The following is a 144,179-nucleotide window of genomic DNA, read 5'->3' on the forward strand; positions in this document are numbered from 1 at the left end:
ATCCATTGATTGCAAATAAATACACATGATACCCTGATTACATGTTATATTTGCAATTATTCCTGCTCAGAATAATAATAATAAACACTATATACATATAGTGGTATAAATAAACACAGAGATATGGAAGACAACATGGTTTAGAAAAAAAAAGAAATTTAGGGACATGTTAATATGTTTACAAAAGATTTCTGACATAACACACACACACACATATAAATATACAGTATACAGTATATATATATACACACACACACAAGTATGTGCAAATATATATGTACAAATTCTAGCATTAAGAATCATTTATAAAAAAAAAAATAACATGAAATAAAAGCATATCATGACTTTTAGAAATACAATTACATATTAATTTATGTGAAAGTATCATATAACAGATTTTTTGTATAACAAATAAATATAAAAATAAATTTCTATGAGATATTGTTTGTTGAGGTTAGGTATACATGTAGCTATTTCTTGGACATTAACAGTTGAAAAATAAAAGATTAGCTTTAGAGAAATGTGCTTGTTCATGGATAGTAATAAAATGGTATAAATAAAGTTGGGAAAAACCCGAATAACCGTGACATCGATGACTGTTAGTTAACAACAGTCCGATGCTCTTTGCACCGTACTTGACACGCGTGTTTTTGACTGCTTTTTTTATAAATAAGGGTATCGTATTCAGATTCGCGCCAGCGATGTCTGGCGAGCGTATTGACGCCGGCAAATGCACTGAGATTGACGCTTTGATAAATTGACCCCTTAAAATATTCATGTACATAAAGTCTTGTCTGTGTTTTATTTGTTTAGTTTACTGTATATCATAATTATTATATTTTTTGTAAGCTATTCAAAAATGAGGATTGTTTGATATTTGGAGTTTGTAATGCATTTTTGTAGTTCTCTTTGAAACATCAATAAAAATAAATGGGTTTCAAAATTTTAAGGGCTAGATTACAAGTGGCGCACTATCAACAGCGCTAGGCGCATAAACGCAATCGCAAGGTTGCAGTGTTCTTTATGCTCAAATGGAGCTCTATCAAAATTACCGCAAATTTGTTTGCGCAAATTCACGGAAATTTACACTCCCCATATTTTCAATGTGGAGCGTAAAGCGCTTGCATTACAAGTTAAAAGTACCGTAAATGCAATCTTGAAAGCACAATCACATTTACGATTAAACTTTTTACAGAACTTAGTTAGAAAATAGTTACACTAAACACATTATTAACCCCTAAACCGCCATCCCCCACATTGCAAAGTAATAAACTATACTATTAACCCCTAAACGGTCATCCTCCCAAACCACAAAGTAATAAACTAAAGTATTAACCCTTAAACTGCCATCCACTCACATAGCAAAGTCATAAACTAACATCTAAACCCTTAACCTAACACCTCCTAACTTAACCTAAATTAAAATGCAAAAAAAGTACAAAATAAATCCTACCTTAAAAAAAAATTACACACTGTAAAAATAAATTAAACCTAATCTAACCTTCAAAACAAAACCTAACATCACTAAAAAAAACTTACAATTACTTAAAAAACCCTACCATTACTTAAAAAACCTTACCATTACTTGAAAAAACTATTACCAAAAAAACCCCTAACCCCCACCCCTAACACTACAGAAAATAAAAAAAATCTTACATTATAAAAAACAGAACCCACCCAAAATAAAAAAGCCCTATTCTAAAACTAAACTACCAAATCCCTTAAAAGGGCTTTTTTTGTAGTGCATAGTCCCAAAGCAATCAAGCTTTTTTATGGAAAAAACAAACACTAACCGCTCTAACATCACAACCCCCCCACCCCCCCAAAATAAAAACCTAACTAAAAAAACAAATTTACCAATTGCCCTGAAAAGGACATTTGAATGGGTAGCTCTTCTGCTGCCCAAAAAAAACCCAAAAACCCAATCAATTAAAAAAAAACAAAAAAAAACCCAAAGCTAACACTAACCCCCAAATTGGTACTCACCGATGTTGATGACGGTGGCGCTCTATCTTCAACCCGGTGGTGCTCCATCTTCTTATCTTCATCCCGGCAGTGGCAGCAGTGATGTCAGTAACAGGGAGATCCTCTTATTGCAGTCCCCAGCAACACACTGAATAGTGAATTTGAAGTACCCGTTTTATATGGGGGTACCCTTACATTCCTATTGGCTGATTTGAATCTTCAAATTAGCCAATAGAAAAAAGGAAAAAGCAACCTGGTGGGAGACCAGACTCATTAGGAACCTTCCACTATTAGAGCTTTTTCCCAATAGTGTTGGCAGTAGAGTTTGGGGATACCGGCTCCGTAATTGCTCTGTGTTATTCTAGACAGACAATCTTAGTGTTGTGCAGGCAATAAACAGATTGTCAGCCTCCTCCAGCGTTGTAGTGCAATATTTGCAATCCCTAGTGCTGCAATGTTTACAGCATTTATTTTAGAGCTCGACATGTGCCTGGGGTGAACAATTTTTTAGCAGATGCGCTCTTCTGTTTTGATGAGCAAATGCTTAGGAGGTTAGCTCCAGGAGCTGCACCAAAAGGTTTGATATGTCTGGCCTTTCTTTGGCAGTTGGCGGATCCTGGTCCTGCTTGTTACCCCTAGTAAGGGCCTTCCTCGCCCCATTTACCTGGAATTCTTACACAAGATTGTGGAGAGAATAATAATAGTTTTGCTGATAGAAAAAAAATTGACATGACCTAAGGTTCTCAGGTAAAGCTGCTTCATTGATTAGCTAGTCTACGCTGCATCTGATTGAAGAATAGGGCCATTCACAGCAGGTTGGCAACCTTATCCTTTTTCCATAAAGCCTTAGGCCTAAATTAGCCTACAGGCCCTTTTTTAGCTTGACAGATAGTAAAATGTTGGGGGCACAGCGAGCACCATAGGCCAGACATTAGGGAGCTAATCATAAAGCATCGCTTAGATCTGTTACTTAACGCTCTCTCAGGTTTTCCGGTCATGCTAGCATTTTACGGTGCTTTGAAAATAGGGGAATTAGTTGCTCCCGCCAAAAGGTCTGGAAAGTTGATCAAGAAGGGAAAAGAGTCTGGCTGGCTATGAAAGCTCACACTGGCAGTGCCTCCTGCACAGTGAGGCTAGTGCAGGAGTTTAGGGACCTGCAGTCCAAAGGGCAGGGCCAGTTTCTGTTACATGATAATTTCACCAGGTTTTGGCAAAGACCATTTATAAGGTTAGTCTTGACCTATCCAAAATAGCCCTGCATTCATTTAGAATAGGCACAGCAACATGTTTAGCAGCATGAATGTATTTAAACTACTCTGATGAAAGTTGGTGAAGTGTTGAACCAAAGGAGAGGAAGACCTGCCAGCACTGTCGATAAGTGTTCACTTATACGGGAATTAATGTCTCGGGTCGTGAGCCCTACATATTGTCGCTTACACTGTTGACAACTTATTAGGTAAATGACAAATTTTGACGTACAGTTAAGACAGTGTTTGATGTCAAAAGTTTGATGTCAAAAGTCTCTCCTGTGGCAAATGAGCCCTGCACATGACAACCATGAACTGAAGGAGGCCCCATCGTGTTTGAATTGAGTGGGTGCTAAAATCCCTCCCAGAGTTGCACATCTCCTCGAGGAGTACCTCAAACCCTCCTCCACCAGTCATGTTAAATTATCATTTGCGGCCAGTAACGGGAAATGTTTGCGAACATTTTTTGGTTACTTCAGAGTATTGTGCAATATACTCCGTGACAAACGTAACACCCTTGAACTCTTTGTTCTCTCTGTATTTCTTAACATTCATTAAGAGACTTTCTCTGGATTGGGATTCCACTGCATTTATGGCCCTACTGATATCTCTAGGGGAATATTTCCTCTCTGCAAGGAGATCAGCCTCTCGAAGGTAATCCTTAGACAATTTCTCTTAAAGGGACACTAAATCCAAATTTTTTTCTTTTGTGATTCAGACAGAACATGCAATTTTAAGCAACTTTCTAATTTACTCCTATTATCAAATTTTCTTCATTCTCTTGGTATCTTTATTTGAAATGCAAGAATGCAAGTTTAGATGCCGGACCATTTTTGGTGAATAACCTGGGTTATTCTTGCTGATTGGTGGATAAATTCATCCACCAATAAAAAAGTGCTGTCCAGAGTTCTTAACCAAAAAAGAAGCTTAGATGCCTTCTTTTTCAAATAAAGATAGCAAGTGAACGAAGAAAAATTGATAATAGGGGTAAATTAGAAAGTTGCTTAAAATTGCATGCGCTATCTGAATCACAAAAGAAAAAAATTTGGTTTCAGTGTCCCTTTAAGTCTGCTAAATTGACCCTTTGCCACCGCATACGGGGTATGTTTAGAGTGACAACTTAAGGCATGAAGCAGAGAATTCCCTGACATGGGTTTATGGTAGACCTTGGAGATTACTCTTCCATCACTTGAAATCCTCAGGGTAAAATCCAAATAGTTGATCTGTAAGAGATGGTATTCAAAGGTAAATCTCAGAACTATATGGTTCTCATTCAACCAATCAATAAATGATTGTATAATGTCTTCAGGGCAATTCCACACAAACAACAGATTGCCAATGTACCTTTTAAAAACTTGAATGTGAGACCTATATGGGTTACTATCTTCAAAGATGTGGGTAAACTCCCACCAACCTAAGAAAAGGTTTGCATAGGAAGGGGCAAATAAGATGGATAGCCGCTGGGCTCCCAGGGTGCGCATTGTAGGGTGCTACATCCCTGTTCAGCTTTTTTCTCACCCTATACCCAGCCCCAGCTGGGTATAGGGTAAGAAAAAAGCTGAACAGGGATGTAGCGAGGACCGTCACCGAGTCACAGGGTTTCATGAGGAGACATGATTCAATTTCAGCGGAAAAAGACCTATATCAAGCAAATGCGGTACACTTGTCAGAGAAGGGATTGGATATTTTTTATTGATAATATTTAAAGAGCTCTGGCTCCCTTCCTGTAAGTCAGGATTTGATGGGGAGTGGATTGTGGCAAGAGTTGGCAATGCTAACTCTTTTTGCTTGGAGGTTGGCAGCATTGAGCATATTTGAAGAGGGAGAACGGGGAGAGTGATGGCGAGTTTGATGGAAAGGGGCGGATTGCTTTGGACGGCACCCAAAGTGCCCCTTTCTTCATGTAGAAATATAACAAACATAGCTCAGTACCTGAAGTCTCCTAAAGGGTAGTGCACGCTGGACTGGGGCCACGGCTTTACCCATAAAGAATATGGCAAACAGTACAAGTCCACAGCACTGTATACGCAAAAATTTATTGAAGCATACAGACAAGTAAATGTCTATATGCAAGGCGTGTGAGCCCTAAACGTCACACATTTACTTGTTTATATGCTTCAATACATTTTTGCATATACAGTGCTGTGGAATGGTAGCTAAATGTAATCCACCAATCAAAAAGCGCTACCCAGTGTTCTAAACCAAAAATTAGCCTAAGCTTACATTCTTGCTTTTTCAAATAAAGATACCAAGAGAACAAAGACAGATTTATAGTAGGAGTAAATTAGAAAATTGCTTAAAACTGCATGCTCTATCTAAATCATGAAAGTTTAAATTTGACTAGACTATTCCTTTAACAAATATCAAGTAGGCACAGCTGTAGTTAAATTTTATATACGTTAAGGGCTAGATTGTGAGTGGAGCGCAATAATGTGCTTAAGCAAACGCCATTTTACGCGCCACTCAGTAATACCAGCGCACGTAAATGCATTTGCATTGCCCGGAAGTCTTGTGCTCACGAGAGTGAGCTTCCATAGGCTTAAATGTGAACAGCAAACCACCTAGTTCAGCGTATGAGGCAATTCACGCTGCATAGGGCAGCAATAAATAAATATATATCTGTATGAATATATAGATTTATTTATGTTTATGTTTATATGAGTATATACACATGTGTATATATGTTCATCCAATAGGGGATGCACTATGCGCCCTATTTAAAATAGTATCCATAGTATCCAGTGGTTGTTCTTGGAAGTTGCATCGGGCTGAAGTTCCACTGCACAATTGCAGTCTTAGCTACGATCCTAACGCAGCTTAGAGTAAACAGTGAATCAAGGTTAGTCTGCACTTGGGCAGTGGAACTTTGGCCTGATGCAGCTTCCAGGTACATCCACAGGAGCGTGTGCAGGGTCGGCTCCAAGGGGGGGCATTGGGGGGCAATGCCTACCCAAATGGTATGCTGGTTCCCCAGTGTCCCAAATGTCGCATAAACCATTTGCGGACACTGGACCCTGGAGATCAGCCACATAGGAGGGCCCAGCTAATCTCTTTACTCTCCTCTATTTACAACCAGATAACAAATAATGGTGAAGGGGTCTGTGTGAACCCCGAAATGTTAATAAACACTGTTTTTTTACCCACTATTGAGAAGTCCTGAGAGTGCTTTCATTTACTGAGATATACCTTTCGTGTGTGTATATATATATATATATATATATATATATATATATATATATATGAACGATAAGAAATGTAGGGAGAGTGTTATTATATTATGTAACAACAACAACAATTTTCAAGCTGTACAGTTACCACTACCAAAGGACTATTAGGTATACCTTTAAATACCAAAATAGTGGTGCAGACCCTATTATTAGATATTATACAACATGGTGCATGTTTTCATCTGGCAAACGTTTAGAGTGCTGAAATCCCTAGTCATTTACTCTTTCTTCACTTTATTTAATTTGTATATAATATATATATATATATATATATATATATATATATATACACATACATATTTATACATACATACACACAGTGTGTGTGTGTATGTATATATATATATATATATATATATATACACTGTGTGTGTGTGTATGTGTATATATATATATATATATATATATATATATATATGTGTGTGTGTGTGTGTATGTGTGTATATACATATATATAATTTGGGTGTATATACATACTGTATTTACTGGGTGTGTGCTGGTAATATCATTAATAATATCTGTACAAGTAATGTACTGCTTGGCACTCAAACTTATTGTCACATAAAAGCTTATTTGATCATTAGTAGGGTCATTGGTAGAGCTACACATGCAAACAGTGTCCACTGGCTGTGTCATATGTGGGAGACATTCCTGAGATATGACAAATGTAACCCCTGCACTGCCATAAATCTGGTAAATGTAACTGCTGCGGCACTGCCATACATCTTATAAATGTAACCCTTATACTCCTTGAGATATGACACGTAACCACTGCACTTCCAGAAATATAAACAAATCTAACTACTGCACAGCCGGATATCTGATAAATGTAACCCCTGGACTGCTACAGTATGTCTGCTCTTATTTTGACTCTCATACATGCTTTTTAAATGCGTGCCCCCTCGTGAAAAAAAATGCCCCCCCATTTCATTTGTTCTGGAGCCGACCCTGAGCATGTGGATACTATTTTACATAGGGCGTATGGTGCATCCCTTAGTAATATACAGAAATTAATAGGGATAACAAACATAGTGATAGCCTGGCAGAAATTCTGCACAGAAATTTATTATGACTATACACCCTACCGATTAGATGGAACCCAGAGTTCACCCCAGGTCTTTATGAGGGCGTGTTTAAACAATGGGGAACAAAGGACTAGAGGAAGTAGTACAGTTAAAACAAGATGATTCACAGCACATTAAGACATTATGAAGTTTATCTAACAAGTCTGATTTCCCAATTTTTTTTTTTTTGCCTATTTACAAATTAGACATTTATTATTTAAATTAAAGGGACATGACACCCACATTTTTTCTTTCACGATTTAGAAAGAGAATGCATTTTTAAACATCTTTCTAATTTACTTCTATTATCTAATTTGTATTATTCTCTTGATATTCTTTGCTTAAAAGCATATCTAGATATGCTCAGTAGCTGCTGATTGGTTGCTGCACATAGAAGCCTCATGTGATTGGCTCACCCATGTGCATTGCTTTTTCTTCAAATAAGGATATCTAAAAAATGAAGCAAAATAAATAATAGAAGTAAATTGTAATGTTGTTTAAATTTGTATGTTCTATCTGAATCATGAAAGAAAGATTTTGGGTTTAGTGGCCCTTTAAGGAAGCCACATGAATGGGAGCTAGGGGAAATAGAAAAGGGGATCAACATATACAAAATAGTGGTATTTGCTCAATTATAATTTGGAACAGAATGCTGTTATAGGATAAAGGTTATGAGCACCTGAATTTTACTACATATTTATGGCAAAAGGAAGAACTGATATTATGGGGGGTAGTTATCAAGCCGTCTACTTTTCTTGCTTCGCCGGCCGAATACGCCCGCCTAAGCTCGCCTACCTTCGCCGCCGCGGACCTGAAAAAATACGCCTAAGTTATCAAATAAAGCTGTCAAAAAGCCGCGGGGCGATGAGCAGCGGACTGTGACAGTTATCACTCATCCGATCTCGCTGCCCTTCGGCTTTTTCCCAGCTTTATTGCTAGCCTGTCACTAAGCACTCACACTAAACTACACTGTTCTATCCCTATACCAGCGCCCCCGGAGCCTCCCGCAACTCAATAAAGTTACTAATCCCTAAACCGCCGCTCCTAGACCCCGCCGCAACTCTTATAAATGTATTAACCCCTAAACCGCCGCTCCCGGACACCGCTACCACCTACAGTATACCTAGTAACCCCTATCCTGCCCCCCCTATACCGTCGCCCTCTATAATAAAATTATTAACCCCTATCATGCTGATCCCGCACCTCTCCGCAACTAAATAAATAGTTTAACCCCTAAACCGCCGCTCCATGAACCCGCCGCAACCTATATTAAACCTATTAACCCCTATCCTGCCCCCCCTACACCGTCGCCACCTATAATAAATTTATTAACCCCTATCCTGCCCCCCCTACACCGTCGCCACCTATAATAAATTTATTAACCCCTAATCTGCCCCCCCTACACCGTCGCCACCTATAATAAATTTATTAACCCCTATCCTGCCCCCCACTACGCCGCCGCCACTGTAATAAAATTATTAACCCCTAAACCTAAGTCTAACCCTAACGCCCCCCTAACTTAAATATTAATTAAATAAATCTAAATAAATTAACTCTTATTAAGTAAATGAATCCTATTTAAAACTAAATACTTACCTTTAAAATAAACCCTAATATAGCTACAATATAAATAATAATTATATTCTAGCTATCTTAGGATTTATATTTATTTTACAGGTACCTTTCAATTTATTTTAACCATGTACAATAACTATTAAATAGTTATTAACTATTTAATAGCTTACCTAGCTAAAATAAAGAGAAATGTACCTGTGAAATAAATCCTAACCTAAGTTACAATTACACCTAACACTACACTATACTTTAATAAATTATTCCTATTTAAAAATAAATACTTACCTGTAAAATAAACCCTAAGATAGCTACAATGTAATTAATAATTATATTATAGCTATCTTAGGATTTATATTTATTTTACAGGTAACTTTGTATTTATTTTAGCTAGTTAGAATAGTTATTAAATAGTTATTAACTATTTAATAACTACATAGCTAAAAGAAATACAAAATTACCTGTAAAATAAATCCTAACTTAAGTTACAATTAAACCTAATACTACACTATCATTAAATTAATTAAATAAATTAACTACAAATAACTACAATTAAATACAATTACATAAACTAACTAAAGTACAAAAAATAAAAAAAGCTAAGTTACAAAAAATAAAAAAATAAGTTACAAACATGTTACAAATATTACAACAATTTTAAGCTACTTACACCTAATCTAAGCCCCCTAATAAAATAACAAACCCCCCCCCAAAATAAAAAAATGCCCTACCCTATTCTAAATTAAATAAATTTCAAAGCTCTTTTACCTTACCAGCCCTTAAAAGGGCCATTTGTGGGGATATGCCCCAAAGAAAACAGCTCTTTTGCCTGTAAAAGAAAAATACAACCCCCCCCCCAACATTAAACCCACCACCCACATACCCCTAATCTAACCCAAACCCCCCTTACAAAAACCTAACACTAATCCCCTGAAGATCATCCTACCTTGAGTCGTCTTCACTCAGCCGAGCCACCGATGGAACTGAAGAGGACATCCGGAGCGGAAGAAGTTAATCCTCCAAGCGGCGCTGAAGAAATCTTCCATCCGATGAAGTCATCATCCAGGCGGCGCTGAAGAAAAGTCTTCGATCCGTCCGATGTCATCTTCAAAGAGGCGCTGAAGAGGTCTTCTATACGGGCGAAGTCATCTTCCAAGCCGGGTCTTGAATCTTCCTTCCGCCGACGCGGAACCACCTTCTTCACCGACGGACTACGACGAATGACGGCTCCTTTAAGGGACGTCATCCAAGATGGCGTCCCCTCAATTCCGATTGGTTGATAAGATTCTATCAGCCAATCGGAATTAAGGTAGGAAAATCTGATTGGCTGATGGAATCAGCCAATCAGATTCAAGTTCAATCCGATTGGCTGATCCAATCAGCCAATCAGATTGAGCTCGCATTCTATTGGCTGATCTTAACAGCCAATAGAATGCAAGCTCAATCTGATTGGCTGATTCCATCAGCCAATCAGATTTTTCCTACCTTAATTCCGATTGGCTGATAGAATCCTATCAGCCAATCGGAATTGAGGGGACGCCATCTTGGATGACGTCCCTTAAAGGAGCCGTCATTCGTCGTAGTCCGTCGGTGAAGAAGGTGGTTCCGCGTCGGCGGAAGGAAGATTCAAGACCCGGCTTGGAAGATGACTTCGCCCGGATAGAAGACCTCTTCAGCGCCTCTTTGAAGATGACATCGGACGGATCGAAGACTTTTCTTCAGCGCCGCCTGGATGATGACTTCATCGGATGGAAGATTTCTTCAGCGCCACTTGGAGGATTAACTTCTTCCGCTCCGGATGTCCTCTTCAGTTCCATCGGTGGCTCGGCTGAGTGAAGACGACTCAAGGTAGGATGATCTTCAGGGGATTAGTGTTAGGTTTTTGTAAGGGGGGTTTGGGTTAGATTAGGGGTATGTGGGTGGTGGGTTTTAATGTTGGGGGGGGTTGTATTTTTCTTTTACAGGCAAAAGAGCTGTTTTCTTTGGGGCATGCCCCCACAAATGGCCCTTTTAAGGGCTGGTAAGGTAAAAGAGCTTTGAAATTTATTTAATTTAGAATAGGGTAGGGCATTTTTTTATTTTGGGGGGGTTTGTTATTTTATTAGGGGGCTTAGATTAGGTGTAAGTAGCTTAAAATTGTTGTAATATTTGTAACATGTTTGTAACTTATTTTTTTTATTTTTTGTAACTTAGCTTTTTTTATTTTTTGTACTTTAGTTAGTTTATGTAATTGTATTTAATTGTAGTTATTTGTAGGTAATTTATTTAATTAATTTAATTATAGTGTAGTATTAGGTTTAATTGTAACTTAAGTTAGGATTTATTTTACAGGTAATTTTGTATTTCTTTTAGCTATGTAGTTATTAAATAGTTAATAACTATTTAATAACTATTCTAACTAGCTAAAATAAATACAAAGTTACCTGTAAAATAAATATAAATCCTAAGAAAGCTATAATATAATTATTAATTATATTTTAGCTATCTTAGGGTTTATTTTACAGGTAGGTATTTATTTTTAAATAGGAATAATTTATTAAAGTATAGTGCAGTGTTAGGTGTAATTGTAACTTAGGTTAGGATTTATTTCACAGGTAAATTTCTCTTTATTTTAGCTAGGTAAGCTATTAAATAGTTAATAACTATTTAATAGTTATTGTACATGGTTAAAATAAATTGAAAGGTACCTGTAAAATAAATATAAATCCTAAGATAGCTAGAATATAATTATTATTTATATTGTAGCTATATTAGGGTTTATTTTAAAGGTAAGTATTTAGTTTTAAATAGGATTCATTTACTTAATAAGAGTTAATTTATTTAGATTTATTTAATTAATATTTAAGTTAGGGGGGCGTTAGGGTTAGGGTTAGACTTAGGTTTAGGGGTTAATAATTTTATGACAGTGGCGGCGGCGTAGTGGGGGGCAGGATAGGGGTTAATAAATTTATTATAGGTGGCGACGGTGTAGGGGGGGCAGATTAGGGGTTAATAAATTTATTATAGGTGGCGACGGTGTAGGGGGGGGCAGGATAGGGGTTAATACATTTAATATAGGTTGCGGCAGGTTCAGGGAGCGGCGGTTTAGGGGTTAATACATTTATTATAGTTGCGGTGGGCTCCGGGAGCGGCGGTTTAGGGGTTAATATGTATAGAGTAGCTTGCGGTGGGCTCCGGGAGCGGCGGTTTAGGGGTTAATATGTATAGAGTAGCTTGCGTTGGGCTCCGGGAGCGGCGGTTTAGGGGGTAATAACTTTATTTAGTTGCGGCGGTGTAGGGGGGGACAGATTAGTGGTGTTTAGACTCGGGGTACATGTTAGGGTGTTAGGTGCAGACATCTCCCATAGAAATCAATGGGATGTCTGTCAGCAGCGAACTTGTACTTTCGCTATGGTCAGACTCCCATTGATTCCTATGGGATCCGCCGCCTCCAGGGGTGGCGGATTGAAAACCAGGTACGCTGGGCCGTAAAAGTGCCGAGCGTACCTGCTAGTTTTTTGATAGCTAGCAAAAGTAGTGAGAATGTGCCGCACTTGTGTGCGGAACATCTGGAGTGACGTAAGAATCGATCTGTGTCGGACTGAGTCTGGCAGATCGATGCTTACGTCACAAAATTCTACTTTTGCCGGTCTCGAGCCTTTGATAACTAAGGCGAATCAGCCTCGCCACAAATACGCTGCGGAATTCCAGCGTATTTGAGGTTGACGGCTTGGTAACTAGGCCCCTATATATTAAAGATATCCAACTCAGTTTTGGTTTAGTTAAAAAGGGTACAAACTCAGTTACAAGAAAGAAATCCCATGTTAGGTTAATAAATAATTCATACATTTCTCCACAAATACTCTTTAAGGGGGATATTAGAAATACAAGTAAATGCTTCCAATGCGCAAATCCTAAAGCTGTCCTAAAGTAGCTGTCCTAAAGTAGCGAGATTCTGGAGTATAGTTACGTTTTTGCTTAATCGATTTTTATGGTTTAAACTGATTTTATATCATAGAGATATATATTCTTAGTGATATGAAAAAAGAGATGGGTAGGAATCATAATTTGATTAATACCTCCCTTTTAGCTGCACATAATATAATCTAGACTCATTGGAAATCACCTAAAGATTTGAGTATTGAAGAATTTGTTTAAAAAAATGCAATATCAAATGATGGTTGAATAATTTGAAAATAATTTGGACTCAGACAGGCAGATAAAGTATTTTTCTTAAAATGGGGAGAGATTATTTGTTCCCAACGCCAACTGGCTCAACGGCAATTGGAATTCCAGTTTCAGAAATCTCTTTTTTTAATAATGCTATTATGGATGGTAGCTTACCAGCTAATTGGTTACTATGAGGTTTTTGGTGGGAACACATCCATGCCAAGTCCCTTTTTAGAGATTATGAGAGCGGCTTTTTGGGGGGGTTCCCCTCTCTATTCCCCTACACCGAAGTCTGGTATAGGTACCAGTAATATAAAATTTATTTGAAGATGTTTAGTTTAATAAGGTTTGATTTCAGTAGGTACCTTGGAAACACTATGAGAGTGAATTATAATTTGATAGAAGATTAGAATTGCATTTGTTATGAATACAGTAGCATACAATCTACACTTTTTCTTTTGTTAAATTGCATTGAGCATTGACATACATTTAAACTCTTTCTTTCCGGGTTTTGTTATATAATCAGCATAGAGTTCAGTATTTTATGTATATAATATTATACAATGTTTATATGTTTAAATGGAGATCTGTATTGATCTGTATGTATTTAGAAGAATTGTATGCTGTCTGTATGTAACTCCTATGGAAACTTGAATAAAAAGAAATTCTAAAAAAAATAAAAATATTTTTAATCCTTGGATGTATCGTGACCTCACAGACACAGTAGATATTGCAGCCCATCCTCAGATCAAACTTTAAATGACCACTCAATGCAGTAGAATTATATAATTAACAAGTGCACAATAACAATAACAATGCAATAACACACTCTGAATTTCAAATAAGCAGTAGATATTTTTCTGACAAATTTATTTTTTCTCCCATTTTCAGGCCACCATGTATCATGTGACAGATATCAGCCAATCAAAGACTAGTATATGTATACCCTGTGAGCTTGTGCACATGCTCAGTAGGATCTTGTTCATCAGAAAGTGTGCATATAAAAAGACTGCAAAATTTGATAATGTAAGTATATTGGAAAGTGTCTTAAAACTACATGATCTATCGAAATCATAAAAGTTTATTTTGACTTGAGTGACCCTTTAATGAATCTAGGACTGAACAATAGTGCAATAACAAGATACTTGGGGGGCGATTTATTATCTGTCTGGCGGACATGATCCGCTGTATCGATTATGTCCACCAGATATCGATAAATGACGCTCGCAGGGGGTGTCAATCAACCCAATCATATCGATCAGGCAGATTGCTGTCCGCCACCTCAGAGGGGGCGTACGAGTTAAAGAGCAGCAGTCTTAAGATCGTTGCTTCTTAACTCCTGTTTCCGGCGAGCATGAAAACAGATGTATTCGGGTCATGATAAATTGGCCCCAAGTCTAATAACTTGTAAATGGACCTTTATATGAGAAATGTCAAAGGAAAAATAATCTCACAAACTATTTACACTTGCATTCTAGAGGCAGCCCTTCAAAGTAGTTAGTTCAGAGAGAATGTTTTTGGTGCTAAAAAGTGTTTACTATTTGTTAACAATTACCTATGATTGTGGCTCAGCAAAACCAATATTAATAACACATTGTACCATCCAATCATTCACTTTAGATTAAACATCTTAAAAACTCAAAGCGACCATTTTCAAATTTATATCAATCTCATACAGCAAGATAATTAGCTTTGACATTTGCTGATTATGAACGTGCAATGACCTCTTCGATATCATAAAATAGAAGGTTACGGTACATTGACTATGGATAATATAAGCATTAATGTAAAATATTACAGCAATTTAAACACATTCCAATTTAAAATATATTTTTTGTGTTTCCATAGTTTGAATGAATTTACAGATGAAATTGCCATGAGTACTATTGCAAAAAAATTATATATTCTACTGAAATGACAAAAATTTCTAGTTTTAATTTAAACAGTTCCATGCAACAGTAATATATTCTGCAGCTTTATTTGAAATGGGTGTGAGGGGTATATCTTTTATGGAGCTTATATGTAAAATAGGAATTAATATATGGGCCTGGAAAACCTTTACGCCTAGATTACAAGTTTTGTCGGTAAGGCTTGCGGGTCTAACGCTCCTTTTTTTTCCACCGCTCCCTTAAGCCAACACTGGTATTACAGTTTTTTTTAAACCTGGCTTTAGCCGCAAAAAGGTGATCAGAGAGCAGAATTTAGCTCCACATCTCACCTCAATACCAGCATTGCGGTATTTACTTACGGTAGCGGTAAGCTGGCTAAACGTGCTCGTGCACGATTTCCCCTTAGGAAACAATGGGGCTGAGCTGGCTGGAAAAAAACCTAACACCTGCAAAAAAGCAGCGTCCAGCTTCTAACGCGGCCCCATGGTTTCCTATGGGAAAATAAAAAATACGTCTGCACCTAACACCCTAACATGAACCCGAGTCTAAACACCCCTAATCTTACACTTATTAACCCCTAATCTGCCGCCCCCGCTATTGCTGACACCTACATTATATTTTTAACCCCTAATCTGCCGCTCCGGACACCGCCGCCACCTACATTATCTCTATGAACCCCTAATATACTGCCCCCAACATCGCAGCCACCTACATTACAGTTATAAACCCCTAATCTGCCGCCCCCAAAGTCGCCACTACCTACCTACAATTATTAACCCCTAATCTGCTGACCGGACATTGCCGCCACTTTAATAAATGTATTAACCCCTAAACCGCCACACTCCCGCCTCGCAAACACTAGTTAAATTTTATTAACCCCTAATCTGCCGTCCCTAACATCGCCGACACCTACTTACATTTATTAACCCCTAATGTGCCACTCCCAACGTCTCCGCTACTATATTAAAGTTATTAATCCCTAAACCTAAGTCTTAACCTAACCCTAACCCCCCCTAACTTAAACATAATTTAAATTAAACGAAATACATTTAACATAATTAAATAAATTAATCCTACTTAAAACTAAATACTTACCGATAAAATAAACCCTAAGCTAGCTACAATATAACTAATAGTTACATTGTAGCTAGCTTAGGATTTATATTTATTTTACAGGCAACTTTGTATTTATTTTAACTAGGTACAATAGTTATTAAATAGTTATTAACTATTTAATAACTACCTAGCTAAAATAAGTACAAAATTACCTGTAAAATAAACCCTAACCTAAGTTACAATTACACCTAACACTACACTATCATTAAATATATTACATAAACTACCTACAATTAAAAACAATTAATTCAATAAACTAAATTATGAAAAAAAACCACAAAATTACAGAAAAAAAAAGAATTACAAGAATTTTAAACTAATTAGACCTAATATAATCCCCTTAATAAAATAAAAAAAGCCCCCCAAAATAATACAATTTCCCTACCCTATACTAAATTACAAATAGCCCTTAAAAGGGCCTTTTGCGGGGCATTGCCCCAAAGTAATCAGCTCTTTTACCTGTAAAATAAAATACAATACCCCCCCAACATTAAAACCCACCACCCACACACCCCTACTCTAAAAGCCACCCAATCCCCCCCTTAAAAAAACCTAACTCTAACCCGCTGAAGATCTCCCTACCTTGAGCCGTCTTCACCCAGCCGGGCACAAGTGGTCCTCCATACGGCAGAAGTCTTCATCCGATCAGGGCAGAAGAGGTCCTCCAAAAGGCAGAAGGCTTCATCCAGGCTGCATCTTCTATCTTCATCCTTCTGGAGTGGAGCCATCTTCTATCCAGCCGACGCGGAGCCATTCTCTTCAAACGATGTCCTAACGAAGAATGAAGGTTCCTTTAAATGACGTCATCCAAGATGGCGTCCCTTGAATTCCGATTGGCTTATAGGATTCTATCAGCCAATCGGAATTAAGGTAGGAAAATCCTATTGGCTGATGCAATCAGCCAATAGGATTGAGGTCGCATTCTATTGGCTGATTGGAACAGCCAATAGAATGCGAGCTCAATACTATTGGCTAATTGCATTAGCCAATAGGATTTTACCCACCTTAATTCCGATTAGCTGAAAGAATCCTATCAGCCAATCGGAATTCAAGGGACGCCATCTTGGATGATGTCATTTAAAGGAACCTTCATTCTTCATTAGGACGTTGTTTGAAGAGGATGGCTCCGCGTCGGCTGGATAGAAGATGGCTCCGCTCCGGAAAGATGAAGATAGAAGATGCAGCCTGGATGAAGCCTTTTGCTGTCTGGAGGACCTCTTCTGCCCAGATCGGATGAAGACTTCTGCCGTATGGAGGACCACTTGTGCCCGGCTGGGTGAAGACGGCTCAAGGTAGGGAGATCTTCAGCGGGTTAGAGTTAGGTTTTTTATGGGGGGATTGGGTGGGTTTTAGAGTAGGGATGTGTGGGTGGTGGGTGTTAATGTTGGGGGGGTATTGTATTTTTCTTTTACAAGTAAAAGAGATGATTACTTTTGGGCAATGCCATGCAAAAGGCCCTTTTAAGGGCTATTCGTAATTTAGTATAGGGTAGGGAAATTTTATTATTTTGGGTGGCTTTTTTATTTTATTAGGGGGATTAGATTAGGTGTAATTAGTTTAAAATTCTTGTAATTCTTTTTTTTTCTCTGTAATTTAGTTTTTGTTTGTTTTCATAATTTAGTTTATTGAATTAATTGTATTTAATTGTAGGTAGTTTATGTAATTTATTTAATGATAGTGTAGTGTTAGGTGTAATTGTAACTTAGGTTAGGGTTTATTTTACAGGTAATTTTGTACTTATTTTAGCTAGGTAGTTATTAAATAGTTAATAACTATTTAATAACTATTGTACCTAGTTAAAATAAATACAAAGTTGCCTGTAAAATAAATATAAATCCTAAGCTAGCTACAATGTAACTATTAGTTATATTGTAGCTAGCTTAGGGTTTATTTTATCGGTAAGTATTTAGTTTTAAGTAGGATTAATTTATTTAATTATGTTAAATGTATTTCATTTAATTTAAATTATATTTAAGTTGGGGGGGTTAGGTTTAGACTTAGGTTTAGGGGTTAATAACTTGAATATAGTAGCAGCGACGTTGGGGGTGGCAGATTAGGGGTTAATAAATGTAAGTAGGTGTCGGCGATGTTAGGGACGGCAGATTAGGCGTTAATAAAATGTAACTAGTGTTTGCGAGGCGGGAGTGCGGCGGTTTAGGGGTTAATACATTTATTAAATGGTGGCGATGTCCGGTCGGCAGATTAGGGGTTAATAATTGTAGGTGTTGGCGATGTTAGGGGCAGCAGATTAGGGGTTCATAGGTATAATGTAGGTGGTAGCGATGTCCGGTCAGCAGATTAGGGGTTAAAAAATTTTATTATAGTGTTTGCGATGTGGGGGGGGCCTCGGTTTAGGGGTTAATAGGTAGTTTATGGGTGTTAGTGTACTTTGTAGCACTTTAGTTAAGAGTTTTATGTTCCGGCGTTAGCCCATAAAACTCTTAACTACTGACTTTTAAATGCAGTCGAAGTCTTGACAGGAGAGGGTCTACCGCTCACTTCTTCGAAGACTCGTAATACCGGCGTTAGGCAAATCCCATTAAAAAGATAGGATACGCAATTGACGTAAGGGGATTTGCGGTAGCCTCGAGTCGCAGAAGAAAAGTGAGTGGTGAGCCACTACCTGTCAGACTCGTAATACCAGCGTTAGATAAAAAGCAGCGTTGGGACCTCTCAACGCTGCTTTTTAAGGCTAATGCCAAACTCGTAATCTCAGTGTTACTCTTTTAAAATTCAGTTAAAACATTAAATGGATACTGAACCCAATTTTTTTCTTTCATGATTCAGATAGAACATGAAAGTTTGATCAACTTTCCAATTTACTCCTATTATCAATTTTACTTTGTTCTCTTGCTATCTTTATTTTAAAAGCAGGAATGTAAATCTTAGCAGCCAGACCACTTTAGGTTCAGCACCATGGATAGGGCTTGCTTATTGGACGCTTACATTTACCCACCAGTAAGCAAGCATAATCCAGGTTCTCAACCAAAAATGAGCCGGCTCCTTTGCATCACATTCCTGCTTTTTAAATAAAGATATCAAGAGAACAGATAAAAATTGATAATAGGAGTAAATTAAAAGTTGCTTAAAATTGCCTGCTCTTTCTGAATCATGAAAGAAAAAATGTGGGTTTAGTGTCTGTGATGATAGCAGGATGTGATGTCACTAGCATGTGGGCGGGGCTTAGGTCCGGTGTCTGTGTCGCAGTTAGTTTAGTACAATCAACCTGTCTGGATGTGTATTGCTATGCTCTGTAATAAAATAGAGTTGTACCATCATTGCTGTGTCCTGCATATGTCCTGCATCTCATGACATGGTGTCAGAAGTTCTGGACTACGCTTCTGTTTCTGGTGATGACGATGTCAAAGTTTACCCCACCTGAGCCTTTTGACTTTTCTCAGCCTGCAGCTTGGCCCACATGGCGTCAGCGGTTTCAGCGCTTCAGGATTGCATCCAAACTGAACAAGGAGAGTGGTGAAGTACAAGTTAATTCTCTTTTATATTCTATGGGGAAAGATGTAGAGCCAGTGTTCAATGCTTTTACTTTCCAAGAAGGGGACGAAGTTAACTTTGATATAGTTATGGATAAACTCAGTGCCCACTTTGTGCCCAAAAGAAATGTGATTCATGAGAGAGCTTGTTTTCACAAACGTAATCAGCGTGTGGGAGAATCTGTGGAGTCATTTGTGCGCAGCCTGTATGAATTAGCTGAATTCTGTGAGTTTGGTGTTGCTAAAGAAGAGCAAATCAGAGACAGAATAGTTATTGGAATTGCAGATGCTGAAGTCTCCCTGAAGCTGCAGTTAGAGCCTGATTTAACGTTAGACGGGGCTATTAGGATGGCCCGCCAGAGTGAACTGGTGAAAAAGCAAAGTGCTGATCTGAGGTCTGAGAGTATTGTGGATGAAGTGCAACAGTCTAGGAAAATTACTAGTGAAAGGCACAGTGTGAGCGGTAGATCTAAAGTACTGGAAAGGCCTAGAAGTGGATGGGCGCAACATGGCCGATGCACACGGTGCTACCGGGCTCATGATCAGAGTGCTATATGCCCGGCCAGAGATAAAAGATGCAGAAAATGTAACAGAATAGGCCATTTTGAAGTGGTGTGTAAAACTGAATACATTAAGGAGATGCAGGTGGACAGTGACCAGGAGGGTCAGGAAGTGTCTTTTGTGGGGTCTGTTGTGGAACGGACAAGCTCAGAGGAAGATTGGAAAGTTACCTTTACTGTAATGGGAGCCAATGTTGATTTTAAGATTGACACAGGAGCTGATATCACTGTAATGTCTTTTGCTGAATTTATGAAACTGCCTCGACAGCCCCAGCTGGCGAAGGTTACTACAAATGTTCATAGTCCTGGTGGCCGCATTGATTGTGTGGGGAAATTTCTTGCCAGCTGTGAGTACAAACAAAGGAAGTTCACCATGTGGGTGCATGTGATCCGAGGTCAGTGTGTTAACAGTTTATTGAGCAGAAAAGCAGCCTGTGACTTGGGCCTCGTGGCCAGAGTGAATGAGATCTCTGAAGATATGTTTGGCGAGTTGGGCCTACTGAGCTGCAAACCTGTCCGTATAGCACTTAAAAGTGACGCAGTCCCGTACAGTATTTCTACTCCTCGTAGAATTCCGTTCCCGCTCATGCCTCAAGTGGAGAAAGAGCTCATGCGCATGAAGTCTATGGGGGTTATTGAAGAGGTTGTTGAAGCAACTGATTGGTGTGCCCCCATTGTTCCAGTTGCAAAGAAAAACGGAAAGGTGCGCATCTGTGTGGACCTGAAAAGGTTGAATGAGGCAGTGAAGAGGGAGAGATTTGTGCTGCCGACACTGGAAGATATAGCCCCGAAGTTGGCTGGGGCGAAGTTCTTTTCCACATTAGACGCTTCTAGCGGCTTTTGGCAGATCCCCCTGGATCCAAAGTGCCGCAAACTGACTACCTTTATCACTCCGGTAGGTCGGTTCTGTTTCTGCAGACTTCCCTTTGGGATATCCTCCGCTCCTGAGATCTTTCAGAGGGAAATGAGTTCTCTCCTGAGTGGCCACGTGGGCACAGCAGTCGTCATGGACGACATTCTAGTGTATGGGTCTACAGTGGAGGAGCATGATCAGCGTTTGAGTTGTGTGCTGCAGGCTATCAAAGAGTCTGGGCTGAAGCTGAATAAAGAAAAATGTCATTTTAGGAAAACTGAATTATGCTACTTTGGGCATATCATCAACGGGGATGGCATCAAGCCGGACCCCGAGAAAATTCGGGCTATCGAACAGATGAAAAGCCCTTCTGATGTACATGAGCTGAGACAGATATTGGGCCTTGTAAATTACGTGGGCAAGTTTCTTCCAGATTTATCTACAGTTTTGCACCCTATCACGGAGTTGCTTAAGAAAGATGTTGCCTGGGTCTGGGGACCCTCACAAGAAAAAGCGTTCCTGCATGCTAAGTCCCTGCTGGGGTCTGCCCCAGTGCTGGGGTTCTACGACCCTTCAAAAAAGACTGTGGTTAGTGCTGATGCAAGCAGTTATGGGTTGGGGGCTGCACTCCTGCAGCTGAATGACAACAAACTACAGCCCATCGCCTACTGTTCCCGCACACTGACGGCTGCGGAGTCGAAATACGCTCAAATTGAGAAAGAGTGCCTGGCTGCAGTTTGGGCCTGTGAGCGCTTTCAGCGTTATCTAGTGGGTTTGGAGAAATTTAGTCTGGAAACTGACCACAAACCGCTAGTCCCTCTTATCAATTCTTATGACATCGACAAAACACCCTTGAGATGCCAGAGACTTTTAATGAGACTACTCAGGTTCAATGTTCAGGCAGTGCATGTGCCGGGGAAGCAGCTGGTTGTGGCAGATACACTGTCCAGGCTCCCGCTGGCTGCTGCTGAAGAATCCTCCACAGAGTCGGATGTAAAAGTGTATGTTGATTCAGTTCTGGCCTCTAAGTCCATTTCTTCAAGGAAACTGGAAGAGATAAAGAAAGAGACATATTTGGACACAGATCTGCAAGAAGTTATAAGGTACATAAGAGATGGCTGGCCCGAGAGCCGGGCAGCCTGGATGTCTTTAAATGCTTACCAGCCAGAGAGGTCGCAGCTCACGGAGCTGGAGGGGTTGGTGCTGTTCCAAGACCGTATTGTAATTCCTGTCAGCATGAGGAAGGAGATGTTAAACAGGATTCACGATGGCCACTTAGGCATTACAAAGTGCAGAGAAAGAGCAGCTACAGCTGTGTGGTGGCCTGGGATCAGCTCCGACATTGCAAATCACGTGTCTAAATGTGCCTTTTGCCGGGAACGCCGGCCTACTCAGAGAAGGGAGCCCTTAATGTCTACTCCGCTGCCTGCGGGGCCGTGGCAGAAAATAGCTGCTGATTTGTGCGAACTGCACGGGAAAAAGTTTCTTGTTGTTATCGACTACTATTCCAGGTATTTGGAAATAGCACCCCTGAATGATATCACAAGTCAGGCCGTTATCATTCGCCTGAAGAGCTTGTTCGCCCGCTGGGGCATTCCAATGGAGCTGGTGAGGGATAATGGCATGCAGTTCGCTTCTACAGAGTTCAGTGCTTTCAGCAGGGAATATGATTTTGTACATTCCACGTCAAGTCCACATTATCCGCAGGCCAACGGAATGGCTGAAAGGGCAGTTCAAACAACAAAATTCATTCTAAAGCAATCTGAACCGTACCTAGCCCTCTTGTCATACAGGGCGACGCCCATTCAAGCCACCGGGTTTAGCCCGGCACAGCTGATGCTAGGACGCCAGATTCGCACCACTTTACCCTCAGTGGGTGTCTTCAAGCCGCCTGGCCCTGTTCCTCGGGACGAAGTCCTTAGGAGGGATGAAGAGGCCAAAAAGGGTTATCGTTTCTTCTACGACAGGAGACATTCTGTCAGGCCTTTACAGGAACTGAAAGCGGGCCAAAGTGTCAGAATTAAACTGGATGATGAGAAGAAATGGAAGACGCCTGCTACGGTAGTGGGCCGCTCTCCAGAACCAAGGTCTTACACAGTCCTTACAGAGGGAGGGACGGTTACACGCCGTAACCGAAGACATCTTCAGCCTGTACCTGAGAGTCTGGAACCGGATACCTCAATACCACCGCCGGTGGGATCCCCTGTTCTAAGAGAGGTGCCTTCCCCTCAGCAAGATCATAGCGGGGATATATCTTTGCCTCCAGCAGACTCTTGTTCACCATCTTCTGTATCAGAGGACAGTTCATGCAAAGTTACATCAAGCGGAAGAGTGGTGAGGCTTCCGGCCCGATACAGGGACTGACTTTAGCTAGAACAGTGACCGGAAGTATGGGCAGAATAATCCCATGGTCACTGTGGACTAGGGTAGTCTACCCCGATGTCCAAGTCAGGATGTAATTTATTTGTTCATGTTTTCTAATCTATCTGTTTTTATAATGTTCTAAAACAAAATGTTGTTGTATACCCTGTTGGTGTACCTTGTTAGTTAATATATGCGAATGTATGCTTTGTCTTTGAAAAAGGGGAAGATGTGATGATAGCAGGATGTGATGTCACTAGCATGTGGGCGGGGCTTAGGTCCGGTGTCTGTGTCGCAGTTAGTTTAGTACAATCAACCTGTCTGGATGTGTATTGCTATGCTCTGTAATAAAATAGAGTTGTACCATCATTGCTGTGTCCTGCATATGTCCTGCATCTCATGACAGTGTCCCTTTAAAAGAGATCTGCCAATCAACCCTTTTAAATTTAAGTAATGCTATAGCACATTTCACCATGATACATAACAAAAATCTAGTTTCCCCTTACACATTCCCTTACTAATTGCCTCATGAACTCTAAACCCACTACAAAACTGCACCCTTCATTACAAACCATATTAACAAATATCAACCTCCTAAAAGTTCACCTTTAAAAATACTTGGTTAAATAAACAAAAACACTAAGGGGTAGATTTAACAAGCAGCGGATGCTGCTTTTTATCCAGGTTTCCGGATGATTGACACCCCCTGCTAGCGGACGATTCATAAAAAATGCTTGTGCAATGTTAAATGCCGACAGCGTATGCTGTCGGCATTTAGCGAAGTCGAGCGGACATGATTCTATACAGCAAAACATGTCTATAATAAATCTACCCCTAAGGGTCTGAAAACAAGTGGTGCGCTATTTAGCGATTTTGCTCATGCGCAAACGCTGCCAGAAGTAAACTTTTAACATGCACGGAGTAGCACAGGTATAACAAGTTGAAAGTAAATTGTTTGCGTTTGAAAGCTGATGCACTAATTTCAGGACTTCGGATATCGTGACCACACTAACTACTTCACTTCAATAGAGTGTACAAACTGAAAAAAACTAACACGTATCGCTCGTGCACTAACCCAACAGGCTATCTGAAGGTGGTTATGAATATTTTACATGCCAATGTTCTTCACATAGAAGAAAATGTTCTATTTATTTTTAAATAGATATTTTATATATATATAGATATAAATATATATATATATTTTTGTGTGTGTGTATATATATATATATATATATATATATATAGGTATATACAGATATATATAGGAATATATATTTAAAAATACATAGAATATTTTACCTTATGTGAAGAACATTGAAATGTAAAATATTTACAGTACATACACTGTAAAACACATGATTAAATATTAAAATGTATTTAAAATGATTTTTCATGGGGGTGGGGCAAGCTCAGACGCAGAGTGGTCGTATTTTACAGCGGCTCCATAGCAAATATTACATAAACTAGACAATACTATCGCTTGGTTCCACACAAACACCTATCTGGTATTACCATAGCTAATAGGGACTGTTGCCAATGAAATCCGACGTTTTTTTCATCATTTTGAGGCGAAAACCATCAGCGTATTCTGAGTGGCCTGAAGTGGTTGCCACTATGGAGCGGCCATTTCCCTGCCATTGTGGGGATCGGCACTATGAGGTCTGTGTAAAGGGCCACACAGGCGGTGAAAACACTTGCATCTTAGATAGTGGTGAGGAGTTTACTGCATTTCAGGAGACAAGCCAGTTGATCTGAAAACATCAGATAGCCCATCTCCCCTGCACAGACCACACGGGCTGCGGCCTATACCTCTGAGCCACCCAGCAGGGGAAAGTGATCAGCCTGCATACATAGGAGTGCCTAATCAGGCTAGGCACCTCACCTTCAGACCACTATTACTAAGGACTCCCCAATACTGCAAATTGAGATCCTCCATAAGGATGGGGGTAAGACAAAGTTTAGCCTAGACTAATTCATCATATGCCATACTAGAGGCCTAAATGTTGTTACCCACCTCTCCTAATAATCCTAATCCCAGACACGTAGTGTTAAAACCTGGAACTTTAAAAGCCCATTCTAACCATATAGGATAATACCACATTATTATATAATATACTGGGACTTATAAACCAAGCTACCTCTATGAAATAATAGTGTGTGGAAGATAAGGTATACTATATAGGAAAAGGGGCCTCTCTCTCACCCTCTCCCGCTCAGGAGATCTGAGCGAGCCATATCCTTATATCCCTTTTCCGTCTGGGCCCAGTGATGACAATTAACCCCTGAGAGGAGGCACCCAAAAAATTCTACATACCTGCCAGTATATAACTTTTCAGAGTGAGAAGCTACACCCAACATGTCTGCTAACTAAACCAACCTGGCCCTTGCCCCCCAGGGAACTTGCATAGATGTTTCACAATAATTGTGGACAGTACACTTTGTAAAAGGTGTCTCAGATTCCCACATCACAAAGTATTCTAATGAGCTTTCAAAGCATCATATTTGTCTTACCAAAACATCAACATGCCGCAGAACCCAAAAAAGACACCCCCTAATCTGTTTAAAAATCTGTGGCAGTCCATTTTAAAGTTAAGCCACTGCATGATGATATAGCAGCAGAAATTGACTTAGACCTACAACAGGAAGAGTCCCAGGCCTCCTCAGTCTCAAGGCAAGCACCTAATTTGGGTATGGAATATTCTGCAGCTGCAGGAATAGAGGATACCTTAACACAGCAACTGAATGCCCTACAGTATTCCCTTACTAAGGCAATCAGGGGTTCAGTGGCTGAACTACGGAGAGATATTGGTGACATATTGGTGACATTAGTCAGCGCACTGAGGCCCTAGAATGAGAGCAAGGGGACCTAGCTATTTAGCAAGTGAATCTCATTAATCATTCACAAAATCTAGTAGACCACACTGACTCTCTGGAGGCAAAAATTGGGGACTTGGAGAACCAGTCCCGCCGCAATAATGTGAGATTCAGGGGGATCTCAGAAGACGTCCTCAATGCAGATCTAGAAGCTTTCATTGTTGAATTCTGCTGTCAATTATGTCCTACTAAGTCACAAGTGGAAGCCACAATTGGCCCGAGTACATAGAATCCCGAAAGGTAAAAATGTGCCTACAGAAAGACCTAGACGTTATTATCCAATTTCACTGCTTTACCTATAAAGAATTGACACTCAGGGCAGCTTTTTCTAATTCTACTATTCCAGTGGGAGTACAGCACATCTAGCTATTCACAGATTTATCCCAAATAGGAAATAACTCTAAACAATCCAAAAGGGGATCCATTACAGATGGAGTACCACACTAAGCTGCTGATTACTAAGGGAGGATCTCTTCTAACTGTTGATACACCAACCAAAGGCAAAGAACTTCTTCAACACTGGTCTAAAGAAGCTGAAACCCCCCAAGGGACACCAGCTGGTTCACCCAGACAAGAAGACATCACCTACAATACCCAACCACAAAGAAGGGGAGAGCTCAGACCCACCGCTACAGAATGGGACCCTTTACCACAGAGATTCTCCTTTACTTAACGCCTTGATAAGGGCTTGCAGAACATGAGAGACACAAAGACACCCTAATTTACCAATGTTTCTGTTTTTTATACCTAATAGAGATAGAAATAATTTATTAATATACAGGTTTATATATCATATGCATAAGTATATTATTGAATATGTTTCAAATTGCCACACTTAAAACAGTTTCATAAGCCCAAATATAAGTGCATCAAACTGTGTTTTGTTTTTTTCAGGTTTGATATTCTCTAATGTTATAACTATTGTTTCTTGCCTTAGAAAGATAATGGTTCAAGCATACTAGTTAATTATTGTTCAGTTCCATTTTGTTGTTGCTACAAGATTATATACTGTAGATAATTGATCAGGAATGTACCACTTATTCTCTAGAGATGTCCTTGCAGCTACGTCAAAATGGAACTGATAACTCAAGTGTTTGCTGTTCTAAGACATAATGCAAGGTCACTCTATCAACAGAGATTCAACAATCTGTAGAGATGTCCTTGCAGTTATGCCCAAATGGAACTGATAACTCAAGTGTTTGCTGTTCTAAGATACAATGTAAGGTTTCTCTATCAACAGAGATTCAACAGTCTGTAGAGATAATCCCATTTATAAACAAGAGGCAGGAACCTGTCTAATTTGATCTGTTCACCAGCAGACTAGGTTTGCTAACAGATACATACGTTTATTTAAGACTAAAGGTAATAGAAGACAGCACTCGCTGGGCTTAAGGATAAGCAATAGAAGCTTTATTTATGTGACGTTTCGGGGACAGCTCCCCTTCATCAGACGATTTTATTTAAGACTAGGTATCTAACTGATGTGCTTGGAGCACATTGCTAACACTAGACATATCTTCGCTGGGACCAGTCATTCTCATGTATTATGACTTTGGGTTGAATTATAAACAATGTTTTCTTGATCTAAGATGTTATGATTTTAGACATCAATGTACATTCCTGGTTTATTGTCTTGATACTCCCATAATAACAGGTAAAATAGCTCACCCTCCAGGAACAAAATCCAACAAGGTTAAAAACTGCTGCACTCCTACTACTAAAGTTGCCATGATTGCCTAATTTTAGTCCACACGAGAATATAATATAACCCTACTATGCCAATTAGAGACAAGAACAAGGTTAATGAGAATATTTGAAACTAGTCAGTTAAGCTTTGCACGAATAGATCTATGTAATTGTCACTAAATAACTCCACCCGCAAAGAGAAACTGCTATACTGCAGACCCTCATAACCAAAAAATTGTTTGGCAAGCAGGAAAGCATATTCTAACTCTATATAAGCATATCATACTAAGCTATATCCCATTCCTGAGTGAAACATTGCATCCTCATATGTAATACTACATATCCATAGTTCCCTGGGTGGTAGGCCAAATGCTTATCACCCTTACTTTCTACATATAATTTTCTTCCTCTATACTATCCCTCCCTCATGCATATTCATTACCTAGCAACCTAGAAACAAGTTCTACACACAAACGCGAATCCACCCCCCCCACGAAGTTTATCACGTAAAGATAGGAAAATATATCCTAAGACATTTTTATTTCTTACACATATAAGCTTTCAATATATCAGTCAACACTAATTTACCTAAACCCAGGGCAGTATTACCTTTGAACACACAGGGCCCACAGCTATAAATAACCAGAGAGGATAACCACACAATTCTTTAAATATCCCTACCGCCCCCTTATTCCTCTTCCCCTCCATTACCCTCCCCCATTTTTTCACTTCATAGAGTCTGTACCGACTATATGGTTAGTTAGCCTAAACACCAAGGGATTCAATTCGCCTACTAAACATAGCGTCCTGCTTAATTGCCTAACATTTCTAAATGCTGATATAGCCTTTATCCAGGAGACCCATTGGCAATATGGGAACCAACCTGTTTTTAAGCCTTCCCATTAACCTTACATCTAATTCTCCTCATATAGTGAGGAAGGGTTGCTCTACTTATTCACTATACTATACTTATTCACAAAAATATTTCCTATCAACCTACACACACATAGAGCAGGATAATGAAGGTAGATACCTAATAGTGATATGCAAACCGAACAATAGAATTTTCACAGTATTAAATCTTTATGCACCAAACCAAGGCCAAGTACCCTTCTTGAGAAAGTCCCTCTCTTTAATAGAACAACTGAAACTTGGTACTCTACTATTAGGTGGAGATTTTAATCTAGTGTGGGATCCAGCTTTAGACAAGCGCCTCCCAACAAATAAAGAAGTTGACTAATTTTCCAAAACCTCCACTTCCAAATTCAGAAATATCATAGCACAGTACCAACTCTTTGATGTATGGCGATCTTGTCACCCGGAAGGGAGAGATTTCTCCTATTTTTTCTTAGCTCACCACTCCTATTCTCGACTCGACTACTTTTACACTGATTCCTGGACCCTAAATGAGGTGTTAGACTCTAGAATTCCCTCCTGTGCCTGGTCAGACCATGACGCTATCTCTATATCAATTAAGGGTTATACACAAACATCAGTTAGACCAATGTGGAAATTCCCACAGTTTTTGTGGGAAGACCTTAATTTTCTCCCTTCCCTCCAGTAAACAGTAAAATAATATTTACAAAACAATTTGGAAGATCAGAAGTTAGGGAAGTTGGTATGTGAATTACGAAAGTCTAGAGCAGCTAAACAAGACAACAACTACACCTGAGCAGACAGCCAAAATTACTCAATTAAAAGCTCTGATTAAAAATAGGGAATTGCAAAGGATTCAAGAAGCGTTGACAAGATTTAGGCAAACAATGTACTCAAAGAGTAACAAAACAGATAAACTGTTAGCTAGAAAACTCAAACAAAGGTTGGTGACGGCCAGGATCCCTTATATGACTCATAAAGTTAACATGGTATATGCACCAGCAGAGATAGGTAAGATGTCTGCATCCTACTATGAGGACCTATATATTATCACCCTAAGTGAACAACCAACAGAATCCCCAATTTCAGACATAACATTCTTCTTATAAAACCTACAACTCCTGACTCTGTCCAATGAGGACACAGAAGTTATATTACGGCCATTTTCGAGTGAAGAGCTAAAAAAAGCTGTTAAGCAACTACAATGTAATAAAGCCCCAGGACCGGAAAGGTTTACTGGTACAATGTTTAAAAAATTACAATTACTTCTTAACCCAGTTTTGCTCAACACCTTTAATGAAATGAGACATAAGGGGCAAATGCTTAGGGAATTTCAAGAAGCATCCAGCCTACCAATACCTAAACTGGGTAAAAACAATACACAATGTGGAAATATTTAACCTATATCGTTAATTAACGTAGACACAAAGCTCTATTCCAAACTGTTAGCCAACAGACTAGTACACCTCCTAATCTTCTAGCAACACTTAAAATATTCATAAATTTTTAAGTATAACCACATTCACTAGATTAGTATTTTATAATTTTATTGAATAATACACACAAGTTTTACTATTAGGTAAAATTTCAATCATAGAAATATTTATTAAATCTTTATATTTTATCCTTAGGCACAACTCTCATTTACTGTTTATGTGTATATATAACTTTATTTATTTATACTTTATCTTATTTTTATTCTATTCTAGATTATATTTGAATAAATGTTTTTTTATGTATATATATATATATATATATATGTGAAAATATGCCACCAAGTGATTCGTACTGTTATTACACATCCCCAGATAAAATAAAGCAAAAGGTGCACGCTGCAGGGGTCCTTGCACTGACCCCATATATCAACAGCAAGAAAAAAGGTGTAGCAGCACCAAAATGTTGAAATTTAGCAGCTTTTAATGAAGAGACATGCAAAAAACAAACAATGTTTCGGTCAGCACCTGACCTTAATCATGCTGTACAACATGGTTAAGGTCAGGTGCTGACCGAAACGTTGTTTGTTTTTTGCATGTCTCTTCATTAAAAGCTGCTAAATTTAAAAATTTTGGTGCTGCTACTCCTTTTTGTCTCTCTCTATGATTGGCACAGCTATAACATTTGACCGCAAACCTCTAACGGACCTGAAAGGGAAATGCATACGATCGGGACCTGAAAGGGAACTTCCATTCCTCTTAATACTGATTAGTTGTATCATGAATATGTAAGAAAGTTTATATTTATCCGATTGACGAACTTAGAAAACTTATGAGAGTGCTTTTGCGAGTACCAAATCTAATTAATAAAAAGCTATTTATGATTTACAAATCGGATAGAAATAATACTTCAAACACTTTTAAAATGTTGTTTTTTTGTGAGTTCTATTCCGGGTAACACCAGAACAGGAACCCTGATTACCTGTATAAATAGCACCTGTATAATCCAAGGGCAGCACTTCCACTTTTTATTGCTCTTGAAAAAGACTAGTATATTGTTGAAACGCGTAGAGCCAATTAATGAAAGCTTTTATTTGTCTATATTGACATGTTTTAATAAATGTTTGTTTTTTATAACAAATATTTGTCTGCTGCCTTTTGGAAATAACCATATCATCTTGTGAGGAGCCGGATTCTGAATTACTCGGAGTGAGTATACTGCTCATTATACACACTGTGAGATACAACAAATTTCAGTGTAATTTCCATTACTTGCTGTTACACTCATATCAAGAAAAGCAAACTCCACAACAAATGCTATATATAAATGAAGAAGTTGGACTTGAATATCTCAGAGTAAGTTTACTGCACTAATAAATTGGTGTTGATCTGCACAAATCACAAGTCAAGTTTCTTACTCCTTAGTGCTAACTGAAGCATCAGAAAAGGATACTATAAAGGACCTGCGCCTCTACACCCACTACCTACATATCTATAAACAGTTTTTTGGGAGAGACTGATAGAAGGCAGCGGTCCACACAGAGGGGAGTACTACTCTCATAATATTCTTGTCATTTCTGTACAATTTGTGTTAACAACTAGCATATCTTGTATAGTGTATGTGTGTGCTGTCTGGATCACCTAATCGTGTATGGTCTGTAGATTAATGAGAGTCCGCTGCCGTTATGGGAGCCCACGATGATTAAACTTTCACGATGATAGCCCACGACTTCTTTATATCTTACATTCTGTTAAGTGCTGTTGCAAATATTGTTGGGATATGTCATTGACATGTGCTGTTAGTCCTTGTATGTTCCTTCTTTGCATACAGTAGGATCCACTAGTTTTTGGGGATCCCTGTAATTAATCTGCAGGTAGGATATTTGCTTTTTATATTAGACCTCTTTTTGGGTCTTTTTAAGCTTTATGTGTAGTTACACCTATGTTTATTGTTTATCTTTCACGTATGTTAGCACTTTTACACTTGTACTTACCAGTGGTGGTCATGGTCATTGGTCTCTGTCCTCACTCCTGTTGGGTGTTATACCTGGGTTCATGGACTGTGGTATCAGTGGGTATATTAGGTAACAATCATTCTTGTGAGTGGTTGTTTGGTGAGTCTCCTTGTTTCTTTTTTAGGTATGAGTGAGTATGGTAAGGGCCCCCCCCCTGACAATCAGTGAGTGACTCATAAAGCGATGAGTGCCTTGATATACATTAACTATATATTGGAGAGATAGAGGGGTTTAGTTCCCCACAGTAAGTATTTTATTGATAAATATCATTCCACTGTATATAATGTTTTTTGTAAACATAGGGGGGTAGTTATCAACGCGTCTACTTTTCCTGTATTCGCCGGCCCAATACGCCCGCCTAAGCTCGCCTCACATCGCCGCCGCGGACCTGCAAAAATGCGCCTAAGTTATAAAAAAAGCTGTCAAAAAGCCGCGCACCAAGTACGGGGCGATGAGCAGCGAACTGTGATAGTTATCACTCATCCGATCTCGCTGCTCTTCGGCTTTTTTACAGCTTTCTTGCTAGCCTGTCACTAAGCACCCACACTAAACTACACTGTTCTACCCCCTATACCGTCGCCCTCTATAATAAAGTTATTAACCCCTATCCTGCTGATCCCGCACCTCGCCGCAACTAAATAAATAGTTTAACCCCTAAACCGCCGCTTCAGGACCCCGCCGCAACCTATATTAAACTTATTAACCCCTAATCTGCCCCCCTACACCGTCGCCACCTATAATACATTTATTAACCCCTATCCTGCCCCCCACTACACCGCCGCCACTGTAATAAAATAATTAACCCCTAAACCTAAGTCTAACACTAACCCTAAAACCCCCCTAACTTAAATATTAATTAAATAAATCTAAATAATATTTCTCTTATTAAATAAATTAATCCTATTTAAAACTAAATACTTACCTTTAAAATAAACCCTAATATAGCTACAATATAAATAATAATTATATTGTAGCTATCTAATCTTAGGATTTATTTTTATTTTACAGGCAACTTTCAATTTATTTTAACTAGGTACAATAGCTGTTAAATAGTTATTAACTATTTAATAGTTACCTAGCTAAAATAAAGAGAAAATTACCTGTAAAATAAATCCTAACCTAAGTTACAATTACACCTAACACTACACTATACTTTAATAAATTATTCCTATTTAAAACTAAATACTTACCTGTAAAATAAACCCTAAGATAGCTACAATGTAATTAATAATTACATTGTAGCTATTTTAGGATTTATATTTATTTTACTGGTAACTTTGCATTTATTTTAGCTAGTTAGAATAGTTATTAAATAGTTATTAACTATTTAATAACTACCTAGCTAAAAGAAATACAAAATTACCTGTAAAATAAATCCTAACCTAAGTTACAATTAAACCTAACACTACACTATCATTTAATTAATTAAATAAATTACCTACAAATACCTACAATTAAATACAATTACATAAACTAACTAAAGTACAAAAAATAAAAAAAGCTAAGTTACACAAAAAAAAGTTACAAACATTTAAAAAATATTACAACAATTTAAAGCTACTTACACCTAATCTAAGCCCCCTAATAAAATAACAAAGCCCCCCAAAATAAAAAAATGCCCTACCCTATTCTAAATTTAAAAAGTTCAAAGCTCTTTTACCTTACCAGCCCTTAAAAGGGCCTTTTGCGGGGCATGCCCCAATGAAAACTGCTCTTTTGCCTGTAAAAGAAAAATACAACCCCCCCAACATTAAAACCCACCACCCACATACCCCTAATCTAACCCAAACCCCCCTTAAAAAAACCTAACACTACCCCCCTGAAGATCATCCTACCTTGAGTCGTCTTCACTCAGCCGAGCAGTGATGGAACCGAAGAGGAGATCCAGAGCGGCAAAAGTGATCCTCCAAGGGGCGCTGAAGAAGTCTTCCATCCGATGAAGTGATCCTCCAAGCGGCGCTGAAGAAGTCTTCCATCCTATAAAGTGATCCTCCAAGCGGCGCTGAAGAAGTCTTCGATTCGGGCGATGTCATCTTCCAAGCGGAGTCTTCAATCTTCTTCTTCAGGATCCATCTTCATTCCGCCGATGCGGAACATCCTTCTTTCCGGACTACCGACGAATGAAGGCTCCTTTAAGGGACGTCATCCAAGATGGCGTCCCTTCAATTCCGATTGGCTGATAGGATTCTATCAGCCAATCAAAATTAAGGTAAGAAAAATCTGATTGGCTGATTGACTCAGCCAATCAGATTGAAGTTCAATCCGATTGGCTGATCCAATCAGCCAATCAGATTGAGCTCGCATTCTATTGGCTGTTCCGATCAGCCAATAGAATGCAAGCTCAATTTGATTGGCTGGTTCAATCAGCCAATCAGATTTTTCCTACCTTAATTCCGATTGGATGATAGAATCCTATCAGCCAATCAGAATTGAAGGGACGCCATCTTGGAAGATGTCCCTTAAAGGAGCCTTCATTCGTCGGTAGTCCGTCGGGAAAGAAGGATGTTCCGTGTCGGCGGAATGAAGATGGATCCTGAAGAAGAAGATTGAAGACCCCGCTTGGAAGATGACATCGCCCGGATGGAAGACTTCTTCAGCGCCGCTTAGAGGATCACTTCATCGGATGGAAGATTTCTTCAGCGCCCCTTGGAGGATCACTTCTGCCGCTCCGGATCTCCTCTTCGGTTCCATCGCTGCTTGGCTGAGTGAAGACGACTCAAGGTAGGATGATCTTCAGGGGGGTAGTGTTAGGTTTTTTTAAGGGGGGTTTGGGTTAGATTAGGGGTATGTGGGTTTTAATGTTGGGGGGGTTGTATTTTTCTTTTACAGGCAAAAGAGCAGTTTTCTTTGGGGCATGCCCTGCAAAAGGCCCTTTTAAGGGCTGGTAAGGTAAAAGAGCTTTGAACTTTTTAAATTTAGAATAGGGTAGGGCATTTTTTTATTTTGGGGGGCTTTGTTATTTTATTAGGGGGCTTAGATTAGGTGTAAGTAGCTTAAAATTGTTGTAATATTTTTTAAATGTTTGTAACTTTTTTCTTTTATTTTTTGTAACTTAGCTTTTTTATTTTTTGTACTTTAGTTAGTTTATGTAATTGTATTTAATTGTAGGTATTTGTAGGTAATTTATTTAATTAATTAAATGATAGTGTAGTGTTAGGTTTAATTGTAACTTAGGTTAGGATTTATTTTACAGTTAATTTTGTATTTCTTTTAGCTAGGTAGTTATTAAATAGTTAATAACTAGTGTAGTGTTAGGTGTAATTGTAACTTAGATTAGTTTTTATTTTACAGGTATATTTGTCTTTATTTTAACTAGGTAGCTATTAAATAGTTATTAACTATTTAATAGCTATTGTACCTAGTTAAAATAAATTGAAAGTTGCCTGTAAAATAAAAATAAATCCTAACATAGCTACAATATAATTATTATTTATATTGTAGCTATATTAGGGTTTATTTTAAAGGTAAGTATTTAGTTTTAAATATGATTAATTAAGTTCATAATATAAATATTATCTAGATTTATTTAATTAATATTTAAGTTAGGAGGGTGTTAGGGTTAGTGTTAGACCTAGGTTTAGGGGTTAATAATTTATTACAGTGGTGGCGGTGTAGTGGGGTGCAGGATAGGGGTTAATAAATTTATTATAGGTGACGACGGTGTAGGGGGGGCAGGATAGGAGTTAATAAATTTAATATAGGTTGCGGCGGGGTCCGGGAGTGGCAGTTTAGGGGTTAATACATATATTATAGTTGCGGCGGGGTCCGGGAGCGGCGGTTTAGGGGTTAATACATATATTATAGTTGCGGTGGGGTCAGGGAGCGGCGGTTTAGGGGTTAACATGTTTATTATAGCTTGCGGTGGGCTCCGGGAGTGGCGGTTTAGGGGGTAATAACTTTATTTAGTTGCGGCGGTGTAGGGGGGGCAGATTAGGGGTGTTTAGACTCGGGGTACATGTTAGGGTGTTAGGTGCAGACATCTCCCATAGGAATCAATGGGATGTCTGGCGGCAGCGAACATGAACTTTCGCTATGGTCAGACTCCCATTGATTCCTATGGGATCCGCCTCCTCCAGGGCGGCGGATTGAAAACCAGGTATGCTGGGCCGGAAAAGTGCCGAGCGTACCTGCTAGTTTTTTGATAACTAGCAAAAGTGCGGAACATCTGTAGTGACGCAAGCATCAATCTGTGTCGGACTGAGTCCGGCGGATCGAAGCTTACGTCACAAAATACTACTTTTGCCGTTATCTAGGGCTTGATAACTAAGGCGAATCAGCCTCGCCACAAATACGCTGCGGAATTCCATCATATTTGAGGTTGACGGCTTGATAACTACCCCCCATAGTGTAAAGGTCGGCTGTTGAATCACAGTATATGCTTGAGCTGGTTGTGGTAGGATATGCATAGTGATTATGTTTACTTTACAAGGTGGTGCCTTTTTTGCGTTTTGAGAGAGGGGGCTGGTGCCCAACACTGTGTGATACTACACACTGGTTCTATACTCTGTTGTGAGCATATATAGCTTGACATCACGGTAAACACTCTAGTGGGCGTGTTTTTTCTTTGCTGCCCCGGAGTGTGCACTATCGGGTGCTTGTTCAATTGGGTGTTAGCCTTTGAATCTACAACGGGACACATCAGGTTGAGCAGTTTGTGGCGTGTCAGTGTGTTGATTTATGTGAGGTTGTCCACTTTGGTGATTCTGCTTGTCGAAACTGTGAAAACATCGGTCTCCTTACATTATAGTAGGAGTGCCTTGTTGACCTATGAGATCGCAGGGGGCGGTGCTCTCTGGGCAATCTTATTTGGCCCCTGATAAGGATTGATCTGTGGTGATTTGCACCTTTGATATTTTTCTGTTAGATGATTGAACAGGATATGGATGATCACACGCAGAGTTCTGATGTTTTTAGCCTTGATGGATGCAGAACTATATGCTCCCACTTGTATGTTGACAGTGGTTGCCATGGTTTCATATGACGAATACGGAGACCAGCCTGATTAGTGACAGTTGCTGTTATGACTATACAAAAAGGAGGTGCGGTCGAACTATACCCAATTAGTTGTTTAACATTGTGGTCTGGTCCACACGCATATGTTTGAGGTGTGTAGCTTCTTGATATGCGGCATCACTCACGCCCATATTTAAGTTGTCAGTGGTTACCATGGGGACACATTACGAATATGAGGGCCGGCCTGATTGTTGTTGGGTGTGGTGTTGATCTGTACCCAATCATGTGTTTGTTAGTGCGGTCTGGTCCATTTTACATGTAGCACAGGGGCACTTAGGACTTGGGGGAGGACGAGTAGGGTGTGATCACGCATCACCGTTGGTATTTTGCAACATGTTTTTTGATGTAACCCCCACTGTAGCCCATTATATGCTAATGGACATTTATATAGCAACAATATAACTTTTGCACAGTTGGGCCACTTTTATGTTAGGGTCCTCTGATGTGTGCACACGGTCTTGTTTGATTGGCCAATTGGAAGGAGGGAGGATTTACAGGCCTTTATAAGTTTTTTCATTTTCACTGTTGTGTTGCCAGAAGAAGGGACGGTTTGAGGTCCCGAATCGTCACAAATAAATTATTCTTTTTCACAGATGTCCAGAGTCCAGTGAGTGCTTCATTTATTACATTACCCTAAAAGCACCCTGGCAGTTGCAGGACGGTGGTGAGAGTGCACATACCCCTGAACTCTTTTGCTATATGTATATATATATACACACTGTAAATATTTACAGTAGAAACACAGTATAACACATTATTAAATATGAATATTGAATAAATATGTTTGTATATATTTTAATCTACTTAACTGCAAAGGGCTCCAATGCTCTCTCTCTCTCTCTCTCTCTCTCTATATATATATATAATATGTATGTGTCTGTTTATGTTTTTGTGTGTACATATGTATGTCTTAATATGTGTATATATGTCTGTAAATACAAATGAAAAAATAAAGGACACACTCTCTGGGTCTTATAAAGATGGTTTTAATAATACAAAAAGCGGGTGACTTTTCAGGGTGATTAGCCCCGTCATCAGACCTTACCAGAACATACCTGTGATACAAATATATATATAGATTATTATGCTTACCCTCCACCAACACTAGCGACAAACCGGAAATGACCATGGCGTCCTGCCCGCACCACTGTGCAGGTCCAGTGGTTACCATGGCAACTGGAGCTAACGTCCTAATAGGAACAAATATATTGACAGATGAGCAGAATATTACAAATGGGAGCACATACAAAATTTATCAAAATTACAATATTAGCAGTGTATTAATATTATGTAAATGAAGGGGAACATGGTAATAGGGTACACAATCCCCACAAGGCATTATATAATTCACCATGAAATATTGTCCCTGAAATATACATAATAAAAAGGAGTTAGTACCAAACATCAATCAGTCACTACATAGTAAAATTACAAATAATACTAAATGCAATAAAACAAATGTCTGACCTAGGTAACCAACTATGAAGCCAAATATTGGATACAGAAAAAGGATTATCAATATTAGAGGAAACAGTGCCAATCCAAATTCACATTCAATCCTTTTGGAGCTAGGGTATTTAAATTAAATTTCCACTTTGACTCTTTTTGCAAAAGAAGATTGGCTCGCCCCCCCCCCCCCTTCCTGTTTTATCTAGGAACATGATCAATAATGGCATACCTAAGATTAGCAACCGTTTGGCCAGCCAGTGCGAAATTTCTGGCAACTGGTTGATCCGTTTCCTTTCTTAAGGATAGCTAGTCTAATTGCAGCACGATGGTTGGCCATACGGATGCGTAGGGACAATGTAGGAGATATACAATAAATTCAGTAGTGCATGTCACCCTGTGCCTAATAATGTACTTCTTGTTGGTTTGTGGGTGTACAAATGTTTTCGTGGTACTAAGACCATTGCATGTCGTACAACCCAGACACTTGTAACACCCCTACTTAGAGGGATTTAGCCATGTAGACTTTTTGTAGCTTTCTACCGGATCCACTTTCATCAAAGTATCTCGTATAGACCTAGACTTCCTGAAGCTCACTCTCGGAGGTACCATATTCATGAATGGGAGGCTGGTATCCGTGTTAACGATATTCCAATATTTCCTTATAGCTGCTGGAAGATCTTATCTACCATATAGGTAGTTAGATATGACATCCTATTGTCCAGTGATTTACTGTTACCTGCCACTAGTGCTTCATCTTGTTTCAGATCCCAACATTTTTTCAAATGGGAATCAACATGTTGTTCTTCATAGCCTCGTTGCAGGAACCTGGTCTTCATTTCTATAAGTTGTTTCTTGGCTTTTTCTGGGTCACTATTATTTTGTACTACACGCTTGAACTGCGATATAAGGAGAGCATTCTTTAAAGCAGGAGGATGGCAACTATTAGCTTGTAATAGCGAATTTCTATTCGATTCTTTTCGAAATAAAGTTGTCGATAGATGTTTCCCCTCTTTATAGATGTGAAGATCTAAAAAAATCTACCGATTGTCCACTATATTGCATTTTGACTTGAAGTGTAGGAAGGGCTTTATTTTAGAGTTCAAACCATACAGGGAGTGCAGAATTATTAGGCAAGTTGTATTTTTGAGGATTAATTTTATTATTGAACAACAACCATGTTCTCAATGAACCCAAAAAACTCATTAATATCAAAGCTGAATATTTTTGGAAGTAGTTTTTAGTTTGTTTTTAGTTATAGGTATTTTAGGGGGATATCTGTGTGTGCAGGTGACTATTACTATTATGACAAATATATACCCATTTCAATTATTTATTTTTACCAGTGAAACCAATATAACATCTCAACATTCACAAATATACATTTCTGACATTCAAAAACAAAACAAAAACAAATCAGTGACCAATATAGCCACGTTTCTTTGCAAGGACACTCAAAAGCCTGCCATCCATGGATTCTGTCAGTGTTTTGATCTGTTCACCATCAACATTGCGTGCAGCAGCAACCACAGCCTCCCAGACACTGTTCAGAGAGGTGTACTGTTTTCCCTCCTTGTAAATCTCACATTTGATGATGGACCACAGGTTCTCAATGGGGTTCAGATCAGGTGAACAAGGAGGCCATGTCATTAGATTTTCTTCTTTTATACCCTTTCTTGCCAGCCACGCTGTGGAGTACTTGGACGCGTGTGATGGAGCATTGTCCTGCATGAAAATCATGTTTTTCTTGAAGGATGCAGACTTCTTCCTGTACCACTGCTTGAAGAAGGTGTCTTCCAGAAACAGGCAGTAGGACTGGGAGTTGAGCTTGACTCCATCCTCAACCCGAAAAGGCCCCACAAGCTCATCTTTGATGATACCAGCCCAAACCAGTACTCCACCTCCACCTTGCTGGCGTCTGAGTCGGATTGGAGCTCTCTGCCCTTTACCAATCCAGCCACGGGCCCATCCATCTGGCCCATCAAGACTCACTCTCATTTCATCAGTCCATAAAACCTTAGAAAAATCAGTCTTGAGATATTTCTTGGCCCAGTCTTGACGTTTCAGCTTGTGTGTCTTGTTCAGTGGTGGTCGTCTTTCAGCCTTTCTTACCTTGGCCATGTCTCTGAGTATTGCACACCTTGTGCTTTTGGGCACTCCAGTGATGTTGCAGCTCTGAAATATGGCCAAACTGGTGGCAAGTGGCATCTTGGCAGCTGCACGCTTGACTTTTCTCAGTTCATGGGCAGTTATTTTGCGCCTTGGTTTTTCCACACGCTTCTTGCGACCCTGTTGACTATTTTGAATGAAGCGCTTGATTGTTCGATGATCACGCTTCAGAAGCTTTGCAATTTTAAGAGTGCTGCATCCCTCTGCAAGATATCTCACTATTTTTTACTTTTCTGAGCCTGTCAAGTCCTTCTTTTGACCCATTTTGCCAAAGGAAAGGAAGTTGCCTAATAATTATGCACACCTGATATAGGGTGTTGATGTCATTAGACCACACCCCTTCTCATTACAGAGATGCACATCACCTAATATGCTTAATTGGTAGTAGGCTTTCGAGCCTATACAGCTTGGAGTAAGACAACATGCATAAAGAGGATGATGTGGTCAAAATACTCATTTGCCTAATAATTCTGCACTCCCTGTAGTTGCATGTCCAGTAGTGTGCAATCCCATATCATAAACAGGTTGTCTATGTAACAACAAAAGAATATTATATTCTGATATTTAAAGAGATTCGTGTAATACTGTTCAAATTCTGCCATATAAAGGTTGGCATACGATGGGGCCACACTCAACCCCATCGCAGTCCCAAGTAGTTGTAAATAGAATAAATTCTCAAAACAAAAATAGTTCATAGTCAGGCAGAAGTGTTAAAGTTCCAAGATCCATTCGATGTTTGGACCAACATACGGATACCTGCATAGATGATTACGTATGACTTCCAAGCCTTGATTATGTGGTATCACCATTTACAGGCTAACCACGTATAAGGTGACTAGCAATTCAGTCCCATTTAGTGTATTGAGATTTTTTAGTTCCTTTATCAAGGCCATGGAATCTAGTAAAAATGAGGGCATGTTCCGAACCATCGGTTGCAGCAGCGAATCCAAATAGGTGGCTACAGGCTGTAAAAGAGGGACGATGGCCGAAACTATCAGCCTCTCCAGAGGTAAAGTAGCATGTTTGTGCACTTTAGGCAATGTATAAAACGCAGGAGTCCGGGGAAACTGCACCTTCAGAAAGGCCAATAATTGAGAGTCTGTAAATTCATATACATATACATCTTTAGACAGGTATATGTATTTATCTCAATGTTAAAGCTCTTTGCCTGCCTATTTTTCCCTAACACCTGAGTCCTATATCTTTGAGCCCTTATAACTTTTTTGTCAAATATTTTTTTAAAATATTTTTTAATAGATGGTATTATTATGAGTGTAAGTGTACTTTCTAATGTATTTTTGATGTGTTTTGTGACAATTTCTTGTTTTGCAAAACAGTTAACGAGAGCTCTTAGGACATGCTATCACGACAAGCGTTAACTTCAATTGTGCTCAAGCAATTGCATTTACTTGCAATTTGTAGTACGAGCGGTAAACCTGATGTGCACAAACACCCGCAATAAACCCCTTTTCTCCCGAGCGTAACTGTTAGTGCCCCACTAGGAATCTAGCCCTATGTAAGGTATTTCTCTTGATGATTCACAGAGGTTTTTCTCTCTTTTGCATAAGTGTCATAAACACTGTGTGAGTTTTACACATATACATACAGATAGCTTTATGTTTTAAGTGAATGTAACTTTTATTTTGGGGATATCTTTGAATTACTATAGCTATTGACACAAGTACTACAAACTAGCACATAGATGTGTATGCTTTGAAAGTTCCATATTATATACAAATTATTGGCTAGATTACGAGTTTTGCAGTACAGCTATACCTCTGAAAAACTGGCCATTGCGTGTGGAATGGCCGGAAATGAATATTACGAGTTGTGGCGGTATAGCTATATTGTAATCATTTTAACTTGTAACGCAACGTACATTCCGCACTCAAAAAAATGACATTTGAGTGTGGGATTTCCATAGCGCCGAAATTACAGGTTCTGCGTTCAGGCTAAAATGCTTGCTTTACAGCCTATACCGACACAATCCATATCGCTATCTGAGAGCAGCAGTATGAATTTTATGTAACGAAAATGTTTCACAAAACTCATAACTAAACTGTTACAAAGTACACTAACACCCATAAACTACCTATTAACCCATAAACTGCCACCCTTCCGCATCACAAATACTATATTAAGCGTATTAACCCCTAATCTGCCGCCCACCTACATTGTGACTATTAAATAAAGTTATTAACCCCTAATCTGCCGCCCAACCACATCGCCCACACTATTTAAATATATTACCCGAAACCGCTGTTCCCCGACATCGCAGACACTAAATAGACCTATTAACCCCTAAACCTCTGGCCCCCCACATCTCTGCCACTAAATAAACCTATTAACCCCTAAACCGCCAGCCCTCCACATCGTAACTACTAAACTAAACCTATTAACCCCTAAACTGCCGGCCCCCGCATCACAAAACACTAAATTAAACTATTAACCCCTAAACCTAACACCCCCCTAACTTTAATTTAAATTACAATATAACTATCTTAAAATAAATAAAAACTTACCTGTGAAATAAAATAAAAACTAAGTTTAAACTATAAATTAACCTAACATTACTATTCTAATAAAATTAAAAAAACTACCAATTAAAAAATCTAAATTACAATTTTAAAAAAAACCTAACACTACAAAAAAAATTAAAAAATCTAAAATTACAAAAAATAATAAACACTAAATTACGAAAAATAAAGAAACACTAAGATTACAAAAAATAATAAACAAAATGATCAAAAATAAAAACAATTACACCTAATCTAATAGCGCTATAAAAATAAAAAGCCCCCCAAAATAAAAACATCCCCTAAGCTACAATAAACTACCAATAGCTCTTCTACCTGGAAAAAATACAAAGTCCCCCTCAACAGCTCTTTTTCACTTTGCCCAAAGCGTATTAACCCCTAATCTGCCGCCCACCCACATTGTGACTATTAAATAAAGTTATTAACCCCTAATCTGCCGCCCAACCACATCGCCCACACTATTTAAATATATTACCCGAAACCGCCGCCCCCTGACATCGCAGACACTAAATAGACCTATTGACCCCTAAACCTCTGGCCCCCCACATCTCCGCCACTAAATAAACCTATTAACCCCTAAACCGCCAGCCCCCCACATCGTAACTACTAAACTAAACCTATTAACCCCTAAACTGCCGGCCCCTGCATCACAAAACACTAAATTAAACTATTAACCCCTAAACCTAACAACCCCCTAACTTTAAATTAAATTACAATGGCCTAGATTTAGAGTTGGGCGGTAGCTGTGAAAACCAGCGTTAGAGTCTCCTAACGCTGGTTTTTACCGCCCTCTGGTATTTGGAGTCAGTCAGGAAAGGGTCTAACGCTCACTTTCCAGCCGCGACTTTTCCATACCGCAGATCCCCTTACGTCATTTGCATATCCTATCTTTTCAATGGGATCTTTCTAACGCCGGTATTTAGAGTCGTGGCTGAAGTGAGCGTTAGAAATCTGACGACAAAACTCCAGCCGCAGAAAAAAGTCAGTAGTTAAGAGCTTTCTGGGCTAACGCCGGTTTATAAAGCTCTTAACTACTGTGCTCTAAAGTACACTAACACCCATAAACTACCTATGTACCCCTAAACCGAGGTCCCCCCACATCACCGCCACTCGATTAAATTTTTTTAACCCCTAATCTGCTGACCGCCACCTACGTTATACTTATGCACCCCTAATCTGCTGCCCCTAACACCGCCGACCCCTATATTATATTTATTAACCCCTAACCTGCCCCCCAAAACATCACCGCCAGCTACCTACAATAATTAACCCCTAATCTGACGACCGCAAAGCGCTGCCACATACGTTATCCTTATGTACCCCTAATCTGCTGCCCCTAACACCGCCGACCCCTATATTATATTTATTAACCCCTAATCTGCCCCCCTCAACGTCGCCTCCACCTGCCTAAACTTATTAACCCCTAATCTGCCGAGCGAACCGCACCGCTACTATAATAAAGTTATTAACCCGTAATCCACCTCACTCCCGCCTCAATAACCCTATAATAAATAGTATTAACCCCTAATCTGCCCTCCCTAACATCGCCGACACCTAACTTCAATTATTAACCCCTAATCTGCCAACCGAATCTCGCCGCTACTGTAATAAATTGATTAACCCCTAAAGCTAAGTCTAACCCTAACATTAACACCCCCCTAATAAAATATAATATAAATCTAACGAAATAAATTAACTCTTATTAAATAAATTATTCCTATTTAAAGCTAAATACTTACCTGTAAAATAAACCCTAATATAGCTACAATATAAATTATAATTATATTATAGCTATTTTAGGATTTATATTTATTTTACAGGTAACTTTGTATTTATTTTAACCAGGTACAATAGCTATTAAATAGTTAAGAACTATTTAATAGCTAAAATAGTTAAAATAATTACAAAATTACCTGTAAAATAAATCCTAACCTAAGTTACAATTAAACCTAACACTACGCTATCAATAAATTAATTAAAATACCTACAATTATCTACAATTAAACCTAACACTACACTATCAATAAATTAATTAAATACAATATCTACAAATAAATACAATGAAATAAACTAACTAAAGTACAAAAAATAAAAAAGAACTAAGTTACAAAAAATAAAAAAATATTTAAAAACATTAGAAAAATATTACAACAATTTTAAACTAATTACACCTACTCTAAGCCCCCTAATAAAATAACAAAGCCCCCCAAAATAAAAAAATGCCCTACCCTATTCTAAGTTAAAAAAGTTCAAAGCTCTTTTACCTTACCAGCCCTGAACAGGGCCCTTTGCGGGGCATGCCCCAAAGAATTCAGCTCTTTTGCCTGTAAAAAAAAAAACACATACAATACCCCCCCCCAACATTACAACCCACCACCCACATACCCCTAATCTAACCCAAACCCCCCTTAAATAAACCTAACACTAAGCCCCTGAAGATCATCCTACCTTATCTTCACCATGCCAGGTTCACCGATCGGTCCTCAGAAGTCTTGATCCAAGCCTCGGAAGTGTTGATCCAAGCCCAAGCGGGGGGCTGAAGAGTGACATCCATCCTCGGGCTGAAGTCTGGATCCAAGCGGCGGCTGAAGAAATCCATCATCGGGCTGAAGTTGGAAGTCCATCATCGGGATGAAGTCTTCTATCAAGCAGCATCTTCAATCTTCTTTCTTCCGGAGCGGAGTGGAGAGGAGCCATCTTCTTCCCAGCCGACGTGGATCCATCCTCTTCTAACGACGCCTATTAGCCGAATGACGGTTCCTTTAAATGACGTCATCCAAGATGGCGTCCATCGAATTCCGATTGGCTGATAGGATTCTATCAGCCAATCGGAATTAAGGTAGGAAAATTCTGATTGGCTGATGGAATCAGCCAATCAGATTGAGCTCGCATTCTATTGGCTGATTGGATCAGCCAATCGGATTGAACTTGAATCTGATTGGCTGATTCCATCAGCCAATCAGAATTTTCCTACCTTAATTCCGATTGGCTGATAGAATCCTATCAGCCAATCGGAATTCGATGGACGCCATCTTGGATGACGTCATTTAAAGGAACCGTCATTCGGCTAGTAGGCGTCATTAGAAGAGGATGGATCCGCGTCGGCTGGGAAGAAGATGGCTCCGCTCCAGAAGAAAGAAGATTGAAGATGCTGCTTGATAGAAGACTTCATCCCGATGATGGACTTCCAACTTCAGCCCGATGATGGATTTCTTCAGCCGCCACTTGGATCCAGACTTCAGCCCGAGGATGGACGTCACTCTTCAGCCCCCCGCTTGGGCTTGGATCAACACTTCCGAGGCTTGGATCAAGACTTCCGAGGATCGATCGGTGAACCTGGCATGGTGAAGATAAGGTAGGAAGATCTTCAGGGGCTTAGTGTTAGGTTTATTTAAGGGGGGTTTGGGTTAGATTAGGGGTATGTGGGTGGTGGGTTGTAATGTTGGGGGGGTATTGTATGTGTTTCTTTTTACAGGCAAAAGAGCTGAATTCTTTGGGGCATGCCCCGTAAAGGGCCCTGTTCAGGGCTGGTAAGGTAAAAGAGCTTTGAACTTTTTTAAATTTAGAATAGGGTAGGGCATTTTTTTATTTTGGGGGGCTTTGTTATTTTATTAGGGGGCTTAGAGTAGGTGTAATTAGTTTAAAATTGTTGTAATATTTTTCTAATGTTTGTAAATATTTTTTTATTTTTTGTAACTTAGTTCTTTTTTATTTTTTGTACTTTAGTTAGTTTATTTAATTGTATTTATTTGTAGATATTGTATTTAATTAATTTATTGATCGTGTAGTGTTAGGTTTAATTGTAACTTAGGTTATGATTTATTTTACCGGTAATTTGGTAATTATTTTAACAATTTTAGCTATTAAATAGTTCTTAACTATTTAATAGCTATTGTACCTGGTTAAAATAAATACAAAGTTGCCTGTAAAATAAATATAAATCCTAAAATAGCTATAATATAATTATAATTTATTTTGTAGCTTTATTAGGGTTTATTTTACAGGTAAGTATTTAGCTTTAAATAGGAATAATTTATTTAATAAGAGTTAATTTATTTCGTTAGATTTAAATTATATTTAACTTAGGGGGATGTTAGGGTTAGGGTTAGATTTAGCTTTAGGGGTTAATCCATTTATTACAGTAGCGGCGAGATTCGGTCGGCAGATTAGGGGTTAATAATTGAAGGTAGGTGTCGGCGATGTTAGGGAGGGCAGATTAGGGGTTAATACTATTTATTATAGGGTTATTGAGGCGGGAGTGAGGCGGATTAGGGGTTAATAACTTTATTATAGTAGCGGTGCGGTCCGCTTGGCAGATTAGGGGTTAATAAGTGTAGGCAGTGGAGGCGACGTTGAGGGGGGCAGATTAGGGGTTAATAAATATAATATAGAGGTCGGCGGTGTTAGGCGCAGCAGATTAGGGGTACATAGCTATAATGTAGGTGGCAGCGGTGTACGGAGCGGCAGATTAGGGGTTAATAATAATATGCAGGGGTCAGCGATAGCGGGGGCGGCAGATTAGGGGTTAATAAGTGTAAGGTTAGGGGTGTTTAGACTCGGGATTCATGTTAGGGTGTTAGGTGCAGAGGTGTTTCCGCATAGCAAACAATGGGGCTGCGTTAGGAGCTGAACGCTGCTTTTTTGCAGGTGTTAGGTTTTTTTCAGCTCAAACAGCCCCATTGTTTTCTATGGGGGAATCGTGCACGAGCACGTTTTTTAAGCTGGCCGCGTCCGTAAGCACCGCTGGTATCGAGAGTTGAAGTTGCGGTAAATATGCTATACGCTCCTTTTTTGGAGCCTAACGCAGCCATTCTGTGAACTCTTAATACCAGCGGTATTTAAAGGTGCGGCCAGGAAAAAGCACGCGTAGCTAATGCACCCCTTTGGCCACAAAACTCTAAATCTAGGCGAATATAACTATCTTAAAATAAATAAAAACTTACCTGTGAAATAAAATAAAAACTAAGTTTAAACTATAAATTAACCTAACATTACTATTCTAATAAAATTAAAAAAAACTACCAATTAAAAAAATCTAAATTATAATTTTAAAAAACCTAACACTATGAAAAAAATAAAAAAAATCTAAAATTACAAAAAATAATAAACACTAAATTATGAAAAATAAAGAAACACTAAGATTACAAAAAATAATAAACGAAATGATCAAAAATAAAAACAATTACACCTAATCTAATAGCCCTATAAAAATAAAAAGCCCCCCAAACTAAAAATACCCCTAACCTACAATAAACTACCAATAGCTCTTCTACCTGGAAAAAAATACAAAGTCCCCCTCAACAGCTCTTTTTCACTTTGCCCAAAGCCCTAACCTTGAAAAAAAACACCCCAAAAATATAAAAGAAATACCTAACACTAACCCCAGAATATCTACTCACGGTTCCTGAAAACCGGACATCCATCGCCAACCAGACGGCAAGAAATCTTCATCCAGGTGGCGAGAAGTCTTCATCGAGACAGCAACATCTTCATCCATCGTGGGGGCGTCTTCTAGTTTCATCATGGTGGCGCAGTGCAGAGCTATCCTGGACCGGCGATGACATCCTGCATGGAGCGTCCTTTTTATACGGACACCACTGTACACTGAAGTTGAATGTAAGGTACCCGTTTCAAAATGGTGTACCTTGCATTCCTATTGACTGATTTGATTCTTCTAATTCAAATCAGTCAATAGGATGAGCGCCTTTGGAATCCTATTGGCTGTTCAAAACAGCCAATAGGAGGAGAGCTACTGAAATCCTATTGGCTGTTCAAATCAGCCAGTAGGAATGCAAGGTACACCATTTCGAAACGGGTACCTTGCATTGACCTTCAGTGTACGGCGGTGACTGTATGAAGAGGACGCTCCGCGCAGGATGTCATCGCCGGTCCAGGATAGCTCCGCTCTGCACTGCCAGGATGAAGATAGAAAATGCTCCCACGATTAATGAAGATGTCACTGCCTGGATGAAGACTTCTAGTCGCCTGGATGAAGACTTCCCGCCACCTGGATGAAGACTTCTCGCCGCCTGGATGGAGATGGATGTCCGGACTTCAGGAACCGTGAGTAGCTATTCTGAGGTTAGTGTTAGGTTTTTTTGTTTTTTTGGGGGTGTGTTATTTTCAGATTAGGGCTTTGGGCAAAGTGTAAAAGAGCTGAATGCCCTTTTAAGGGCAGTGGAAGAGAGCTGAATGCCCTTTTAAGGGCAATGCCCATACAAATGCCCCTTTAGGGGAAATGGGTAGCTTAGGTTTTTTATTTTGGGGGGTTGGTTTGGTGGTGGGTTTTACTGTTGGGTGGACTTTGTATTTTTTTTCCAGGTAAAAGAGCCGTTTAACTTAGGACAATGCCCTACAAAAGGCCCTTTTAAAGGGACAGTAAACCTTAAAAATAATGTTATATAATTCTGCACATAGTGCAGAATTATATAACATTATATTAGCCAAACGTTGTAAATCATAATATTCCCTTTTTATTTTGTAAAAATACTGCTGTTTTACAGACCCGCTCTCTGTACTCTGCTGAGCGGGTCTGTTGTTTTTACTGAGCGCATCGGGCCAGCTGTATAGTCACAGCCCGGCCCGACCGCGCCATTAGACACAGTGCAGCTCGCTCCCGCTCTGTCTGACAGCAGGAGCGAACTGCACTGTGTCTAATGGCGCGGTCGGGCCGGGCTGTGACTATACAGCTGGCCCGATGCGCTCAGTAAAAACAACAGACCCGCTCAGCAGAGTACAGAGAGCGGGTCTGTAAAACAGCGGTATTTTTACAAAATAAAAAGGCAATATTATGATTTACAAAGTTTGGCTAATATAATGTTATATAATGTTTACTGTCCCTTTAAGGGCTATTGATAGTTTATTGTAGGTTAGGGGGTGTTTTTATTTTGGGGGCTTTTTTATTCTTATAGGGCTATCAGATTAGGTGTAATTGTTTTTTATTTTTGATAATTTCAGTTATTATTTTTGCAATTTTAGTGTTTCTTTATTTTTCGCAATTTAGTGTTTATTATTTTTTGAAATTTTAGATGTTTGAAATTTAGAGGGGGTGTTAGGTTTAGGGGTTAATAGTTTAATTTAATGTTTTGTAATGTGTGGGGTTTAGGGGTTTATATGTTTATTTAGGTGTCAGCAATGTCGGGTAGCAGCAGATTAGGGGTTAATAACTTTATTTAGTGGCGGCAATTTCGGGGAGCGGTGGATTAGAGGTTAATAACTTTATTTAGTTGCGGCCATGTCTGGTAACAGAGGACTAGGGGTTATTAGATTTTATTAGTGTCAACATTGTCGGGGAGCAGCAGATTAGGATTTAATAACTTTATTTAGTGGCGGCGTTGTTGGGGAGCGGCAGAATATGGGTTAATAATTTTTATTAATGTCGGAGATGTCGGGGAGCGGAGGATTAGGGGTTAATAGCTTTTATTAATGTCGGCAATGTAGGGGAGCGGCGGATTAGGAGTTAATAACTTTATTTAGTGTTGGCGATGTCGGGGAGCGGTGGATTAGGGGTGTTTAGACTAGGGGTTTATGTTAGGATGTTAGTTTTAAGTTTAACTTTCTTTTCCCAATAGACATCAATAGGGTTGCGTTACACGATCTCCATTCCGCACTTCAGGTGTTAGTTTTTTTTCTAACACTTTCTCCCCATTGATGTCTATGGGGGAAAGCTTGCATGAGCATGTCAAATCAGTCCTTGGCTTTTTAACGCACCATAATGCACAGCACAAGGAGGGTTTTCAGTAACTCGTAATGGCAACGCTATGGAGATTGAAATAACACAAATTATTTTGCGTTATTTTTGCACCCTGTTAAGCGCAAAACTCGTAATCTAGGTGTATGTTTCTATTTTGAAGTTCGTAACTGGTACCTTCATCAGTTATCTTCTCTTTATTTTTCTTTATTTTTGTCATAGTGATTTTAAATTTTCAAGTATACAGTAGATGTAATGAAATTGAAGAATCTGTGGTATACATACTAATAACAATTATCTGATATATATATATATATATATATATATATACACTAATATACTAATATCAAATTATGGTGATTGAAGTATTTACTTATGTGTGGGAATATTTAAAGTATCTGTGTTTGCCACAGCTTTCCCACTCCAGATTTATTTATTGAGTTACGATTTTTATGTGACAGATTAATTACGATATTTATGTGACAGATTAAAAGAATAATTGTGCTTATAATTCCAATGGGGACTAGTGTTGACAATTCATATATATCATACTGTCCAGGATTTGTAATCTTAATCCGGTAAATAATATTATATGTGTAACATTATTGAATAAATGCCCCCTATTCTGCCTAGTAACAACTTATGTAATTTTTAACAATCCTTTTAATTGGCCAGGAACTCTGATACATTACTTCTAGTAGGAGGAATTAGAGTGACATAGCGGTGTGGGAGATTTAAATGTCAGGAGTTCTTCATATTTTTTTTTTTTTTTTTTTTTTTTTTAAAGCTTTATTAGTAATAAATCTAGCAATACAAATAAGTTCCCAAACACAGTGGGAAATGCCAAACAAGTTACATATAGGTCATAAAACAACAGAAAGAAGAAGGAAAAAGAAAAAAAAACTTTTTCCCCGTGTCAAATGGTACCGTAACCAATACGGATGAGCTACGAGTGAGGGATAATAGCTGGTACATTTTGAAAGGGAGAGGAAGAGAAAGAAGAAAAGCGAGAGAGAAAGAAAGAGAGAGAAAGAAAAAAAAAGGAAGAAGAAAAGGAAGAGAATGGGGAAAAAGAGAAGGAATAAAAGGAAGAGAGGAAAATGGGAAAGAAGAAAAGAGAGGAGAGGGGCTCTTGTGAAGACATTCCACCAACGGGAGTGATCAGAGGGAGGCATCTACATATCAGCCCTGGGGAGCCAATGAGGCTTAAACATTGTAGCCCAGTTTTCCCAAGTCGACTCGAAGAGGTCTATTTTATTTATGGTATAGAGCACATTTCTTTCCATAGAGTTAATATAGGCCATGATGTCTACAACAGAGGACCAACTCGGGGGGTTCTGGGATTTCCAAGCTCTAGTGATCGCCAATCTAGTGGCCGAGAAGAGGTACACACACATATAGCTCTGAAACTTGGGGAGGGAGTGAAGGCCTACATGTAATAGAGCAGTTTCTGGGGATTTTGGGACATGTATATTTAACCTGTCTAGAAGAGTGTAAACCCTATGCCACAGATGCTTAAGTTTGGGGCAGGCCCACCAGATGTGGAGGGAATCTCCTGGTTTCCCACAGAGCCTCCAACACTGGGAGGTAGGAATCAGTTGAAGTCTAAAGAGTCTCATTGGGGTAAAATACCAATGGGAAAGCAATTTATAATATGATTCATAAAGAGTCGTACAGTGTATGGCTTTCCTAGTGAGGTCAAAGGCCCTAGACCATAGGGACTGGGGGTAATGCACATGTAATATATCCTCCCATTTTTTGACATGTAGTGCCTTATCATCTGGAGTTGCCCCCTCCACAAGCCAGTAGAAGAGAGTCAAGGGCCTACAAATTTTTCCCCCCTTTTTCCATAGTGTCTCCCAAGCGGTCAAGGGACGGGATAGGGGCTGGGTGAATCCCCAGGATCTCAAGATACTTTTAATCCGAGTGTATTCAAAGCGTAGTTTGGGAGGGGTGACCGTCGTACCGGTTAATTGGGGCAAAGGCAGGTAGGTATCCGGAGGGTGGGGTGAGATTAGGTCGGAAACCAAAGAAAGGCCCAGGTTGGACCACGTGTTAGGATGCGAGTCAGGGAGGCCCAACAACAGACCAGTGAGCGAGTGGATAGGCGAGGGGTGAGGGGATATCTTAGGAAGATGTCTCAGTTTATCCCAGGAACTTAGGCATTCGTTAATGATAAAGTTCTCGATATTAAGCGTGCGTCGGCAATGTGGGGGAATCCAAATTAAGTCGTGCAAATGAACATTGCTGGGAAGGGATGCCTGCTCCAGAGCGCGCCATCTGCTTGCACACGATCTGTTTCCCCAATGTGAAATATGGGAAAGCATGGCTGCTTCGTAGTAGCGGGTAACAGATGGAGAAGCAACTCCTCCTAATGATTTCGAGTATTGAAGTAGCTTATGGGCAACTCTGGCTGGTTTACCCTGCCAGATGTACTTCGAGAAACCACTCTGGAACTGCAACAACAGACATCGCGTAAGCCTTATAGGCAGGCAACGAAAGAGGTAGGTCAATTTAGGGAGAAATGACATCTTTAAGGCCGTAATCCTGCCCAACCAAGAGATAGATTTATAATCCCATTTAGAGGGCAAGGATCTTAGTTCAGCTAGTAAAGGGAGGTAGTTGTCGCGTATCAACTGGGTTTTATCTGGTGAGATAAAGATTCCTAAGTGCTTGATATTAGTGGGCTTATGATTAAACCCATGTGTTTGTATTAATGCCTGAGTATAATCTGCGGGGAATCCCTTAGTGTATACCTCAGTCTTTGAGACATTAAGCTTATAAAACGACATGCCTCCAAAACGGTGGAGCAACGATAAAAGGGCTGGAGAGTTCTTCATATTTAGATCAGTCATCTTTGATAAAGCTTCAGTGAAACACATCAGCTGACGCAGGGGGTCAGAGGTATGCATGTAATGAACAGGTCTGTTGTTTTATTTGTACTAACATAATAAATACTACGCTTTAACAATTTTCCCAAGCTGATGATGTCGATATGGCTTCAACATTCATATAATATTTCATTATACAACTTGTATCTCATACGTTTTTAGTATTAAATGGACATTGGTTTGTTGCAGGATCAACTAACAAAAAGTCTTATATATATATATATATATATATATATATATATATGCAAGCAACAGTGCAGCAATAAAATTCTATTATTATTATATTAAAACATTCTTTTTGCACTCTTAAAGTCCCTTAAAGTTTGCAACCATAAAGTAATGTATCACATCCTTATACTGACTTTAGATTCCGCTTAGTTCAAGAGGTTTTCGTTTTCATTACATATTTATACAGTCTTTGTGTTTGCATAGAGATACAATTACATGTATTTAAATTCTATGGTGGGGAAAAAACAGTCAGAATTCAGTAATATTTCCTAAAAGTTAATGAAACACACTATGGAGTAAGTCCAGCTCCGAATGGCTGAAGCAGTTAAAAAGTCTAATTATTTTCATTAGTCTCGTTTTGTAGAACAGATGGAGAGAGTTTCCATGCTGGCTAATTAAATTGTAACCTCCAATTGTACAGTGCAGATGATTTATAGCGATATCATAATGACATATTGGATAGAACGAATAAACTCAAAACATGTATCAAACAAACAAAAATGTGTGGTTCACCCAAAATTACTTTACAAAGGCTGTACCTAATCTTTGATTTATATCAAAAGAGAATTATACACTATGTGCTAAATTGTGGAGAAGTGGTGCGCTATTTAGTGCTTTTGCGTTTTCGCTTTAGCTCTAATTGCGTAAAAAGTAAACTTTTTAAGCGTGTTGGGTTGCGTTGGTATTACAAGTTGAAAGTAAAAAGTTATCACATTCACGCTAACCCGACGCGTGCAAAAAGCTAAACTTACAATATTGTGTGCGTATTCACATATTCTCATGCAAACCCGATCGCATATTCTCATTTGCGCTAACCGGACATGAAATTATGAATGTTTCCCATTTTAATGTTCTGCACATAAAAGAATATGTTCTATTTATTCATAAATACAAATTTCTATTTATCTTAGGGTATTTTGGTACAAAATATTTTTATCTCTCTCTCTCTCTCTCTCTCTTTCTCATATATATATATATATATATTTATATATAGAGGTATAGATATATACAGATAAATATAGGAATAAATATGTAGAAATACTTAGAACATATTCTGCTATGTGCAGAACATTGGAATGTGAAATATTTACAGTAAATACATAGTTTAAACCTTTATTAAATAGGAATGTTGCATAAGTATGTTTTTCATGTTTTCATGTATTTAACTGCATATGTGTACATATGTATTAAGGTGTTTATATATATATATATATATATACACATATAAATACTTATATGTATATATATATATATATACACATGCATACACATATATATTTAGACATGTATATCTATGTATCTCTAAATTAAAGCCCTTTGTCTGCCTTTTTTTTCAGAGCAGGCGGACAGGTTATGGAGCAGCGGTCTTTAGACCGCTGCTTCATAACTGGTGTTTCTGGCGAGTCTGCAGGCTCGCCAGAAACACGGGGCCTCAGCTCTATCCGGAGCTTGATAGATATGCCCCCATATATACTTTACTTTGAGCAGAGCACCAAGTGGATGTAACAGATGGTGTGTGCCATTTATATATATATATATATATTTATCGTTCAGGAATATTTAGAAAGTTTATCATAAAAATACAAGAAATGTGTATGAATCTGGGTATAACAAAGGAAAATTAATATCATGCAAGTAATATAAAAATGCAAGATCAATTCATGTCACATAAGATGCTTGTATGTTTGTATTCTTGCTAAATCTTAACATGAGAAATAATTAATATTGATGCATTTCACATCATTATATATCGGCCTTGACATATTGTGATAAATACACAAGATATACAAAACTGGATCATTGATTCCTTGCAATATGTTGTGGATCAGTACATTTTGACATTGCAAGACATTCATATTAAGACAAAAAGCTATTTTTTTTGCTGATGGAAGAGACATTTTAGTTACATAATTTTGTTCTTTTGTTGTAATAAAAAGTGCAAGATCCAATATATACAGGGCAAGATACATACATACATTTTGCAGTTTAAATGCTAAAGCTGCCCAAAAAAGTTACCGTATTCTTCTGCTCTCAGGTTGGTGGATAATTTGGGTTCTTGGTGTCAAATTTAACTCTTAATGCTAGATTCAAAAAGATCCGCAAAGTGATTGCATGCACATTTTACTCCAATATGCATATTGCCATGCTTATTAAAAAATAAATTCAGCAAATTAGCACAACAATTAATTTTGCGGTTGTAAAGACTGCAGTTACTTAGCCTCTCCACCACCTTAAAGGGACATGAAACCCAAGAAATTTATTTCATGATTCAGATAGAGAATACAATTTTAAACAACTTTCTAATTTACTTCTATTATCTATTCTGTTTCATTCTCTTGATATAATTTGTTGAAGGAGCAGCCATGCACTACTAGTTTCTAACTTAACACATGGGTGAGCCAATCACATGCAATATATATATGCAGCCACCAATCAACAGCTAGAACCTAGTTTCTCAGCTGCTCATGAACTTGCCTATATAAACCTTTCAGCAAATGATAACAAGAGAAGGAAGCAAATTAAATAATAGAAGTAAATTGGAAAGTTGTTTAAAAATGTATTCTCTATCTGAATCATGTAATATTTTTGGGGGGTTTCATGTCCCTTTAAGGCATGATCAGGATGATTGACAAGCTCTGCTCTGCTAGAGCAGGGAGACATTGCTGCATAAAGAAGTTGTTTGTACATTGTTAAATGTGCATAACTGCGGTGCCTGGCGGATGAGGTTCCCAAGACTGAACCTTAATTGAACCTTGGCACTTAATTAATGTGGCCCATAAAGCAGTATAACAGGAAATTGAACACTACACATGAAAAACATTTAAAACCTTGAATATTGCAGCCTGATTATCAAAAACATCACCACAGGGAAATACATTTTCACAACATCTTTGGGGCCTTTGTGAGCATTATTTTGCAAAGCAAGTGTCTCTGCTTCATTTTCAGAAACATATAAAATGGGGTATATAACTGGGTTAAGGGGTTTAACGTGGCTCTTTGCGTGTGTCAGAAGTAGCTCATGTATTACAAGTTGAAAGTAAACACGTTTGCTTGAACGCAATTGAATTTAACATACGTCGGGATAACTCAAGCGCTCTGTTTAACTGTTATGCAAGTTAAAAAAGTTGCACAAAACACAACAAATTTACATTTAAAAGTACCATTACACTAAAAATAACACTAATAAAGATTATTTTTAAAATAAATGCTTTTTAAAAGTTATAAAGGCTCAAAAAAGGAGGTCTCAGGCATACATATACATGCCTAAAAATATATGTGTTTGTGTGTATATATATATATATATATATATATATATATGTATATATATATGTGTGTGTGTGTTTATATGCTTGTGCAGATGTATTTATGTATTTATATGTGTATATATGTATATATATATATATATATATATATATATATATATATCTGTCTGTAAATGCATTGGAGCCCTTTGCAGTCAAGTAGCTGAAAGCATATACTGTACATATTGCACATTACAATTTTCTTCACATAGGGGAATATGTTCTTAGTATTAGCAAATAGATATTCATATATATATATATATATATATATATATATATATATATTTATATATATATGTGTGTGTGTGTGTGTAGGCATAGACATATATTTATCAAAAAGCATCATATTTATATATATATATATATATATATATATATATATATATATATATTTGTATATATATTTATGAATAAATAGAACATATTCTGATATGTGAAGAACATTGGAATGTGAAATATTCATATTTCATGTCGGGTTAGTGCCCTTAATAAAACACAATCGGTTTTGCACGTGAGTAAGGATGTTAATTTTTTTTCCACTTTTTGCGCACTATTTTTACTTTCTACTTGTAATACGTGTTTGCAAAAAGCTTACTTCTAGAAAAGTTAATGCATGACCTGAAGCGATAAATAGTATTCCACTTATAATGTAGCCCATAGTGAGTTAAATAGCTGCCAAGTAAAACATACCTTTTTTTAGGAAGTCGCAGTACTGATGAAACTTCTTAGATAATCTCAACAGGGCAGAGAGTTTAAGATCACTGCAGAATTAAAGCTATATTATGAGTGGTGCGCTAACAGTTATGAAAAAAGCGAAAAGGGGTTTATCGCAACTGTTGGATGTAGGCTCGTATTACAAGTTGAAAGTAAACGCGATCACTTGAGCGCAATTGAAATTAACACTCATCGTAATAGCGCATTCTCAGAGCTCTCCTTAACTGTTTCGAGAAACAAAAAAGTGTCACAAAACACATCAAAAATACATTTAAAAGTACAGTTACGCTCTTAATAACAATAATAAAAATATTATTTAAAAAATTGCACAGAAAAGTTATAAGGGTTCAGGTGTTAGGGAAAAAAAAGGCAGCCAAAGGTCTTTAACATAGAGATATTATATATATATATATATATATATATATATATATATATATATATATATATATATATATATATATATATATATATATATATACAGTTTATAGTTATATATATGGTCTGAGGAAAGGGGATGTAACATTCTCGAAACGTTACACTTGTCACAGTAAATCTGATTTATATATTTATATGTGTGTGTGTGTTTATGTGTGCATACACTGGGTATTGAAAAGAATCACCCAATCTTGAAAATAATCACATTTTGTTGCTTTGTAGCCTGTAATAAAGACAGACACAGTTTTTGTTTATCCAGTTGTAATTACTCAGTGCAACTGCTAACATCCAAGCAAAAGATATAACACCAACATGTCAGGCAAAAGAAAAGACAATTCAAAAACGGACTCACTGAGTTCCAAAAAGGATCACCCCCTTGTGTCAGTATTTTGTTGAACCTCCTTTTGCTTTTATTACAGCCTTTAGTCTGTATGTCTCCACTAACTATTCACCTTTAGACTGTGCAATATTTGCTGCTCTTCTTTGCAGAACTGCTCCAGTTCCGTTACATTTGATGGTGACCGTTTGTGGACTGCAGTCTTCAAGTCATGCAACAGATATTCAATGTGGTTTAAGTCTGGACTCTGTCTAGGCCATGCAAGGACATTCACCTTTTTCTCCTTCAACTACTGTGTGGTAATTTTTGCTGTTTGCTTTGGGTCATTGACAACTTCCTGGAAGAGGGCAGCAGGTTTTCCTCAAGAATTTGACGGTAGTTCGGCTTTTTGCGCTCATCAGGTTAGCTCGAGAACAAAAACATTTTACTTTTAACTCGTAATACGAGCGCAACCCAACAAGCGCAAAAATCTTAATTCTAGTGCAATTAACGCTCAAGCGGGAACATTAGTTTGTGCTCCACTCATAATCTAGCCCTTAATTTTGAATGTGTCTGTTCTTGAGCATGTGTACTATAATTATGAATATCCATACTAAAAAAAAATGTAATACTGTCTGCATTTCATGCATTTTTTATGGGTTATGCAGATTGTAATATTGCATTTTAAATAGATGGATTACTTGTTTGTAGACTGGAGCATGTGTAGCAGGAGCTATGCTGCAGGTGGTCAGTTGATAGTCAGGCCATAGTCAATACCAAGACAGCAGAACCAAAACCATGTGACAAAGCCCAAAGAGTGTGCAGAAGAATAGTCAACAAGTATGCCAAAGCAGGGGGGCAGACAAAATGGAATCCAAATAGCAGATCCAAAGGTCAGAAAAAGAATACACATTACCAAATTCACAGCACAGAAAAAGTTCAAGGCCATAAATGAAATCCAATAAACAAACTGGGGTCATAACATGGACGTCATCCACTGAAGCCCGGAGCTTGATACCGCAGGCCAGAACACGGAATGAGGCGTCACTGTGAGAACAGCAGAGAATGCTGCTGTCGAGGAATCTCTTGATCTGTATTGAGTTACAGATTATACAGTCACCTGTATTTCCTCACCTCTGACGGTAATCTCCAGTCTTACCCGGAAGCTTGCAGTGGGGAAGTATTTCTAGAGGGGTGAGTGTCATTTATTCGTAAGTCCCAGTTACAGTATTTCTCCCTTTGAACTCTATTACTATATTTTAGGGGTAATCACACTAACTCTCTGCCTTCATAACATAGGACAGGTAAGAAAGAGAATAATAAATACGGTCGTCATTAGAAAATATCAAAAGGCAGAATGATGTCTTCAAGGGGCTTTTAACACTTCCGGTGTCGATTTTGGTTCTAATTCTGCAAGAAAGTAATTTCTAACGCTATCCTTAGTGCAGGTCACCAAGTATGTGCAATCATTAATTATGACATAAACCCCCCCACACACACACACACTGCACAAAACATAGTGCAGGTCCTCTTTAGACACAGCAGCCATGTTAATGTTCTGGGCTGCGCACAAATAAGTATCTTGGGGCATAACACATATTCTGGTCATTTTACTCATTCTGATTGTTTATTAGCAATATTTTATAATCTGATTAATTCCATCAATAAATACCAAAGCATAAATTATGACATTATGTGACCCATATTGTATCCAAAGTTCATTTTTAGTACTTTATATTCACCTAAAGAATCGTATTACTTGTTAAAAAAATGTAATTGCAAGTATTCTGATTATGTCCTTCTTTTAATGTAATATGATATGTAATATAGTATGATCACAGTTCTGCAATAGCTATATTTCTTCCTTCTAAGTCACAGAGTCCCTTGAAGGTACAGTGTTTCTTTGAGTAATATTTTGGATGCAGACGATCTATAAAACATCAGGGTTTCAGTAGTCATAGTACTCATCTTGGCTTGAGGCAAAATGAACACTGAATAGGTGTGCTCGGCACAAAAATACACTGTTATTAGAAAGGCAGTGAGATATACATGTTGATAGAGCACTAAACACGGTATATGTATTTAGATGTAAAACACCACAGGTATTTTCAAGCCCTGAAGTGCTCCCTATGCACTGAAGCAATTTCATTTAAAGAGAAAATAAAAAATAAAAAAAAAAACACCAAGGGAAATGGAATAAAAAAGTGTTTTTATTTTGCTGAAGATAAACAGGTGTGTCAAGTATGATAAAAAATAACTGCCCTAAATAAATTATGATTTGAGAGAGAAAATAGAATCGCTAGAGAACTACACTTTTCATAAGCAATAAAAACACAATATATCCACGAACAAAATATTTCAAGAACGTTTAGAGTTAGATGCTATAAAAAAGAACTGTTTTTACTGACATTTAACTGAGCTAAACAAGACATGGACATTGTGGAAAATATAATAAATACAACCTTAAGTAACCTCATTATGTATATTTCACTTGAAATGAGACACGGTTTAATGAAGTGTGCCAGCATTTTGGCGCATTGATCGCACACTAAATTTAAGAGGTTGATGAATTAGATTTGTTTTTAAAATTCTATTTATTCATGATGAACATGAAGAGTATGTCTGAATAATCAGCCAGATGTGAAGACATTTTCCAGACTGCTCTAAATCAATGTATATCAGAAGCCGCTTCTTATACGTTCCCGAATGGATAATTCGCTCCAGTGCAGAAATGAAGAATCAAACATTTCTGCAGTTGCTCATTATTACAAGTGACTCGTTAAAATGCTTTTCTCTCCTCTTAAAAGTTACTTCAGTAGAATGTTTAGTATTTTTATTTTAAAGGGACACAGTATGTAAAAACGTCCGGCCATCCTTATGAAAGAAGAGCATTTAAACATGTAGGAATTTGTAACTATCTAATGGAGCTGTAATAAAACAAAGCAATGTAAAATTATTGTTCTATATGTTTCCCACACAAAGAGGATTCATTTATGCCTCACTGAGTTTCCAACAGCTGAGAAGGAGGATTCACAATACTGCTCTAATTTTGTTACTTACCAAGGGGCTGATTTAATAAAGTGCAAGCGGACATGATCCACTTGTCCACTTACGCTGTCTGCATTTATCATTGCACAAGCTGCCCCCTGCATTTATCATTGCACAATTCCACTCCCTGCAGATTTGCGAACAATTGACCGCTAGCAGGGGTGTCAATCAACACGATCATATGCGATCGGGCTGATTGCTGCCCGTCACCTCAGAGGTGGCGGACGAGTTAAGGAGCAGCGGTCTTAAGACCGCTGCTTCTTAACTCCAGTTTCCAGCAAGCCTGAAGGCTCGTGTGGAAATAGCTGCATATGGCTACATTCGGGGGATAATACATTGGCCCCCAAGAGTGGAATTTTGTGGCGCTATACAAATACATGATAATAATAAAAATAATAATAATAATAACAAGAGTGGTAGAATTACTGATTTGTGTTTATTAATGGGAGCCAAGAAGGCTCAAGCAATACTTTGCGCATACAAAAATAATAGCTATTTTGTTAAATTGTATCCCCATTAATGTATTACCAATGGTCCATTTACCTTCTGGAGTGTATTTAATTATTCACAAAAGCTTATCTTTCTTTATTTTGTTATTTGAAATAACTCTCACCTAGATTACGAGTTTTGCGTTAACAGGGGTGTGGTGCTAACAACGCTGGTATTACGGGTTTTTACAAACCCGCAGAAAAGTGAGCGGAGAGCAAAATTTAGCTCCACATCTCACCTCAATACCAGCGCTGCTTACGTTAGCGGTGAGCTGGAAAAACATGCTCGTGCACGATTTCCCCATAGGGGTCAATGGGGGAGAGCCGGCTGAAAAAAAACACCTGCAAAAAAGCAGCACTTAGCGCAGCCCCATTGATTCCAATGGGGAAATACTTTTAATGTCTACACCTAACACCCTAACATGAACCCCGAGTCTAAACACCCCTAATCTTACACTTATTAACCCCTAATCTGCCGTCCCCAACATCGCTGACACCTACATTATATTTATTAACCCCTAATCTGCCGCCCCCAACATCGCTGCCACTATATTAAAGTTATTAACCCCTAAACCTAAGTCTAACCCTAACACCCCCCTAACTTAAATATAATTTAAATAAATCTAAATAAAATTACTATAATTCACTAAATTATTCCTATTTAAAACGAAATACTTACCTATAAAATAAACCCTAAGCTAGCTACAATATAACTAATAGTTACATTGTAGCTAGCTTAGGGTTTATTTTTATTTTACAGGCAACTTTGTATTTATTTTAACTAGGTACAATAGTTATTAAATAGATATTAACTATTTAATAACTACCTAGTTAAAATAAAGACAAATCTACCTGTAAAATAAATCCTAACCTAAGTTACAATTACACCTAACACTACACTATAATTAAATTAATTACCTAAATTAGCTACAATTAAATACAATTTTAAAAAATTATCTAAAGTACGAAAAAACAACCCACTAAATTACAGAAAATAATAAAATAATTACAAGTTTTTTAAACTAATTAAACCTAATCTAATCCCCCTAATAAAACCAAAAAAAAACCCCAAAATAATAAAAAGCCCTACCCTATACTAAATTACAAATAGCCCTTAAAAGGGCCTTTTGCGGGGCATTGCCCCTAAGTAATCAGCTCTATTACCTGTAAAAAAAGTACAATACCCCCCAACATTAAAACCCACCACCCACACACCCAACCCTACTCTAAAACCCACCCAATACCCCCTTAATAAAACCTAACACTAACCCCTTCATCCATCTGGCGCGGAGCGGCTCCATCTTCAAGACATCCGACGCAGAGCATCCTCTTCCAACGAAGTCCAACTGAAGAATGAAGCTGGTTGTGCTCATTAACCCCCCACGCATAATTAGCATTTTAATGCCTAACTATGTTTAGACATAAATAGCATATGCAGGTCTGCTTTAGATGCAGACTCAGCCCATTTTTATGCACATGTCTTTGAGAAAAATAGGTGATGGTTTAAATTAGCAAAACCCGCTATTTCAAATACAAAGATGGAATTTTCCATACATTTAATACTCTGAATTAGGTCTAACAAGTAATTTAGAAAACATTAAGTAGAAACAAATTTTACAGTACAGTGTCTCTTTAAACACCAAAACAAGCTGTTATGATCCAAAATCAGAGGGTAGTCATTTTTAAAGCACTTCCTTAAAGAATGTGTAGGTTCATGGAATTTTTTTCAAATAGAGGTGGTAGGAAATTCAAGAAAGTCTCAGATATGTATAAGGTTATCATGATATATAATTAAGCCTACACTTCAGAATATGGAATATGAGCAGAATAGTTGGACGTCCTGGTTTGTATCTATCATCATGGGGGCCTATCTATCAAGCCGTCAACTTTGTTGCATTCAACGGCATCAATACGCTCGCCTAACATTGGGGCCGCGGACCTTAATAAGATCTCCATATTTATGAAAAAAGTCGCGCACCAAGTACGGGGCGATGAGCAGTGGGCTGTTAACTAGCAGTCATCGATCTCGCTGCTATTCGGCTTTTTACCAACTTTATTTATACCCTGTCACTAAACGCTGCCACTATACTAAAGTGTTTAACCCCTATCCTGACGCAACTAAATAAAATAATTAACCCCTCTCCCGCAGCTCCTGGACCCCACTGCAACTGAATAAAAGTATTAACCCCTATCCCGCCGCTCCCGGACCCCACCACAACTAAATAAAAGTATTAACCCCTAAACCCCTGGCCTCCAACATCACTAACAATAACTAAACCTAATAACCCCTAAACCGCTAGCCCCCCACATCGCCATAAACTAAATTAAGCTATTAACCCCTAAACCTAACAACCCGCTAACTTTACATTAAAATTACAACATCCCTATCTTATAATAAATTAAAACTTACCTGTAGAATTAAATTATATTAAACTATTAACCTACCCTAACTATTATACTAAAATTACATTAAACTACCCTAACCCTACTCAAATAATAAGAAATTAATAAGTTGCAAAAAAAAAAACTAAGTTACAAAAACAAACACTAAGTTACAAAAACAAACAAACCACAGTATCAAAAATAAATACGAATTACACCTAATCTAATAGCCCTATCAAAATAAAAAAGCCCCCCCCCCAAATAAAAAAACCCTAGCCTACAATAAACTACCAATGGCCCTTAAAAGGGCCTTTTGTGGGCATTGCCCCAAAGAAATCAGCTCTTTTACCTGTAAAGAAAACTACAAACATCCCCAACAGTAAAACCCACCACCCATAAAACCAACGCCCCCAAATAAAAACCCGATCTAAAATAAATTAAGCTCCCCTTTGCCCTGAAAAGGGCATTTGAATGGGCATTGGCCTTAAAAGGGCTCTTTTACTGCCCAGGCCCTACTCTAAAAATAAAACCCACCCAAAAAACCCTTAAATAAACCTAACACTAACCCCCGATGATCCACTTACAGTTCTTGAAGTTCTGCTTGAAGGATCCATCCAGCCAGCAAGAAGTCTTCATCCAGGTGGCCTCTTCTATCTTCATCCAGCCGGTGAAGTCTCCATCCATGCGGCCTCTTCAATTTTCATCCGGCACGGAGCGGGTCCATCCTGAAGACATCCAGTGTGGAGCGGGTCCATCCTGAAGACATCCGGCGTGGTGTGTGTCCATCCTGAAGACATCCGATGAGGAGCTCCTCTTCAATACGGTCTCCGCCGTAAACTGGATCTTGAATGCAAGTGACGTCATCCAAGATGACGTCCCTTGCATTCCTATTGGCTGAAAGGTTCCAATCAGCCAATAGGATTAGAGCCGCTAAAATCCTATTGGCTGTTCCAATCAGCCAATAGGATTTGAGCAGATCTCATCTTATTGGCTGTTCCAATCAGCCAATAGGATGAGAGCTCAATCCTATTGACTGATTGGAACAGCCAATAGGATGAGATCTGCTCAAATCCTATTGGCTGATTGGAACAGGCCGCATGAATGAAGACCTTGCCGGCTGGATGAAGATGGAAGAGGCCGCCCGGATGAAGACTTCTTGCCGGCTTGATGGATCCTTCAAACGGAACTTCAAAAACTGTAAGTGGATAGTCGGGGTTAGTGTTAGGTTTATTTAAGGTTTTTTGGGTGGGTTTTATTTTTAGAGTAGGGTCTGGGTAGTAAAAGAGCTAAATGCCCTTTTAAGGGCAATGCCCATACATATGCCCTTTTCAGGGCAATGGGGAGCTTAGGTTTTTTAGATAGGGTTTTCATTTGGGGGGGTTGGTTTTGTGGGTGGTGGGTTTTACTGTTGGGGGCTGTTTGTATTTTTCTTTACAGGTAAAATAGCTGATTTCTTTGGGGCAATGCCCCGCAAAAGGCTCTTTTAAGGTCCATTGGTAGTTTATTGTAGGCTAGAGTTTTTTTATTTGGGGGGGGGCTTTTTTGTTTTGATAGGTCTATTAGATTAGATGTAATTCATTTTTATTTTTGACACTGTGGTTTTTTTGTTTTTGTAACTTAGTGGGGTTTTTTTTTGTAACTTAGTAATTTTTTATTGTAGATTTAAATAATTTGAGTAGGGTTAGGTTTTTTTTAATATGTTATATAGTTAATTGAATTGGTAGTTTAATGTAATTTTAGTATAATAGTTAGGGTAGGTTAATTAATAGTTTAATATACAGTAGTTTAATTTAATTCTACAGGTAAGATTTAATTTATTATATATATATGTTTTAATTTTAATGTAAAATTAGTGGGTTGTTAGGTTTAGGGGTTAATAGCTTAATTTATTTTATGGCGATGTGGGGGGCTGGCGGTTTAGGGGTTAATAGGTTTAGTTAGTGGTAGTGATGTGAGAGGCCAGGGGTTTAGGGGTTTTAGTTGTGGTGGGGTCCAGGAGCGGCGGAATAGGGGTTAATACATTTATTTAGTTGCGGTGGGGTTCTGGAGTAATGGAATAGCGGTTAATACATTTATTTAGTTGCGGTGGGGTCAGGGAGCGGCGGAATAGGGGTTAATAACTTTATTTAGTTGCGGCGGAATAGGGGTTAATACAATTATTTATTTACAGTGGGGTCCGGGAGCGGCAGAATAGGGGTTAATAACATTATGTAGGTGGCGGCGTGGCAGGTCGGCAGATTAGGGGTGTTTAGATTCGGGGCTTATGTTAGGGTGTTAGGTGTAAACTTTACTGGTTTTCTACTATTGAAATCAATGGGATATCTGGCAGCATCTAACATAAGCTTTCACTGCTTTCAGACTCCCATTGATTCCTATGGCATCCAGGGTGGAGGATTGAAAACCAGGTACGCTGGGCCGGAATAGCCGCGAGTGTACCGGTTAACTATTTGATAACTTTAAAAAAGTGTCAAATATTACCGAATGTGTATTTGGAACATCTGTATTAACGTAAGCATCGATCTGTGTCAGATTGAGACCGGCGGATCATATTTTATGTCACAGATTTCAACTTTTGCCGGTCTGTAGGCTTTGATAACTAGGTCAAATCAAGCTTGCAACAATTATGCTGCGGAATTCCTGCGTATTTGCGGGTGACGGTTTGATAAATAGGGGCCATGGTCTAAAATTTCAGGTAGTTTTACACAATCACAATTTAGTTTTCTTCTGGAATGGGTACAGTTTTATTGAGGTTTTACCTACCATCATGACATAGCATAACTAGATAACTGGGCTGATCCCCTTTCAAAACCCAAATAAATGTCTGTGCATACACTTGAGAGGCATGTTCCTTCACTTAAGCCTCTAATCTATCCATTAGATAAAATGTTTCTATTAACAGGAATGAGGGCAAGGGTCAAGGGTAGCAACTACCATCTTCTGACCATAAACCAAAATAGGAGAAGTAATCTGAGTAGGAAAGTTATTAGAAGGGCTTACCCAAAAATGTTCTCCCCTTGAATTTGTTCCCAATGATCCATTTTACCTGCTGGTGTATTTAAAATGGTTTACAATCAGCTTCTTTTAACTTATATTGGCATTTGAAATAGCTGATTTACCCTGTGGTAACCCCACCTATGCTATTGGCCGTCAGAAAAAATTACAAGACAACAACAGGAATACTGCACCCGGTCTCCAGACCCAAAGGTAAGCTGCCAAACTGTTTGCCCAAATAGGATCCTCAATGTCCAAAGACAATAATTCCAGGAACTCTCCAAAGTAAAAGCAGAAAGAAACTTTATTGTTGCTCCATCAATAACGGCTAGATACACATTTCACACATGTATATGGTCAAGACAGGTCAAACATGTTTCGTATGCTTCATATATGTTACTTCCTCAGTGACCATTGTTTTAATCACAGCTCAATGGGCCCTTATATATATCTCATGTAACTCCACCCTTTATTAATTATTAATTATCCTTAATTAGAAATACATTTAGGAAAATTTTAACTATTTAATTGATATGGGGTGTCAAAACAGAAAAAAAGGAGCATAAACAAGATTAAATTTGGAACACAATAATATCATATGGGATGTCCTAAACTAAACATTTAAAAGATATTCATTTATTTAATAAATAGATTAACATCCCATTCTGAGTTTAACCCTCTTGGTACTCTGGTATCCAACTGGAATACCCAAAAGACTTCCCTTTTTTTGAGAATATCTTCTCTATTGCCCCCTCTGGGGTGTCTAGGGACAACTTGGATACACTGAAAGGTCAAGAGGGAAACATCCGAATTGTGTTCTCTTTTAAAATGCAGAGACACAGGCGTAGTGGACTCAGGATCTTCAATTGACCTGAGATGTTGTAAAAAACGATCTTTCAGGGGGCGTGTAGTGAGCCCAACATACTGCTTGCCACACCCCCTGCAGGTCAAAAGATATATGACAAATGACGTTACGTATTGCATGTAGAGTGTTGTCTAATTTGGTATGTTTTACCCGTGGACTGAGAGGTGAAGTCAAGACCAAAAGTGGCAAATGAACATGATTTACACCTAATGCTGCTACATTTAAAGAAACCAGGCTTCAAAGACAGCCAATTTTTCTTCTTATTTAAAGGCAGCATAGAAGGTGAAACCATGTTAACCAGGGTCTTATTTTTGCGTGTAATAAAAAATATTTTTAATGCAATATTCATATTTGATAAAGTGTTTAACTGTGTATTTCATGTAAATATTTCACATTCAAATGCTCTTCACATAGGTGAATATGTTTTAAATATTTTTAAATTGATATTCAAATATTATCTGTATATTTCTAAACCTATATTTAGACTATATATATATATATGTGTGTGTGTATTTATGAATAATTAAAAGAACATTGGAATGAAAAATGTTCATATTTCATGTTGGGTTAGTGCACTTGGTTAAACATGATCAGGTTTCCATGTGTGTAAGGGTGTTATTTTATTTCTCGATTTTTGCACTCCATTGAAGTCTGTGGGGGAATACATTAATGCTGTCAGGATATTTGAAGTTCGTTTTATGCATGCGTCTGGTTAGCGCTTCTGCAAAAACATTTTAATTTCAACTTGTAATTAGTGATGTCGTGAACCTAAAGTTTTGCGTTCATGAACGGCGGACGCGAACTTCCGCAAATGTTCGCGAACTGGTGAACCGGGCGAACCGCCATAGACTTCAATGGGCAGGCGAATTTTAAAACCCACAGGGACTCTTTCTGGCCACAATAGTGATGGAAAAGTTGTTTCAAGGGGACCAACACCTGGACTGTGGAATGCCGGAGGGGGATCCATGGCAAAACTCCCATGGAAAATTATATAGTTGATGAAGAGTCTGGTTTTAATCCATAAAGGGCATAAATCACCTAACATTCCTAAATTGTTTGGAATAACATGCTTTAAAACATCAGGTATGATGTTGTATTGATCAGGTAGTGTAAGGGTTACGCCCGCTTCACAGTGACAGACCAAACTCCCCATTTAAAGCACCGCAAACAACCGCAAACTGTCCATTTGCACAACCGCAAGCTCCGCATGGGAGTGCCCCTGTTTTTGGTCAGATTTTTAAAAGGACCGGGCACTTTGACATGAAGATTTACATTCACTTTAACCTTCCAAAGATACATCCAGGTATGGTATCATCATCTTATTATACTCATTGGTAAAACTTAAGGGGACAGTCAAGTCGAGATTGAACTTTCGTGGTTCGGATGGGGCACGCAATTTTGAGCAACTTTTTAGTTTGCTCCTGTTGTCGATTTTTCTTCGCTCTTTTGGTATCTTTGTTTGAAAAAGCAGGAATATGCGTATGGGAGCTGGACCGTTTTTGGTTCGGCACCTGGGTGGTGCTTTCTGATTGGTGTCTAAATGTAGCCACCAGTAGGCAGGCACTGCCCAGGTTCTGAACCAGGGATGAGCCATCTCCTAGGCTTACATTCAAGTGGAGATGCCAAGAGAACGAAGAAGGTTTGATAAGGGAAGTAGATTGGAGGGTTGCTTGGAGTTGCGTGCTCTATGTAAACCGTGCAGGTTTGGTTTTGACTAGACTATCCCTTTAAGACTCTTATAATTAGAATTAAGATATGTTAAAAATTCCCTGGCCTCCAGTTTGGGTATAAAAAAATTAATATACACACCAACACATATGTGTATATATATATATATATATATATATATATATAGATTACAAGGTAAGACTTCTCAGCATTGATGCAATGTATACAGCAAATGGTATTATACGTAATGTACATATAGGTGAAACCAACTCTATCAATGAGTCCCACTCATGCGGACGTCACCTGTATAGTAGAATTTCCAAGTATAAATAACAAAAAGGTAAGGACTCACCCAGATGGCACACTCTCAGTGTAGAATGATCCTGTAATATTCAGTTGCTGGAATTATGGCAGTCCTGTTTACACATTCAAACACCGAACATCCGTATGCACAGAGTGTTACAATCCAGGGCCTTCCTAAGTACCAGCGTGATACCGGTTTAACAGGCATGTACTTCCATTGCTGCTAGGGCTCTCCAAAACCCTAATTTAAAAGTCACAGAAAGGAAACAGATTCCGCAGCAATGGTGTAAAGAAGGACTGTGAGAGATTTGCAAGTAAAATTGTATTTAATACATCTCAAAGCGTGTATAACATAACAGGCACAGCAAAACAAACCCGCTGACGCGTTTCCCGCTTCACAAGCGGTTCATCAGAGCTGGGGGAAAGGTGTTACAGACAGCTGTTAAATCACAGGTAGCAAAGGTGAGTAGCCAATCGGCATACAGAGTTCTCACCTACGTCTCAACAAACCACAAACAAGATAGTTTACATTGTCAATAAAGTTGATACAAATACATTCTAAATAATCATGTACATACAAAAGATCGTTAAAACAAAACACCAATTCTAAAAAGAGTAATTCATCAAAGTACTGAATAGCGGTACCCCTATGCAAACAAATAGTGCAACTGTCATTACATTTAAAGTAACAGAATCCCGCATTATAATATTCCCCACAGTATAAAAGTCAAATGCAAGCAAGTATCTTTTAGGGCAAATGCGGGAATGTGTTACAACGTAACGACTATACTTAACAGAATAGAACCGTGATCGTGTATAGGATATAATTATATAACTACAAATTCAGAAACTTATTAATAGACCTGATAACAACACTTGGACTGAATGTATAATGTGAAATGAGAATGCTCCATTAATTTAAAACAACCCATTATTCACATTATTACCCAGTCTTTGGGATAGCAATGAAAATCTAAATTTAAAGTTGTACTTAGACCAATGAATGGAACATGAAATATGTATTTACATTTTTAGGCATCAATGAACAGTTTGATATCACTTATTTTATTGATCCCTGAGGGGGAACCAGTTTTTAAAGTATAGATCCAATAGATCTCTCTCTTACTCAGAGCCTTATATCTGTCACCACCTCTGGAGTTCATTTTCACTTGTTCAATACCTTGGAAACGAAAATACCTAAATTTGTCAACATGTTCGAAAAAATGCTTAGCCACTGGTGTTTTTGGTACATCTGCCTCTAGGGTCAAAAGATGTTCTCTGATCCTATCCTTTAGGCCCCTAGAGGTGAGACCCACATACTGAAAATTGCAATGTTGACAAGTTATGAGGTACACCACAAATGTAGAGCTACAATTGATACGTTCCCTAATATTATAGATTGTATTAGTATTTGTTGAATGGAAAGTATCCCCTACAAGAGCAAAATCACAGCTCTTGCACGGTCTCACTCCACATTTGTAGAAACCACATTTCTTAGACAACCAATTACCTGTTTTGCCCACCATCATCAAGGTATTACTATTGGCTCCAAAACCAAGATTCTTATTAATTTTGTCCCCTATGGTATCAGATCTGTAGGAGATAAATTTACAATTTCTCGATAATACCTTGAGATCATTATCCATTTCTAATAGGGGTAACCTTTTCTTAATGACATTACAAATAGCATCATATTGGTTACTAAATTTAGTTATAAAATTAACACCAATGCTGCCATGGGTCACATTCCTATTTCTAGGTTTATCTTTAAGTAAATTGCCTCTATTGAAACTAGAGACTAAATTGGCAATTTTAGTTAATTCCTCTAGGTTATAACCTCTATCAACTAGGCGTGCAGTTAACTCATTTGCATGTTTCCAATAGCCATCTAATGTACTGCAATTATTATTACGCATTAACCTGATATATTGGCCTTTGGGGATTCCCTTTTTCAAATGTTTGGGATGTAGAGAATCAGCTCTCAAGATAGTATTCCCAGAGGTCTCCTTTCTATAGACTTCTGTGACAATTGAATTCACATTATGTCCTATAAGTACATCTAAATAGGATATACTATCACTAGAGACATTGTAGGTGAAACTGAGGTTGTTATCATTACTATTCATATTGTCAACAAATCTCTCTAGATTTATTATTTCACCCCCCCAGACTATCAGAATATCGTTGATATATCTGGTATATAGCAAAATGTCATCTTTGTAAGGGTTATCATTGTTAAAGATCTTCCTTGTTTCAAAATCAGCTAAATATAGATTCGCATACGAGGGGGCAAATTTTACCCCCATCGCTGTCCCTCTAAGTTGTAAATAAAAATCACCATTGTACATGAAATAATTGTGATGTAGCAGAAAAGAAATAGCTTCTATTAGAAACTCAATTAAACTATCATCATATCCTGAGTACCTAAGGAGCATTCTTCTAATTGCACTTAGTCCTTGTTCATGCGGTATGCATGAATACAGGGAAACTGCATCTATAGTAGAGAATACAAAACCTTCCTTCCATTCAAAATCTTTGATGGACCTCAATAAGTGTTTAGTATCTCTCAAGAACCCTGGTAACGATTGAACTATTGGCTGAAGCTGTGCATCAACCCATTGACCCAGTCTTTCTCCCAGAGAGCCAATTGCAGAAATAATTGGTCTCCCTGGGGGATTAACCAAGGACTTGTGTATTTTAGGTAAATACTTAAACACTGGTATCCGTGGGTATTCAACATATATGGAATCCACTAACTTGTTGGTAAGAACAGCATTCTCTGTCCCTAAATCCAATAGATGCTTGAGCTCCTTCTGAAATTTGATGGTGGGATTGAAGGTAAGCTTTTTGTATGTTTTGGTATCCCCTAACTGACGAAAAACTTCTTTATTGTAGTCAGCTTTATCTAACACAACAATAGACCCTCCCTTATCGGAATTGACTATCATCAGATCAGAATTAGTGCTCAATCGGTTTAATGTAGATATTTCTTTTTTATTTAAATTGCTATACTTAGATGTTTTCTTGCTGTTATCATTATTTAGTTTAATAGAAAGTTCTACTAGATCTTGTTCTAGAATTGAATGGAACAACTCAATTACATCATTTCGTGCCTGTACTGGATAGAAAGTGGTAGACTTAGGTTTCAACATTGGTTGTTGTTTCGATACAACTCCAGAACAAGATCCATCACTCTGTAAATCACAAAGAGTCACAACATCACATAGTTCTTTAAAGTTACAATTATCACTAAATGCCAATTTAGTCTCTAGTTTCAATAGATGCAATTTACTTAAAGATAAACCTAGAAATAGGAATGTGACCCATGGCAGCATTGGTGTTAATTTTATAACTAAATTTAGTAACCAATATGATGCTATTTGTAATGTCATTAAGAAAAGGTTACCCCTATTAGAAATGGATAATGATCTCAAGGTATTATCGAGAAATTGTAAATTTATCTCCTACAGATCTGATACCATAGGGGTCAAAATTAATAAGAATCTTGGTTTTGAAGCCAATAGTAATACCTTGATGATGGTGGGCAAAACAGGTAATTGGTTGTCTAAGAAATGTGGTTTCTACAAATGTGGAGTGAGACCGTGCAAGAGCTGTGATTTTGCTCTTGTAGGGGATACTTTCCATTCAACAAATACTAATACAATCTATAATATTAGGGAACGTATCAATTGTAGCTCTACATTTGTGGTGTACCTCATAACTTGTCTACATTGCAATTTTCAGTATGTGGGTCTCACCTCTAGGGGCCTAAAGGATAGGATCAGAGAACATCTTTTGTCCCTAGAGGCAGATGTACCAAAAACACCAGTGGCTAAGCATTTTTTCGAACATGTTGACAAATTTAGGTATTTTCGTTTCCAAGGTATTGAACAAGTGAAAATGAACTCCAGAGGTGGTGACAGATATAAGGCTTTGAGTAAGAGAGAGATCTATTGGATCTATACTTTAAAAACTGGTTCCCCCTCAGGGATCAATAAAATAAGTGATATCAAACTGTTCATTGATGCCTAAAAATGTAAATACATATTTCATGTTCCATTCATTGGTGTAAGTACAACTTTAAATTTAGATTTTCATTGCTATCCCAAAGACTGGGTAATAATGTGAATAATGGGTTGTTTTAAATTAAATTAATGGAGCATTCTCATTTCACATTATGCATTCAGTCCAAGTGTTGTTATCAGGTCTATTAATAAGTTTCTGAATTTGTAGTTATATAATTATATCCTATACACGATCACGGTTCTATTCTGTTAAGTATAGTCATTACGTTGTAACACATTCCCGCATTTGCCCTAAAAGATACTTGCTTGCATTTGACTTTTATACTGTGGGGAATATTATAATGCGGGATTCTGTTACTTTAAATGTAATGACAGTTGCACTATGTGTTTGCATAGGGGTACCGCTATTCAGTACTTTGATGAATTACTCTTTTTAGAATTGGTGTTTTGTTTTAACGATCTTTTGTATGTACATGATTATTTAGAATGTATTTGTATCAACTTTATTGACAATGTAAACTATCTTGTTTGTGGTTTGTTGAGACGTAGGTGAGAACTCTGTATGCCGATTGGCTACTCACCTTTGCTACCTGTGATTTAACAGCTGTCTGTAACACCTTTCCCCCAGCTCTGATGAACCGCTTGTGAAGCGGGAAACGCGTCAGCGGGTTTGTTTTGCTGTGCCTGTTATGTTATACACGCTTTGAGATGTATTAAATACAATTTTACTTGCAAATCTCTCACAGTCCTTCTTTACACCATTGCTGCGGAATCTGTTTCCTATATATATATATATATATATATATATATATATATATATATATATATATATATATAGTTTGTATGCGTTAATTTTATTCTGAAGGAGTTTATTGTTGAAAAAACTTTATAGCTCCCATTAACTTATATAGAGATTGGGGGAAAACTAAGGCAAAATTAGCCCACATAGCTTAAAGTGAAGTCCATAATCAATCTATTGACGGCAATAAGAGTTTCAAATAGATTGACTTTTGCTGTTAGAACAAAACCTATATGCGCCAACACCAATCACCAGCTAGCTTCCCAGTAGTGCATTGCTGCTCATGAGCCTAGGTTTACTCTTCAACAAAGGATACCAATAAAATAAGGCACATTATAGATTATTATTAAAGGTAAATTGAAAGGTTGTTTAATATTGCATGCTCTGTCAGAATCATAGAGGTATAATTTTGACTTTACTGGTCATTTTAAACAGTTGTTAAACTTTCAGTGTTAGCTGGAAAACGTTTTATTTGTTATTTTTTATGTTTATCAATGTCTTTACTTTGTACTTGCATCTCCCCTACCTTGGCCTAGCAGACACCTATTTCTGCAGTATAAATGTATAGTGACAGTTGCATCTGAGAAAAATAACCTAATTTTGTGAAAAGAACCTCTTTTTAACAGACATAACATTTTCAGATGTACTACCAATGATAATCACTGTGGGAGAAACAATGAACCAGCCCATATTTTTAAATGTCTTTGTAGTGACCCTTGAATTTTATTACCTGATATTATTGATCTCTCACGATAGGGTTAAATGCATAGGTAAAGTCCCACTTCTATATGCAGCTCCTGTGCAGGGCACAGTCGGTCCACAATCAGTAGGTTTCACGACCTAGCCAATCATCTGTTGCCGTTTCTGAACATGACAGACTTCCTGCTTCTGAATGGGGCTTTAACTACGGTACATATTTAACCACTTTGCTGGGATTAAAATTGTATTTACAGGGAGTGCAGAATTATTAGGCAAGTTGTATTTTTGAGGATTCATTTTATTATTGAACAACAACCATGTTCTCAATGAACCCAAAAAACTCATTAATATCAAAGCTGAATAGTTTTGGAAGTAGTTTTTAGTTTGTTTTTAGTTATAGCTATTTTAGGGGGATATCTGTGTGTGCAGGTGACTATTACTGTGCATAATTATTAGGCAACTTAACAAAAAACAAATATATACCCATTTCAGTTATTTATTTTTACCAGTGAAACCAATATAACATCTCAACATTCACAAATATACATTTCTGACATTCAAAAACAAAAACAAATCAGTGACCAATATAGCCACCTTTCTTTGCAAGGACACTCAAAAGCCTGCCATCCATGGATTCTGTCAGTGTTTTGATCTGTTCACCATCAACATTGCGTGCAGCAGCAACCACAGCCTCCCAGACACTGTTCAGAGAGGTGTACTGTTTTCCCTCCTTGTAAATCTCACATTTGATGATGGACCACAGGTTCTCAATGGGGTTCAGATCAGGTGAACAAGGAGGCCATGTCATTAGATTTTCTTCTTTTATACCCTTTCTTGCCAGCCACGCTGTGGAGTACTTGGACTTGTGTGATGGAGCATTGTCCTGCATGAAAATCATGTTTTTCTTGAAGGATGCAGACTTCTTCCTGTACCACTGCTTGAAGAAGGTGTCTTCCAGAAACTTGCAGTAGGACTGGGAGTTGAGCTTGACTCCATCCTCAACCCGAAAAGGCCCCACAAGCTCATCTTTGATGATACCAGCCCAAACCAGTACTCCACCTCCACCTTGCTGGCGTCTGAGTCGGACAGGAGCTCTCTGCCCTTTACCAATCCAGCCACGGGCCCATCCATCTGGCCCATCAAGACTCACTCTCATTTCATCAGTCCATAAAACCTTAGAAAAATCAGTCTTGAGATATTTCTTGGCCCAGTCTTGACGTTTCAGCTTGTGTGTCTTGTTCAGTGGTGGTCGTCTTTCAGCCTTTCTTACCTTGGCCATGTCTCTGAGTATTGCACACCTTGTGCTTTTGGGCACTCCAGTGATGTTGCAGCTCTGAAATATGGCCAAACTGGTGGCAAGTGGCATCTTGGCAGCTGCACGCTTGACTTTTCTCAGTTCATGGGCAGTTATTTTGCGCCTTGGTTTTTCCACACGCTTCTTGCGACCCTGTTGACTATTTTGAATGAAACGCTTGATTGTTCGATGATCACGCTTCAGAAGCTTTGCAATTGTAAGAGTGCTGCATCCCTCTGCAAGATATCTCACTATTTTTGACTTTTCTGAGCCTGTCAAGTCCTTCTTTTGACCCATTTTGCCAAAGGAAAGGAAGTTGCCTAATAATTATGCACACCTGATATAGGGTGTTGATGTCATTAGACCACACCCCTTCTCATTACAGAGATGCACATCACCTAATATGCTTAATTGGTAGTAGGCTTTCGAGCCTATACAGCTTGGAGTAAGACAACATGCATAAAGAGGATGATGTGGTCAAAATACTCATTTGCCTAATAATTCTGCACTCCCTGTATATACAAGAGCCAGTTCAATCCTATGTTCTGTTGAAATATAACATGCCCTTTTAAATGTTGTATCATTTAAATATTGGTTTACAGGTTTCTACTGAAGACTAAATTGGATAAGCAATTGTATTTACATACTATTTGCTTTTATATATTATTTGTATGCCCTTCTAAAACATGGATTGCAGACAAGGTTCTATTTTTATTTTATTGATCATTTTTTAATTGCATCTTCCATTACCGCTTCTAATTGTTTAGTGAAGCACACTTATCTGTGTATAGTGAGCTCCCATTTTGTATGGAACTCTTCTTTCCGACACAAAAAAATGTTCATGTACAGTTTACAGCATAAATGGTTTACTGGGATATTTAAAAGTAATAAGACAATAGCAAGTTTGTGTTTTTATATTTTAGCAGTTTTTCACATAAAATGTTTGTGTGTTTTTATGCTAGATTTTGTTAATATTTTTCTTGTGTGTTTTCTGTTGTGTTGTCAAATAAAAAAACACTTTGTTTATAAAAAAAAAAAAAAAAGCTCTGCATGTCCTCCATCAACAACAAGTCTGTAAAGCCTCCTGTCCTTGCCGGCGTGGTCGTGGGAGGAGGATGATTACTTTCACCTCTTCCCCTGTCAGATTCCCATTGTGCTGTGACATCACCCTTATACGCTGTGTAAAGCATACTTTTTAATTTATTTTGGAACTGCTGGCAGTCCCTGAAACGCACACGTGTGAAGGAAACTGACTGCTATTATTTCACAGTCAACAAAGTTTTTTTTTTTAAATGTACACTACTGTTACACCAGATATGATTTGCACTTGTGTGACAATGTGCCCTTGCAGGCACTGAAATGCACACGTGTGAAGGAAACTGACTGCTATTATTTCACAGTCAACAAAGTTTTTTTTTTTTTTTTTAAATGTACACTACTGTTCAGATATGAGTTGCACTAGTGTGACAATGTGCCCTGGCAGGCCCTGAAACGCACACACGCTGGCAGGCAGGCAACTGCAATTAGATTACACTAGCAGACTGATGTTTCACAGTCAAAAAAGTTTTTTTTTTTTAAATTTACAATACTGTTACAACAGATATGAGTGGTGGCACTAGTTGGCAAGTGGGCCTGGCACACACACTGGCAGGCAGGCAACTGCAATTAGATTACACTAGCAGACAGATGTTTCACAGTCAAAAAAGTTTTTTTTTTTTAAATTTAAACTACTGTTACAACAGATATGAGTGGTGGCACTAGTTGGCAAGTGGACCTGGCACACACGCTGGCAGGCAGGCAACTGCAATTAGATTACACTAGCAGACTGATATTTCACAGTCAAAAAAGTTTTTTTTTTTTAAATTTACACTACTGTTACAACAGATATGAGTGGTGGCACTGCAGGCAGGCAACTGCAATTAGATTACACTAGCAGACTGATGTTTCACAGTCAAAATTACACAGGCAAAAACGACTGATGTTCTAGCCTCTAAAAAGGGCTTTTTGGGGTGCTGTCCAAACAGCAGAGATCAGATTAGTCCTTCAGGACTGTAGTGGACACTGAATACACTAGCCTAGCTATCAATTTCCCTATAAAATCAGCAGCAGCTACACTGTCCCTCCTCTCACTAACAATGCAGAATCAGAATGAATCTAAAATGGCTGATGCCCAGGAGCTGGGAGGGTCTGGGAGGGAGTGTCTGATGCTGATTGGCTGTAATGTGTCTGCAGACTGTGAGATACAGGGTCAAAGTTTACTCAATGATGACGAATAGGGGGAGGATCGAACATCGCATATGTTGGCCCGCCGCTGCGAACGTGAACAAGCTATGTTCGACGGGAACTATTCGCCAGAGAACAATTCACAACATCACTACTTGTAATATGTTCGCTACGCAACACACGCAAAAGTATTGCTTCACTCATAATCTAGCCCTATGTATGCAGCGATTGTTTTTTTTGTACGGTTTTGTTAAACACATGTGGCTGTTTTAATAAATTGGCAACCTTTTATCAGTACCTGGGTATTCTCCATTATTGAGCGCAATACTTAAAGGTAGCATAGCTCTACTGCATGTCAGTACCATTTTATCCAAAAAACGAAATTACAGCAGCACAAGAATTTCAATACTACAATATTCTTCTTTTATTGTATTCTAATGCAGTGATAGCAGCAAAAACAACAATATTTTGGGTTTTAATCCTTAATAATTTTGGATGCATCCGACATCATTAGGCGATAAAACCCAAAACTTTGTTGTCTTTGCTGCAATCACTGCTTTAGAATGAAATAAATATTATAGTATTATTGAAATTCTTGTGGTGCTGTGATTTTCTTTTCTTTCATTGACCAAGTGTTGGTAGGCATTTACAGTGTGCACAATACATTGGTGAGTGTACTGGATCATCCATATCTCTATAATCAGTACCATTTTATCCCCCTTAAAAACATCTGATTATTACAGTATCACGCTATGGAAGTTTCTGTTTCTTTGAGATCACCCCTTCACTGTTACCAGTACTTCCGTCTAATCCCTGGAAGTTTGTATTTAGGATTTCTATCTAAGATCATAATATAGTGTTTTCTGTGTACTTTTTTGTATCAGAATCAGGAAGAATGGCCTGGTCAGTTGGTTAGAGAGGTTGGATAACCTGAAGAGCAATTGTGTTTTTTATGTATTCATTCTATTTTCAGTGATTCACAACCAGTATCACTCATTAACAATGTTGTTATTGAGATTGAATATTCTGGAAGTTATCAAGCTCGGCTGTAATTGACTTAATAAGATTGTGATTATTTTAATTTAAAAAAATTACCAATCCAGTTTTTTCAATATAGAACAAGAATTTAAAAAAGATTAGAATCGAGAACAATATTAGCTTGTATAACGTGAAGAGAAACCAAATTATTATTAGATAATATGAAGTAGGTAGATAAGAACAAAAGGAAGAAAGGAACAAAATGATAACTCTAAGAAAAAATATATATTATGGCACCAATAGTGTTTTTGGACAAAGGTAACTCAGCGATAAAGTCCATCAAACTAGACGAGAACCGTTAATGGCATTAGAGAACCACTATCAGAAAAATGAAGTCCCTGCGCTAAAAAGCCTAATATTAAGAATCTACAATAAAGTGCTAGCGTCTAAGTTATAAGTATATCAATATAAAATAAAAGTACTGGTGAGGCAATAAATGTGGCAATAAATATAACAATAAAATATCCCAAAAGGTAGAGAACATTTTCTCCAATTTAATTCAAATAAGCAATTTATAAAAACACATACAATAATATAGGTACAATCCACCGGTGGTTTTAAAATGTTTAAAAAATGTTAAAGAATCAATAACGTTAAAAAATCAATAACATGTTAAAAAAATCAAAAGCTACTAAAATCGATGAGTTATCTCAAAAGTCATACATAGTGTAAATCGAATACTGTGATTGATGGAAGGTTAGTAAAATTCCAATGGTTAAAGTTAATAGTCAGTGGAGGAAATGAAGGCAAAAGCAGATGGCGTTGGATAATGCTGTTAAGATTATATGTAATATTCCCTGACTGCTACTACATGAAGCCTACAGCTCAGGTGGTATTGTTGACAGTGTAAGTATAAAAGAATGTTCATATGATGTATACTTTGTATCTTAGTGCAGATAAACGCTTGTGTATAGCCGATTACCTTGCAATCAAGTGTTTAAGTGTGACACATCTCAAGTGTGCTAGCTGGGCTGATTACCTTGCAATCCAGCATCTATGTGCTAGTGTTTCTCCAGGCAAACTTGCTTCTGGGGAGGCGATGTGGTTACTACTCCTTGTTTCTTTCTCCGGATCCAATAGGAATAGTGAATTCTTCAGCTGTATTAGTCACGAGTAAGATTGAGTTTGTTCAGAAATAGCAGATCCAAAATCCAATTCTCATATGACTTTTTCAGAGTGCTCTGTAGTTCAAATGAAAATGTACAAACTAGTATCTTGCAGTGGGATACACATCTACGTGTTTCAGCCTGGGTGGCCTTTATCAAGATGGTTATTGTATCTCTGCTTTGCCTTCTTATAGTGTTCCTGTAAATGTTTCAACCAATCGTGCAATTCAATTCATTAAAGAGGTATTACTTAATATAAAATAACAAACACTAAGGAATTATGTATAACAGGATTCTATACCATATATTCTATTCTCCAAATATGTAAAGAGAAGAAAAGGAGAAACTTTTAAATTATCTTATAAAGATAATAATAATATTAATTTAAAATGTTCGTTAGTTCATGTGTTTCATATATATAACATTGAGCTCATGCATGTGAATTTACCAAGGAGTGAGCACTGATTGGCTAAAATGCAAGTCTGTCAAAAGAACTGAAATAAGGGGGCAGTCTGTAGAGGCTTAGATACAGGATAATTACAGAGTTAAAAAGTGTATTATTAAAACTGTGTTGGTTATGCAAAACCGGGGAATGGGTAATTAAGTGATTATCTATCTTTTAAAACAGCAAAAATTATGGTGTTGACTGTCACTTTAATACCAAAAACCTAAAGAACTAGCACAATACAGTAATTGTACGCAGTTTTTTTTATTTTATGCATCAGGGAACAGATCATTTTAAAAGTTATTTTAAGTATTCACAAAAAGGAATTCTATACTTCTAATATAACACAACATTTTCTGCAAATAATGGATATTAAATATGACTAATTGCTTGTAAAACAAGATATTATTTGAAAACTGGGAACTGAAAGTTTATAAGCAATCGGCTTGTTGTTGAATTGTTCATCTAATGGAATACACAGCAGTGGAATAATAAAACGGAGCAGTAATTTGTTTGTGCTGGAAGATAATTTAATTGACAGAGACAATACAAATAAAGTTTAAGCTTTAGTAAAGCTATTTTATTGGAAATTCCTGGTCTACTCTATTACCAGAAATAGTTTTAGACATCATTTTTTTGCTACTAGAAAAAAAAAATTGAGTTGATAATTCTTCTCTGCAGACGTCAAATCACTACTTACCCATAACCCTCCCAGTTGGTTCACCCTTTTCAAAGTATAACCTTCAAACTGAGAATTTGATCTGACCTTACAAGCAGTTGGAATTTCCTATTAACTGTGCCTAATCCAACAATCAGCTGATGGAAACTGAAAGATTTCAAGAAAACAATTCAAGGCATAATACATGATGGGCGTTTTGCTGAGTAAAGGGATTTTATAAGCACAATACATACAATGCTTAATTTGAGGGATATCTTTATGTCCACATTTGATAGAAACATAAATTACATTGCTGTCACAAAATAGTTTAGATAGAAATAACAAAAATATCTCACTTACAATAAATATAATTCCTGTGTTTATCAGTGTAATTAAATATTTAAAGGGACATGACAGGATAGGGATTCAGATAGAAAATACTATTTTAAAAGGTTTCCAGTTTACTTTTATTATAATAAAATTGCTTCATTTTCAAGTTATTCTTTGTTGAAGAGATACCTAGATATATCTGGAGCACCACATAACAGGAAATACTGCTGCCATCTAGTGGCCTTGCTAATGTATAACATTGTTGCAAACACATTGCTTCTCCCGAGCTTACCTTTGTGCTTTTCAACAAAGGATAACAAGAAAATGAAGAACGTAAGTTCTATCTGAATTAAGAAAGAACATTTTTGGCTTTTATGTCACTGTAAGTGTCTATAATATACAGTTTTGGTATCTGACATTTAAAATAGCAATCAGAATCTTAATGATCAAACGCTGGTGAGAAAATGTATGAAAGGAAACCATAGTAAAAAGTACAATGCATAAATCTTTACAGTTAAAATTGGTACAGAATCTTATCTTCACTTTTTTTCCTAGCACTTAACCTCATGTATTTTGAGTGCAAATCTCATAATATGATGCCCTGAATTGCCTATTAAACTACTGAAGATAAATAAAAGCAAAAATTAATAAACTGGCAGCATTTTGAAGCATTAATTCCATTAACTTTTTTTGAGAAGCATATGATTTATGTGTTTCTGCTTTTCTGATTATAAATCAGGATTGTAATCTGAAGTTAGCTGTAATTACATTTTAGAAAGTGGTACTTAAATAATTGATTCAGAACAAGCACAGAACGAGCTAGAGTAGAAGACAAATACGCTGAATAGAGGAACTATAAATTGTGTGTGCATGAAATTCAAGTTATGTTTCAATTAACACATTATATACTTATGACAATCACAAATATTATTGCTAGTGACAATTGCTACAAATCAGAAACAGTTCAGGGATACAAACCTTGAAAAGCCTGTTGGAATCCATGTTCTTGCTATCTTTTGCAGATAAAAACTTGTGCTCTAATCTAATAAATGACTGTGTAGGATATTTAAGGGACAGATATAATGTCAACATATTTAACACCTTACCTGCTAAACTCTTTTCTCATCCCTGGGTTAAAACTCATTTAGCAGTTTGCAGGTAAACATCAAATTTTGATGCTTTTCCTTTTTTTTTTCTTTAATGGTTCCATACAAATCATACCTTTTTTTTTTCCACAGAGCAAGGACTTTTGTATGATAACTTTAGTAAGTAGTAATACCCTACAATGCAAAAGTATGTTTTTTATATAAACATCCAAATGGGAATCATTATGTCCTGAAAAATTCAAAAGCTCTCTTTATGGTTTCAAATTTAGCAACCAGTCACTTTCACAAAATATCAAAATGTATGAAATTTTACTTGTATTTTTTTTTAAGCATTTTTTTATCACTCAAGCGAAAGGGCACACTAACACACACTAATATCTGGAAGCCGGATAGCTATGGTTTGCTAAATTTTGGCTATAGCATGACCGCTATGCCCAAGGTGCGCTAATCCTCCATTCGACTAGTGAACTTATTTACTTAGTTATATTCTATTATGTTGAACTGAAATATAAGTTATAAACACCCCACACATGCATACATAGGTATACACACATACTTAGAAATACTTATTTATATATATATATATATATATATATATATATACACACATACACACACATACATACATGCATACATAAAGGGGCAAATTTATCAAGCCTTCAATTGTGTTCTCTCAATAATAATCGCATCAAAATTCCTGAAACATGCCCACAGCAAGACCGCAGGTATATGTTTGCACATCCGTACGATAATTTCTTTAGTATATTCCCTATAATATGCGCAAAGCGTCTATTTTATCTTCCTGTTAACTGTTCAATACAGGCATCATACGTTTTTCTATACGCATATCCAGAGGTAGCAAAAAGTAGTAGGAATAGATCATTTTCAAACACAATTAGCTTTGAATGATCTTTTTGGATAATTCCGAAACTTCTGTCTATTTTTCATACAATTTATATGCGTAGAATACAACGTAGACTCAAAGAGCATGCTTTATAACCTGTTGATAATAGGTGTCAATGAACGTGCAGAAGGGTGCCAAAGTTCTTTAGCCAAGATCAGGACTTCATGCACTTGCAGACGGTGAGATATTGAGGCTTTTCAGATTGAACTGAGAATCTATTGAAAGGCTCTATAATCAAATACCTGATCAACTTGAACCCATTACTGCACAAACACATGCTCTCCCTGGAATATTAAAACTGTTGTCTGTAATAATAATTGTAATAATCAGAGTATTTCTTTAACTTTAATATCACATGACAAGCACGTACGCTTTGTTATAGCCAATAAAGACAGTTTAATAAATTTGAACATTCTGGCAAATTCATTTTTCATTAATTCAATTATTTTCACATAGCGTAAAATTCTGGTTTAAAATTTGATAAATATCTATGATTTTATCTAGCATGGAGGGTGCGAACAATGGTATTTATATTGATGCTCATACTCAAGTTATTTCTCTGTTTAATAAATTTCCTCCAAAGACTGCATCTCCCTGTGTTTATACAAGCTCATTGTACCAACCTCAACGGAATCTCACTGTACTAATTGTGTTTATGAAATCTCAATCTACCAACTGCATTTATGAAGTCTCATTGTACCTACCGTGTTTATAAAATAGCACTGTACAGACTTTAATTTTCTAATTTTACTCTACCAACTGCGTTTATTCAGCCTCACTCTACCAACCATGTTAATGCAGTCTCACTATACTGTCTATGTTTATGCAATCTCGCTGTACCGGCTGCGTTTATGCAGTCTCACTGTACCGTCCAGGTTAATGCAATCTCACTCTACCGTCTATGTTTATGCAGTCTCACTGTACCGGCTGCGTTTATGCAGTCTCACTATACCGTCTATGTTTATGCAATCTCGCTGTACCGGCTGCATTTATGCAGTCTCACTGTACCGTCCAGGTTAATGCAATCTTACTCTACCGTCTATGTTTATGCAGTCTCAGTATATAGACCATGTTTATGCAATCTCACTCTACCAACTGCATTTATGCAGTCTCTCTGTAACCTCTAAATATAGACCAGATTACAAGTGGTATTTTTTTTCCCGTTTGAGTGCTAACTGCACTCAGAGTAAAAAATTAGCATGGCTGGATTAAAGTGAGTATTACAAGTCGAAATTTAAAGTTAGCGTGCAAGTGAAAGACTCAAGCGTGCTAACTTCAGGACTTCAGATATCGCAAGCGTGCTAACTCTTTCTTCCCATAGACTTCTATGGGGTGCACTACAAAAAGCCTTACTATTAATTGCTTGCACTCTATACCCACAACTATGCTAACCAGACCATGTGCTAGATAAACTGTGCTAAAAAAAGGTGTATTCTTTACATTCCTAATTATATTTTTATTATATATATATATATATATATATATAAATATATATACAGCAAAAAAATGTTCCCAAAACCACAGCTGAAGGATTAATTTACACTTGAAACAGAGGGATCAAACTGCTGGAGTGATAAAGGATAAAACATACCTTTTAATTCTCATTAAGTAAAACAAGTCCATCTCAGTAAACAGACAGTGACCTGGAGCATAGGTACATACGGAGGATGACGTTATCTGACGCATTTCACACCCTTCTGGCGCTTTGACAAAGTTGAAATTTAAAGTCAACCTGCAAATGAAAGACTCAAGCGTGCTGACTTCAGGAATTCAGATATCGCAACTCTTCTAACTCTTTCTTCCCATAGACTTCTATGGGGTGCACTACAAAAAGCCTTACTATTTATCGCTTGTGCTTTAAACCCCAAAACTATGCTAACCTGACCCTGTGCTAGATAAACTGCGCTAAAAAAGGTGTTTTCTTTACATTCCTAATTATATTTTTATTATATATTTATATATATATATATATATATATATATATATATATATATATATAGGTTTTTTTCAAAGCACCAGAAGGGCGTGAAATGCACGAGATGACCTCACCCTCCATATGTACCTACGCTCCATGTCACTGTCTGTTTACTGAGACTGACTTGTTTTACTTCATGCGAATTAAAAGGTATGTTTTATCCTTTATCACTCCAGCAGTTTGATGCCTCTGTTTCAAGTGTAAATTAATAATTCGGCTGTGGTTTTGGGAACATTTCTTTGCTGTGTATATATCACTACTATCTAGCGTTTGAGCTCCAGGGGAGACACCTGAAATATTTCCCTGTGTTATTTATATATATAGTTGTATGCAAACGTTTAGGCACCCCTGACAATTTCCATGATTTTAATTTTTAAATAATTGGGTGTTTGGATCAGCAATTTCATTTTGATCTATCAAATAACTTAAAGACACAGTAATATTTCAGTAGTGAAATGAGGTTTATTGGATTAACAGAAAATATGCAATATGCACCAAAATGAAATTAGACAGGTGCATAAATTTGCGCACCCCAACAGAAATATCGCATCAATATTTAGTAGAGCCTCCTTTAGCAGAAATAACAGCCTCTAGACACTTTCTATAGCCTGTAATGAGTGTCTGGATTCTGGATGAAGGTATTTTGGACCATTCCTCCTTGCAAAACATCTCCAGTTCACTTAGGTTTGATGGTTGCCGAGCATGGACAGCCCGCTTCAAATCATCCCACAGATTTTCAATGATATTGTAAGGTAAAGCTCTAATTTATCTGTTTTGAATTATGCAATACCAGTTTTGTTGCTCTGATGAAAACTTAACCTAAACAAAATTAATGGTATGAATGGGTTAACAGAAACAGAGCGAGTTTAATTAGAGTGTTAATGGATCAGCTACAAAACTAAGCTAGAAATATGCTTAAAGCTCAGTAAGTAGCAAATATAACAACTTAGTATGAGCCTGCTGTTTGATATATAAAGAGTTAATCTTCCTGCATGTTCAAAATCAACACAGCTGAATAGTTGTTAAGTGCAAGTAAAAATATCCACAGACAGCGTTTGCAATGACTAATAGTTATTAGGTGCAAGTAATAGTATCCACAGACAGCAATTGTATTGTTTATAATACTGTTACTTAATAACAGGTATGAGTAAAAAGAGATACTTGCGCTCTGATGATTGCAGGTGAAGATCTGTCCTTTAACTTGACACAATGAAAACAGGCACAAAATGAATGCTCTTTTGCACAGGCAAACTTGCAGCTTCTTGGCAGACTGGAACACTGTACTGCTAGTGGAAACAGCAGTGAGCAAGGAGACAGCTACATTGGTAAACCTGTAAAGAGCAGCTGAAGGTGATCCTGAATGAAAAACTGGAACTTGCAAGTAGTGAATGACAGGAACTTGAAACAAGCTGAGTTTTGCTTGCAAACAAAAGAAGTCAAGTAATAATGCAGCAAGAGTTAAATTCCTTAAAACAAAAGTAATGAGCTATCCTTTCACTGAGAAGTCTAACTTGAAGACAGGAAATGACTTCAATAGTCAGGCAATGTGCTAGGGAAACCCCTGATGATTTATAGCAGGGAAAAGTGGGAGGAGGATAACTGGATAGTTCTTAATGGTGTATTACAGATATTCAGGTCTGGGGACTGGGATTGCCATTCCAGAACATTGTACTTGTTCTTCTGCATAAATGCCAGAGTATATTTTGAGCAGTGTTTTGGGTCTTTGTCTTGTTGAAATATCCAGCCCAGGCGTAACTTTAACTTTGTGACTGATTCCTCAACATTATTCTCAAGTATCTGCTGATATTGAGTGGAATCCATGCGACCCTCAAATTTAAAAAGATTCCCAGTACCGGCACTGGCCACACAGCACCACAGCATGATGGAACATCCACCAAATTTTACTGTGGGTAGCAAGTGTTTGTCTTGGAATGCTGTGTTCTTTTGCCTCCATGCATAATACCCCTTGTTATGACCAAATAACTCAATCTTTGTTTAATCAGTCCACAGCACCTTCTTCCAAAATGAAGCTGGCTTGTCCAAATGTGCGTTTGCATACCTCAAGCGACTCTGTTTGTGGCATGTGTGCAGAAAAAGGCTTCTTCAGCATCACTCTCCCATACAGCTTCTCTTTGTGCAAAGCGCGCTGAATTGTTGAACGATGCACAGTGACACCATCTGCATCAAGATGATGTTGTAGGTCTTTGGAAGGTGGTATGTGGTCTTTTTTTGACTGTTCTCACCATCCTTTGCCTTTGCCTCTCCGATATTTTACTTGGCCTGTCACTCCTGGCCTCAACAAGAACTGTGCCTGTGGTCTTCCATTTCCTCACTATGTTCCTCACAGTGGATACTGACAGCTTAAATCTCCACAATAGCTTTTTGTAGCCTTCCCCTAAACCATAATGTTGATCAATCTTTGTTTTCAGGTCATTTGAGAGTTGTTTTGAGGCCCCCATGTTGCCACTCTTCAGAGGAGAGTCAAAGAGAACAACAACTTGCAATTGGCAACCTTGAATACCTTTTCTCATGATTGGATACACCTGTCTATGAAGTTCAAGGCTTAATGGGCTCACCAAACCAATTGTGTGTTCCAATTAATCAGTGCTAGGTAGTTACAAGTATCCAAATCAACAAAATAACAAGGGTGCCCAAATTTATGCACCTGACTAATTTTGTTTTGATGCATATTGCACATTTTCTTTTAATCCAATAAACCTCATTTAACTACTGAAATATGACTGTGTCCTTCAGTTATTTGATAGATCAAAATGAAATTGCTGATCCAAACACCCAATTATTTATAAATTAAAATCATGGAAATTGTCAGGGGTGCCTAAAATTTTGCATACAACTTTATATATATATATATATATATATATATATAAAGATAGATATTTATCGTATTGTTTCTCCATTGTACTGTTATCCTTGTACCCATGGGCAGCGCTGTGGAATCTGTGGGCGCTTTATAAATAAAGAATATTAATAATATTAATAATATATTTGTGTGTATGTTTGTACATAAATATTTACACATCTAAACATATAATTATCAGCCATGCTAACCCTTTTCTGGGAAATAGGATTTACCATGGACTTTTAATATCAAGTTTCACACTAATGTTAGCATTATCCAGTGATATTCCTTATCATGTCCCGCACTATCATTAGCTCGACACTTGTAATCTTGCTCTGTATTTGTTATTTTCACCACATCACGGCGCAGAATACTGTACTTTCACAAATAGCCTTATTGAATCTAGACACTAGATGGAGGCTTTTTACGTGCATCGGGTTATGCTTGTATTACAAGATAAAAGGAAAAGTTAGCGCAAGAGCAAAAACACACGCACAAAAGTTGAACTTTGAATGTCGCCAATCCATTAACATATTGTCCCATTTGGAGTCAATAGAAAGAGCATACTGAAAAACACCTATACTCGCACGCTAACCCAACAGGCATTATTAATAGTTCACATTCCAATGTTCTTCACAAACAGAACAATGGACTTTTTATTGTAAATATATGTATATATATATATATATATATATATATATATATATATATATAATTTTCTATTTGTTGCACAAAACACACTTACACTCATAATAACACTATTTAATAAAAAATATTTTAAAACAATATTGCACAAAAAAGTTGTAACGGCTCAAAAATATGAGATCTCTGGTGTTAGAAAAAAAAAAAGCAGCCAAAATACTTTAACATATAAATACATACAAATACATTGCTATACCCATTTATTACGATCTCCCAGTGACATCACATGTATATTAGTTTTTCTTCTTTCCTTTTTTCTTTTTCATGCCAGTTTTTGGTTTCGCAGGTTTGTTAACATGCACATTTATGTTGTTTATTTTTAGGTTTTGGTGTATAGTAATTTCTGTAAGGAAGTGTCTCCATAACATGTTTTTGTAATTGTATTTTTGAATTACAAATAACAACAGCTATATAAAATATAAAAAGAGTGCTTGATTCCCTGTCTTTTTTTTGGTAGTGGATATCACTGCCATAATTCTTTCTTCATTTTTGATCTAATATTAGTTTATGGGTCTGCAGGTGTCTATGAAAACGCGACAGACGTCCGAGTCTGTGGTCTGTTTGCCTTACCTTGGCTTTATGTGCTCACAGCGGCTGTTGCAGTGTTTTTTTAGCAACTAATAAATTTGGAACTTTTTATATGGTACCCTGTGTAGTGCCTGCTCTTTTCGTTTTCCTGCATTAAGCTTCTGTGGCTTAATTCCACCATTGCTATGGCACTCCATTTTCATTGAAGGATAGTGGATGACCTTTCAAGCGGGTTCACTTCCGCTACTGGAGCGACGAGGATCGGATGCTGCCTGGGCCAACACGACCTGTATGGGTCTGCACCATTTCCTTTAAGGAGGACTGTTGCATATATACATATAGCTTTTCAACAGTAGTATTTCATATTGACTCCCCTCCTAAGTTTGCATATATATATATATATATATATATATATATATATATATATATATATATAGACTGTTAGTAGAGATGGAGGGCACTCACAGGACTTCATACAAGAGATAGCTTTTATTATTGTAGTAATACAAATATGGTGTCGACGTTTCGGCCTTTTCTTAGGCCTTCTTCAAGACAATATTCATAGTCTAAAAATATAAACAAAAAACAATACAATAAGACACAAAACAAAAAATGCCATATCCAAGTATGCACCAAAGTGTGACCCTCCACCAGTGGAGATCATAGTAACCTGAGTGACATCTAAAAAGGCATCAACCAGAGTAGAGAAGCCATATCAACCAGCTGCCAGGGAAGAATAGAGAAGAAAGTCCCAAGAAGCACAGAACAAAAGATAGAAGAACAGGAGGACAAACATAGGGAAACAAGTAACAACCTGAGCTACTGAGCTACAGTCAAACACTGCCACAGTCCACATGGTATAAGAGCCACCCTAATCATTTAATAAGATATGATAACACCTAGTAGCAGGCAGATACCAATACAATCTTGCATAATGGTCAAAGAACATGATGGTAATTGGACAGACAGACTGGACATTCATAGATCCAACATCAATTAACCGCCAAGATTAAGAAACATTACTGAGGGCTGATGATGGTCAAGTGCCATTCACCACATCATTAAATGTACTATCATCATCATACACAGCAGAGTGTCAGAGAATTACTAAACCATAATTGTAAGTGCACTATCCCAACCAGGAAGTATGTCAATATACCCGCTTAGCCACACTGGTAAACTCGCATATTCACAGCCACAATAAGCTCTAAGTATTGAATGCCCGCAACCTGCGTGCCACTCACCACAATATTGAATATACAATCCTCATCATACATAGCAGCGTGTCAATAAATCACTAAACCATAATCGTAAGCGCACTATCACAATCGGCAAATATGTCACTAAAACTGTTTAGCCACAATCGTAAACTCACATACTCACAACCGCAATAAGCCCTGAGTGTTGAATGCCCACAACCTAAAGTGCAACTACTATCAATCCTACCCCTGCAAAGGTGTCCGTAACATCTCTTAGCCATAATAATAAACTCAGATATTCACAGCCACAATCCGCCCTTAGCCTAGAATGCCCACAAACTACTATCAATTCTACCTCTACAAACAACAGGTCGCCTGTCCGTGAAACAACTAGCCATAGCATAGAGCTCATCTACAAACAGCCGAAATTAGCATATAGAAATGGGGAGCCACGGAAGTAGCCTTCACCCTTCTTACCTTAACTAATGCGGAACACGGCCTCCGCGTAGAACTCCCAGAATGACAGAATCAAAAGGGGGAAATAGCCGCGAAGCCAGCCTTTAAAAACAGGGCGGTCCCGCCCCCTTCAGGAGCCAATCAGACCACACGCAATGTACACAACTTAGCCGGGCGCATGTCAGTACCAACATTAAAGGGACACACACAACACAACGTAGGGAGTGAGTGGCAGAAACCTGCCCCATATGCACCAATCAAAACCCCCGAAACCAGTCCCATGGGCACATATGAAAGAACGCAAACACCTCAGCAAATGCAAATGCCCAGAGCCAAAACACAATATGCAGAAAGATGTCACCCCCAGTCCATTCAAACACAGGGGGGCCAGACGGGACACATATCCAAGTGCTGATGTTATTGAAACACAAACAAAAAGGGGAATTCAGAATAGCCCCTATAGACCAGATCAAACATGAAAATATGTAAAACCTGTAACAAAAACAATAAACAATAACAACTGAAGACAGGGGAAACTAAAGATGACAATACAGGCCGGATGTCCAACATACCCCGACCACATGTGTGGCAAACCCAATCAGACTTATAACCATAGTGTACAATAACACAAAAAGTGGGAGCCTAGCACCATGGCACCAAGTGCCAGATAGTAAGGATATGGAGTAGAATAGTGTCACGAATGGAGAAGAGGACTGGTTTCACAAAAAGGGACAGACTAAGAATGAACAGATGTCAAAACAGAGCAAAGAGAGTGTATAGGAACACCACATATGACAGGAGGACAACATATGAATGGCAATTGCAATTAAGACTTTAATAAAATAGGGCATAGTCAATACTAGCGTTTAAGCCATTTGGAGCTAGTGTGTTCAGTCTATGTATCCATCTGGCTTCACTCCTGAGGAGTTCAGAATTCCTGTCTCCTCCCCGTTTCAGGGGGGCCACCCTGTCAATGAGCATAGCCCTAAGGGTAGATATTGCATGTCGTTGCTCTAGGAAATGTCTTGCCACGGGCTGATCCGCGTGGCCATCCTTGAGGGCTGCTCTAATGGCGCTCTTATGATTGGCCAATCTCTCCCGGAACGGGGTGATGGTTTTACCCACATAGAACCGTCCACACGGGCAAGACAGTAGATAGACCACGAAATCAGATGTGCAAGTCAGTCTATGCTTTATAGCAAAGCTCTTATTGGTGGTTGGATGGTGGAATCGTTCGCCAGTTATGAGGGAGCTGCAGGTCACGCAGCTCCCACATTTGTAACATCCATTTCTGAGGGGTTTTAGCCAGGTTTTCTCTTTCTTCCAGGGGTCCGTTCTCATCAGATATGATTTAAGACTCCGTCCACTTTTATGTACCACCCTGGGGGGAGGGCTTTCTTTAAATGGTAATGACTTATCTCCACTTACGAGTGGCCAGTTCCTGTGGATGACCTTGCGTAGTGTACCTGTAGCAGGGGTGTACCTGGTGGTCAAATTCAGGGTGGGTTCACTGGTGATGGGGTCTGTACCAGCCCTTCCTGCCATGAGGCAACCTTGTTCCTGCTGCTTCACCTCTTCAAGTGTTTTTTGCACCATTATAGGGTTGTAGCCTCTGTTGAGGAATTTTGTTTTCATTTCTTCGAGTTGGAGTAGCATCTTCTCTTGGTCAGAGTTATTGCGCATAACACGCATCAGTTGGGACTTGATGATGCCCTTTTTATGCTGAGGTGGATGGTAACTGGTGAATTGTAGAAGTGTATTTCTATCAGTGGGCTTTGAATACAAAGTCGTGTTCAATTTACAATCCCCTGTGCCCTCAGATTTAAAGATGCATAGGTCTAAGAAGTGTATCATCTCACTGCTTATCTCATGTTTAAACTTGACTGGGGTCAGGAAATCATTGAGGGCTTTGATCCATACCTCCAGTTCTCCTGCTGTTCCGCCCCAAATGACCAACAGGTCATCTATGTACCGGCGGTACAGTAGTAGATTTGGGTTATTCTGGCTAAACACGTACTCATCTTCAAACCATGCCATGAATAGGTTCGCGTAGGAGGGGGCCAAACTGGACCCCATGGCTGTCCCTACCAATTGGAGATAAAAGTGTTCCTCAAACCGGAAATAGTTGTGTGTCAAGCACATCATTAACCAATCCAGAAGAATTTCAATTGGTGGACCTAGATACTCATCAGACTTCATCAACGACTGTCTTACAGCCTCCACACCAAGATCATGGGGGATGATGGTGTAGAGGCTGTTGACGTCAAGGGTAACAAGGTAACAGTTGGCCGGAAAGGAACTTCCCCGGAGCAGGTTGATAAGCTGGATCGAGTCTTGTAGGAAAGCCCTTGTGTTCTTAACAATGCCCTGCAGGTGAAAGTCTATGTATTTTGCCAAATTTTGGAACAATGATCCCACCGCTGATACAATTGGTCGCCCAGGCGGTTTACTTGCATCTTTGTGGATCTTTGGAATAGAATAAATAATAGGGTATCTGGGAAATGTTGGGACCAGAAAGTCCCATAGTGTCTGTTCAATGTAACCATTGTTCAAGGCGAAAGTCAGAATGTCTTCTAACTTTCTTTTATAGGTTTGTGTTGGATTGGCAGTCAATTTTCTATAGGTTGTGCTGTCCTTAAGTTGCCCCAACAGTTCATCTCTGTAGTACTGATAATCAAGCACAACAATGGCACCCCCCTTATCCGCCGGTCTGATCACTATGGAATCATCATTCTTCAACCTTTGTAGGGCTGCCCATTCCTGTTTTTCCAAGTTTGTTCTATCTATTATGGTTTAGTAATTCTCTGACACTCTGCTGTGTATGATGATGATAGTACATTTAATGATGTGGTGAATGGCACTTGACCATCATCAGCCCTCAGTATTGTTTCTTAATCTTGGCGGTTAATTGATGTTGGATCTATGAATGTCCAGTCTGTCTGTCCAATTACCATCATGTTCTTTGACCATTATGCAAGATTGTATTGGTATCTGCCTGCTACTAGGTGTTATCATATCTTATTAAATGATTAGGGTGGCTCTTATACCATGTGGACTGTGGCAGTGTTTGACTGTAGCTCAGTAGCTCAGGTTGTTACTTGTTTCCCTATGTTTGTCCTCCTGTTCTTCTATCTTTTGTTCTGTGCTTCTTGGGACTTTCTTCTCTATTCTTCCCTGGCAGCTGGTTGATATGGCTTCTCTACTCTGGTTGAAGCCTTTTTAGATGTCACTCGGGTTACTATGATCTCCACTGGTGGAGGGTCACACTTTGGTGCATACTTGGATATGGCATTTTTTGTTTTGTGTCTTATTGTATTGTTTTTTGTTTATATTTTTAGACTATGAATATTGTCTTGAAGAAGGCCTAAGAAAAGGCCGAAACGTCGACACCATATTTTTATTACTACAATAATAAAAGCTATCTCTTGTATGAAGTCCTGTGAGTGCCCTCCATCTCTACTAACAGTCTATGTATATCATTTGAGGATCGCACCCGGGCACTAGAAGTATTGATGTGGATGGAGTGCTAGGCCACCGGCTACTATATATATATATATATATATACTGTGTGTGTAAAAAAACACAGAAGGGGACTGCACTCCCAGACTGGACCGGGTACACATCCCATGACCCAGCAACATGCTCAGCTCTGGGTGCTCAGTGGCACTCACAAAAAGCTGTGCTGTCACCAGAGTCACAGGCAGTTAACCCCAGACAGGAGTGGGTGCAAGAACCATAGGGGAATTACAAAACAAATTAATACAACACATAGAGAAAACCCTGCACTCACCAGCAAGCTCACAGTTAAGATTGAAGGTTAGTTACCGCATTTGTCAAAATGGGACAAGCCCAGGTACCACATCAAGGTCCTTTCCTTTAAATATGTATGTATGTACAGGGAGTGCAGAATTATTAGGCAAGTTGTATTTTTGAGGATTAATTTTATTATTGAACAACAACCATGTTCTCAATGAACCCAAAAAACTAATTAATATCAAAGCTGAATAGTTTTGGAAGTAGTTTTTAGTTTGTTTTTAGTTATAGCTATTTTAGGGGGATATCTGTGTGTGCAGGTGACTATTACTGTGCATAATTATTAGGCAACTTAACAAAAAAAATATATATACCCATTTCAATTATTTATTTTTAACAGTGAAACCAATATAACATCTCAACATTCACAAATATACATTTCTGACATTCAAAAACAAAACAAAAACAAATCAGTGACCAATATAGCCACCTTTCTTTGCAAGGACACTCAAAAGCCTGCCATCCATGGATTCTGTCAGTGTTTTGATCTGTTCACCATCAACATTGCGTGCAGCAGCAACCACAGCCTCCCAGACACTGTTCAGAGAGGTGTACTGTTTTCCCTCCTTGTAAATCTCACATTTGATGATGGACCACAGGTTCTCAATGGGGTTCAGATCAGGTGAACAAGGAGGCAATGTCATTAGATTTTCTTCTTTTATACCCTTTCTTGCCAGCCACGCTGTGGAGTACTTGGACGCGTGTGATGGAGCATTGTCCTGCATGAAAATCATGTTTTTCTTGAAGGATGCAGACTTCTTCCTGTACCACTGCTTGAAGAAGGTGTCTTCCAGAAACTGGCAGTAGGACTGGGAGTTGAGCTTGACTCCATCCTCAACCCGAAAAGGCCCCACAAGCTCATCTTTGATGATACCAGCCCAAACCAGTACTCCACCTCCACCTTGCTGGCGTCTGAGTCGGACTGGAGCTCTCTGCCCTTTACCAATCCAGCCACGGGCCCATCCATCTGGCCCATCAAGACTCACTCTCATTTCATCAGTCCATAAAACCTTAGAAAAATCAGTCTTGAGATATTGCTTGGCCCAGTCTTGACGTTTCAGCTTGTGTGTTTTGTTCAGTGGTGGTCGTTTTCAGCCTTTCTTACCTTGGCCATGTCTCTGAGTATTGCACACCTTGTGCTTTTGGGCACTCCAGTGATGTTGCAGCTCTGAAATATGGCCAAACTGGTGGCAAGTGGCATCTTGGCAGCTGCACGCTTGACTTTTCTCAGTTCATGGGCAGTTATTTTGCGCCTTGGTTTTTCCACACGCTTCTTGCGACCCTGTTGACTATTTTGAATGAAACGCTTGATTGTTCGATGATCACGCTTCAGAAGCTTTGCAATTTTAAGAGTGCTGCATCTCTCTGCAAGATATCTCACTATTTTTTACTTTTCTGAGCCTGTCAAGTCCTTCTTTTGACCCATTTTGCCAAAGGAAAGGAAGTTGCCTAATAATTATGCACACCTGATACAGGGTGTTGATGTCATTAGACCACACCCCTTCTCATTACAGAGATGCACATCACCTAATATGCTTAATTGGTAGTAGGCTTTCGAGCCTATACAGCTTGGAGTAAGACAACATGCATAAAGAGGATGATGTGGTCAAAATACTCATTTGCCTAATAATTCTGCACTCCCTGTATATATATATATATATATATATATATATATATATATATATATATATATATATGCTTAACTATGTATTTACTGTTAATATTTCCAATGTTCTGCACATAGCCGAATATGGTATATGTTTTTTAAATAGATATTCCTATAAATATCTGTATAAATCTATACATATATATATAATTATATATCTATATATATATATTTATATATATATATATATATATATATATGTATACATATATATTTTTTAAAGATCAGAAATATATGTTGAAATATTTAATTATAAATAAAACATATTCTATTTCGTAAAGAACATTGGAATATGAAATATTCATATTTTCATGTCGAGTTTAATGTCTTGGTGATTGCGTGAGAGAGTGGGTGTTAGGTTTTTTTCAACTTTTTTTTCTCCATTAACTTCTAAGGGGGAATGGGAAAACGTGATTGTGATTATCGAATTTCGACTTAAAGCGTGATTTGGGTTACCGCTCGAGAAAAAACAGTTTACTTTCAACTTGTAATACCAGCGCAATCCGACTAACACAAAAATGAAAATCCTGGCAGAGTTTTCGCTATAGCAAAAACGCAAAATACCGCTCCACTTGTAATCTAGCTCTTAACGTTTCAAATTCCCTTTACAGTACTGCCTAAATTTCATTGAAAATATAATCTCTGGCATAAACATCATTTTTTAACATTTAGTTAATTTATGTTATATTGTTCTTTTAAAAAGGTATGTTTGACATTTTACTCTCTCCAAACATTTATACAGAGATACTGCACTCAAAACAAGCTGAGAATGATAAGTGAACATATTTATTTCTTATTTAACACATCAGGTATTAAGCTCTTGCCTCAGCTAATAAAGTAAAAATACATTAACCTCAGCCTAGGCTGCATTTTCCCCATAATTATCTCAGAAAGGCTCAATTAGTATTAACAAAGCAAATTTTCTTGTTTAATGTCCAAATAGATATTTTAGCTCAGGATAAACATTCTGGCACTTACTCAATAAGGTATGTGTTTGGATTTAGTATGTCTACATTGTAGCCAATAACAGGCTTACTGATGTGTTTATTAAACATTGCTCAGTAGTTTGCAACTGAGAACAGATAGCCTGCTATTAAAAATACCATATAACAATTGTATATTAAAATAAGTATTCAAATCATGGTATTTTGTGGTTTTCTTTGCCAATGCAAAATGTATTTAATATAATTTGTCCCTGGGCTATGTCATTTATTTGTTCTGTTCCTGTGTTTTTTATCTCACATTTTGTTTTTGCTCTGTTTCTGGGAGCTACATTATTTAAACTACTCAATTAAAAATGCTAGGATATGTAAATATATTTAAAAAAAACAGGCATTCTTGAGATATGGCTACCAAAAGGCAGGCCATAAATAAAGCATAACATATTTTTAGTTTCCTTGCTTTAGAATTTAAAGAATTTGTCTCTTGGAGTTGTACATTACGATAACCCTTTACATATTTTATTTTTGCGTGATTTGGGAATAGTATTGCCAGCTTGATAAGAATTATCACTGCTTAAAGGGACACTGTACCCAAAAATTTTCTTTTGTGATTCAGATTGAGCATGACATTTTAAGCAACTTTCTAATTTACTCCTATTATCAAATTTTTTTCATTCTCTTGGTATCTTTATTTGAAATGCAAGAATGTAAGTTTAGATGCCGGCCCATTTTTGGTGAACAACCTGGGTTTTCCTTGCTGATTGGTGGATAAATTAATCCACCAATAAAAAAGTTCTGTCCAGAGTACTGAAAACAAAAAAAAGCTTAGATGCTTTCTTTTTCAAATAATGATAGCAAGAGAACGAAGAAAAATTGATAATAGGAGTAAATTAGAAAGTTGCTTAAAATTGCATGCTCTTTCTGAATTACAAAAGAAAAAATTTGGGTTCAGTGTCCCTTTAATTAATTAGTGGACACTAATCCACCTCATAATGGGGCCCCTGGCCTTGCAGCTCTTATGGAAGGCACATTAAGACTGTTAGAATTCACTTTACAATGTTTATATTTAGATATTAAAGGGACATGAAACCCAATTTTTTTCTTTCATGATTTAGAAAGAGCATCCAATTATAAACAACTTTCTAATTTACTTCTATTATCTATTTTGCTTCATTCTCTTGATATTCTTTGCTGAAAAGCATATCTAGATATGCTTAGTAGCTGCTGATTGGTAGCTGCACATAGATGCCTCCTGTGATTGGTTCACCTTGTGCATTGCTATTTCTTCATTAAAGTATATCTAAAGAATGAAGCAAATTAGGTAATAGAAGTAAATTGGAATATTGTTTAAAGTTGTATTCTCTTCCTTAATCATGAAAGAAAATGTTTGGGTATAGTGTCCCTTTAAGGGCTAGATCACCTGTGGAGTGTAATTTAGATATCACGCTTGAGTGTTAACTTCGCAAGATGTAGGCTTTTTGCGCACCTCGGATTGGGCTTGTATTACAAGTGGAAAGTAAAAAATGTTTGCACAAGTGTAAACCCAATTTGTGCAAAAAAATGATTGTGACCGTGTTAACTTCTTCACCCATAGAAGTCAATAGAGAGCAAAAACTTAAAAAAACAAACAACACCCATGTTTGCACGCTAACCCGACCGTGTTTGTTCAAGAGTGCTAAATCTGACATGAAATATTAATGTCACATTCCAATGTTCTTCACATATAAGAACATTTTCTATTTATTCTTAAATATATATTTCAATATATATGTGTATATACCTACAGTTTATATCTATTCCTATAGATATGTATTTTACACAAATAGTATTAGATATATAGAAATATATTTATATACAGTGTATATAATTTTTATTTTTTTTATTTTTTATTGAGGTTATTTGCCAAATTATACATACAATAACAGTTCCATTATAGTAAAACAAATAATGGTGGCAATATTCAAAATCTAACGATCAGCAATACCACTGTTTTCCAGATAAGTCCAAAAGATGGAAAAAATTTGATAAAACCTTTATTTTTCATTATAGGAACCTCCCATTGCGAACATAGGGCCACTTTTAGACCTACCTGCAGCTATATAAGCTATAAGGAGGAGACTAGCAGAAATAAAAGGCCAACATAATAAAAGCTAAATTATATAAAGTAAATAAACAAATGCTTGCTAAATAAATGGGCTTATGTAACTTATGAGGAGGCTATATAGCTACTGATAAAGTAGGAGGTTAATAGTAGGGAACCCATAGTATTGAAAAATCAAAGTACACACTTGTTTAGGTCACACTATAGGGAGAAATAAAAGCAATGTTAACTCCAACCTTACTTTTTAATCTGAGGATATTAGTAATCAGCCTACGGATACTGACACCAATCTAGAGAATAGTGGAAATGTTTTAGACTACTATCTACATGAGGTAGTGGTTCCAATAGATAGCTATTGCATAATAGAGGGACATAGCATGTAAACTCCATATTCTTATATACTGTAACTGATTCAAATTTGAGATATTGGGGACTATATAGCCTACTTTAGTGTAGTAGCTAAATTCACAAGACATAAGAAATAAGCCTTGTCTATTGTAAGTGGATAGAGTTATCAGCATACTGTATTAACAATTCTACATAGTTCTGGTGAGTCAGTAAATAAAATGAAATTGCATAGAAGTAGCATACAATGGTATCCAAGGGTAGTGAGTAGACATGATAATACGGTTGCAGGTAAAAAAAAAACATACATTCTAAAAAGCTGTCAAAGTCATTTAATGAAGACAACTCACTGGTTTCTTCGGGGCGTAAAATACATATTATCTTACTGAAATATTGGCAGGAACAAAATTGATCCTAACTTTCATGTAAAGAAATAAATTATTAATTCTCTACCCCTAGTAGTCTGACAATGCTAAAGTGACTTTAAATATAAATGTCAACAAATACAAGACATGGGGGCCAATTTATCATTTGTCTTGCGGACATGATCCGCTGTAGCGATCATGTCTGCCAGACATTGATAAATGTAGATAGCATACCCTGTCGGCATTTATCATTGCACAAGCAGTTCTGGTGAACTGCTTGTGCAATGCCGCCCCCTGCAGATTGGCCGCTAGCAGGAAGTGTCAATCAACCTAATCGTATATGATCGGGCGGATTGCTGTCCGCTGCCTCAGAGCAGGCAGACGAGTTAAGGAGCAGTGGTCTGCTTCTTAACTCCTGTTTCCAGCGAGCCTGAAGGCTTGTGCGGAAACACGCGTATATGGCCCAATTCGGGCCGTGATAAATCAGCCCCATGGCATTTAAAAGCTGTGAGCAAGTTGTAAACAATCTCAGTATATGTAAATAGTCAGACTTGTTAGTTTAGCTGCTATGGAACAAGTTAGAATAGTATAAAAGCATGTTATCCTCACATCCAGCCATCCTGAATTGCTTTTTGCCAAATACAGCTGTAACGTTCCCTTATATTAGGTGAGCAATATAAATGAGGAGTACTATATGGCAAAAGAGTGAATGTTGTTAACCCTACTATATAGTACTAAGGGCTAGTAGCTGGATTATAAACATAAATATAATATGTGCTGTCTGTCAGACTATACAATTAGAAAGTAGCCAAATCTGAAAAAAAATTTTTTTTAGCTTATGCTTGGTTAATCGTATACACGATGATTTGAAAAACTTAGGTATCAGTTCAGAACTGCCTGTAAATGTAACCCCCTCCACCCTGGCTTGAAGTATTGTAGGCAACTTATCACTGGAAGCAAAATGCATCAGACAATAAAGTCATCATACACACATACAGAGAGAAAATGTCCTGAGACAGAGCGCTGTTACAGAAATAATTTATTTCAGTCACTATTACCCGATTCCAGATCTTATAGGAAGCACAGTCCCAATCCCGACAAAGAAATCAAAGACCACCTTCCACTGTTCAGATATGTAGCTGTGTGATTCCACAAAATGTCTCACATCTCAAACTAGCCACTGGATCGTTGATTGCACAACTTTTGTGTGGATCCAATCCGGTCTCTTTAGAGCACGTCCTAGGTTCCCAAGCACCAAGGGAGCGGTTTCAGACACCAAAGCAAGCAAATCCTCATGTCTAAAAACTTGCAAGAAATCTAACAAGGAGAAAGGCACTGGTAGCTCCACAGCATTACGGGCTTAAATAAGGGAGTCTTTTTCATATATTCCCATTCCATCTAGAGCATCCGCTATTTTAAGCCACATATGGGCTCCCCGTGTAGTTCCAATATCATTGGCTTCCCCCTGAGGATGCAGGGAACTACTGTCCCTAACTGGAGGGCCGACCATATGCCTCTTAACTGAGGCAGAAGGTAAGTATGGGTACTTCCTTCTCTCGCTCACATTAAGAGGGGGTAGGTATTTTCTGCCATTGTGTCAGAGCACTTCACACTCGGCTGCATGGTACTGTGCAAAGTACTAGAATTGACCTCCTTGGCCATATTGGACTCAGCGCTATCTTCCTCTGTGCTCCGGTATCTAGCTGTAAGGATGAGCTGATCAAATCTGTTGTGAATTTGTTGGTCAAAAGCTGCCAATATGACTTGTATTGACATACATAAATCCTACTCCATTCTTGAGTAGAAACACAGAGATCATTAAAAGGACAGTCAACACCAGAATTGTTGTTGTTTAAAAAGAAAGATAATACCTTTATTACCCATTCCCCAGTTTTACATAACCAACACAGTTATAATAATGCACCTCTGTAATTACCATGGGGGGTAGTTATCAAGCCGTCAACCTCAAATATGCTGGAATTCCACAGCGTATTTGTGGCGAGGCTGATTCGCCTTAGTTATCATAGGCTAGAGACCGGCAAAAGTAGAATTTTGTGACGTAAACTTCGATCCGCCGGACTCAGTCCGACACAGATCGATTCTTACGTCACTCCAGATGTTCCGCACACAAGTGCGGCACAATCTGACTACTTTTGCTAGTTATCAAAAAACTAGCAGGTACGCTCGACACTTTTACGGCCCAGCGTACCTGGTTTTCAAACCGCCACCCTGGAGGCGGCGGATCCCATAGGAATGAATGGGAGTCTGACCATAGCGAAAGTACAAGTTCGCTGCTGACAGACATCCCATTCATTCCTATGAGAGCTGTCTACACCTAACACCCTAACATGTACCCCGAGTCTAAACACCACTAATCTGTCTCCCCTACACCGCCGCAACTAAATAAAATGATTAACCCCTAAACCGCCACTCACGGAGCCCACCGCAAGCTATTCTATACATATTTTTTTTTTTTTTTATTAAGTATAAGGCACAACTTAGTTCTTTTTATTACAACAATGCAACAGACTGGTTAAAATCCCTTTAAAGAAATAATAAACACTTATATATATATATATATATATATATATATATATATATATATATATATATATATATATATAACATACATAATTATGTATAGTAGATCAACTTTACTATATACTCTCATTATTTATTTTGCTCTCTTTTTCTATAATTTATTTATTTTTATTTTTTTTAATAATTTTTATTGAGGTTCAAAATGAGGTATACATGAAATATGAAAAAAAAAACAGAACACACTGATAATGAGATACAGGGAGATACAGGCGCAATTCTGTACCACAACATAGTAAATTTCCAAAAAGTAAGTTTTAGAGCAAAGTATACATGTTAAATGCCTAATATTCCGTGTGCTCCCTAATTGACATGAGAGGCCACTCTTGGACCTCAGTTACAAGCTCACATTCATGGGCAGGGGGCAATTTCTAATGTAGAGACCACTTTTGGATCTCTAGATGAAAACCTCTTTTTTCTTTTTCTGTTTCTGTTAAGTTTGATAAATACTTATATACCAACAATCTGGGTGTGTTAAAACCAATAACTGTGGGATCAATTGCTTATGTTCCTGGATATTCATTTAGTAGAGGAAAGAAATTAGATTGACTCACTAGGAGAACGGATTTACCGTAGGGGTCTATCATATAGGGATATAACTAGAGCCCTGCCAAATACTAGCATCGAAACAATGAACCAATTATCTAGGGTCGCAGGAGGGTACACTGTCGCTCAGTACAAAGAGAGTTAAAGGCAGGGACAGGGTGCATTTCAGAGGCATAGTATTGCTTAGTAGGTTTTGAGAAATCTATTCTACATACTGTGAACTGTTGGTTATCTGGGGGCATGCTTTGGTTGGTAGGGCAGTATAGCTCGTATAAGTTATACATTCTGGGCTGGAATTTATTTAGTAATGTAAATATCAAACATGGGAGCAATGAAAGGGTAGCCGACCTAGCACCTTTGTCTTATTCTGGAAAGGAGTGGTAACTTCTAGACTGGGCGCGATTTTAGGGTGTTCAAGATAGATTTATATATGAATCACCTGCCATTTTCCCAATGCAGGAAAGTGGAACCCCGCCGCCCCGGCCGCGGACAGCGGGATCCCACCACACCTCATGGGAAGACAAACCATAAATATTCTTAGGTGTAACTGTGGGTGTCAAATAATAGGTAACAGTGGTATAAGAAGTACTGCTAATTGGAAAAGGGTAAATATATCTGACCAGCAAATATATATTAGGTGAAGGTTTTGTTTCTGCAGGATACTGCCTCACCTAGCGATAATTATAAATAGCCACTGCATCCTACATATCAGTTTTCAGCCAAGCAGGAACTATGAAAATATGACCTAGAATTATTTAAAACGGTTGAATTTCTATGATTTAACCTATATAAACATATTAAGTAAATAGTAAATAACCAGTGAACGTCCACTACTAAAGGCAACCTTAATACGTATAGGGGATAGCTGATAGCTATACATTGGAAGTGCTAAAAACATATTCAACTTACAAGTATACAGTTAGTTTAGTATTCAAACTGAAGCATTGTAGTTAGCAAATGTCCATGTGTATAAGAAAATAACTTCAATATGCAGCCCTAGTTGTCTCGGTATATCCTAAACTAAAAAATATGATAAATAATGCAAGACTTAATAACCAACTTGTAAATAACAACCTATAAGATATAAGGTACCACTTGTCAATACAAAATTCTCTCTAGCCGAGTGTAAATTAACAGGCAAAGTCCAATTACTGTTCTCGAAAGCCTACACATTTGTAATCGTTCATTCATACAGAGAGCAACTTAGATTAAATGTTCAGATGTGAGAGACTGATCAAGTGTAACTTCACAATGAGCATCTCAGTAATGTTTATGGGAATCATTATAATCTTGAACGATCAGATATGCAGGGAGCCATGTAAATTCAAAGTAGACATTTATGTTCTCCACTCTGGGTAATCTGTAAAGCAATGTCTAGCCCACACCAGTTCTATTGGACCGTCCGTATAGCAAGCGACTGCATTTCTGGCAAACAAGACCCCCTGAAATTGGTAACCTGCTAGTGTCCCCCATGGAGTTGGGTCTGGAGGTAGATAGAAGCGTGGCCTGGGTTGCAATTGCAATGAGGGGCCCCACATCATTGCCCTGTAGCGTCACTGCTAACTGTGGAAACAGAATGGCCGAGTGGATGGTAATGCTCCTACCTCTTTGACCCTTCATGCAGTGAAGGTCTGCAGCTGTCTCGGGATCCAGATTCGAGACAGGGGAAGAGTGAACATGTGTAGAAAGGGGTGTCGCGATGTTCACTAATTTGCGGTCTAAACAGGTTGATGTGCTCAATTCGCCCTGTGGAGAGGACATCAGATCGCCATGCTGTGGTCTGTTTTTTGCTCCTGTCGGCAGGCTCGCATAGATCAGTCTCCTTGGATTTGGCAAGACAGCGCCGTTCAGGGCTACTGTAAATGTCCCCTGCTGCAGCTAGCGCATACTCTAGACGTAGGAAATGTTCATCTAAAAGGCTCTTCAGTTGGTTATACAATGCGGTAGACTCCATCTGGTAGTTAGTGTAGATTCCTCACACGGTAAGTGATACCAGGACTCTTAAGATACTGAACAGTCAGCACTATGTGCTGCGTAACGACAAGGCCCAGGCAGGCCTCGCCGGGGGGTTAGATTAAAGGCCTCAACCTGATAATTTGCTCCGGGAGCTCACAGTAATTGCTGTCACAATAATTTTGGGCTCATCCGATGCAGGAGCGTTTATATTGCAGGGATCAATGTATAAAATAGACAGATGAGCTGGCTGAGCTGTAATAATAGTCCTAAACAGGTTGAACACTGGAGCAGGATGGTTTTGTGCGACCGATCATGGCCGCCGCCCGGAAGTCCCCCCCTATTCTATACATATTAACCCCTAAACCGTCGCTCCCGGAGCCCACCGCCACCTACATTATACCTAGTAACCCCTTATCCTGCCCCCCCTATACCGCCGCCCTCTATAATAAAGTTATTAACCCCTTTCCTGCCGATCCCGCACCTCGCCGCAAATAAATAAATAGTTTAACCCCTAAACCGCCACTCCCTGACCCTGCCGCAACCTATATTAAATTTATTAACCCCTAATCTCCCCCCCCTACACCGTCACCACCTATAATAAGTTTATTAACCCCTATCCTGCCCCCCACTACACCGCTGCCACTGTAATAAAATTATTAACCCCTAAACCTAAGTCTAACACTAACCCTAACACCCCCCTAACTTAAATATTAATTAAATAAATCTAAATAATATTTCTATTATGAACTAAATTAATCCTATTTAAAACTAAATACTTACCTTTAAAATAAACCCTAATGTAGCTACAATATAAATAATAATTATATTGTAGCTATCTTAGGATTTATTTTTATTTTACAGGTAACTTTCAATTTATTTTAACTAGGTACAATAGCTATTAAATAGTTATTAACTATTTAATAGCTTACCTAGCTAAAATAAAGAGAAATGTACCTGTAAACTAAAAACTAACCTAAGTTACAATTACACCTAACACTACACTATACCTACATAAATTATTCCTATTTAAAACTAAATACTTACCTGTAAAATAAACCCTAAGATAGCTACAATATAATTAATAATTACATTGTAGCTCTCTTAGGATTTATATTTATTTTACAGGTAACTTTGTATTTATTTTAGCTAGTTAGAATAGTTATTAAATAGTTATTAACTATTTAATAACTATCTAGCTAAAATAAATACAAAATTACCTGTAAAATAAATCCTAACCTAAGTTACAATTAAACCTAACACTACACTATCATTAAATAAATTACAAACATTTTAAAAATATTACAACAATTTTAAGCTAATTACACCTAATCTAAGCCCCCTAATAAAATAACAAACCCCCCAAAATAAAAAAATGCCCTACCCTATTCTACATTAAAAAAGTTCAAAGCTCTTTTACCTTACCAGCCCTTAAAAGGGCTTTTTGTGGGGGCATGCCCCAAAGAATTCAGCTCTTTTGCCTGTAAAAGAATATTACAACCCCCCCCCAACATTAAAACCCACCACCCACATACCCCTAATCTAACCCAAAACCCCCTTAAAATAACCTAACACTAATCCCCTGAAGATCATCCTACCTTGAGTCGTCTTCACTCAACCAAGCAGCGATGGAACCGAAGAGGACATCCGGAGCGGCAGAAGTGATCATCCAAGGGGCGCTGAAGAAATCTTCCATCCGATGAAGTGATCCTCCAAGCGGCGCTGAAGAAATCTTCCATCCGGGCGATGTCAACTTCCAAGAGGCGCTGAAGAAGTCTTCTATCCGGGCGAGGTCATCTTCCAAGCCGGGTCTTGAATCTTCATCCCGCCGACGCGGAACATCCTTCTTTCCCAACGGACTACCGATGAATGAAGGCTCCTTTAAGGGACGTCATCCAAGATGGCATCCCTTCAATTCCGATTGGCTGATAGGATTCTATCATCCAATCGGAATTAAGGTAGGAAAAATCTGATTGGCTGATTGAATCAGCCAATCAGATTCAAGTTCAATCCGATTGGCTGATCCAATAAGCCAATCAGATTGAGCTCGCATTCTATTGGCTGTTCCGATTTTTCCTACCTTAATTCCGATTGGCTAATAGAATCCTATCAGCCAATCGGAATTGAAGGGACGCCATCTTGGATGACGTCCCTTAAAGGAGCCTTCATTCGTCGGTAGTCCGTCGGGAAAGAAGGATGTTCCGCGTCGGCGGGATGAAGATTCAAGACCCGGCTTGGAAGATGACCTTGCCCGGATAGAAGACTTCTTCAGCGCCTCTTGGAAGATGACATCGCCCGGATGGAAGATTTCTTCAGCGCCGCTTGGAGGATCACTTCATCGGATGGAAGATTTCTTCCGCGCCCCTTGGATGATCACTTCTGCAGCTCCGAATGTCCTCTTCGGTTCCATTACTGCTCGGTTGAGTGAAGACGACTCAAGGTAGGATGATCTTCAGGGGATTAGTGTTAGGTTATTTTAAGGGGGGTTTGGGTTAGATTAGGGGTATGTGGGTGGTGGGTTTTAATGTTGGGGGGGTTGTAATATTCTTTTACAGGCAAAAGAGCTGAATTCTTTGGGGCATGCCCCCACAAAAGGCCCTTTTAAGGGCTGGTAAGGTAAAAGAGCTTTGAACTTTTTTAATGTAGACTAGGGTAGGGTATTTTTTATTTTGGGGGGGGGGGGTTTGTTATTGTATTAGGGGGCTTAGATTAGGTGTAAGTAGCTTAAAATTGTTGTAATATTTTTTTAAATGTTTGTAACTTATTTTTTTTATTTTTTTGTAACTTAGCTTTTTTTATTTTTTGTACTTTAGTTAGTTTATGTAATTGTATTTAATTGTAGTTATTTGTAGTTAATTTATTTAATTAATGTAATGATAGTGTAGTGTTAGGTTTAATTGTAACTTAGGTTAGGATTTATTTTACAGGTAATTTTGTATTTCTTTTAGCTAGCTAGTTATTAAATAGTTAATAACTATTTAATAACTATTGCACCTAGCTAAAATAAATACAAAGTTACCTGTAAAATAAATATAAATCCTAAGATAGCTACAATGTAATTATTAATTATATTGTAGCTATCTTAGGGTTTATTTTACAGGTAAGTATTTAGTTTTAAATAGAAATAATTTATTAAAGTATAGTGTAGTGTTAGGTGTAATTGTAACTTAGGTTAGTTTTTAGTTTACAGGTACATTTCTCTTTTTTTTAGCTAGGTAAGCTATTAAATAGTTAATAACTATTTAATAGCTATTGTACCTAGTTAAAATAAATTGAAAGGTACCTGTAAAATAAAAATAAATCCTAAGATAGCTACAATATAATTATTATTTATATTGTAGCTATATTAGGGTTTATTTTATAGGTAAGTATTTAGTTTTAAATAGGATTAATTTAGTTCATAAGATAAATATTATTTAGATTTATTTAATTAATATTTAAGTTAGGGGGTGTTAGGGTTAGTGTTAGACTTAGGTTTAGGGGTTAATAATTTTATTACAGTGGCGGCGGTGTAGTGGGGGGCAGGATAGGGGTTAATAAATTTATTATAGGTGGCGACGGTGTAGGGGGGGCAGGATAGGGGTTAATAAATTTATTATAGGTGGCGACGGTGTAGGGGGGGCAGGATAGGGGTTAATAAATTTAATATAGGTTGCAGCGGGTTCAGGGAGCGGCGGTTTAGGGGTTAAACTATTTATTTATTTGCGGCGAGGTGCGGGATCAGCAGGATAGGGGTTAATAACTTTATTATAGAGGGCGACGGTATAGGGGGGCAGGATAGGGGTTACTAGGTATAATGTAGGTGGCAGCGGTGTCCGGGAGCGGCGGTTTAGGGGTTAATTCATTTATAAGACTTGCGGCGGGGTCTAGGAGCGGCGGTTTAGGGGTTAGTAACTTTATTTAGTTGCGGGGGGCTCCGGGGGCGCCGGTATAGGGGGTAGAACAGTGTAGTTTAGTGTGAGTGCTTAGTGACAGGCTAGCAAGAAAGCTGCCAAACAGCCGAAGAGCAGCGAGATCGGATGTGTGATAACTCTCACAGTCCGCTGCTCATCGCCCCGTACTTGGTGCGCGGCTTTTTGACAGCTTTACTTGATAACTTAGGCAAATTTTTTCAGGTCCGCGGCGGCGATGTGAGGCGAGCTTAGGCGGGCGTATTGGGCCGGCGAAAGCAGGAAAGTTGACACGTTGATAACTACCCCCCCTTGTATCTAAGCTTCTGCTGACTGCCCCATAATTGCAGTTCTTTTGATAGACATGCATTTTAGCCAATCAGTGCTCACTCCTAGGTCACTTCACGTGCATGAGCTCAATGTTATCTATATGAAACACATAAACTAATGTCCTCTAGTGGTCAAAATGCTTTCAGATTAGAGGCAGTCTTCAAGGTCTAAGAAATTAGCATATGAACCTCCTAGGTTTAGCTTTCAACTAAGAATACCAAGAGAACAAAGCAAAATTGATGATAAAAGTAAATTTGGAAGTTGTTTAAAATTACATGCCCTATTTAAATCATGAAACTTTTGGACTTGACTGTCCCTTTAAGCATTCTCTTCATACCTGGTTTCCCGGTCGGGGGGCGGATTTTTTTTTACTGAGATTCCTTTTCAACAGAGCCACCAGAGTTCTGAGTGGTCCAGTCCTGAGGCACCTGTACTACAAAGTAAAAGTATCATCAGTATAATTCTTAAAGTAAAGGTCAGCATTGGATGTCGTGGATCATTTTAGGCAGAGCTCTTAGATAAGCAGCCATATTCGGCAATTGGCCAGACATGCCCCTTAAAAATATATATTTAAAGGGCCACTAAACCCAAAATCTTTCTTTCATGATTCAGATAGAGAATACAAATTTAAACAACATTACAATTTACTTCTATTATTTATTTTGCTTCATTTTTTAGATATCCTTAGTTGAAGAAAAAGCAATGCACATGGTTAGCCAATCACACAAGACTTCTATGTGCAGCAACCAATCAGCAGCTACTGAGCATATATAGATATGCTTTTCAGCAAAGAATATCAAGAGAATAAAACAAATTAGATAATAGAAGTACATTAGAAAGATGTTTAAAATTGCATTCTCTTTCTAAATCATGAAAGAAAATATGTGGGTTTCATGGCCCTTTAATAATAAAAAGTACATTATGTTCTATGTACAGAACTTAGGAATGTATAAACTATGCATTTTGCAAATTATTGAAATATTACATAAAAAATATTTTAAAAAGTATTTATAAATATTGTTTGTATTTACAATAAAAATTACATTTTCTGTAAGTGAAGAACATTGGAATGTGAAATATGTACAAAACACCTGATACTTCATATCTTTGAGCCCTTATACATTTTTAATACAATTTTTAAAAATATTTTTATCAGACAATGTTATTATGAGTGTAACTGTACTTTTGAATGTATTTTTGATGTGTTTTGGGCAACATTTTTGTCTTGCATAAGAGTTAACCAGAGCTCTAAAGTTGCGCTAACTCAACATGCAGAGCCGCGGTATACCCCTTAAGGATCGTGCAACAGGTAGCAATCCACTTGTTATTTAGCCCTAAAATGGTAATTCAATACTCAAATTGTACATTCCACCAAGGGAAAAAAAACTTAACAATAATTATTTTTCAGCAAACATTCAATATTCAATAAAATGCCAACAATAGTTATAGTAAGTGAATGTGCCAAAACCCTTCCCTATTTCTTTAAATAAAATATTGTATTTAAAGGGACAGTCTTGGCCAAAATAAACTTTCATGATTCAGATAAAGCAAGTAATTTTAAACAATTTTCCAATTTACTTTTATCACCAATTTTGTGTTGTTCTCTTGGTATTCTTAGTTGAAAGCTTAACCTAGGAGGTTCATATGCTAATTTCTTAGACCTTGAAGCCCACCTCTTTAAGATAGCATTTAACAGTTTTTCACCACTAGAGGGAGGGTGTTAGTTCACGTATTTCATATAGATAACACTGTGCTCGTACACGTGAAGTTATCTGGGAGCAGGCACTGATTGGCTAGACTGCAAGTCTGTCAAAAGAACTGAAAAAAGGGGCAGTTTGCAGAGGCTTAGATACAAGATAATCACAGAGGTTAAAAGTATATTATTATAACTGTGTTGGTTATGCAAAACTGGGGAATGGGTAATAAAGGGATTATCCATCTTTTAAAACAATAAAAATTCTGGTGTAGACTGTCCCTTTAATTTACACTTCATGAGCTTCAGTGAAGATTGTTTCCCACTGTAAAAATACTGCTGTCTCTAAAGCAGTCTGCTTTTTATTGTACAGTAGTAGTTTAAACTGTTCTCCTATCATCTTGCTATCTCTTGCAAACTATTTTCAGACAGGTGCACCCTTATTTCATCAACATTGCTTTTATTCTTTTCTCCCAGCTTTTAGTGTTTGCATGGATGAGATTACTCCATCATTTCTTCAGTGAAAGCTCCCAAGGTAAATTATACCCTACACAATTCCTTCCATTTGGAATTTTCACATTATTTTTTGAGAAATAAATTACATTTAGAAAAAAAAAAAAAAGAAATCAATTAAATAGAATTTCTGGCACTCAATTGGCCTCTACTACAATTTATCAAGTCTCAAGTTATTTTTTTTTTCTAGCTTTACTATTAAAACATAATGTCGCCAGCCAGTCAAAGCAGTAACATCAAAATGTTTCTATATTGCAAATGTGTATAGAACAGTGACAGCAAAAAAATCTCCTACACCTTAAGTGGTGAAAATTACAATGTTACAAAAAGCCAACAAGAACTGCAAAATATGATCTTCAACAACAGCAATATTTTAATGTTTGTGTTTTGACTGATGACCTTGTTTCTGTATTTTTTTCCAGTAAAACCATATACCATTTTATTTGAAGTCTTCTATTAAAGCACATTAAAATAAAATTTTAGCACACACTTGGGTGCACATTTACCTAGTTTGTGGGCTGCCTTTTCTTCCTAAATTGATAGAAAGGTCAAAATTGAAATGTGCATGGGTGCATTTAAATTTTAAATGGAAGCATTTTGTAATATGCTTCCATTAGCAAAAATGCTTCTGGTAAAAGTTCTTACTGTTAGTTAGCAGGACCAGTGCTACAATAAAGGCAGACTAGGTGACCACCTTAGGAGGAAGGAGGGGGCGCAAATTTGGTGCATGACATTTTCTTTAATGTGTATATATTTTTTTTTTTGCTGCCTAACTTGGGCTTCATAGTAGGGGCTGTATGCAGTGGCATAAAGGCTGTTATAGGAAGGGACTACCCTGAAACACAGAGAAGAAAAGAGTTCAGCTCAGCAAAACAGCTGAAAGCATCGGGCTGAAATATCTCACTGCACAGACCCTGCACTCTCTGCAAAACTTTAGCAGCCTTCATAAAAGCTAATGGAACCAGTGACAGAAGTTGGACTCACTTCCACCCACATCCAAATCTGTGTTATTGGGGTTGATGGGCACCAGTAGGAGTACTGACAATCCTGCAACTTTTAAAATCCTGTAGGACATCAGCACACTATCTTTACTTGCACATTGTCTGATGATGACTGAGTGCCCACCATCAGTACTTAAGCTCCCATCATCAAGATCTGTTCTGTGTTTTAGTGTATGAAGCCTCAACATTATTATACAGAGTGGCATATATGTTATTAGTACAGAATGTTGTTTTTATTAGTGTATAAATGTTCATTATCATCAATATACAGTGACACTTGTCCAAAATAATTATGAGTTGTACTGGTCCCCTGGCTAAAACGTGCCAGTACACCACTGTAAATTAAAGGGACATGAAACCCAAAATGTTTCTTTCTTGATTCAGATAGAGCTTGCAATTTATAAAAATAAAAAAAACTTTCCAATTTACTTCTGAAATTTTATTTGCTTCATTCTCTTGGTATTATTTGGTGAAAAGCAGCAATGCACTATTGGGAGCTAGTTAAGGCAGAAAAATACCAGACCATCCCTATTGTCATGACAAAGTTGGTTGTTTTGAAATCTTGTATTTATAAAATATTTGAATTGTCTTTTCAAACTAGGATATGTTTTTCAGTCCTTGATGAAAAAAAAAGTTAGATGAGCGTATTTAGGGGGTTATTTTGATGATGGATAAACAAATGGGCATAGTAAGATGGGTTAGATAAATATACTAATCTAAAAGAGTTCTAAAATAATCATAAAAATGTTTTCAAAGAAGCAAGACAAGGCTGTAGTGCAGCATATCAAATATATTCTCATAGTATAAAATGAGCCAAAAATAAATGCAGTTCAGAGAACAATAATAGTTCACAGCATTGAAAGATAAAATACCAGTAAGATATACAAATTGTAATACAAGGGGAAAAATATAGGGCAGATCTGCCTTTTGTTACAAATATCAGTAAAGAATAAAATGTATCTGTACTCATTTCACAGTCTTTTTTTATCTTCTTTATTCGATGGTGTTTTTGTTGTCCCTTGAGACCCAAGGATCTTACTAAAACAGCCAATGTGAAGATCATATCTGTGTCACATTTGAATTAGACGTTTCCAGTTTTGGATATTGTACTCATTGTTTGATCATATTTTTCTTTATCTCTTCATTTGTATCTGTCCTGGTGCAATAGTGTGGGTCTATATATATATAGCACGTCATTTTATTAAATTTCATAATAGTAGTCCTGCATCCCTCAAGTTCATTGGGATGGATAGAGGTATCCTACATGGTAGAGGTGGTGATGAAGATAACTGTCTTTTAAGAAAGGAGACAAAGATGGATCTATCTTTTGCAAACTCTGTATCCTAAGGTTCTAAATGAAAACTGGAATATACCCCGTTTCTAAACTAAAGCTTGGTATATTAGATGTAGCTCTATATAGAATACATTTATTGGTCTAGTTAAAAAATATGTATATTCTAGAAAATGAAAAATAATAAATGGGTTAAATTTTAATTGCGTTCATTTCTATACGCCTGTCTAAAATGTTTGATTTTGTCAAAGGGCTAAATCATGTTTCATTGATATATGTTTAGGCGAAAAGGATGTAATGCATCTATAATTTCAGTAAAATGTATGTGCACAAATATGTAGGCTGTTTTGTGCATTCGATCTATTTATCTGCTAAATTACCGTGTAAAAGTCTGAAATTAACTTTAAAGCAATATCTTTCAAAATAGTTTTTTTTAAATCAATACTTCCCCCAATTTTCACGCATCATGTTAGTAAGAGTGACGGCTGTTGTCAGATTCACAAGCGACCATTGTTTATGAGCAGTTATTTTTAATACGTATTTGTATTATGTTTGGCATAAATTTGTTTGTAGTTTAAGATGTGGTCAATCCCGTAGGTGTGGATGATTTACCTGGGACACCGCCTACTTGTAACTTTAATCCAATAAATTATGCTGACTCACTGGTGACATTTAGTCCTGACGAAGCCCTTGTTTTCGCTTTGCATTATGGGGCGAAACACGTGTCGACTTTGATTAGTGAACTGGACCTCGCTGTTTCCAAGACCCGACAGTTGGTTTGTACCCGTTTTCAAGACCATAAAGTTTGAATTGATTCTGTGTTGCGCTCTCATAGAGAGGTTTTCTTGAGAATTTCACGCCAAGGTGGAATTTACACAAAGTATCTGTCTGTCGTTTTTGATAGCTTTAACACAAGGATCGGCACATGATGAAAAAGCAGACAGGTAACTTTGCGAAGTGAAACACATGTTTAAACATACTCACGGCTTGAATTTGCTTAGGGTGAACTTTTAGTCAATCCATACAAGGGTTACATTGTTTCAGTTTGAGGTATACCCAGACGCGGAGATTTGTTGTAAAAGTCTCAATGGTTACTTTCCATATGTAAAAGGAACATTTGCAATTTGAAATAGAAGACTTGTGATGTCGTCGTTACCTTGTAGCCTCTATCACTTCAGCAATTTGTTTTGGTTGAACGGATTCATGTTCACTGCAATAAGCTCAAAAATTCATAACTTTGGCTTTTTAATATTGATTGAGGACATTGATCGATAATACAGTGTTCTTTTTGATGTATATCTTTTTATGTATCATTGTCTAACAACTTTATGTCCCACAGGTCATGTTCTAAATATGTAAATGTTTCTCTATTTAGGCTTGTTGCCTTAATCCGGTCTGTTTGGGCCAATAAATGGTTTCTCTGTACATAACTGCTTTTCAATGGTCGTTATTCTGGTGCTGTGCGTGCTAGTATCAGACGTTGTGAGTTTTGGTAATTTTAAAAGAGTGCTGAAACCCCTCACTTTTTGGATCTTTCTTGTACTCAATAATCATAATTTATAGATGGTCTGCACCCCCACTTTTCATGATATTTTATGAGTTTATGTAGTCTTACTCACTGCTAGGTGGTTAACTAATTTCCTATTTGGTTTAGGATTTACACTTTCTCCCAATGGTTTTTTTATTTTGTTTTATATATATATAAATAAAGAAAATAACTCATTTTGTAGTTCAGTTAACAAATCTAAACAAGCCAGAAGGCTTGCTTTTCCCAGAAAACCTCTGGATACACTGTTTCCAACGCAGCAAAACATTCTGGGTAAGATATGCAAATGAGGTTCACAATGACTCACTTTTTTACTTCAGTCTGCTTTTACGCAGACTCCATTTACGCAGACTGAAGTAAAAAAGTGCGTCATTGTGGACCTCATTTGCATATCTTACCCAGAATCCTTTGTTGCATTGGAAACAGTGTATCCATAGGTTTTCTGGGAAAATCAAGTCTCCTGGCTTGTTTAGATTTGTTAAATGAACTACACCATTAGTTATTTTCTTTATATTTTGTGCTAAGTGGAGGGTTTTAAACTCACTTTTCACCTCCCCATAATTTAAAAAGTTGTTATATATATATATAATATATATATATATATATATATATATTTATTTATATTTATCTAATGGTGTACTGTATGGCATGCTACCAGTGTATGGGTATTGCTTATCTCTTAAAAAAAATGGGCTCTATGTACTAAGCAGCGTAACCTGGTTTGCACATGTGAGTCTGCTTCCGGCTATGTAACAAGCAGTGGTCGGGTATACACTGTCTACATTTAACTTTGCACAAGCATTTCACAATTAATGTTTGTGCAATTCTGCCCCTTGCTCGCTGGCAGCCAATCAGCCACTAACAGGGGCTGTCAACGATCCTGATCGTATTGGATAGGGATGATTTCAATCTGCCACCTTTTAGGTGGCGGAAAGGTTAAAGAGCAGCAGCCTTAAGACCGCTGCATCTTAAAGGGATACTAAACCCAATTTTTTCTTTAATGATAGAGCATGACATTTTAAGCAACTTCCCAATTTACTCCTAATATACATTTTTTCTCTGTTTTCTTGGTATATTTATTTAGAAAGCAGGAATGTAAAGCTTAGGAGCTGGAACATTTTTTGTTCAGAACCTGGGTTACGCTTGCTTATTGGTGGATAAATGTAGCCACCAATAAACAAGCACTATCCAGGGTGCTGAACCTAAAATGGTCCGACTCCTAAGCTTTACATTCCTGCTTTTTAAATAAAGATAGCAAGAGAATGAAGAATATTTGAGAATAGGAGTAAAGTTGTTTTAAACTGCTGCTCTATCTGAATCATGAAATAGAAAAACAAAATGTATGCTTTACCTGATAAATTTATTTATTTCCGGATATGGAGAGTCCACAACGTCATTCAATTACTAGTGGGAATATTACTCCTGGCCAGCAGGAGGAGGCAAAGAGCACAACAGCAAAGCTGTTAAGTGTCACTCCCCTACCCATAATCCCCAGTCATTCGACCAAAGGGAAATGGAAAAGGAATAACACAAAGGTGTAGAGGTGCCTGAGGTTTAGTAAAAAATAACTGTCTTAATAAAGGGTTGGGTTGTGGACTCTCCATATCTGGAAAGAAATACATTTATCAGGTAAGCATACATTTTGTTTTCTTTCCTAAGATATGAAGAGTCCACAACGTCATTCAATTACTAGTGGGATCCAATACCCAAGCTAGAGGACATAGAATGAACAGGGAGGGAGAACAAGACAGGCAGACCTAAACAGAAGGCACCGCCGCTTGAAGAACCTTTCTCCCAAAAGAGACCTCAGTCGAGGAGCCAAGGAGGAGCAACAGGTTTAAACAAATGCCTGATTCTGACCAGGGCCTAACAAAAAGATTGAACATTTGGCACATCCACCAGACGCTTGTGTATCAAAATAGATAATGCAGAAATCTGACCTTTTAGAGAACTGACTGTTTTCCTGGAGAAAAGACAAAATTCTAGGAATCCTGACTCTACTCCAAGAGTAGCCCTTAGATTCACACCAATAAAGATATTTACGCCATACCTTATGGTACATTTTTCAAGTAACAGGCTTGCAAGCCTGGATCATGGTCTCAATGATCGACTCAGAAAATCCATGCTTAGACAGAACCAAGCATTCAATCTCCAAGCAGTCAGCTTCAGAGAAATGAGATTTAGATGGAGGAATGGACCCTGAGTTAAAAGGTCCTTCATCAGACGCAACCTCCAAGGTGGCCAAGATTAAATCTTGAATAGATCTGAATACCAGATCCTGCGAGGCCATGCAGGAGCTATTAGAATTACCGATGCTCTCTCTTGTTTGATGCGAGCAAAAACTTGTGGAAGGAGCGCCAATGGAGGAAACAGGTATGCTAGGCCAAAATCCCAAGGAACTGCCAGAGTATCTATCAGAGTGGCCTAAGGATCTCTTGACCTTGAACTGTACCTTGGAAGCTTGGTGTTCTGCCAAGACACCATAAGATCCATCTCTGGCACCCCCCATTTGAGGGTTAACCTGGAGAACAACTCCGGATGGAGAGCCCACTCCCCGGGATGAAATGTCTGTCTGCTCAGGAAATCCGCTTCCCAGTTGTCCACTCCAGGACAACAATTGTGAGCTTCCACCCACTGAATAATCTGTGTCACCTCCTTTATGGCTAAGGAACTCAGAGTTCCTCCCTGAAGGTTGATTTAAGCCATTGAGGTGATGTTGTCCGACTGAAACCTGATAAACCGGGCTAAAGACAATTGAGGTCAAGCCATTAGAACATTGTAAATCACTCTCAACTAAAATTATAGAATATAGTGACCAGCGCCAATAAATGTAAATACTCAAACTCCAACTAGAAAATAGGACACCCTCTAAAGACCTATGATAGAAACCAACAGATAATTAAAAATACTAGGGAGCGCTCAAAAAAAAGCTAAAGAGTATAGTAAAATCAGAACAATGAAAAAACTAATTTAAAATCAAAACTTAGAAAAAAAACTATATCTCACAAGTGCAGAAGATTAACCACAAAAGTGGACATAGGAATGATCCACAGTTATAAATATATATATATAGATTATATAAAATATATATATATATATATATATATATATATATAAATAATATAAACTGAGTGAATGTTACCAATAAAAAATAAAAAATGATATGTAATGTTAATAGCCAGAGTGAGATGCCAGTTACACAATAGCTGAAATATAAAAAAATTGTAATTTATTACACAAAACAATATAGGTTGACCTATTGCGAAATATCACAATTTATACACAAATACAATTATCACAGAAACAATATAAAAAATTAAAATTAAAATAAAGTGCAGCAAAGTCTATATGGCTCTGTAGGACACGGCTAATGCATTGCACCCAAAAGAAATCTGTAGTATTCGTATGAAAGCCGTATTCCAAATTGCAGTCTGTTTTTAAAAGTCTTGTATGCCAATCCACCAGAATTTTTGCGAAGGAACAGCTGGTTGTGAAGGGCCGTCCTAGCAGTGATAGTAAGTGACGCGGTGTCCCTGTAGACAGAGAGTTCTCTTAGTGTATTATCAGGACCTATACCAAAACGTATATCTGTATTCACATGTCAGAGCAGGAACCGGCTTCAAATCAGCACAAGCACCGATCGTCCCTTAGACCACCCACGGAGAATTTGCGGGTTAGAGTAGTAAAGCAAAGGCGCTAGGCTATATGAATTTGAAAGTTGCGGAGAATTTGCGGGTTAGAGTAGTAAAGCAAAGGCGCTAGGCTATATGAATATGAAAGTTGCGGCTGAAAACCCAGGTGATGCAGTGCAGTTTCTTTTACAGGTTTAGTATTGATCCAGCAAAACTAAACTTCCAAGACCTTTTCTTAAAAGGGCCAATACTGCCGTTCTCACCAGAAGAGGGTTTATTCGCCTGAAAATCAAAAAGCCTGCTGGAGCTAAAATTAAAGAGCAACGCGTTTCAAAACCGAAGTTTATTTCTCAGAGCTTGAGAAAGAAACTTCGGTTTTGAAATGCGTTGCTCTTTAATTTTAGCTTGGGGGGGGGGGGCTTTTTGATTTTCAGGCAAATAAACCCTCTTCTGGTGAGAACGGCAGTATTGGCCCTTTTAAGAAAAGGTCTTGGAAGTTTAGTTTTGCTGGATCAATACTAAACCTGTAAAAGAAACTGCACTGCATCACCTAGGTTTTCAGCCGCAACTTTCATATTCATATAGCCTAGCGCCTTTGCTTTACTACTCTAACCCGCAAATTCTCCGTGGGTGGTCTAAGGGACGATCGGTGCTTGTGCTGATTTGAAGCCGGTTCCTGCTCTGACATGTGAATACAGATATACGTTTTGGTATAGGTCCTGATAATACACTAAGAGAACTCTCTGTCTACAGGGACACCGCGTCACTTACTATCACTGCTAGGACGGCCCTTCACAACCAGCTGTTCCTTCGCAAAAATTCTGGTGGATTGACATACAAGACTTTTAAAAACAGACTGCAATTTGGAATACGGCTTTCATACGAATACTACAGATTTCTTTTGGGTGCAATGCAATAGCCGTGTCCTGCAGAGCCATATAGACTTTGCTGCACTTTATTTTTATTTTTATTTTTTATATTGTTTCTGGGATAATTGTATTTGTGTATAAATTGTGATATTTCACAATAGGTCAACCTATATTGTTTTGTGTAATAAATTACAATTTTTATATATTTCAGCTATTGTGTAACCGGCATCTCACTCTGGCTATTAACATTACATATCATTTTTGATTTTTTATTGGTAACATTCACTCAGCTTATATTATTTATATATATATTTTATATTATCTATATATATTTATAACTGTGGATCATTCCTATGTCCACTTTTGTGGTTAATCTTCTGCGCTTGTGAGATATAGTTTTTTTTCTAAGTTTTGATTTTAAATTAGTTTTTTCATTGTTCTGAAATCACTCTCAACTCCAAGATGTTTATGGGGAGAGCAGACTCCTCCTGAGTTCATAGTCCCTGCTCCTTTAACAAGTCCCAGACTGCTCCCTAGCCTAGCATTCTGGCATCCGTGGTCACAATCACCCAGGAAGGTCTCCGGAAGCATGTGCCCTGAGACAGATGGTCCTTAGAAAGTCACCACGGGAGAGAGTCTCTTGTTGACTGGTCTAGATCTATCCTCTGAGACAGATCCAAATGGTCTGTTCCATTGTCTGAGCATGCATAATTGCAAAGCTCTCAAATGGAATCAATTAAAGGGGAATGATGTCCATGGATGTGACCATCAGACCAATTACCTCCATACATTCAGCCACTGATGGCCAAACAGTAGACTGAAGAGAGAGGAAAGAGGAGAGAATTTTGGATTTTCTGACCTCCGTCAGAAAATTTTTCATAGATAGGGATTCTTTTATGGTCCCTTAGAAAACCACCCTTGTAGCTGGAACAAGGGAACGCTTTTTCAGATTCAAAACACTGGTTGTAATTTTATGCGCTTATGTACTGAATAAAACCAATTTTCTTAATGAGCTTAATGTGCTGAGTGGTTACTGGTCTTGTGTTGATTATTATCTATGTTCACCACTATGATGGTATAGAAAAAATTGTCTAGAGATTAAAACACCTTTGAAAGTGAGGATTCTAAAAACCTCTAAAACCCTCTAGAATTGAATAAATATTATTGAATAAAAATTATTGAATAAATATTAAATAAGAGATCGAATAAAAGGCATAAAAAGATAATAATAAAATAATAAAATGTAGTAAATAAATAATTATTCCCTAGCAACAAACTCAAATGATAAAAATTTGTGTATACCAAAAGTCCATAGATATAATCACAGTCAAATGAATGGGGTTTTATAGTCCCGGCCACACTCGGACTTTGAATAAATAGTCTTTAAAAATTCTGTTTAGGATAAAAACAGTACCTTGAACATTAAGGCAGAAAATGTTCTTGTATTTTGTAGATTGTAGATGATCCTGGGTTGGTGAGAGATAATGTTCAAATGAACCATAAAAAAGGAATTCTATTTTGATTGCAGTGCCACTGAAGTGCCACCTGTTCTCAGCCAGCAATCCCACTGGTCTCGGCTCAGATGTAGTTACATGAAATGAAAGAAAAGACAGGCGCACAGGGCACAATTCAAGTGCAGAGTTTTTATTATGTAAATAAGACACACAGTTAGAAACACTTACTAGATTAAAATCAAAATGTGCATTGAGAGCATATGCTCCTGGGGTTATCGCAGCTCCTGTAGCACCAGGGGGATAGATGTTCTACTCCTCTCCATTCACAATAATAGCAGTTGGGTGGCGGTGTTCCGGATCCTGTCACCCAAGTCTTAGTAACGCTGGTGACCAACAGTACTTTTTATCTGCTTTCCCATAAAGTCTTTTATTTAGTTTAGATGCCTGACGCGTTTCCCCCGACTCCGGTCGGGCTTTTTCAAAGGCTAGATAGATTGGAACCGGCGCCTGTTTGTTTTAAAGGCGTGTTGACCAATCGGGTTGGAGGTGTGCGCTTATTGTCCAATCATTGCTAGGAGGTGTGTGCGCATGTAGAAAGGTCCCGGATTGGGCTTGGAAGCTTGTATGTTTTTACTTCATTACGTGCAAACACTGAGCTTTATGCAAAATTTCATACAGAGATCATGTTAAATCTTAAATACAGAAAACAAACATAATACACGTGTGCAAAATATACTCAGAAAAACGGATGAACAGACTGAAAATATTATCATTTGTTACGAACAACAATTGTATTGTATATTGAAACATGTTATGAGAATGAACTACGAATGTACACTGTATATTTGAAATACTACCTCTAGGTTCCCTAATTATTGTATTAGAGGTTGTAAAAGATCTTTCGTATGTTTATATTTGTGTGTATAACTAATATATAGCCCTAATGAGGATTTTTATAATATGCCTAAGCTAAAACATATTGGGAATAAACAGTAGGAGTAAAACATTACGCTAAAAGGAAATATATAAAATTCTGTTCTTATGACTTTGAAATAAAATTTATAAGATTCTTGCTTTGCTAAGTAACGCAGATTGGATAATTTAAATAAATAAATAAATAAATAAATGATTGTTAACTGTATCAATCATCTTTTCTGAATGCATAGACAAGGTTATATTTATAGCGATTGATCCCATGGATTTTATTTATGTGAATAATATTACTATAAGGAAATGATGGTCCTAAAATTAAACTATTCTATATAGTTCTTATTATATTAAGAATAATCATGTTCTTAATATCATTTTCCTTTATGTTTTTAGCAATTGTCAAAGGATGCCCTGAGAACAAGGTTCAAGGGGGATATTCACTTTCCAACCATGGGACGTAGAAAAGACAACAAGATCTCTGTATGAGAGTTTGCTTGTTGAAAAGATAGCACCTGAACCAATATGTCATCCTGATCACTGCCAAGAGAGCCCCCAGAACCTTTGAGAAAATTCTGGGAGCTGTGGCAAGTCCAAACAGATGAGCCACAAAATGAAAGTGTTTGTCTAGAAAGTCGAATCTCAGGAATTTGTGATGATACCTGTGAATGGGAACATGAAGATACGCGTCCTTCAGGTCTATGGTCATCATGAACTGACCCTCTTGGACCAAAGGAAGAATGAAATGAATGGTTTCCATTTTGACGGACGGTACCCTGAGAAACTTGTTGAGGCACTTTAGGTCTAAAATGGGTTGAAAAGTTCTCTCTTTTTTGGGAACCACAAACAGATTTGAATAGAATCCTAGACCCTGTTCCCTTACTGGAACTGGAACAATCACTCCCAGGGAGGAAAGGTCCTGAACGCAGTTCAAGAATGCCTCTCTTTTTACCTGGTCTGCAGATATTCTTGAGAGGTGGAATCTGCCCCTGGGAGGGACAGTTTGAATTATATTTTGTAACCCTGAGATACTATGTCCACAGCCCAAGGATCTGGGACATCTCATCTCCACGCTTGACCAAACAAGGAAAGTCTGCACCCCACATGATCCCATCCCAGACCAACAGACTCAGCTGAGGGTTTATTTGATTGCTTCCCCTTATTCCAAGACTGATTGGGCTTCCAAGAAGACTTGGACTGCTCCTGCTTGTAAGAGGGAGAAGAAGACTTTTGACCTTTGAAGTTACGAAAGGAACAAAAATTACTTTGACATCCTTAGAGTCTGTTCCTCTTGTCTTGCAGTAGAAAAGATCCTTTTCCACCCATAATATCAGAAATTATTTCTGCCAGATCAGGTCCGAACAAGGTCTTACCCTTGTAAGGAAGCGCAAGAAGCTTAGACTTAGAGGCAAAATCAGCTGACCAAGATTTTAGCCACAATGCCCTAAGGGCTAGGACAGAGAAGCCAGGCATCTTGGCTCCCAGCCTAATAACTTGCATGTTAGCATCAGCTATAAAGGAATTGGGTAGTTTGAATGCCTTAATCCTATCTTTTATCTCCTCCAATGGAGTCTCTACTAAAATTGATTCAGACAAGGCGTCGCACCAATAAGATGCCGCACTTGCTACTGTGGCAATGCAAACTGCAGGTTGCCATTGAAGACTTTGATGAACATACATCTTCTTCAAATAAGCTTCCAGCTTTTTGTCCATGGGATCCTTAAAGGAGCAGCTATCCTCTATAGGGACCGTAGTTCTCTAGGCCAGAGTAGAAATAGACCCTTCTACTTCAGGCATTGTGCACCAAGAGTCTTTAATGGAGTCAGCAACAGAAAAAATCCTGTTAAATACAGGAGACAGGGAGAAAGGAATTTCTGGCTTCTCCCATTCCTGTGGAATAATCTCTGTCACACGGTCTGGGACAGGAAAAATTTCCACAGAAGACCGAACATCATAGCATTTATTAAGTTTACTAGACTTCTTAGGGTTGACAATGACAGAAGTATCAGAGTCATCTAAAGTAGCCAATACCACCTTTAACAGTACACAAAGGTGTTCAGGCTTAAATCTGAAGTTTACTTCTTCAGTATCAGATGAAGGAATAATACTGTTCGAATCTGAGATTTCACCCTCAGAGGCTACCAGCGTATCCTCCTCATCAGACTTATGAGGGAGGGCAACCTGCGTAGCAGTAGGTGAAACAGAAACCTTACTATCTGAATGGCTAATTTTCCTCTTGTGTTTTCCCAGCATAGGAAAAGCAGATAATGCCACAGATACCGCAGAAGATACCTGTGCAGCAAAATCTGCAGGGAAATAAAATACTCCAGGAGGCTGAGAAGAGCTGCAGGGCACTGTATGTGACGCCATAGAGGCTTGAGAAATTTGAGGAAAAAGCTGTGGCATTACCTGAACAGCATCATCCTGAGAGACATTGGGCTCAGAGGGCAACAATGTATCTTTCTTTAAATTGAAGTGTTATAGCTAAGCAGGCAGCATAGAATTGCATAGGCAAAACAATTTGTGCCTCAAGGCATAACAAGCATTTGTCGAAAGACACAGAGTCTTGGTCTGTGTCTATAATACTAAATAAAAAATTCCCCATATTGTAGAGATTTTTTTTAAATACACTGTCACTTTAAGAATTTTTAATACCACAGCCGCTTAACGTTATGCAAAAATTCCTTAAAATAATAAACCAATAAGGCCCCCTAAACCTCTGACAGACTGAGGTACCTTACCGTAACACTTATACACAGTTTGGCTGCCAGAAGTCTCTAAATCGATCATATAGTAGATTGACCCTGAAGAGACTAAAATTCAATGTTGCTGCTCCGCTCCGTGAATATCCCACAGCAGAGAGAAGTCACAAGACCGGCAGAGCTTAATCTACACAAACGCTCAAGCAGTCTGTCAGTTAGCCTGTTCTAGCTAAGCAAGCAAAGAAAACCAACTGCCAAATTTTAAGTTTATACATAAATCCCTGTATAAAACATAAGCCACACACATACTAATAAAGTATTTCAACAAAATTAGCCCAAAGAGGAAAAACGTCAAAATAATTTATCATTGCATAAGCAGTTCACCAGAACTGCTTGTGCAATACCGCCCCCTGCAGATTCATGGCCAATCTAGTCGCTAGCAAGTGGTGTCAATCAACCTGGTTGTATTCGATCAGGTTGATTTCTGTCCGCCGCCTCAGAGCAGGCGGACAAGTTATGGAGCAGCGGTCTTAAGACCGCTGCTTCATAACTTCTGTTTCCGGCAAGCCTGAAGGCTCGCCGGAAACAAGCGGCATCAAGCTCTATTTGGAGTTTGATAATACGGCCCCCTAGTCTCAACATACATAATGTGCCTGCCCACTGGCAAAGAAAATCCTGTAAATGTCCCCATCTACTGCATATGACATATTCTTCTGAAGTGCAAGTCTCTAAGACCTAGAAGACAAAAGCACTTACCTTCAGTCTAGCTGCCTGGCAGGAAGACAACTTGATAAATCACCCCCAATGAGTTATGTTCTCTATATTTTGTGCTTAGTGGAGAATTTTAAAATTACTTTTTGCCTCCCTATAATTTTAAATGTTGTTATATTTCACACAGAAATCAACTTCAAATAGCAGTGATTCAAACCTATTCCCAGCTGATGAGTGGCAAACACCACAAAACAGGCTGTCCTGGGATGGTTCTGAATCAATAATAACAATACCGTTATCAGCGCTGGAGTGGTGAGGGAAAATTAAATCCAGAATCTGGAAAAGCTGGTTGTCTTTGATAGGTCGATGAAACAGAGGCACAGAGCGCCCCAAAAGGTCAAACCAGGAAGCCTATGATGTAATCAGAGCTGTCTGCTGCCCGTAGGGGTGGGTGTTTACTTCCAGGTAACACCCAAAAAGAGGAAAAACTGTAAAGAAAAGAAACAGGCGCAGCGTTAAAATAAATAATCAGCATATGTAGTAAAAACAATCCCTCCGGTATGATCCATATGTGCTTGTCCATGTGTGTATTTTCTGCATGTCTAATTAGAAGGCTTGTGCCTACGTGTCACAGCATACTATTGGTCAGTCATAAACTTTAGCATGGTATTGGTTCATTTATAAGCCGGGTTGAGCCTGTACATGACAGATTATTAACTCTTGAAAAATTCTGAGCATTCTCAGACGAAACGTACGTAGAGACTTTTATTTCAACCTTTTTCGGTTCTGTTTCCAGCAACCCCTGGCCTTATCGATCCAGACTTGGTTCCTATCGACCGAGGTGGCAGAAGTGTTGGGGAAAGCACATACGGATCATACTGGATGGATTGTTTTTACTACATATGCTGATTATTTATTTTAACGCTTGTGAGTATTCATTTTGCTGTATGAACTGACCTCACGTTAAATTATCTTAACTAGAGACGGGCTGCGTCTGTTTCTTTTCTTTACAATAGTTCTGAAACAATGTACTAACCCTAGCTAAGCATATATGCTGTGTGAACAGTGATGCTATGGCGTACAGGGTGGTCTGCGTAAAATCAGAATGAAGTAAAAAAGTGAGTCATTGTGAACCTCATTTGCATATCTTACCTAGAATCTGTTGCTGCATTGGAAACAATCGGCTAGATTACGAGTTTTGCGTTAGAGGCTATGTGGTGCTAACGAGCAGTTTTCTCTCACTACTCACTTACAGGTTTTTACAATCCCGGCGTTAAAAGACAAGAAGTGAGCGTTGAGCAAAATTGTGCTCCATACCACACTCCAATACCAGCGCTGCTTAAGTCAGCGGTTAGCTGGTTGAACGTGCTCATGCACGATTTCCCCATAGGGATCAACGGGGAGAGCCGGCTGAGAAAAAGTCTAACACCTGCAAAAAAGCAGTGTAAAGCTCCTTAACGCAGCCCCATTGATTCCTATGGGGAAATAAAATTTATGTTTACACCTAACACCCTAACATGAACCCCAAGTCTAAACACCCCTAATCTTACACTTATTAACCCCTAATCTGCCGCCACCAACATCGCCGACACCTGTATTATATTTATTAACCCCTAATCTGCCACCCCCAATGTCGCCGTCATCTACCTACACTTATTAACCTCTAATCTGCTGCCTCCAACGTCACCGCCACTATAATAAACATATTAACCCCTAAACCGCCACACTCCCGCCTCGCAAACATTAGTTAAATATTATTAACCCCTAATCTACCGTCCCTAATATCGCCACCACCTACCTACATTTATTAACCCCTAATCTGCCGTCCCCCAACGTTGCCGCCACTATACTAAATGTATTAACCCCTAAACCTAAGCCTAACCCTAACACCCCCTAACTTAAAGGGACAGTAAACCTTAAAAATAATGTTATATAATTCTGCACATAGTGCAGAATTATATAACATTATATTAGCCAAACATTATTAAAACATAATTTCCCCTATTCATTTTTAAAACAAAGCGCTGTTTCACAGACCCGCTCTCTGCTCTCTGCTGAGCAGGTCTGTTATATTTACTCAGCGCATCGGGCCAGCTGTATAGTCACAGCCCGGCCCGACCGCGCCATAAGACTAAGTGCAGCTCGCTCCTGTCACATAAAATTACTATAATTAACTACATTATTCCTATTTAAAACTAAATACCTATAAAATGTGTTAGGTTTTTTTAAGGGTGTATTGGGTGGGTTTTATTTTTAGGTTAAGGTTTGGGCCAGCAAAAGAGCTAACTGCCCTTTTAAGGGCAATGTCCATCCAAATGCACTTCTCAGGGCAATGGGGAGCTTAGGTTTTTTTAGATTATTTTATTTGGGGGGTTATTTGTGTGGGTGGTGGGTTTTACTGTTGGGGGGGTTGTTTGTATTTTTTTTACAGGTAAAAGAGCTGATTACTTTGGGGCAATGCCCCGCAAAAGGCCCTTGTAAGGGCTATTGGTAGTTTAGTTTAGGCTAGGGTTTTTTTTTTATTTGGGGGGGGGGGGGGCTTTTTTATTTTGATAGGGCTATTAGATTAGGTGTAATTAATTTAAATATCTTTAATTTGTTTATTATTTTCTGTAATTTAGTGTTTGTTTTTCTTTGTACTTTAGCTAATTTAATTTAATTTAGGTAATTGTATTTCATTTAGTTAATTTATTTAATTATAGTGTAGTGTTAGGTGTTATTGTAACTTAGGTTAGGTATTATTTTACAGATACTTTTGTATTTATCTTAGCTAGATAGTTATTAAATAGTTAATAACTATTTAATAACTATTGTATCTAGTTAAAAAAAAAAAAAAAACTTGCCTGTAAAATAAAAATAAACCCTAAGCTAGCTACAATCTAACTATTAGTTATATTGTAGCTAGCTTAGGGTTTATTTTATAGGTATGTATTTAGTTTTAAATAGGAATTATTTAGGTAATAATATAAATTTTTATTAAAATTTATTGTAATTATATTTGTTAGGGGGTGTTAGGGTTAGGTTTAGACTTAGGTTTAGGGGTTAATAAATTTAGTATAGTGGCGGCGACGTTGGGGGCAGCAGATTAGGGGTTAATAAGTGTAGGTAGGTGGCGACAATGTTAGGGATGGCAGATTAGGGGTTAATAATATTTAACTAATGTTTGCGACGTTGGGGCGGCAGATTAGGGGTTAATAAGTGTAGGTAGGTTGCGCCAGATTAGAGGCTAATAAATATAATGTAGGTGTCAGCGATGTTGGGGGCAGCAGATTAGGGGTTCATAAATATAATGTAGGTGGCGGCGGTGTCCGGAGCGGCAGATTAGGGGTTAAAAATTTAATTTTAGTGTTTTCGATGCGGGAGGGCCTTGGTTTAGGTGTTCATAGGTTGTTTATGGGTTTTAGTGTACTTTTAAGCACTTTAGTTATGAGTTTTATGCTACGGAGTTGTACCATAAAACTCTTAACTACTGACTTTTCAATGCGATAGGACTCTTGACAGGGTAGGGTGTACCGCTCACTTTTTGGCCTCCCAGGACAGACTCGTAATACTGGCGCTATTTAAGTCCCATAGAAAAAAGACTTTGCGAAGTTTACGTAAGTAGTTTTGCGGTAAGGCCAAAGAAGTGTGCAGTGACCCTAAACCTTCAAGACTCGTAATACCAGCAGGCGTAAAAAAGCAGCATTAGGACTTCTTAACGCTGCTTTTTTACCTTAGCGCACAACTTGTAATCTAGCCGAATGTAATTCCGAGTTTTTTTGGGGGGAAAACAAGCCTTTTGGCTTGTCTAGATTTGTTAATGTACCACACAATGAGTTATTTTCTCTATATTTTGTGCTTAGTGGAGGATTTTTAACTCACTTTTCGCCTACCCATAATTTTAAATATTGTTACATATATATATATATGTATATATATATATATATATATATATTCCTCGTTTGCAAGAAGGCACTCACTGGTCTTAGTAAAAAACAACTTTTAATTCATATGTTTAAAAAGCAAATACATCCATAATGTTTCGATGTTGTTATGACATCTTTGTCAAATGTTCTGCTAACATCACCAATATAGGACAATCATGTTCCCAAAGTAGAAAATCGCTAACAACATACATCTATATACAACCTTATATACCCATTCATATTCACATCTTCCCGCTCCTGCAGTTCCTCCATCTCCCCCCTGACGTCATCGCGCTCAGACGTGGGCGTGAGCGTGAGATGTCATTCGCTTCCAATTGGCTATGTGTCTCCATGGCAACCGCTTGTAAACACACTACGGTATGTCTTTCTTAGCCGCTCCTACTCTTGTCATTACGCAACAGCGTGACTATAGCCCTATCGTATGGGCTAATCAGCAGGCGGTTGTCATGGGAACCTACAGCCAGGAAAAAACATAAACACCAACAGACTGTGTTAGTCCCAGTATAAGGCGCATGAGTTCAGATGGGCATCGAACGATATGACAGCTTGAGGATGAAGATAAACTTCATATGAAGCACAACAGTGCCTTTCAATTAAAGATCCACAAGTGGTTTAACCGCGATCGATACCATCCCCACACATAACAGCCCAGAAATAAAGTGACACATCGAATGTAGACAAAATTAAAAACAGTGCAACAGTTTAGCAAATATCCCCTATGCTAATAGTTTGCAATCCCTGCCTGACATAGTTAACATTATATTTCTTAACGAATCATTATCTTTCATGTGTACACATGACTCTATTCTTGTACATACTTTTGTCTACATTTAATGTGTCCCTTTATTTCTGGGCTGTTATGTGTGGGGATGGTATCGATTGCGGTTAAACCACTTGTGGATCTTTAATTGAAAGGCACTGTTGTGCTTCATATGAAGTTTATCTTCATCCTCAAGCTGTCATATCGTTCGATGCCTATCTGAACTCCTGCGCCTTATACTGGGACTAACACAGTCTGTTGGTGTTTATGTTTTTTCCTGGCTGTAGGTTCCCATGACAACCGCCTGCTGATTAGCCCATACGATAGGGCTATAGTCACGCTGTTGCGTGATGACAACAGTAGGAGCGGCTAAGAAAGACATACCGTAGTGTGTTTACAAGCGGTTGCCATGGAGACACATAGCCAATTGGAAGCGAATGACGTCTCACGCTCACGCCCACGTCTGAGAGCGATGACGTCAGGGGGGAGATGGAGGAACTGCAGGAGCGGGAAGATGTGAATATGAATGGGTATATAAGGTTGTATATAGATGTATGTTGTTAGCGATTTTCTACTTTGGGAACATGATTGTCCTATATTGGTGATGTTAGCAGAACATTTGACAAAGATGTCATAACGACATCGAAACGTTATGGATGTATTTGCTTTTTAAACATATGAATTAAAAGTTGTTTTTTACTAAGACCAGTGAGTGCCTTCTTGCAAACGAGGAATGGATACAATTTATGTGAAGTGCACCCTGGCAGTTGTGGTAATGTAAGACTGTGCTTATCTCTTTTTGGAGGATATTTGTATTTTGATTTTTGAGATGAGGCACTCCACTTTTTGAATAAGATGTTTATGATATAATTGAAAGTGTTATCAGAGAGAAGAAATCACTAACACTGTTTGGCTCATTTTACCTGTGCTTGTTTGCAAACCCTGACAGACATTCATTTCAACATGGCAACCAGTATACCGGATATGGAGAATCTTTATATGGATGAGGACTTTAATACAGAGGCTCTAGGATTCACAGATGAAGACGCCGAAAGAATAAGAGTTGTGGATGACCTGAGTGAGTTAAGGGGAGATACCCCTATAAATATATACCATAAATTGTTAAATTTGAGAAAGAAAGAGATAGACTACCACTTACATGCGGTGTAACTCTCGGGGTATCACCATAAAAAAATATATACCAAGGGGCTTCAGAATAAAAAATATACCTACACTAGGCCGCCAGAATATGGAGTTCTGCAGAAAGTGGTGTGCAATATTGAATAAGTGCTCCTATGACTTATTACTTTTAGTCATAGAGGAGGTCAGCAGACTGGAAGCAAAAATCAAAGTGGAAATTGAAACCACCAAGCTGCAGAACTACCAGATTATGGTGGAGGATAACTCACAAGATTGGGTTACCAAACTAGACAACATGGTAACTAAATACAGAAATGAGTTAATAATGTTTAAAAATAAGAAACTAAACACGGTGGAAAATGATTATAGAGATAGACATGTTTATCGTTGGTTATATGGTAAAGATGAATAGCCCAGACACAAACGTAGAAACACACGTGGTAGGAACACACTCAGTATTGTTGATAGCAGTGGGGGGGATTCATCTGGCAATGAGAGTTCAGGGGCCAATGCAAAAGGGACTTCACAACAGCAGTCTTTTTCTGGGGTGGCTACAAGATCCATGGAAAAGCCGCCGTTACCCGGCCAGAGAGATATAAAAGAAAGAGAAGACCACACAATAGGCGAGGGAGACACACGCAAAAAAGTAATAAAGAAAAAGTAAATATCATCTTTAACCTTAGCTCAAGAGAATTGAGTAAAAGTGAAATGTCTGTCCTTAATCGAGGTTTCTCTTTTATACTACCCCTAAGTGTGATACTTTCAACACTTTGGTAGATATTCATAAGACAACTAAATCTAAAAGAATTTTTTAAGAATGAGACCATGGGACCAATGCCCACATTCAGGAAACCATCTTCTTTTGAACCCCCTGGAACACATCATTCTATCAGGGGATTCACAAGGATGGTATGCCATGACATCAATAACTCTAAAACAGATACTGTGTATCCTTATTTAAATGCTGAGGAAAGATTAGCAATTAAATCGCTGAGAGATGATAATTCAATTATCATCCGCCCAGCGGATAAAGGTGGCTCTATAGTCATACAGGATTATACTAACTACAGGGCAGAAGCCCTACGTCAACTTTCAGACACAGGGGTATACTTGAAACTTAAAGGTAATCCTACAGCCATTTATAAAAAAAAGTTATAGACCAACAGATACGTATGGGTCTGGAATCAGGGATACTCTCTGAACAGGAAACTGATTTTTTAATTACTGACCATCCAAAGATTCCAGTGCTATACTTGTTGCCAAAAGTGCACAAGACTCTAGAAAATCCCCCTGGCAGACCGATTGTGTCTGCCAGGGATTCTTTATTATCCAGTCTATCTATGTTCATTGATTTCCATCTACAACCTGTAGTTAAAGGCATCCCTGCATATCTACAGGATTCAGTAAGTTTGCTACAAACTCTTAGAAACATAGAAACATAGAAACATAGATATTGACAGCAGATAAGAGCCATAGGCCCAGCAAGTCTGCCCGACCTTACCTAACAGTATAAACTTATCTAGTTCGTAGGATAGCCCTATGCTTGTCCCATGCATTTTTAAAGTCCCCCACAGTGTTTGTTGCTACTACCTCTTGAGGAAGTTTATTCCATAAATTAATCACTCTTTCTGTAAAGAAGTGCTTCCTCAAATTACTTCTGAATCTACTACCCTTTAGCTTGAGCTCATGACCCCTTGTTCTTGAATTTTCCATTTTATGTAAAATACCCACAGCCTCAGTTTTACTAAACCCTTTAATGTACTTGAAAGTTGCTATCATATCACCTCTTTCCCTTCTCTCCTCTAAGCTATACATATTTAGGTCATTGAGCCTATCCTGGTAAGTTTTATTTTTTAGACCATGTACCATTTTGGTAGCCCTCCTTTGCACAGATTCAAGTTTGTTAATATCCTTCTGAAGATATGGTCTCCAGAACTGCACACAATACTCAAGATGAGGCCTAACTAATGATCTATAAAGTGGCATAAGAACCTTACTATTTCTGCTGCAAATACCTCTACCAATACATCCAAGCATTCTGCTAGCCTTACTCGCTGCATTACTACATTGTTTACTAAGTTTTAAATCATCTGAAATAATAATTCCCAAGTCCTGTTCCTCGTCTGTAACAGTCAGTAAAGTGTCATTGAGTCTGTAATTAACATTTGGATTCTTCTTCCCTAAATGCATTATTTTACACTTTGCTGTGTTAAACTTTAGACCCCAGTCATTTGTCCAATCCTCCAATTGTTGTATATCACTTCTCATTTTGTCTACCCCCCCTGGAACATCCACTCTGTTGCAAATTTTTGTATCATCTGCAAAGAGACATACTTTCCCCTGTAGCCCTTTGCTGATATCGCAGATAAATATGTTAAACAAAACAGGCCCCAGAACTGACCCCTGAGGAACACCACTAGTAACAGCCCCCTCTGCTGAATGAACTCCATTTACTAAGACACTTTGTTTTCTGTCCTTAAGCCAGCATTCCACCCAGTTCACAATTTTTGAATCTAGACCAAGGAGATATAGTTTGTGAATAAGTTTATTGTGTGGGACGGTGTCAAATGCTTTGCTGAAATCTAGATATGCTACATCAACTGCTCCTCCCTTGTCTAATACTTTTGTTACATAATCAAAGAAGTCAATTAGATTAGTCTGACATGATCTCCCTGAAGTAAAACCATGCTGATTTTGGTCCTCTAAATTGTTTGTCTTTATGTAAGTCATAATTCTTTCTTTTAAGAGGCTTTCCATTAATTTCCCTACTACTGAAGTTAAACTAACTGGCCTGTAGTTGCCAGATTCTTCTCTACTGCCCTTTTTATGAAGGGGTATTACATTTGCTATTCTCCAATCATCTGGGACAGCTCCTGTTAATAGTGACTGATTAAACAGATCAGTTAATGGGACAGTTAGCACTGATCGAAGTTCTTTTAAAACCCTTGGATGAATATTATCAGGACCCACTGCCTTTGTAACATTTATTTTTGATAATGCTAACAAAACCTCATCCTCTGTAAAAAGATTACTGTTAAGCTTGTTTCTATTTTGCGTTGCATCCCTTAATGTAGACATTGTATCTTCACAATCTTTAGTGAAAACAGAACAGAAGTAATCATTGAGACAGTCTGCAATCTGCTTATCTCCTTCTATTATTCTACCATCAACTGATTTCAATTTTACTATTCCTACCTTATTTTTTCTTCTTTCACTGATATATCTAAAGAATGTTTTGTCCCCATGTTTTACTGACTGTGCTATCTTCTCTTCTGCATGAGCTTTAACCTTCCTAATTAACTGCTTAGTCTTTTTTTGTTGGAGTCTCCATATTTTCATATCATCATCTGCTTGTGTGTGTCTGTAATTTTTATAAGCTATCTTTTTTGTCTTTACAGCATGTGCTACTTCTTTGGAAAACCAAATTGGTTTCTGCTTTCTTTTACTTTTACAGACATGTCTAATACAGTGTGCGGTTGCATCTAAAATGGCACCTTTCACAAATACCCACTGTTCTTGAACCCCTGTAATAAGAGTTTTCCCCTTTAAATAGTTCTTTAGGTATTCTCCCATTAATGAAAAATCTGCCGTCCTAAAGTCTAAAACTTTTGTTTTAGTCTGGGTGGACAGTTCCTGAACATGAATACTAAACCAAACAGATTGATGATCACTGGATCCTAAGTTCTCACCTACAGACACATCTGAAACTGTATCACTGTTTGTAAGTATTAGATCTAATATAGCTTCCTTACGAGTTGGTTCCTTGACTAATTGTTCAAGTGATTCCCCTAGCAGAGATTCAAGAATATACCTGCTTCTAGCCGATCTGGCAGAAGGAATCTTCCAGTCTATATCTGGCAAATTAAAGTCCCCCAGTACTATAACCTTACCCTTCATGGTCATTTTGGTTATTTCATCTAATAACAGATTGTCCAGTTTTTCATCCTGCAATGGAGGCCTATATACAACCCCTATTCTAAAAACATTTTTATCTCCAATTTCCAAAGTCACCCAAATACTTTCCACCTCATCATTTGTTCCTACAATTTCAGTAACCTTTATATTTTCATTTACATACAAAGCAACTCCTCCACCTTTCTTTCCTACTCTGTTCTTTTTAAATAACCTGTATCCAGGTATGACTATGTCCCAGTCATGCAAATCATTGTACCATGTTTCTGTTATAGCTACTAAATCCAAGTTGTCCCTAGTCATTATTGAAATGAGTTCAGGTAATTTATTTCCTAAGCTGCGAGCATTTGTGCTCATGGCACGAAGAATTTTTTTACTAGAATTTCTAGAATTGTTACTTGGACTAACAGTTTTGGCATGCTGTGGGGGGCAGGTGGATATATTAATGCTACCCCCCTTTATTAGTTTAAATGATTTCTAATAAAGTATTTAAACTCCTCTCCCAGATACTCTGTTCCTTTAGCGTCCAAATGCAAGCCATCTCTCCTAAATAACCTAGTATCTTTCCAAACAGAGCTATAATGGCCAATAAAACCAAATCCTCGTTCCCTGCACCACTTATCTAACCAAGAATTAAATGTTGTTATCCGCTCCATCTTTCCTGCTTCCTGGCCATACACAGGTAAAATAGCAGAAAATGATAGAGTTGATGCCACAGTCTCTAAATGATTACCTAGGTCACAAAACTCTTTCTGAACAGCAGCAACATGATTACTAGCCAGATCATTTGTTCCTAAATGTACAATCACATCTAACTCACTTCCCTTTTCTGCTGCCTTAACAATTCTCAAAATACGATTCTTATCCCTGTGAGCAGTAGCTCCTGGAAGACATCTAACCTCCCTTGTTTCTCCTTTACTTTCACCTAAATACACATTCCTCAAAATAGAGTCACCCACTAACAGTCTTTTTCTCAAAAACACATCTGCAGTTCTTTCCTGTGTTGTGTTACCTGGAGAATCAGGTGCCAATAGATTTAAATTACCTGTTACAGCTTCATAGGGCTCAGAAACAGCAATCTCCTCATCACAAGTATATTCGGCAAGAGCAGCATAGGAGTTTTGCAATGGCAGAGGTTGTGGGCAATGCTTCTGGTCTACTGTTCTAATTCTTCCAGAGCCTACAGTGATCCATCTGCCTCTCCTTGCTGATCTCTGGGGTAGAGGGGCTTCTTTCTGAGGCAGCTTTGTAGAGGTAACAGGTATGTTACTTATCTTAGCTTGAAGTTTAGCTATTTCCTCCCTTAACAGGGAAAACTGCTTACAAACAGGAGTTACACTGATTTAAATGCAGATGATTTGTTGGTCACCATGGATGTTGACAGTCTATACACCTCCATCCCTCATGAGGGGGGAGTGGGGGCTGTCAGATCCATGGTGACTGGCAATCCTCTGTATGAAGGGCCACCTGTGGAATTTTTGTGTGAACTAGTCATGTTATGTTTAGACAAGAATTATTTCAGGTTCGAACGTGACTACTACTTACAAATCTCTGGGACAGCCATGGGTTCAAACATGGCACCCTCATATGCAAATCTGTACATGGCATGGTACGAACAGCAGGCCATGAAACCCCATGCCCATCCCCACATCAGGTACTATGTACGTTACATTGATGAAGTGTTCCTGGTGTGGAGAGGGGATGCGATTGAGTTGGAGCAATGGGTGTCAGGTTTGAACTCCATGGACTGTCCCATCAGATTTAAACTTGAGTACAGTGATACGGGGGTACATTTTTTGGACCTTAATATAATTAAGGTATTAGATGATGAACAGTGTGTATTTGGCACATCTTTATATACTAAGGAAACTGACTGTAACTCTTTGTTGGAAGCTAACAGCTTTCACCCTAGACACCAAAAAACAAGGCTTATTAAATCACAACTCACTAGGGTCATCCGCAACAACAGTGATGTACCCACGATGTTAAAACAACTGGATGAGATGGAAGATAAGCTAGTAAAGAGGGGTTATGACAGTAGAGTGGTCCATAACATAAGAGTGGAGTTATTGGAAGGCACGGCCATCAATGCGAATAAACCAAAACACATTACCACAACTCAACAGAACTTTATCAGCACTTATACTCCTATGAGTATGAAATTGACCAGATCTGTACGTCAACACTGGTCAATCCTGGAAACGGATACGACACTCCCTTTCTATGGCACCAGGCCACCACGTATGGTGCATAGACGGGCTGATAATTTACGTGATCTGTTAGTGAAGACTGATCCAGTCAGCTGTTACCAGAAAGACACATGGCTGAAGCCCTCAAGTAAAGGCTGTTACACTTGTGGTGGCTGTACGACATGCAATGGCTTGATAAGAGGGAAGACTTTTCAACATCCACATACGAACAAACGTTACACTATTCGTCATCGATTGACCTGCACCAGCACACATGTCATTTACATGCTGATTTGCCCATGTTCCCTGGTGTACATTGGGAAAACTGTCACGAGCTTCAGAGATAGGATGGCAAACCATCGATGTGCCATCTGCGAAGCATTAAAATCGGGTGATTCAGATCAACCTGTAGCTCGCCATTTCGGACAACACAGGCATAGTGTCTCGAGTATGAAAACGATGGTCATAGACCACATTCCACCATTACCAAGAGGTGGCAACAGAGCAAATCAATTGCTCCAGAGAGAAACCAAATGGATTCACATGCTGGACACGGTCATACCAAAGGGATTGAACACTAATCTGGACTTTGGACCATTCTACACGAAATAACCCATAAACTGAACATGGACATATACTTTGATCTACCACCCCAATGTGTAGGAATATATTACAGGAATCCACATGAATCTTCATTCTAGTGGGTACACACTGGTTTCTATCTACTCCAATCAGGCATGAAGGAGATGGTTTTTTATGTATCAAAAGTATGTACAAGAATAGAGTCATGTGTACACATGAAAGATAATGATTCGTTAAGAAATATAATGTTAACTATGTCAGGCAGGGATTGCAAACTATTAGCATAGGGGATATTTGCTAAACTGTTACACTGTTTTTAATTTTGTCTACATTCAATGTGTCCCTTTATTTCTGGGCTGTTATGTGTGGGGATGGTATCGATCGCGGTTAAACCACTTGTGGATCTTTAATTGAAAGGCACTGTTGTGCTTCATATGAAGTTTATCGTTCGATGCCCATCTGAACTCATGCGCCTTATACTGGGACTAACACAGTCTGTTGGTGTTTATGTTTTTTCCTGGCTGTAGGTTCCCATGACAACCGCTTGCTGATTAGCCCATACGATAGGGCTATAGTCACGCTGTTGCGTGATGACAACAGTAGGAGCGGCTAAGAAAGACATACCGTAGTGTGTTTACAATCGGTTGCCATGGAGACACATAGCCAATTGGAAGCGAATGACGTCTCACGCTCACGCCCACGTCTGAGCGTGTTGACGTCAGGGGGGAGATGGAGGAACTGCAGGAGCGGGAAGATGTGAATATGAATGGGTATATAAGGTTGTATATAGATGTATGTTGTTAGTGATTTTCTACTTTGGGAACATGATTGTCCTATATTGGTGATGTTAGCAGAACATTTGACAAAGATGTCATAACGACATCGAAACGTTATGGATGTATTTGCTTTTTAAACATATGAATTAAAAGTTGTTTTTTACTAAGACCAGTGAGTGCCTTCTTGCAAACAAGGAATGGATACAATTTATGTGAAGTGCACCCTGGCAGTTGTGGTAATGTAAGACTGTGCTTATCTCTTTTTGGAGGATATATATATATATATATATATATATATATATATACATACTGTATATATATACACAATGTTTTTTGCACAAATATATATTTATAACTAAATATATAGATTATTATATATAGGTATAGATCTATACAGAGCACAGCGCTATACTGAAATAAAGTCACAAAAATAGTGTGTAATATTAGTTATATATCACAGAATTCAAAGTATGCTGAATTACATAAGCTGTATATTACACTGATCTATCCCAAAGCACGTAGATTGGAGTATAATGTGCATATGAAAAGAACTTGTCACAATATCAATACAGGGAGTGCAGAATTATTAGGCAAATTAGTATTTTGACCACATCATCCTCTTTATGCATGTTGTCTTACTCCAAGCTGTATAGGCTCGAAAGCCTACTACCAATTAAGCATATTAGGTGATGTGTATCTCTGTAATGAGAAGGGGTGTGGTCTAATGACATCAACACCCTATATCAGGTGTGCATAATTATTAGGCAACTTCCTTTCCTTTGGCAAAATGGGTCAAAAGAAGGACTTGACAGGCTCAGAAAAGTCAAAAATAGTGAGATACCTTGCAAGGGGATGCAGCACTCTTAAAATTGCAAAGCTTCTGAAGCGTGATCATCGAACAATCAAGCGTTTCATTCAAAATAGTCAACAGGGTCGTAAGAAGCGTGTGGAAAAACCAAGGCACAAAATAACTGCCCATGAACTGAGAAAAGTCAAGCGTGCGGCTGCCAAGATGCCACTTGCCACCAGTTTGGCCATATTTCAGAGCTGCAACATCACTGGAGTGCCCAAAAGCACAAGGTGTGCAATACTCAGAGACATGGCCAAGGTAAGAAAGGCTGAAAGACGACCACCACTGAACAAGACACACAAGCTGAAACGTCAAGACTGGGCCAAGAAATATCTCAAGACTGATTTTTCTAAGGTTTTATGGACTGATGAAATGAGAGTGAGTCTTGATGGGCCAGATGGACGGGCCCGTGGCTGGATTGGTAAAGGGCAGAGAGCTCCAGTCCGACTCGGACGCCAGCAAGGTGGAGGTGGAGTACTGGTTTGGGCTGGTATCATCAAAGATGAGCTTGTGGGGCCTTTTCGGGTTGAGGATGGAGTCAAGCTCAACTCCCAGTCCTACTGCCAGTTTCTGGAAGACACCTTCTTCAAGCAGTGGTACAGGAAGAAGTCTGCATCCTTCAAGAAAAACATGATTTTCATGCAGGACAATGCTCCATCACACGCGTCCAAGTACTCCACAGCGTGGCTGGCAAGAAAGGGTATAAAAGAAGAAAATCTAATGACATGGCCTCCTTGTTCACCTGATCTGAACCCCATTGAGAACCTGTGGTCCATCATCAAATGTGAGATTTACAAGGAGGGAAAACAGTACACCTCTCTGAACAGTGTCTGGGAGGCTGTGGTTGCTGCTGCACGCAATGTTGATGGTGAACAGATCAAAACACTGACAGAATCCATGGATGGCAGGCTTTTGAGTGTCCTTGCAAAGAAAGGTGGCTATATTGGTCACTGATTTATTTTTGTTTTGTTTTTGAATGTCAGAAATGTATATTTGTGAATGTTGAGATGTTATATTGGTTTCACTGGTAAAAATAAATAATTGAAATGGGTATATATTTGTTTTTTGTTAAGTTGCCTAATAATTATGCACAGTAATAGTCACCTGCACACACAGATATCCCCCTAAAATAGCTATAACTAAAAACAAACTAAAAACTACTTCCAAAACTATTCAGCTTTGATATTAATGAGTTTTTTGGGTTCTTTGAGAACATGGTTGTTGTTCAATAATAAAATTAATCCTCAAAAATACAACTTGCCTAATAATTCTGCACTCCCTGTATGTGTTTGTGTGCTATTAATTGCGTATGTTATTGTATATATAGTAGTGCAATCAACAAAAGTATATTTAAAGACACGCAAATATGGGCATAATATTGCAAAAAAGTCACAATCAAATTTGCAAATGATTAGATAATAAGTGCAAATAAAATGTCGCTAAAATGCATAACAAAAATACAGTATACACTTTATGATTTTGAAGAGGTATAGTGACAGTTAAAAAACTAACGGCTAGATTTAGAGTATTGTCGGTAACGACCCGCGTAGCTAATGCTGGCTTTTTTCCCCCCCGCACATTTTAAATACTGCTGGTATTTAGAGTTCACAGAAGGGCTGCATTAGGCTCCAAAAAGGGAGCGTAGAGCATATTTACCGCCACTGCAACTCTCAATACCAGCGGTGCTTACGGACGCGGCCAGCTTCAAAAACTTGCTTGTGCACGATTCCCCCATAGAAAACAATGGGGCAGTTTGAGCTGAAAAAAAACCTAAAACCTGCAAAAAAGCAGCGTTCAGCTCTTAACGCAGCCCCATTGTTTCCTATGGGGAAACAGTTTCTAAGTCTGCACCTAATACCCTAACATGTACCAAGAGTCTAAACACCCCTAACCTTACACTTATTAACCCCTAATCTGCCGTCCCCGCTATCGCTGACCCCTGCATA

Source organism: Bombina bombina, chromosome 7 (assembly GCF_027579735.1).
Source record: "Bombina bombina isolate aBomBom1 chromosome 7, aBomBom1.pri, whole genome shotgun sequence".
Lineage (NCBI taxonomy): Eukaryota > Metazoa > Chordata > Amphibia > Anura > Bombinatoridae > Bombina > Bombina bombina.